General features: G+C 38.8%; 7 protein-coding genes and 1 long non-coding RNA gene across 24 annotated transcripts in view; 1 reads left to right on the plus strand and 7 right to left on the minus strand.

Annotated features, from left to right (window-relative positions):
• Positions 1-908: 908 nt before the first annotated feature.
• aldh3a1 (aldehyde dehydrogenase 3 family, member A1) lies at positions 909-15,488 on the minus strand. Of its 2 annotated transcripts, none has more exons than XM_058413502.1 (11): positions 13,706-15,488; positions 13,162-13,326; positions 10,912-11,143; positions 10,596-10,681; positions 9,514-9,722; positions 8,660-8,777; positions 8,409-8,550; positions 8,123-8,289; positions 7,877-7,976; positions 4,278-4,540; positions 909-2,192 (listed from the first exon to the last, which is right to left on the minus strand). In XM_058413502.1, exons 2-11 carry the CDS (start codon positions 13,315-13,317, stop codon positions 2,178-2,180), a joined length of 1,488 nt encoding a protein of 495 aa, XP_058269485.1. In that variant the 5' UTR covers positions 13,318-13,326; positions 13,706-15,488; the 3' UTR covers positions 909-2,177. The 2 variants fall into 2 exon arrangements, with proteins under 2 accessions (XP_058269485.1, XP_058269484.1); XM_058413501.1 differs by having other exon boundaries at positions 13,162-13,328; positions 13,583-15,488.
• A 148-nt stretch (positions 15,489-15,636) lies between these two features.
• Positions 15,637-25,285, minus strand: aldh3a2a (aldehyde dehydrogenase 3 family, member A2a). Of its 2 annotated transcripts, XM_058413500.1 has the most exons (11): positions 25,203-25,285; positions 23,010-23,197; positions 22,699-22,930; positions 22,426-22,508; positions 19,703-19,911; positions 18,495-18,612; positions 18,062-18,203; positions 17,801-17,967; positions 17,616-17,715; positions 17,276-17,511; positions 15,637-15,861 (listed from the first exon to the last, which is right to left on the minus strand). In XM_058413500.1, exons 2-11 carry the CDS (start codon positions 23,169-23,171, stop codon positions 15,838-15,840), a joined length of 1,473 nt encoding a protein of 490 aa, XP_058269483.1. In that variant the 5' UTR covers positions 23,172-23,197; positions 25,203-25,285; the 3' UTR covers positions 15,637-15,837. The 2 variants fall into 2 exon arrangements, with proteins under 2 accessions (XP_058269483.1, XP_058269482.1); XM_058413499.1 differs by having other exon boundaries at positions 15,637-17,511.
• Positions 25,286-28,633: 3,348 nt separating this feature from the next.
• Positions 28,634-55,879, plus strand: ulk2 (unc-51 like autophagy activating kinase 2). 5 transcript variants are annotated; one of them, XM_058413587.1, is made up of 27 exons: positions 28,634-29,671; positions 32,809-32,901; positions 33,015-33,056; positions 39,069-39,101; positions 40,277-40,313; positions 41,389-41,562; positions 41,753-41,826; positions 41,926-42,027; positions 42,226-42,284; positions 42,410-42,492; positions 43,120-43,170; positions 43,261-43,349; positions 43,523-43,694; positions 43,792-43,852; positions 46,422-46,571; positions 47,655-47,800; positions 48,061-48,144; positions 49,360-49,631; positions 49,717-49,913; positions 50,425-50,534; positions 51,448-51,582; positions 51,992-52,203; positions 52,577-52,755; positions 53,054-53,172; positions 53,520-53,677; positions 53,763-53,898; positions 54,391-55,879. In XM_058413587.1, exons 1-27 carry the CDS (start codon positions 29,582-29,584, stop codon positions 54,453-54,455), a joined length of 3,123 nt encoding a protein of 1,040 aa, XP_058269570.1. In that variant the 5' UTR covers positions 28,634-29,581; the 3' UTR covers positions 54,456-55,879. The 5 variants fall into 5 exon arrangements, with proteins under 5 accessions (XP_058269570.1, XP_058269571.1, XP_058269573.1 ...); XM_058413588.1 differs by having other exon boundaries at positions 32,812-32,901; XM_058413591.1 differs by lacking the exon at positions 28,634-29,671 and adding an exon at positions 33,632-33,840 and having other exon boundaries at positions 32,807-32,901.
• A 4,192-nt stretch (positions 55,880-60,071) lies between these two features.
• On the minus strand, positions 60,072-84,477 carry usp2a (ubiquitin specific peptidase 2a). 7 transcript variants are annotated; one of them, XM_058414166.1, is made up of 15 exons: positions 84,444-84,477; positions 84,290-84,367; positions 79,897-79,985; positions 77,041-77,747; positions 66,075-66,125; positions 65,512-65,635; positions 65,302-65,413; positions 65,038-65,148; positions 64,358-64,422; positions 64,043-64,146; positions 63,858-63,938; positions 63,681-63,759; positions 62,861-62,968; positions 62,013-62,133; positions 60,072-61,232 (listed from the first exon to the last, which is right to left on the minus strand). In XM_058414166.1, exons 4-15 carry the CDS (start codon positions 77,701-77,703, stop codon positions 61,157-61,159), a joined length of 1,695 nt encoding a protein of 564 aa, XP_058270149.1. In that variant the 5' UTR covers positions 77,704-77,747; positions 79,897-79,985; positions 84,290-84,367; positions 84,444-84,477; the 3' UTR covers positions 60,072-61,156. The 7 variants fall into 7 exon arrangements, with proteins under 7 accessions (XP_058270149.1, XP_058270150.1, XP_058270148.1 ...); XM_058414167.1 differs by lacking the exon at positions 84,290-84,367 and having other exon boundaries at positions 84,444-84,469; XM_058414165.1 differs by lacking the exon at positions 84,444-84,477 and having other exon boundaries at positions 84,290-84,437.
• A 1,710-nt stretch (positions 84,478-86,187) lies between these two features.
• On the minus strand, positions 86,188-95,009 carry tbcela (tubulin folding cofactor E-like a). The gene is made up of 9 exons (XM_058413811.1): positions 94,890-95,009; positions 92,986-93,129; positions 92,532-92,706; positions 92,260-92,399; positions 91,963-92,144; positions 91,212-91,468; positions 90,399-90,525; positions 90,205-90,321; positions 86,188-89,321 (listed from the first exon to the last, which is right to left on the minus strand). The coding sequence occupies exons 3-9, from the start codon at positions 92,668-92,670 to the stop codon at positions 88,997-88,999; spliced, it is 1,287 nt and encodes a 428-aa protein (XP_058269794.1). The 5' UTR covers positions 92,671-92,706; positions 92,986-93,129; positions 94,890-95,009; the 3' UTR covers positions 86,188-88,996.
• Positions 95,010-95,506: 497 nt separating this feature from the next.
• On the minus strand, positions 95,507-110,903 carry LOC131368022 (alpha-2-macroglobulin-like). 4 transcript variants are annotated; one of them, XM_058413809.1, is made up of 34 exons: positions 110,786-110,903; positions 109,897-110,077; positions 109,653-109,809; positions 109,508-109,560; positions 109,298-109,318; positions 109,002-109,167; positions 108,841-108,925; positions 108,559-108,673; positions 108,290-108,410; positions 108,002-108,111; positions 107,716-107,892; positions 107,357-107,590; positions 107,026-107,238; positions 106,748-106,897; positions 105,883-106,005; positions 105,583-105,676; positions 103,132-103,258; positions 102,563-102,788; positions 102,351-102,477; positions 102,133-102,254; positions 101,989-102,040; positions 101,796-101,879; positions 101,011-101,187; positions 100,828-100,903; positions 100,549-100,705; positions 100,376-100,450; positions 100,064-100,226; positions 99,414-99,604; positions 98,996-99,211; positions 98,657-98,778; positions 98,400-98,481; positions 98,227-98,295; positions 97,979-98,084; positions 95,507-97,899 (listed from the first exon to the last, which is right to left on the minus strand). In XM_058413809.1, the coding sequence occupies exons 1-34, from the start codon at positions 110,869-110,871 to the stop codon at positions 97,859-97,861; spliced, it is 4,299 nt and encodes a 1,432-aa protein (XP_058269792.1). In that variant the 5' UTR covers positions 110,872-110,903; the 3' UTR covers positions 95,507-97,858. The 4 variants fall into 4 exon arrangements, 2 of the variants coding, with proteins under 2 accessions (XP_058269792.1, XP_058269793.1); XR_009207000.1 differs by lacking the exons at positions 95,507-97,899; positions 97,979-98,084; positions 98,657-98,778 and having other exon boundaries at positions 98,280-98,295; XR_009206999.1 differs by lacking the exons at positions 95,507-97,899; positions 97,979-98,084; positions 98,227-98,295 and having other exon boundaries at positions 98,595-98,778.
• A 1,576-nt stretch (positions 110,904-112,479) lies between these two features.
• LOC131367658 (uncharacterized) lies at positions 112,480-113,223 on the minus strand. Its single transcript, XR_009206954.1, has 3 exons — positions 113,132-113,223; positions 112,914-113,019; positions 112,480-112,835 (listed from the first exon to the last, which is right to left on the minus strand). It is a non-coding gene; the product is annotated as an uncharacterized LOC131367658 (long non-coding RNA).
• A 15,913-nt stretch (positions 113,224-129,136) lies between these two features.
• Positions 129,137-143,496, minus strand: part of LOC131368050 (alpha-2-macroglobulin-like) — an 18,563-nt gene continuing 4,203 nt past the window's right edge. For both annotated transcript variants that reach the window (XM_058413885.1, XM_058413884.1), the window contains 23 exons: positions 143,237-143,470; positions 142,898-143,110; positions 142,637-142,786; positions 141,173-141,298; positions 140,875-140,959; positions 140,568-140,706; positions 140,251-140,476; positions 140,039-140,165; positions 139,824-139,945; positions 139,697-139,748; positions 139,534-139,617; positions 136,480-136,656; positions 136,305-136,380; positions 136,011-136,167; positions 135,844-135,918; positions 135,538-135,700; positions 134,038-134,228; positions 133,320-133,535; positions 132,189-132,313; positions 131,008-131,089; positions 130,806-130,883; positions 129,355-129,460; positions 129,137-129,276 (listed from right to left, as the gene is read on the minus strand). In XM_058413885.1, the coding sequence (XP_058269868.1) occupies positions 129,236-129,276; positions 129,355-129,460; positions 130,806-130,883; positions 131,008-131,089; positions 132,189-132,313; positions 133,320-133,535; positions 134,038-134,228; positions 135,538-135,700; positions 135,844-135,918; positions 136,011-136,167; positions 136,305-136,380; positions 136,480-136,656; positions 139,534-139,617; positions 139,697-139,748; positions 139,824-139,945; positions 140,039-140,165; positions 140,251-140,476; positions 140,568-140,706; positions 140,875-140,959; positions 141,173-141,298; positions 142,637-142,786; positions 142,898-143,110; positions 143,237-143,470 (3,045 nt within the window). In that variant the 3' untranslated portion in view covers positions 129,137-129,235. The remainder of the gene's footprint in view (positions 129,277-129,354; positions 129,461-130,805; positions 130,884-131,007; positions 131,090-132,188; positions 132,314-133,319; positions 133,536-134,037; positions 134,229-135,537; positions 135,701-135,843; positions 135,919-136,010; positions 136,168-136,304; positions 136,381-136,479; positions 136,657-139,533; positions 139,618-139,696; positions 139,749-139,823; positions 139,946-140,038; positions 140,166-140,250; positions 140,477-140,567; positions 140,707-140,874; positions 140,960-141,172; positions 141,299-142,636; positions 142,787-142,897; positions 143,111-143,236; positions 143,471-143,496) is intronic.

Below are 143,496 nucleotides of genomic sequence, written 5' to 3' on the forward strand. Positions count from 1 at the left end.
TTATTTGAACCATGGGGAGAACATGCAAACTCCACACACAGGGTGAAGGCGGGAATCAAACCCCCAACCGTGGAGGTCTGATTGCTAACCGCTAATCCTCTCTTTAGCTTTAAACATGAGAAGACACGAGTATGAGATGTTATGCTTTGTATACAGCAGAAACAAAATAAGATAAAGAGATTGTAGTGTTTGTGTAATAGAATGTGAATGTTTTAGGTACCATGGGTTGGCATCCCATCCTGGGTGTCTCCACCTTGTGCCCCAAGTCCACTGGGATAGACTCCAGGTTCCATAAGAATAGATGGAATGCATGGATGGATGGATGGATGGATGGATGAATGGATAGTTCACTGCTATGGTTCATCGCCATAGCGATTCCACAGTGGGGGAATTCACAACCCACCATTACCAAAGTTTAATTTATTATCACAAATATAGTTATTAACCTATTTGACTAATATTCAGCGTATATATTCATAACTCAAAAACAAGCAAATTCAACTTGGATCTAATGTGTGATCTGTCAGTGGAAAGTTCAGGAACAAAAATCTCAAGTGAATATTCTTGTACATAATCCAATAATGAGGTTTGTGTGTGTGTGTGTGTGTATGCTGTTCTACTCTGTCTGCCTTTTCCTTTTTCTCTCTGCATATTTTTGCTAATAATAAAGGCTATACTGACACCCAGGGAAATTAGCAGTCCTGTTTTCTCAGTTTAGTTTTTGTCACATCTGTCATGAGTTACGAGCGTGAACTTTAATTATAAAACCTTTGTCTATGAGAAGTCTGAATCCATATCTCTGATATCTCATTTTAGCTTTTAGTTTAAATGTACAGAATTAAAAGATCAATTCAGTCTCATCCTACATCTGTGTCCTGCTGCTGCACTCAAGAAATAAACTACAATGCTCATTAAATAGTGTCTGTTTATTACGGCTTGGTGACTGTTAATGAGGAAACAGCAGTTTTGATATGCTCGGAATCTTCAGAAACAAGCACACAAAGATAAAGAAAACTGATGATGTGGAGTAAGTTTGATAAAACTAAAAAAAAAAAAAGAAAAAAGAAAAAAAAAGCTTCAAGTCAGCAGCATGCATCTGTTCAGTAGCATTGTAGACCCTTAAAACTGTAAAGCCATATTAAAGGGCTATAATTCAAAGTAAACAGACACTACAGCTCTGAGCTTGTGCTGGAATGCATGAACTCACTGAAGTACAGGAGAGTAAAGAAGTTACCAAAGGGGGTGGGGTGGGGGGTCATTGCCTCAGGGGTCCACTAGACACTGTGAGTCATGGCAGAATTGCAATCTGATGAAATACAGAATCACTATACATGAATCATATATGGAAAAGACAGGATGGCCAGGAGCACACGAGTATGATATATTACCATTCCCAGCGTGTGGTATAGCGAATGTGGAATGTAAACCTAGCTGATATTTGAGAAGAACAATGCGTACTGAATATTAAATATTCCGACTCAAGGGGAATAGAGTCAGTCAGACTTTCTCGAGACCAAAAAATAAAAGATTCGTCACTTATGAAAATCATATCACTTCCAAAAACATTAGCTTTCATAATGACTCTAATGGCTTTACATAAAAAGCCAGTGTGGGTGCACTTTCATTTCATTGTGTATATTTAACATTTGATTCGTTTTTTTATTAACAGATTAATTACAAACGATAACAATAGTGTTACTTCCAAGCTGAATTGAGATTATTACTAAAAAGGAATAAGCTCATGTTATACTGTAGCGACATGACGCCACCTGCTGGCACTTTTTTTTTGTCGTCATCGTTCAATAATGCCAAATCCTTCTTGAGAGTCTCAGTGTCTGGCTTGAGCATCAAAGCACGAAGCGGAAAAGAACAAGCTCTTTGTTGTTTGCTTCACTGAACAGTGAAAACGGCTTATCCAAAACCATCAGCAATTCAAATTCCCTGTGCAAAGCTCAGGAAATTTAGGAAATGCTGACAAGCCTGTGTTTGTTCTACTGACATTTCAGCTGCTGAACGAGTCTCTAATAAGGGGTTTGAAAACAAGCAAACAAAACATGTAAACACTGCCAGGAAGTGTAAAAAGAAAGAAGGAAAGATCAAATGGACTACAGTTTGGCAGCCTTTGCTTCAAATCATAACTGCAGCATCTGTCTTGAGGTGGAGATCTTTAGGCATCTTCATATCACGATTCCCTGTGTGTAGGAAGAAAAATTAAACACTCAATATGAATCATATTATTGCCTTTAAAAAGTATACTGTCCCCCCCTCCCCTTTATTTCTTTTTAATGTGTGTCTATTTCTATTCTCAGCTCAAAACAAGCTTTCCAATTCCTCCTGCTGTAAAGCCACCACGGGACATCATGCCGCCCACACGATGGTGATATCTGTGTATTTTGGTTGTGACAAACATTACTTTGCCTTTAGGCCCTACGTATCATTTTTTTAGGTTTTGTCAGATGGCTTCGAGCAAACTCGAGGTGTGACTGTATCTCAGAAGTGGTTGAAGTGATAGTGAAGTGATGAAGAGGTTGTTGGTGTCTAGAAAGCTCTGTAAACAGCACTGTAACTAAGTGCATCCTTGTTGACTGTTTTGTTGTAATTCCGAATGAGCTGATCTTAGTATTGTCTGTGTTGTACCATGCTGATTTAAAACTTTTACAAATGGGATTACAATGCTAGACATTTCCAAACTATATTTTCTTGTAAGATTCTTCATTTAAAGTAGTATCCGGGGCAGATACTTGTCTTTGTAACAGCAGCAGCACCGGCTGAGTCAGCAGTTTTATTGGTGTCCTCAAAAAAAGTGAGAGGACGGTTATATTTCAAATGAACACTGTTTTACCTTAAGAGTGCATTCAATCAGTCAATTCCTTATCAACTCCAGTTTCATTTTTACATTTGTAGATTCTGAAGACATTAAAACAATTTATTTTAACTTTAGATCGACTTTAGAATATAATAATTTGGCGGTGAATACATTTTGACAGCATTGTACACTAATAAGCTGAAAATGTATTTTATTAAAGATGCTAAAATAGTTTGTTGTTACTGTATTTATTGCGTTTCAAATCATATGAAAGTATTCTAAAGTTTGTCATCAAAATACATGCTTACAGTCTGGCGAGTCAGTCTCCTGAGTGGCTTGTATGTGGTATTTGTTTTGTTTTCTTTCTAAGGTTGTGCTTGTGAATTTGTGATTTTTGTTCTTCGGTCCTCAGAGTAGACGTTAAAGAGCAAATAATGTGTGAAATTTTGTTTTCAGCTCAATAAAACTGCTGCTGAAGCAGTGACTATGCTAGAGTAAACATTTCAAGACCACTTCCACAGCAGAAAAAAGGGCACGTCAGAGTAAATCACACATCAAGACAATGATGATCATGTTTTCTGACTTAATGGACTTGTTCAAAGAGAATGTATTTCCAGGACTGTTAATCAGCTTTATTACACTGAAATGCTTAGGCATCTATAGGATAAGCATCAGGAAAACTAGGCTCTGACAATGCACCTGCCTGCACACACACACACACCCACCCACACACACACACACACACACCCCGAATCTTTTTAGTCTCAATCCCTTCAGTGTCATTTTTTCATGTGTCATGTTCATGGGAATAAAAAAGTCACAAGGAGGGAGATCCTGGGAATGCAGTGAAGTGATAACCACACTGTTCCTGGTTAAAACCTCTCTGGTTGAGAATGCAGTGTGTGCAAGTTGCAAGATCTATGATTCTGGGTGAACCACTTCTCGGGATGTTCTTTCCTGATGCTTTCCTGCAAGTCCATTAATGTCAAAAAACATAATCATCACTGTCTTGATGTGCGATTTGAACTGACACTGTTTTTTTTTTTTTTTCAGCAGGATGCTGTGGTCTTAAAAAGCTTGCTCTAAGTGTGTTAGTCACTGCTACAGCAGCGGTTTTAAGCAAAAAAACAAAACTTTGTCCATAGGGATTGCAGAACAAATATCGACAAATTCACACGTACACATAGTATGATGCCACTCGGGAAACTGACTCACCAAAGCATAAAGATTCTAGCGAGTGTCGAGTGTGTGCCACATTAGAATTCTGGGAATTTTTGTGTCCCCCCTCTTCGCTGAACAGGTGTGCATTAACATTAGATAAGACTAGTGAAATATAATATAATGAGATTTAATAAAAAGACTATTGCACTGATATTGACAGATTGCATGAAGCCACATGGTTCATTTTATTATTAATTATTATTATTATAAAATGAAGTGTCCCATGATGCTGGGGAACATGGCAGCTAACCTTGAGCAGGACAACCAGTAAGGCAATGAGCAGGCCCAAGGCGAGTATGGTGGAGATGACGGCCCAGGCGCAGGTGAGATGTGTACAGCTGCATAAGCGGCTCATCATGAAGAACCGAGCTTTGCGCAGACGGGATACTGTTTGTGGAGGGTAGCGTGCTTTGTTCAGACTCTCCATACCTAAAGACTTGATAAGGCAGGCGCGTTTGTGACTAAACTGGTCGAATGTGTGCTTGCCGTGGTATCTGCCCATTCCACTGTTTCCTGAAAGAGAGAGAGAGAGAGAGAGAGAGAGATGCACAGATTGTATTAGTGAAACTGAGTGGCAACTATGAAAAAGTAAAAGAAAATGGCTTAAAGGTTTGGCTGACCTAAAAGCTACAACATTAATAAGCAACGATGTAATAAATAAATGATTCAAATAAATGATGGATGAATGAAGGTTTTCCAGTCTCTACATTACTGTGTGCTTGGTTTGTTCTCTTTGGATGAAAACAGCAATATTTCCTTTTTCTTTTGCTGGCCTTTTAGAAATTGGCTATGTATTTGTGAAGCATGCACAGACAAAGACTTATCTAACACTATAAACATTTTCTCAACATGAAATCTTATTACATTAAAGTATGCGTTAGACCCATAACCAGGCCTGTATGTTGCTGTACTAAACTTAAAATTACACAAAAACAGCTTAGCTTGCTAAATCAGAGAAAGGACGGACGTAACATTTTATATCTTTTTTTACCTGGAAATTTGATATCATTGCTTTTTCTGCTTATTTTGATAATCCTCCAGTAAATTATTACATTTCATAACTATATGTTGAATAACAAACAGCAAAGTTTCCTTATCAACAGTTTAATAAGTTTCAGAACCTAGTATTTTATAATACTAGGTCTGCATACAGCCTATGTAAAAGGAACACTATTTCTAAGCATTTCTTTCTTTTTTTTGCTTTAGTAACATTATATTAGAGATTAGAATGTTTGAATAAAAAAGTTTACATTTGGGTTCTGCTCAAAGCGAATGGATGATTTATTGTTTTTCTGGGCCATGATCACAAAACCTAATGCTACATTCACACACAGTGACATGAGTAACAACAACTGTTGGTGATTAGATGTGAATAAGTCCAGCAACACAACAAAGTTAAAAAAAAAAAGGTTAACTTAATGCAAATATGACTTGGTGCAATGACTACCAATGGGAGGGTGTGATGACAGTAGAGCGCACATGATTCATGGCAAAAAGCACACACTGCTTCTCTAATGATATAATGCAGATACACTATATTGCCAAAAGTATTTGCTCGCCTGCCTTGACTCGCATATGAACTTAAGTGACATCCCATTCCTAATCCATAGGGTTCAATATGACGTCGGTCCACCCTTTGCAGCTATAACAGCTTCAACTCTTCTGGGAAGGCTGTCCACAAGGTTTAGGAGTGTGTTTATGGGAATTTTTGACCATTCTTCCAGAAGCGCATTTGTGAGGTCACACACTGATGTTGGACGAGAAGGTCTGGCTCTCAGTCTCTGCTCTAATTCATCCCAAAGGTGTTCTATCAGGTTGAGGTCAGGACTCTGTGCAGGCCAGTCAAGTTCATCCACACCAGACTCTGTCATCCATGTCTTTATGGACCTTGCTTTGTGCACTGGTGCACAGTCATGTTGGAAGAGGAAGGGGCCAGCTCCAAACTGTTCCCACAAAGTTGGGAGCATGGAATTGTCCAAAATGTCTTGGCATGCTGAAGCATTCAGAGTTCCTTTCACTGGAACTAAGGGGCCAAGCCCAGCTCCTGAAAAACAACCCCACACCATAATCCCCCCTCCACCAAACTTTACACTTGGCACAATGCAGTCAGACAAGTACCGTTCTCCTGGCAACCGCCAAACCCAGACTCGTCCATCAGATTGCCAGATGGAGAAGCGCGATTCGTCACTCCAGAGAACGCGTCTCCACTGCTCTAGAGTCCAGTGGCGGCGTGCTTTACACCACTGCATCCGACGCTTTGCATTGCACTTGGTGATGTATGGCTTGGATGCAGCTGCTCGGCCATGGAAACCCATTCCATGAAGCTCTCTGCGCACTGTTCTTGAGCTAACCTGAAGGCCACATGAAGTTTGGAGGTCTGTAGCGATTGACTCTGCAGAAAGTTGGCGACCTCTTCGCACTATGCGCCTCAGCATCCGCTGACTCCGCTCCGTCAGTTTACGTGGCCTACCACTTCGTGGCTGAGTTGCTGTCGTTCCCAAACACTTCCACGTTCTTATAATACAGCTGACAGTTGACTGTGGAATATTTAGGAGCGAGGAAATTTCACGACTGGATTTGTTGCACAGGTGGCATCCTATCACAGTTCCACGCTGGAATTCACTGAGCTCCTGAGAGCGACCCATTCTTTCACAAATGTTTGTAAAAACAGTCTGCATGCCTAGGTGCTTGATTTTATACACCTGTGGCCATGGAAGTGATTGGAACACCTGATTCTGATTATTTGGATGGGTGAGCGAATACTTTTGGCAATATAGTGTACATACTTTATACAGAACTTAATATAACACCAAATCTCCCTCTAGAATGTTTTTAGCGGCAAGAAAACAGAAAAGTTGTCAAAATGGATTGCTAGTTGTGCCCCTCCACTAGTAAATATTATTACTTTGGGAGTCAGGAGTAGGAAAGCTTACAGGCGACTTCATAGTACAGCGACCAAAAAAACTGCTGCATGTGTGAACATACACTATCAGTCAAAAGTTTGGACACATCTTCTAATTCCATGGTCTTTCCTGATGTTTATTTCTTTCTACATTGTAAAACAATGCTGAAGGCGGCCGAAATACACAATAATCTCGTTTGAACAGTTGATATTGAGATATGTCTGCTACTGATGCTCTGTAAAGCCTTCATAAAGGCTCTAATCTGAGGTGCTGTTAACTGGTGATTTCTGAGGCTGGTAACTCTAAATGAACTTCTCCTCTGCAGCAGAGGTAAGTTTTGGTCTTGCTTTCCTGGGATGGTCTTCATGTGAGCCAGTTTCTTCATGGTGCTTGATGGGTTTTGCAAATGCACTTGACAATACTGTTCTTGCAAGAACTATTCCAGAACACCTGACCTTCGTGTCTTAAAATAACAACTGACTGTTTTTTGTTGTCATTACATATGGATTACTTAAGTCCATGTGTGTTATTTCGTAGTTTTGACATCTCCAGTATTGTTCTAGAATGTAGAAAATAAATCCCTAAACAAAAAATGCTGAATTGAATGGTGTGTCCAAACTTTTGACTGGTAGTGTAGCTTAAAAATGAAACACATTTGTATAGATCAGCAGTGTCCAATCTTATCCAGAAAGGGCCGGCGTGGGTGCAGGTTTTCATTCCAACCGACAAAAGCCACACCTAAGTCTCCTGAAGGCCAAGATCAGTTGATTAAACAGGTGGAATTAGGTGTAGCTTCTGCTTGGTTGGAATGAAAACCTGCAGCCACACTGGCCCATAGTGGATAACCCCTGGTATAGATGATATGTGTTTCTGTTGATTGTTACTGGGAGCATGATTACTCCATTACTCAGGCCTGAGCATGTTTATGATGTTCAGGCTGACCTACCTACTCCTCCAAAGGGTAAGGAGCTGACTGTGTAGTGGATCATTACGTCATTAACCACCACTCCTCCACTGGTCGTTTCAGCCAGCATTCTTTTGATCACCTTCACAGAAACAATTTAATAAAGAAATTAAAAGGATTTTCCCACCGATAATAGGGCCTTGAAACCCTTGAAATTAAGTTTAAGAAACTGTTTCTACTAGACATACTGTGTATTACATAATATTATCAGCAGCTCGGAAAAAATACCTTCTTATCAGAAGAGAAGACATAAAGAGCCAAAGGTTTTTCTCTGTCATTAATGAAGCGAATGGCCTCGTTGACATCACTGACAGAGATGATTGGCAGCACAGGTCCAAAGATCTCTTCTTGCATTATCCTGGCGTGAGGCAAAACATCCTTCAGAACGGTAGGAGCTGGCAGAAACCAGGAAATACACATCCACTAATGCTGTACACAAATCCATCAAGAAAACAAACTACTACCGTACCGATGGCACCAACACTTCATATTTAATCACAAGTCATATTCATACCAATATAACACTGTGATTTATCGCTCTCTCCCCCCACAGCCACACTGCATCCCTCCATCAGAGCCAGCACACGCTCAAAGTGATTCTGGTTGATGATGCGGCCATAATCTGGAGAGCTTTTTGGGTTCTCACCGTAGAACTCCTAGAGTTAGCACAAACACAAGATCCTGTAGATTCTTTATATTCAAGTGCACTATTCTCATATAAATAAGAATTTGATTTCCTTGAAAAAAATATATCAGAGAACAAACCTGTAATGTCTGGCGAATCTCTTCAATCAGTCTGTCCTGGATGCTGGGATTACAGAGGATGTAGTCTGGTGCGATGCAGGTCTGGCCACAGTTAGAAAACTTCCCCCAAGTGATTCGACTGGAGACAAAAACAACAAATATTATAAATATGGAAAGTAGATACTGTACAGCATACATACTGTCTAGAAAAATGTTTGGAAACATTTACCATGTCTTTCTTTTTAAATCTAACCAAGCGAATAGATATAAGTGATCACTAAATGTTGATTATTTTAGTGAAATTATTTAATTTTATCAAAATATGCCTCCTGGGCATATATACTCATTCACACTAGGGGAAATTTATCTTAGCCAAGCTATCAGCATGTTTTGGGAGGTGGGAGGAAACCCACGCAGCACAGGAATTCTGCACAGCTGAGGATTGAACCGGGGGCCCTGGAACGGCAAAGTGGTAACACTTCCACAGAACCATTTAAGAGTATATATACTGCATGTAGTTTCACCACCTACAGCCTCAGAAGCACCGTACTTACATAGCTGATTAAGGACAATTGTCCAAAATGTCAAATTTCATTCTAAACTTTATGTTCTGTGATTACATTTTACTGCATCCACTATATACAGTTTATTAGACTGTTGAAGGTTAGAGACTACAGTTAATCATCCAAATAGTGGTCCAGCAACCAAATCTGATGTGATGACATAATGTGGGTGCAAGACATTGTGTACATTAATATATGGGCGACTGCTGGTGAATGTAAACCTACAAAATGAACATATATGACATAATCTAATATAATAATGACAGCACATTGGTGCATTCAAAACAAATGAGCTTGTAAACCATACTTTACCGGCAAGCGACTGCAAGGTCACAGTTCTGATCAATATAGCAGGGACTTTTCCCACCCAGCTCCAAAGTGACTGGTGTGAGGTGGCGTGCAGCTGCTTCCATAACCAGTTTCCCCACTGTGCTACTTCCTGTGTAGAAGATGTGATCGAAACGCTGCTTCAGCAACTCCTGTGTTTCAGGAACTCCTCCAGTCACCACATGGTACATCTCCTTAAAGATTCAAGCAGCAATTAGATTATACATCGGTGATGCTTATGTAGGTTCATAAATAAGAATTGAAATGAAGGGAAACTCTGGTTTAGGCTCTGGCTTAAATGTCATGTGCTGATGCTGGACGGTCTCTCCTATCACAGCAAATTTTAAAAATCACCATAGAAACAAGGCAGATATGGACAGATCACAAGCCTGAAGCACCCAGGTCATGAAGCTTTCATATTCAGGCTATAAATTTTTATTCCAAGAATTTATTTTTTGTTGACTTTCAGAATTCGCCCATTGTTTTCTAATGCAAATTTAAACAAAATGTGCTTGACGGTGGTGTAATACCCCTTTATAGCGTGCTACTCATTTTCTCGGCTTTCACCTGGCAGATTAATTAGCATGCATAGACAACATTTCACATTTTTAGAATTAGCAACATGCAGGAATAACAAAACCAAGCAAGTCTATTGTACAATGGTTTGTTCTGATTTAGATCAGAAATGCAAAAACTGAAAAAGAAGTATTTTTCTTTAAACATGGCATAATCTACAATAAACACAGATGACCGCTAAAAATATAAAAACATGGATCATAGTGAGACACTGGCCAACAACACTTTCTTAGACAAAAAAAAGAATAATGAGTCATCTTCTATACATAAAATCATGTATAGTCGTTTATGTCAAAGATCATAGGAATTTTAAGATCCAACTATTCATATATTACACTCATTTTTATGTCACTATTAATGTCCCTATTAATGCACTTGACTAGGTAACTACCTCGCCAAATTGTGATATAGCTTTGACCTGCCTGGCGGAGGCAGATAGATTTATGATTTGTCCATTCCTGCAAAATGAAAACTCACTGGAAGTCACAGACCTGATCCAAATACTGAGGCAGCAGTTCTTTCAGTAGGCTGGCTGAATTCTTACTCAGTTCTGAAGGCTTCACCACAGCAGCATTGCCTTACAAGAGAAGCCTCAGAGTGATTAGATGTTTCTGAACGAGTGAATTTTACAATGCAATGCAAAAAAAAAGATGTTTAGTAAGATACACCCTTGTAGAGTTCATTAAAATTACATCCCAGTTTATTATCATCCTATTGTTCAATAACTACAGTGAAGCTAAGATAAAGATATGTAGCTAACTGCAAGAATAAAGAAATAAACAGATGACAGCTGTTTCCTAGTTTTACCTGCTGCAATTGCTCCAATGAGTGGCCCCAAGGTAAGAGCCCATGGGTAGTTCCAGGCTCCAATGATCAGCACCACACCCAAAGGTTCAGCTTTAATAAACACTTCATCCGTCATGGTGACGAGGTTTTTCTGAACAGGCTGAGGTTTTGTCCAGTCACTGAGTTCACGTTCAGCCAACTTGATCTCATTCTCAAGCCCAATGAGCTCCAAAAGCGGTGTGTTGAACTCACTCTGCAGCCAAAAGGACATTTTTTTCACTGAATACATTTCTTGACAAAATTGTTATTAAAATTTAACATTCATATAAGATACATTAAGCCATGCATGTACCGTACTATATCAGCAGCCTGACAATACAATCATTATGAAGAAGCAAGAGGTAGCCTGAGGCCCAAAAACAACGTTTTACAGCAATTCAGTAACATGTTGTGATTAAAATTGGTCAGCAGAATTCACTGAATGATGTTTGAAAGTGAAATACGATGAATAATTCTGTAAAATGCATATAATGTATTTTGCTAATTTACATTTTAAGTCTATTTAATGTCCATGATATCAAATACTTGTTTTAGGTTTATGAGATGTTTGCCACTTTTATGGTTTGTGAGATAAAATTTAAATAATCATTAGATAAGAATTAGCAGGACTATTTAATATCACTTTTGACAGAAATTATTTAAATATTACACTCATTATTTAACCCTCTACTGCATACATTATACATTATGATACGTTAACGGGAATCATGTTTAATAAATTTCAGTAAATTGAAACAATGCACAAGTTTTTATTTATTTTTATTTAAGGGGTATTTTTTAGGTAAGTAACACCGTATCACAACACCATACAAATACACGTTAAAATTGGCCTATGCTTGCTTTCTATTAAAATCTTTCCCTGCCTCTCATTATGATATGATAGATACATATAAATTAGCGCTAGGAATTTACACTGAACAATCCTCGAAGCACATTCCTGTCTCCTGTGACTATTTGCTAAAACTGACTCTTCCTCTCTCCCTGCATTATTGGACCACACATCAATATGGTCTAACTCAACCTCCCTATTATCTATAGGACTATTATCTATTGTCAATACAGACAGTGCCATCCTCTTCATACACTGGATGTGTTAATGATTATGGGCTTTCTTTGTCTTGTGAGCTGCATATATCCGACAGCACTATCCTGCTTCAATCAGAGGAAAATGCTCTGGTGACTTTTTTTTTGTTCGGATCCCAGTCCCAGTGCACATCTTTACCCTGTACTCCACGTTGAGATCCACTGCTCTATGATATCTAATCCATCCATTTATCATCTGTACCACTGATCTTAGCATACAGCTCATTCCAGGGGCTCATGGCACAAGATGAGGGACACCCTGTATAGCCCACACACAACGTACTTTAACACACTACAGACAATTTAGTGATGGCGATCAGGGGAGGAAACCAGAATACCTGCAGGAAATCCCTAAAGCACCAGGAGAACATGCATACATCTCACACACACCATGTGGAGATGTGAATCATACCCCTAACTCAGACAGTGTAGGGAAAATATTCTAACCCTAAAAAACTTGTACCATACCTTTTTGCTGGAGTAGTACCTTTTACTATGCATCCTGTACCCTAACAGGTATACACCGTTCAGGCATAACATTATGGCCACCTGCCTAATATTGTGTTGGTCCCCCTTTTGCTGTCAAAACAACCCTGACCTGTCGAGCCATGGACTCCACTAGATCCCTGAAGGTGTGCTGTGGAATCTGGCACCAAGATGTTAGCAGTAGATGTTCAAGGATACTTACAGGACTTAAACGATACTTTTGATAGATAGTGACCACTGCAGCCAGGGAACACCCCACAAGAGCTGCAGTTTTGGAGATGCTCTGATCCAGTTGTCTAGCCATCATAATTTGGCCCTTCATGAAACTCGCTCAAATCCTTACCCTTGCCCATTTCTCCTGCTTCGAACACATCAACTTTGTGGACAAAATGTTCACTTGCTGCCTAATATATCCCACCCACTAACAGGTGCCATGATGAGGAGATCATCAGTGTTATTCACTTCACCTCTCACTGCTCATAATGTTATGCCTGATCGGTGTGTATACACCACACCTATCATAATCTATGCCTTTACACTTGTGTACTTTTATACACATTTCCGTGTGAAAGGTACATATTAGAAGTCAGTATAGCGGTGTTGATGAGAAGAGAAACACTGACACTCTGTAGCAGCTCTTACCCTGTGGAGGTCATGTGAAAGAGCAGCGCTGATCTCCGCCTGTTTCTCTCTGATCAGTCTCAGTAAAGCTCGGAGCTGCCCAACTCTGTACTGCAGGACTCGGGACCTACCCGTGTTAAAGGCTTTCCTGGCTATTTCCACCGTCTGTTTCTCCATTTCTTCTTTCTCTGGTCATATTAGTGGGGGGAAAAAATAAAGTAAAATAAAAGTAATGCTGGATAAAACGTGGTAAACACCATACTGACCAGCTCGCTTTGCTGACAACGCTGCTGTGGATAAACGCCTAGTTTATTTGATCTATAATCAATAAATATCAATCGTCGAAATGTACCATGCCTTAAAAAGTTTTTGTTTTGTTTTTATTTGTAATTTATTCCTTAGAGTTCGCATTCTAGTCCAAACACAGTGGAAATAAAGTTACCTCTTCCTCAGGCTAGTTAATGCTACATCTGTTATCTGCTCCATTCAGCTAAGCACGATGCTTCTAAGACCAGCTGTTTATGTGACAAATTTCCAAAAACAGAAAGAAACATGTTTTACTTACTTTTTTTTTTTTTTTTTCCAAAATCTGTAACTACAGAGCGAACAAACGCCACCTCCCAGGGTGGGTTAGAAAAGCCCCAGAGAGTAGTATGGGGCAGTATTTATTGTGTGCTGCCCAGAAGGAGGTGCATCTCACATAAAGACCTTACTGTAGCTGTTACTGAATAATCAGCACATTAACCACAGTGTCCAATGTTACAAACTGCCCACAATTAGAATAATAAATAAACACACAAGTACTTTTATTTTAATATAAATAGAACACCACTTTGTATCATGTTGTGTATAATTTGAGTGATATTAATGCACAGGTTACAGAGTGAACTAACTGAACTGACCTTTACACCTCAGAGTCCAAAGTAACACTAGGACAAATTAGATGAATTATTAAACAGCATAGTATATAACCTTTATTATTAAAATCTAACAATAATATACCATCCATCCATTCATTCATTCATTCATTCATTGTCTATACCCGCTTATTCCTAGGACTCCTAGGGTCATGGGGGTCTGCTGGAGCCTATCCCAGCGCACATAGGGCGAAAGGCAGGGGTACACCCTGGACAGGTCGCCAGTCTATACCATCCATATGTTCCTTAAGTAACTTTCAAGTGTAACATGACCCATTACATTTTTGGAAATTTCTTGAATTTCAGTTTGTCCTAAAGTATCTTATTTGATTTTTTGAAACTCACTGGAACTCTACTTGTATTTTATTGGAAATAATGTCATGCTATTGGAAAATCATGGGGAATTATAGAGGGTAGATTTAAAATCTTAAAACATTTGCTTTAAAAAAAATTTCACATTTTATAATATTCTCAAGTTAGTGTTAATGCTAATGCTGTGTTCAAAATAACAAACTCTATATATACACACACCGATCAGGCATAACATTATAACCACCTTCCTAATATTGTATTGGTCTTCCTTTCGCTGCTGAAACAGCTTTGACCCATCATGGCATGGACTCCACTAGATCCCTGAAGCTGTGCTGTGGTATCTGGCACCAAGATGTTAGCAGCAGATCCTTTAAGTCCTATAAGTTCCAACTTACAGGACTTAAAGGATAGATACTGACCACTTTTGGGACTGGGAACACCCCACAAGAGCTGCGGTTTTGGAGATGCTCTGATCCAGTCATCTAGCCATCATAATTTGGCCCTTATCAAACTCACTCAAATCCTTATGCCTGCCCATTTTTTTGCTTCTAACACATCAACCTTGAGGACAAAATGTTCACTTGCTGCCTAATTAGTAGGCACCTGTTAGTATATGTATATATGTGTATATATATATATATATATATATATATATATATATATACACACACATATACACACACACACATATATATACATATACTAACAGGTGCCATGATGAACATCATCAGTGTTATTCACTGCACCTGTCAGTGCTCATAATGTTATGTCTGATCAGTATACTGTATTATGTCTTCATTGTGGCGAGTTTAATAAAATTGCAAGACACTCAAAACGTGCTATGAAACTGGGAAAAATGCACCTTTAGAATTCTTAAAAACATCACAATGGATCATTAAATAATCCTGTAAAAGTGCTCCTATAGGAATCACATGGAAACTGTTTCCACAACAAGCTAGAAATTCAAATGATTATCCTGTACAAGTTACTACTGGAATCCTGTAGGATTTTTTTGACAAAAGATTATAAGGAACATCATCCTGAGAATTTGTAACAATTAAAATGCCCAGTGCCTACCAAAATATTTCATCATAAAATACACTTTGTAACAGCTCTGTACTGATATAAAAGTTTTTTTTAAAGAGATATGAAAAAAAGAAATGCAATCTGGTTCCAATATACTAGAAAGTATATATATAGAAAGAAATAGTATATAGGAAATAGTATATAGAAAGAAATATAGTGTTGTATAATTGCATAGCAGAGGTATTTAATGTTTTAGTTTATTTGCATTCAGTAAAATAATTCCCATAATCTGAATATGTATCTACCTTGCTGGAACATTTGTCTGCAAGTTTTCAGTTGTCTATCACAATTTACAAATTAGAGCTTTATTACAGTCTTGCTCATTATTAGTAAAGAGGTGAAGTTTCCAGAGAAGGCTGGACGGGACTGTTGGTGATCCTTTTCAGCCACCTTTACGCAAGAACCTCTGCAAAGGACACAATAAAATTAGTTCAGGCAGTACACAACCCAGAATTGACAAGAAACTATATAAAACAGTGTACAACCAGCTGTAGTTTTTTGTAAGTTTATACAGAAAGCCTGGTTTGGCTGAGCTTCTCGTCCTACCCCCATCAAGGTAATTACAGCATCAGTGTCTTCTGGCCAGATAAGAGAAAACTAGTCATGCCTAGACAGTAATTTGACTATTCTTCATTCTCTTCTGTCTGTTTAGTTGAGGAAGGGGGGTTTAGTCAGTTCAGAGTCAATCTCTTTCGAATGGACAGAGACTCATTGTGGAGAATTTTCCCATGTGGCCACTCACGCAGTAAAAGATTTCATTGAAGAAGATTTCTGTTTCATGAAAATGGGTATGTCTTTTGTTCTGTTTTAAACTCCTGGCACAGTAACGTTCCAAACCCTGGAGTGTAGGCAGAGGAATGATGCTTGAAATAAGCCTTGTTACCCCTAAATCTTATGCCAAATTACAATGCAGGCAATTTATGAAGCAGACTTCATGATTCATACATACCTCAAAGTGATTATTACAAAGTATTATGACCAGAAACTATAAAGCCACTAATCATTACACAGAGATTACATTTTTTACAAATGAAAAAATGTGGAATAGTAGTAGCCCTATTCATAAATTCATAAATAAGTTTTGTCTATTTCTTCACACGCGAAAGTTTAGACAAAATGGTGCGGAAAACAAAAAATATTGAGTAAGCGACAGTTCTGCATGCAGAAACGCTGTTTTTAAAAGAAAAGTCAGAAGACAATAGCCAGATTGGTTTGAGCTACCAGGAAGGATAAGGTAACTTCCTTGTTCTTGGCTCACAGGAGTGGACTGTGATGTGGTCTTCTCTTGTTGTAGCTCATCCACCTCAAGGTTTGATGTGTTTTGTGTTCTGGGATGCTTTCCTGAGATTGTAAATAATGCTTATTTGAGTTACTATAATCTTCCATCAACATAGGTGTTTCTTGCAGACCATAGGTGTTTCTTGCAGACCAAGACATACATGGTTTTTTTGTGTTTCACACCTTCTTTGTAAACTTTAGAAACTGCTTTGTGTGAAAATCCCAGGAGAACAACAGTTTCTGGAATACTTATCTGGCACCAACAACTATACAACAGTTAGTCACATAGGTCACACTTTTTCTTTATTCTAATGTTTGATGTGAACATTAACTGAAGCTCTTCACCTTTTGACTTTCGAGCATTGTGCCTCAGCCACATGACTGATATGAGCTAGTTATGAGCAAGTGTACAGGTGTTCCTATTAAAGTAGACAGTGAGTATACAAGTTCAGCTGTATACAGTAGAGCATGATTTCTTTGCCTAGCCCAACTAGGAAATATGAAGAAGCACACAGGGAGTAGGGAAGGAAGGTGAAGCATACCTGTACCACAAAACCTGCCAGTGCTGCAAACACAGCAACTTGCACCAGCTGTCTCCATCGTTTGATGTTCACCTGTTTGAGGAGGATTCGGGCCCAGTATAGTTTCTCTGCCGTGTGAGGTGGGTAGCGGATCAGGTTGAACCTTTCCATGTTCAGATTTTTAATGAGGCAGCTGCGCAAGTGACTCAACTGATCAAAAGTGTATTTGCCATGGTAGCAGCCAGTCCCACTGTTACCTGTTGGGTTTGGGGATTTTACATAAAAAGACTGATGGTTTTTGTTCTTCTATTAGAAAGAAACCACTTAATATGTAAAATGGTGCATAGTCATGAATGTTTACCAACACCACCAAAAGGCAAATCACTGATGCTGAAGTGAACAAGGCAGTCGTTGGCTATCAGCGCTCCACTGGACGTTTCCAACATTATCTTCTTTATTACCTTGGAAATTAAATGTCACTTGTAAGGCTGAAGAAAACAGAACATATGTATAACTGCAGGACTTAGTACAGTTAAGTTCATTTACCTTCTTACTAGAAGAGAAAACGTATATTGCCAAAGGCTTCTCTCTTTCATTAATGAACTGGATAGCATCGCTCAGTCCATTTATTGGGACGATGGGCAGTACAGGCCCAAAGATCTCCTCCTGCATCACCTTGGATTCTGGTGTGACATCTTTTAGGACAGTGGGAGCTGAAGAGTAAAGTAAAAATTAGTGCTGTGCACATGGCAATGTTTTGTTAAATATAACTAGTTTCTCCACAATAATTATATGTATATTTTTCACCAATGTAGCACTGGGATTCATCATGTCCTCCCCCTATAGCCACTGTGCTGCCCTCCATAAGCGTTATTATCCTCTTGAAATGCCGCTGATTGACGATGCGTCCATAGTCTATGAAGGTCTTAGGATCATTTGTATAAAATTCCTGACACGGAAATGTTTTAAATGTTAGAGGCAGACAAATAAATATATCAGCAAGCCCAGCATGCAAGTAAAAGTCCCAGTGTGCTTCACCAGGCACACGTTTTTGGAAGCTGACTCAAATGAGACTCATATAAATATATTGACTGCAATATATATATATTATTATATTATATATATATTTCTTATTGGTTTTTCACTCACGTGTTGAATGTGATGTGCTAAATAAGAGTTATGTCTTCCAAACCCAAACCAACAGTTCTCTTTAAATACAGTGTACTCTGTAGGTACTAACCTGAATGCATTTTCTAATCTCCTCCACTACTTTGTCTTGGATGCTAGGTTCACACAGGATGTAATCAGGGGCTATGCAGGTCTGACCACAGTTAACATACTTTCCCCATGTGATACGACTGAGAACAAAAACATATATGAAGAGCACAGAAAATAGAGTGCTGTTAACAGCTTAACACTTCTTTTGTGATTTCACCTTTTATTCATTTCAGGCTAAGCCATTATTCACATCACTGCATTTCATTGGTGAGTATCTATCTATCTATCTATCTATCTATCTATCTATCTATCTATCTATCTATCTGTCTATCTATCTATCTGTCTGTCTGTCTGTCTGTCTGTCTCTATCTATCTGGAAAGGTTAATGGCTCTTATGAAAGTTGACACTCAGGGTTTGCTGTTTTAATAAGTACTTCTCTCCCCAGCCAACAAAATTCATGTTATCATTTAATTGTGGTCATTTAATTTACTATTAAAAAAAAGTTGCTGCCCATTTTATCTCTGTACCAGTGTTATTGTTGAGAATTGTTTACACACCCCTCCCTCACAGACTCATGATACTCTATGCACAGAAGCCCAATCATTTTCTGTCCCATCAAATGCTCTCTAGAATCTGAAGTGTCCTGCTCTCCACTAACTGACTCCACTAAGACTGAAGAAAGAGGTGAGGAACCACTCGATAATTTCTCTCCCTGACTTCCTGTTTTAGTGGAGATTACGTCAACACATCGAATGAAGCTTCAAGACACTTCACAGGAATCGATTGGAAACATCCAATAAGTCGATTTCACACCAGTGTACTGGGAGAAAAGGTTATGTGCCCTCTTCTGTACAGATGAGCTAACAGACACCTGTGATTGGCTAGTCTCACTCTGATTGAGCTGGAGGAAAGGTATGCTGATCTCTAGACTACAGAACAAAATCTTAGCGTTTTGAACCATTACATGGTAGCTCCTTATGTTTGTTTATTTTAGATGTTGTTTGCTTAGAGCCAATTAATCAGACTTATGTAATCTAAATTTACTCAACATTAAGAAATGCAACCTTTTTTTTCTAATCAGAATTACTACTACTAGCAATCTCACATTGATAGTGTAACAATAAACACCTTTGTGTGTTTACTTATCTCACTTATCACAGACCTTGACCTGAAATCTTAATGACACACATTTTTCCATGACTCTTCTAGAACTGATGTGTAAAGCTCACCGGCAAGCTATTTTGAGGTCACAGCCTTTATCAATATAGCAGGGACTTTTCCCCCCCAGCTCCAGAGTAACTGGTGTGAGGTGGCGTGCAGCTGCTTCCATAACAAGTTTCCCCACTGTGCTACTTCCTGTGTAGAAGATGTGATCGAAGTGCTGCTTCAGCAACTCCTGCGTTTCAGAAACTCCTCCAGTCACCACCTGGTACATCTCCTTAAAGGTGTAATTTATGTTTTAGTTGAAATCATGTAAGAAAATGTCTGACTTGATGGCATTCTGTATATGTATGCAGCATGGCCTTGAAAGCATGATATTATGTCTCACTATATAGCTATATAGCTATATTATATATATATATATATATATATATATATATATATATATATATATATATATATATATATATATATATATATACACTATATTGCCAAAAGTATTCGCTCACCTGCCTTGACTCGCATATGAACTTAAGTGACATCCCATTCCTAATCCATAGGGTTCAATATGATGTCGGTCCACCCTTTGCAGCTATAACAGCTTCAACTCTTCTGGGAAGGCTGTCCACAAGGTTTAGGAGTGTGTTTATGGGAATTTTTGACCATTCTTCCAGAAGCGCATTTGTGAGGTCACACACTGATGTTGGACGAGAAGGTCTGGCTCTCAGTCTCCGCTCTAATTCATCCCAAAGGTGTTCTATCGGGTTGAGGTGCAGGCCAGTCAAGTTCATCCACACCAGACTCTGTCATCCATGTCTTTATGAACCTTGCTTTGTGCACTGGTGCACAGTCATGTTGGAAGAGGAAGGGGCCAGCTCCAAACTGTTCCCACAAAGTTGGGAGCATGGAATTGTCCAAAATGTCTTGGTATGCTGAAGCATTCAGAGTTCCTTTCACTGGAACTAAGGGGCCAAGCCCAGCTCCTGAAAAACAACCCCACACCATAATCCCTCCTCCAACAAACTTTACGCTTGGCACAATGCAGTCAGACAAGTACCGTTCTCCTGGCAACCGCCAAACCCAGACTCGTCCATCAGATTGCCAGATGGAGAAGCGCGATTCGTCACTCCAGAGAACGCGTCTCCACTGCTCTAGAGTCCAGTGGCGGCGTGCTTTACACCACTGCATCCGACGCTTTGCATTGCACTTGGTGATGTATGACTTGGATGCAGCTGCTCGGCCATGGAAACCCATTCCATGAAGCTCTCTGCGCACTGTTCTTGAGCTAATCTGAAGGCCACATGAAGTTTGGAGGTCTGTAGCGATTGACTCTGCAGAAAGTTGGCGACCTCTTCGCACTATGCGCCTCAGCATCCGCTGACCCCGCTCCGTCAGTTTACGTGGCCTACCACTTCGTGGCTGAGTTGCTGTCGTTCCCAAACACTTCCACGTTCTTATAATACAGCTGACAGTTGACTGTGGAATATTTAGGAGCGAGGAAATTTCACGACTGGATTTGTTGCACAGGTGGCATCCTATCACAGTTCCACGCTGGAATTCACTGAGCTCCTGAGAGCGACCCATTCTTTCACAAATGTTTGTAAAAACAGTCTGCATGCCTAGGTGCTTGATTTTATACACCTGTGGCCATGGAAGTGATTGGAACACCTGATTCTGATTATTTGGATGGGTGAGCGAATACTTTTGGCAATATAGTGTGTGTAATATATATATATATATATATACATACACACACACACACACACACACAACCAGTCAAAAGTTTGGACACACATTCTAATTCCAATGCTGAAGGCGGCCGAATAATATACAATAATGTCGTTTGAACAGTTGATATTGAGATATGTCTGCTGCTGATGCTCTGTAAAGCCTTCATAACGGCTCTAATCTGAGGTGCTGTTAATTGGTGATTTCTGAGGCTGGTAACTCTAAATGAACTTCTCCTCTGCAGCAGAGGTAAGTTTTGGTCTTGCTTTCCTGGGATGGTCTTCATGTGAGCCAGTTTCATCATGGTGCTTGATGGGTTTTGCAAATGCACTTGACGATACTGTTCTTGCAAGAACTATTCCAGAACACCTGACCTTCGTGTCTTAAAATAACAACTGACTGTTTTTTGTTGTCATTACATATGGATTACTTAAGTCCATGTGTGTTATTTCATAGTTTTGAAATCTCCAGTATTGTTCTAGAATGTAGAAAATAAATCCCTAAACAAAAAACATTGAATTAAAAGGTGTTCAAACTTTTGACTGGTAGTGTGTGTGTGTGTGTGTATATATATATATATATATATATATATATATATATATATATATATATATATATATATATATATATAGTGTGTGACATAAAATATTAATGAAAATACACTAAGGTCCAAAAGTTAAACTAAAGGTTTTAGTGTTTTAAAATGTTTAATATCTTGAATATTAAATAAACAAAAGTCTGTATTATTTCCAGGTGCCTATTAAAATGTAAGCAAATGTGTGATATTGACCTTTGTATAATTCATGCTAAATCTCTTCTACTGAGGCATGCATTCAGACAACACTCTAGAAGATCTGATCTAAAATTGGATCTGCACAAACATGTGGAGTTGTGCCAGCTTTAACAAAACAAATACAAAGAAACTATAAAATTCAAGTAAAGATTCTACTTTACTCTCAAATTGTTGTCAGTAATATAATCTGTAATGAAAATCATAGTATTCAACTAGTAGATTGAAATATTGAGGACATGCAGGTGGTAATAACACTGTGTACGATTTTACCGGGTCCAAGTACATGTGCAGGAGCTCCATGACCTTGGCAGTGTGACAGCTGACCTCTGATGGCTTCACAACTACTGCATTACCTACAGAAAAGATGATACAGGAAGCAAGATGAGAGGAGAAATACAGTACTGTGTATTTAACTTGTACTTTTGTCAGTCCACTTGAAAGCAGAATCTCCAGTTTGTGAATATGAATATGAATATGAATGACATGATCTCTTCTAAAATAGTAGTGTTCTACATCGTTAGCTCAAATGTTTAACTGCTTTACCAGCAGCGATGGCTCCTACAAGTGGCTGTAGTGTTACAGCTATTGGATAATTCCAAGCTCCGATAATAAGCACCACGCCGAGAGGCTCTGGCCAGATGTAAACCTCATTTGTGATGGTGACAAGAGTTTTAGCTACAGGACGAGGGGCTGCCCACTCTGCCAGTTTGCTTAGGGCCAGATTGATCTCTCCTTCAAGGCCGAGTATCTCGTACAGCAGCGTCCCATTCTTGCTCTACGAAAAAGCAAAGAACATGTATAACAAAAATATAATATCCAGCAGCATAAAAGTCACATTGTTAATTACAGTTCACCTTGCACAGGTCCTTGTTGAGAGCATCAGTGATGTCATTTTGTTTTTCCGTAATGAAACGCTGTAGGTTTTTCAGCTGCTGTATTCTGAAATCCAGCGGTTTAGATCTCCCAGTTTGAAAAGCCTTCCTGGCCTGCTGAACCACCAGCTGCTCTCGAGACATCAGTAACCAAAAGCACTTACATCAAACTGTGAATTGCAATTAAAACACAAGAAAAAGAATATAGATGAATTATTTTTTATTGATTGGTTGTCTGAAAAAATGCCGTAAATGTAATACCGCTAAATGATTTATCAGACATCAGCAGGTTTTCATGTCAAAATACACTCTGACTTTCTGCAGAAGTGTTTTTTCCATTCATTAACTAGATCCATGTTTTTCAGCTAAATACTCTGGGGTATTTTTATGCAAACAGAAAGTGAATAGTGCATTGTTTTGGATTTTACAAGAACTGAGAGGATTAGAATGACCACGGGTCTAGTCTCGGACTTGTCTTGCCAGCTTGGTGACTTTGGCACTAGGTTTTTAGGGTTGCCAGATATCTGGATTTTGTCTGCGAGGAGTCAGCGAGTCTCTTTGATGAGTCGTTGGGTAGTTCACACTTAAAGATTGCCGAGCGCTGACCCGCTGATTTTCCCACGATCACAGACCGATCTGTCGGCGAGCTCGTTAATTTGCAAATCGGGCTTAAAATTCTGTAGTGTGAACTAAGTCATATCTGGTATGTTAAATATCTGAGACAGTCGGCCGACTGGACATCACGTGGTGTCAATTGTAGCTGCGACCTCCAGCCAATGAGAGAGCAAGTCAACAGAGTTGAGGTCACCGGAAGAAAAGCAGCAGCAGCAACATGGCTTCAAAAATAGTGTGGACACAACATTTATTTTAATAAATTAACATTTATTTAGAGCGAGACTCCTGCCGACGTCCATTTTCAAAACAAACCTCTACCGAAAGTCTCGCGTCATTTCCGGATGCACCTGTCGCGTGTGTTTTCGTGACAAAACGTGGTTTGGGGATGGAGTTGGGTGACAAGAGTTGTTGTCAGATCGTGGGGTGTGCGACCCCCTCTTGTGGATCATTTACGAAGCGTCGCGTAGTGTGAACACCACAAGAACAAAAAGACATACAGTGAAGTCATGTAGTCTGAACAGCAAAGCGATCTGCCGGCGGTTAAAGTCTTGTAGCGTGGCCTTTATGTGAGCCACTGTTCCTAATAACCAATCACCACTGCTCCCATTAACCAATCCCCATTGTTCGCAATAACCAATCACCGATTGTTTTTCTCACCTGTATACAACTTCTTCTTTTTTAAACCCTTATCTTTGTTATACTTACAAGTAATAAAAGCGAATCTGTAACTGATTCCTTCATGTCTACTAGCTACCATGTACATAGTTGGTTTGTGGTGCCTTAACCAAATACTTCTTTTCTCCATAAGAAATAAGTTATAATCTGTTTTTTTTCTGCATTCTGATAAAAAAAACTCCCTTCATTTGATGCGCAAATGGTAAAGAATCAATTAATATAATCAGCGGGCTACAGCTGAGTTTCAACAACTTTATTTCGGCCAAACGGCAAGTCAGTACATTACTTTTTTTCCTCCCTCTACTCTTCTCCCTCACCCCGGTGCTAATAAAACCTGTCCTGCCACGGGAAAAACCCCGGTGTTACCTATTAGTTCCCTTTTAACATAAAAACAACAAGCAAAATCAAATGTCACACATGCAGGGATACAGACAAAATAATAATGTGCTATAAATAATAATTAAATAATATTCAATTCTAAATTAAAATAAATAAATATCTTATGGGTGTACTTCATATGATAATAAATAACAAATCAATGCACGACTAAGGTTACACTAGTGTTGAATTTATCACAGACCTGGCAACCCTGAGTACCACTTAAATAGCTTTTAATTGAAAGCGTGGATAATTAGTTCGTTATTATTTTTTCAACTCAATGCAGAGGTCATAGAACTGCCACACTGATATACTAGTAAATACTAGTAAAGTTATTTTTCTGTCAGTCACCACCCTGGTTAACCAGCTAGCCAACAAGCAATAACAACACTGAAAACCAGTGCTGTTAAAATAGTCTTGGTTGCCAGATATTGAACTTAAAGATCCTGTACATATCCTGCACTGTAGAATTTATCTACATTTAGGCTACTTTAATGTACACTGTACCTTATTACTGAGTGACCTGCTGTTCCCGCAGTGTTAATGCGACTTCTTCACTTTTCAACACTGGTGAAAGACTGGGGTCATATTTTACACAGCGCCATCTACTGTCAAAATAACCATATTACAAGCTCTACACAGTCTTGGTGTAAAACTACACATTTTCTTGTTTGTTTGTTTGTTTGTGTGTTTGTTTTTGTTAGTCTTCATTGTTCTGCTTTGTACTACACCATTTCATTATACATGATTCGATTAAAATCATTATACAAATATTGATTGTGGAATTTTGTTTGATATGCAAATGTTTTCTCACTCATAATACAACATCGTATCAGGCTTTCAGATAACCTGTCAATTAAAATGATTAGGTGCAATAAAATTTACCCCCATCTCTATAGCCATACTTATGTTTATAGACTGATGTTATTTGTTGGCTTATCAGTATGATGCTTATATACTATTTCTTTATTCTATACGTTTTGTTTTTATTTCTACTGGGGATCACATATTACAATTTAGTCATATTTTGAGGAAAAATAACTTGAAGAAGCTAAAATGTTTTAAACAAAATATCTTTAAATGTCTGCAACTAATTATCGAAAGGTTTTGGAACTGTTTATAACCTGAGTAATTATTTTTTTTTACAGAGCAGATCAAATTTTGGAGGCAACAGTAAAACATTAGTCATAGACACAAAAATATATGCTTAAACTTAGATGTTCCCATGACACAAGAACACCAATACCTGTACTAAAAATTTACAACTTGTGTAAATTGTACTGTTTTTCCTCATTTCTGAGATACATGTAAAAGTTAAGTACTGTGTATGTACATACAGTAGATAAACAAGCTTATGTATGTTTATTTAAAAGTGAAAATGCTTAAATGAAATAATTAAAATGAAATGGTTGAATGTATTTAAACATTTTAAATGTAAAATAATTTAAAGTTTTGCTGTCTAATATAGAGTATACAGAGGTGCAATTTTTTAAATTATATGACACTAATATTTTGTATAAACAATACATTTTAACTTTTTGAATTTTCTGGATTAGTTATATTTTCGTTTTCAATAATAAATAACTATTTTAATAATAAAAGAACCCATAAATAGTTCTAAAAGAACCATCTAACATGGATTCAAAGAACCATTTGACGTTCTTTTTAATGAATCCATTAAAAAGAGTTCTATATAGAACTCTTTTGGGGTTCCATATATGAAGTGGGTGATAGAACTATTTCTGGTTCTAAATAGAAACATTTCTTTTAAGAGTATACTTGAGTTGCTCACTGGGTCAGTGGTGTTTATTTCTGGGGAAGAACTGTTTACAAAATGTGTACTTTTGTAGTTGGTGTTCTGCCATATATTCATTTTCTTAGTCATGAAGTTGGCCTTGCATTATTGTGCTCAAATATTGTTTTCTATATCTGTCAAGTCCAGTGCCTTAACCATTGTGTAACTGGTAAGTTAAAGTTTGCAATGAAATTCTTATATGCATGTTATACTTCAGCAGCATGATACACAAACAATTTCTACATCTATATGAGTGGTGAGTACAGCCGTGTTTAGATGAAGTTATATTTTCAGTGTCATGGTGGTAACAGTCATGTAAAGCTATAAAAGAGTCAAGATAGCTACATGATCCTGCAAAAATACTACAATATACAGTTATAGTGATATACAAGTATACAGAATATAGAGAGTATAGTAAATAGTATATGCTATATATTACTAATATACAAAATATACTATATACTAGGAACACCTGCTCATTTTACTTAAGTTCACATAGTTGAAGATTAGGACAAAAATCACATTGTTCTTTTTCCAGTGATGGATTGATGTGTTGTGCATTTTGAGTTGCTTTTCTGCTCACCATGTATGTAAAGAGTGATTATATCACTTACCTTATCTTTCCTGGCAGCTCAAACCAATCTGGCCACTTTCCTCAAGGTGTTTCCACTCATAAAACTGTCACTTACACAATGTCACTTATGCAATCTTTTTGCACTATTCTGTGTAAACTCTCTGCACTGTGGAAATACTCAAATCTTGCAAATCTCAAAAATACACCAACATCTATGCAATGGTTAAAGTCACAGAGATCACATTTTTCCCCATTCTGATGTTTGATGTGAACAGTAACTGAAGCTCTTGACATCTAGCTGCATGATTTTATGCATTGTGCTGCTGCCACATGATTGGCTGGTTGGATAACTGCATGAATACTCAGTCTACTCAGCTATTATGAGTAATAAAGACATTACAAGATCTCAAACATATTTTGATTAGTATAGTCAAGTAATCTGGAGAATAACTTATGAGGTGATAAAGATGGTCTACCAGTTACCAATTATATATATACACTGATCAGGCATAACATTATGACCACTGACAGGTGAAGTGAATATCACTGATTATCTCCTCATCATTGCACCTGTTAGTGGGTGGGATATATTAGGCAGCAAGTGAACATTTTGTCCTCAAAGTTGATGTGTTTGAAGCAGGAAAAATGGGCAAGGGTAAGGATTTGAGTGAGTTTGACAAGGGCCAAATTGTGATGGCTAGACGACTGGTTTCAGCATCTCCAAAACTGCAGCTCTTGTGGGGTGTTCCTGGTCTGCAGTGGTCAATATCTATCAAAAGTGGTCCAAGGAAAGAGCAGTGGTGAACCAGTGACAGAGTCATGGGTGGCCAAGGTTCACTGATGTAGGGAGCGAAGGTCCGATCTACCTGACTGTCTGTCTGTCTGTCTGTCTGTCTATCTATCTATCTATCTATCTATCTATCTATCTATCTATCTATCTATCTATCTATCTATCAATCACTTTGACCTACTCTGGCTGTGCTTTGACAGCCGGTCAGATGAACCTGAATTTTATGAACATGAACAGAAATTTGAGTCTCATAAATATATATATTAGAAATTCAATGTTCATTTTAGTTACACCTTTCTGTCTTCACCAGCTGCTGCAGTATAAATATCCACCAGCAGGTGGAGCACATGACGCATTCACCTGGTTTACTGCATTGGTGAATTTAAAACAGTCAATGAAGCGTTTGTCAGATTCATTCACCCACCCTGCTAATTCACTAACTGATGTACTCATTATATAAGCTCACTATAAATAGTTAATATTCAAGATTTTTAGAAAACCCTGTCTCAGAAATCCTGACGCATGCTAATATTAGTTTATATTAAATCCATATATAAATATATATGTATTAAGTCAGGTTCAAGTCAAGTCACATTTACGCTGTTAATAACAAGAATGCATAATAACAATAACAACAACAACAACAACAACAACAATAATAATAATAATAACAATAATAACAACGCCAGCACTATTGTTGGTGGCGGAGGACGACGCGTCGGCGCGCTTCGGCTCGCGGATGAACACTTTATTATGATGTAGGGCAGCTCTGCAGTTACGTCAAGTCTCGCGCACAGAAAGAGTCGGTCAGTACGGTGATGCTGAGACCCCGAGGAGCAGCAACAACCTGATAATGCCTTCTTTTAGTTTATTTATTATTTTCTAACAAATAAACAAAGGCGCTTGCTTAAAGACAGATAGGAATTATATTGTCTTGTGAGGACTGAGGAAACTAAAAGGAGAAAAAAATAAACAGAGCTGAATAAACTAGCTAGTTGTGTGTATGGATGTTGAGCATCAGCGTTTTCCCGTTATTTCCTGGAACTGTGCAGATTAGAATCGGATTAATAATCGATTAGATTTGCATCGCATTTTGTAGTTACACCGTTAATTTATACGCCCGTTCACAGATACGTTATTAGTCTCAAAGCGTTCTCAAAATTATTTCCAGTATCGCACAATGCTGCTTTTGTCCGTTTTATTTTGACCTTTGGACGGTCTGAATCCTGCGATGGGCTTCACACTGACCCTGAGCTCGCGCACTGAGTCACAGCCCACCGGGGCGATACACTGCTCTGACACCGTGCAGGTAGACGGTATTTGACGACTGCTACCAACGGAAACACAAAGCAGTGGTTAGCTCAGTGCTAACTGGGTCAGAAAATGACAGCTTAGGCCATCCAGGGGAACTCGCTAGCTGCTTCAACTCCCCATCTATTATTACTGCAGTCTGCGCTTAGCTAGCGTCTGCTCGCTTAAACACTCCACAAAGGACTCGGCTAGTGTTGTTTGTATATATTTCACATAAGTTTAGCCAGCTAGCTAGGCTGTGAAGGCGATGTAGCTTTCTGCTCTAACGTTATTGATGTTGTGTGCGCGAGCTCTTTGGGTATGGGTAACAGGAAAGACGCCGTGTTCAGGTTCAGCCCTGCGTTTTTACTCAGCTAGTGCTTAAAACTGCCCCTCAGCCCTCCTCTGTATTATCCCCGGACACTCTCTGGACAGAAATGGAGACGGTTGGAGACTTCGAGTACAGCCGAAAAGACCTGATAGGACACGGAGCCTTCGCGGTGGTTTTCAAGGGAAGACATAAAAAGGTGAGTGAGTGAAACTCATGTCTATGTATATATATTTTCCCCTCTGGTTCTGCAGTAACCATCTCCGGCTTTAAAATCTGGGTCAGAGCTCTTGTGCTGGAAATCTGAATTTCTTGGCTTATAACGCTGTTATGGACAGCTATAACTACAATATTCGTTTGTTATAACTACTGTGAACAAATTAGAGCTGAACACAACACAACAAATGTGTTTATCTCAGCCAGTGGAGAGACACCTGCATCATTCATTCATAAAAACAGCTTCATTGAGACTGCTGGCGAGGCAGGATGGCAAGAGACAAACACTCATTTAATACACTGTACTGTATAAAACAGCGTACATAGAATTTATTTCTAGTTATATTTTATGAACGTTATGAAACAAAGCAAAATGGAGTTGTAATATCTAACGTGAGGCTTTTGACATGTCACTAGATGGTTACTCAAATGTTACATCAGCATCATTTTAGTGCCTGTGTGTGTGTGTGTGTGTGTGTGTGTGTGTAAGGAGTCAATAATTTCTTTAAAGCTTATCTGTCAGTGGTTATCTGTGGTTTGGATCAATAGCATCAGGGTAGGTTTGACAGGATGCTCCAATTCGGTGATGAGTATCAGTATCGAGGGCTATCCTGGATTAATATAGGACTAGATAAAACATATTTTCTTCTCCAAATTGCTGCCACAAAGTTTGGAAACACACAATTGCTTAAGATGTCTTCATATGCTGTAGCATTACATTTGCCCTTTTGCTGGACCTCAGAAGCCTGTTTCAGCATGACAGTGCAACCATGAAGACATGGTTTGTTGAGGATGGTGTTCTGGAGCTCTGATCTCAACCCCATGGGATGAACTGGAACTCTACCAGCACCCTAGACCTCCTCTCTGTGCATCAGTGCCTGATCTAAAAAATGCTCTTATGGCTGAATGAGCACCATAATCAAGTGAAAAAATCAAGCAAAAAACATCCGCAGATCAATTGAGGTTTTTCAGCAGCAAACTGGGACTAGATCTGGAATGAGATGGGACGTTTAACAAGCACACCAGTGTTATGGTCAGGTCTCCACAAACCTTTGGCCTTTTAGTATTTGTGAATGCATGTGTTGACACATCACAGATTTTGCACTTGGACATAATAAGGACGCAACTTGTCCTTCTGCATTGTACCTGTAAGGTTTTCCCTGCAGCGGCTGGTTCAGTTTCTGTGTCACGCGGTAATGTGAGCAATTGTGGCGTGTGTTTCATCAGACGGTCATGAATAGGCGCGGAATAAATCAATTAAACAAGCATGACTTGTAATGAAATGATTAAGAGGGGTGTGATAAAGGTTTGACTTTTTAGTGAGATAATTGCAGTTATGATTCTGTTGTTAGCCATTTGTACTCCCAATGGATTTACACCATAATTCCACCACAACCACAGCTGGAAGAGGAACTAGCAGAGTTGTTAGCAATATTTGTTAAATCATTTACATCAGGGGACTGAATCCTTAATGTAAGAGATTTACTGCCCTTGGATACTACTCAAGTTCTTGGTTAACTGGATTTGTAACTAAACGGTCCAGGGTTAGACCATGATTCACGCCAAGAGGGATGATGAAGAAACCCAACGCTCATTTGGCTCATGGCAAGTTGTACGCTACACACACACACACACACACACACACAAAAAAAAAATCAAAACATACTAGATGTGCCAGATATTTTGCGAAGATTGTGTTATGAAATCGATAACAGAGAACAGTTTATACCCATAACACGACAAGAGCACACAGCTGATGAGGAGAATTGTGGACAGAAAATGTCTTATTATAATTTACACTGTAATAAAAATGTCATGTCTGATCGATCCTGAACCAGGCCAAGAGTGTGACTGATTCAGTGTCATCAACTAATAATTACACCTTTGGGAAGCAAGGTTGATGTTCTTTCTCATGATTTCTTATTCAGTTTGCTTATTTATTGGTAGGAGTGGCTAAAAGATTCCCTTGTACATTTAACTCATTAATTATTTGGACTGTTCTGTACACCTATTGTCTAATTCACGCACTTGTCTGTATGATGTGTACTGGATATTAGGGATGAGTTTAACCGAACCTTGGGAAAGGCTAAATGGGATGAGATTAGCTGAAGTGTAAATGATTTGACCTCAAAAAAAGGCTCTTTCTGCTGAGAAGACTGCGTCTCTATAAAAATGGCCTGTCTATGCCTTTTTGCCTTCATGCTTTGCAGAGCAACCTTTCATTAAAATGACCTGACTGATGTCATTCTTGCATGTAGGCAATGACCCAGGGCACACAGGAACATCTCCTATTAATGTCCTCTACTCACAGACTTCCACTTATCCGAAGCTCTGTTTTGGTCATGCAATTCTTGCCTACGTTTCCTTTATGGGTTAAGTTCACTTAGAGCATTGTTGATTTCGCAGATCTGCCGGGACATAAGGTGTTTATGATTTTTTTTTTATAAGTACAGCTTGGACAGTAGTGCTGAATGTAACGCACATCATAGGGGTATATTGATGCACATATATAAATACGATATCTTGTTATAACAGCTAATTCAATACAAGAGCTTGCATTGTAAATAAAAAGCCTAATAACAAACACATTTATTGCTGTTTTCTAAAATAAAAGAAGTGTAATAGCTGATGTGGTGATGCTTTCTGTAATGTTTATTTTCCGTTTATGGAAGGAGTCTCCAGTGTCAGTGTCAGTAAGCTTTCCACCTCAGTAGAGTCTTCAGGATGTTGTGCATTTTCAGTTCCTCAGAAACATAACAAGCTATGTTTTCTTTCGGCTTATTAACTTAAAGAGGTTGTGAAGGAATGACGTATGAGTATATGAGTATAATGGGTCATTAATTAATGATCATCAGCAAATTGCTGTGGTGCAAGTGGAATAAATGAATTCAGGACATACTTTTTGTTAATCAGGTGTCCTCTGCATGGGTTAGAGAATAAATCAGAATAAAGTCAGCTATAAGGAAGGACCTATCAGCGCAGTTTAACTTTGTGAATGAAAAAAGACTTAAAATAAGCTTAAAATATGCCATCGTTCTAGCTGTCTTTGTTTTCATTTCCTGTGAATCATCGAAGTTTAATCAATGGGTGTCTCTCTTTTTCATATCAATCCATTGTCAGAAGACAGACTGGGAGGTGGCCATCAAGAGCATTAACAAAAAGAACCTCTCCAAGTCTCAGATTCTGCTTGGGAAGGAGATCAAAATTTTGAAGGTGAGTTGCTGTTTCAGGCTCTGTTACAGAGTCTCATTATTGTTCAGATTGTCCTGATCAGCAGCTCAGCTGTTGGGGTTTGTTACAAATGATATCTGATTTCTTCTCTCCAGGAGCTGCAGCATGAGAACATTGTGGCACTCTATGATGTTCAGGTGGGCAAACTTTACATTTAGATTTGTTTTGCTATTCATTCACAAAAACTCTGAGTCAAAACCGAATCTCCTCTCGGATTTTAAATAAGAAACTACACCACAGTGCCGCTGAATGCTGAAGGTGGTAATCTGCAGGTGTGAACAGCAGCTCTGACTCTATTTCTAGCTGTAATATAAATGATAGATTTCTCTCTTGTTTCTCCTCTTGCATTAATTCTGCACACAAATTTTTATGTGTCGTAAATGACATACTACTATGCTATGCACTTACACTGTTCACTATGTATTATACCATGTAGTGAATGTAATGAATTGTAGGAGGGTGTGGTATTCTCTGAAATGGAATACTGACATTTTTTACTAGTCAAAAATAAAAAGCCCCTTGTGACAGCACTAGCTTAAGAAGAATAAAATGTTGAAACATAAGTCATGCAATTTTAAAGAAAGAAAGATGTCTGGTCCAGTGGAATGTTGTTGGCCGTCTTGGAATTTTTTTCTCATCCAGCGTCAGCTTCAGAAAGGTGCAGGAAAGGTGCAGTTGTTCCCTGACCAGTCAGTCTTTTTTCTCTCCTTAGAAGTTACAGGACACAAACATAACTGCTGGTGATGTACTGTTAAAAGGACTCTCCACTGGTGAAACACATACTCCAGTGATCCCATGAATTGTCCAAAATTCCACGTTTCACTTGTCTGGGTGAATAAGTCTGGGATTTAGGATAATTGGAATTTTGCAGTGTGAACACTACTCACACTATTTATACTACAAAATAGCAAAGAATAGTGCGTAAGTATACATTTTGGTATTCACCTTAATTCTAATAATAAACAGTTAATTTAACAATTAAAAAAAATACTTAATTGTTGATATGGTCATAAATATGATATTCTGTTTAATGTTTAGGTGTAATGTTTCTGGAAGGAGTCTCTAGTGTCACAGTAAAAACGTTTTTCACCACTGGAGAGTCTTTTTAATTTGCAATACATCACTAGCAGGTCAAGTTGTGTTTGTGTCTTGTTAACTTCTAGAGAGAGAGAAAAGTGACAGGCTGGTCAGGGAACAAGTGTTTATAAATGCTGTAACATAAGTTAAAACTGAAATGAACTTGTCTCACAGATGTTCTGCAAGATGAAATGCTCTAAAAAGCTATATAAATAGCCATAAAAAGCACTGTTGTTGGCAAATCGCTGTGGTATCCGAGAAATAAAGCACTCCTAGGATCTAGCAGTAGCAGTACCTCACATCCTAGCACCCCATTGTTGATTATTTTCCTATAACATTATGCCCTGATGTGTTTTATTTATTACATAGTTACATAGTCCCACAAGGTTAGTTATCACTCAGGCTCCTCTTACATGATTCAGCCAGGCTTATCCTGACCTACATTTTATCCTCATGTTTTACCCAAACATTTGCTGATATTAATATTGTTCAAAGATGATTATATGTTAATGAAATTAAAGACTGTTCTGAAAGAACAATTCTACATACAGCAAATGGAGAAGACATTTTTCCCCTTACATAAAAGTCTTGGAGGCTCAGAATAAAATTTAACAAACTATACACGGGTTTATTCAGTACTCTTGCTTCCCTTTAGTTATTCCACAATGGTTTATTCAAGAAATGTTTAGTGTTTTGTGGTATGGTGGAGGATGGATATGTGTCGCCCCACTGGCTCTAAGCCTCAGCTGAAAGATTGATGTGTGCGCCTATATCTACAGCGAGATGAATACGAGTGGATGCTGAGAAGCAGCCTGAGGTACAAAAGCCAGCGCTGTTGGTTTAATTGGGCTCATCTGGATTCAGTAGCATGATGTCTTCTGGCTTTGAGGAGAAAATAGACCCAGATTTCCACACGGATTTGGGAGAGGAGAGTTGTTCCCAGCTCATCCCACATACAGTAGCGTCCTTATGTAACACTCCCACTCTGGAACAGCAGTGCTGACAGTGGCCCTTAAGCTATGCTTTTCATCCGTTAACTTAAGTATCAGTCACTCTGTCTTGTATGCCTCCATCATATCTCCCATTCATCACCTGATGGAAATGGAGTCTTTGTGCTACTATTATTGTAGTCTGTATTATAGGAAAGTTGAATATATATGTATTCCCTAGCTCCCAAAAAGATGCTGCCGGGCAGATTTTGTAGCGAAGTGAAAAATAACGTGGCTCTAACTTGTTATTGTCGTGCCAGCTGATTTTAATGCTTTTCCTCCACGTTGGAAATGGAGAAGTAGGGGCCTGCAACAGCATGCAGCAGCTCATTAGTTGTTTGTCAGGATACCACGTGCTGTGATATTTGACCGGCAGCTATAAATACACATGCTCAGTCAACTGATAGACATTTAAAAGAGCGGTGTTGGTTATTATGTGTAAATCATGAGCCCTGATAGTTATTGAATGTGATTGTTTAATGGAAAATACTAACTAACAACATAACACATACTGCAAATGCGTTGTATGTCCCAGCAGAACTATTATGACTTGGTTTATTGATTGGCTGTAATTTAATTTTTGATACACATAATCAAATGTGTAATATTGGGGAGCAAGGAATCTCCCACAATCTTTCTGTGCTTTCAAAGAGCCCTATTATGACTGTTCTTTGTTAAGGCTTTCAGAGCTTATCTGTGCCACGATTTATTACCTCTGTCATTGAGAGATCAGGATTAACTTTTTTGCTCCCACTGTATACATTTTATTAGAAAAAATGCATTTAGTGGCTCTGTCTTATTGTGCATTTTTTAGCTTTAAATTAATATAAGTCACTTGTGAATGTGAACAACAAGCCGTCTGCAGAGCTACTAAAAACAACTTATAAGACAATGTGTATGAGAAGCTTGAATAATGATTGTCAGCATGGAGTCCAACTGAATATGCTGTTAAAAAACATATCTCTATACCTATGGCGCAGGTTCACTTTGAGTTAAAATTAAGGAGCTAATGGTACTGTTCTCTGCAGAATTTTTTTCTGAATGGGGTTGTCTGAGCAGAGCAGACTTAATTATAGCCCTGTAGTAAGAGCTCTATAGCTCCAATCAAAGCTCTTGGTGGTGTGGAGGGGGCTCGATGCTCTGTAATAACAGGAACAGGGAGCTCAATGCCTATATTAAGCCTACATATTCCTCTAATAGAGAGGTTAAAATGTTCAGATATATTTTTGTATCTGAAACCCATAATGTATAGATGGAATGTTCACCTCTCAGACACACTATGTGATTAAAACAGTGACAGAAATGAACTTGAGACACATGGGACTGATAAAGAGAGAAGGAACAAAGGATCAGAATAGAAAGCAAGTAAAAGGTTCAAAGTTTGTTTACTGTAAATTCTGAGAGTCACAGTCCTCCTATCGACTCATCAAAGCAGAACCTGAACTTCCTGTTGTGGAACACAGTGTCCCTTTTGTAAGGGTTTGCTCCATAGTTTTCTCTCCAGTTCTTGGAAAGCAGAGGGGGATGGGGTGTGTATGAACAAACACACTGTGAAAAAAGGAGGTGCAGCAGAGGCTTGGGATTGTGCTTTTCAGGAATGTTACCAAGTCACATAGCTTAATATAATCTGAAGTGCATCGTGTTCTGCCATTATTATTTAACTACAGGTTGACATCACAAACCCTTGTTTTAGTCTTTCATAGGCTTCCTTCCATGAATCTGCTCACTGAGAATCACAGAGTAGGCTGTGTGTGTTTATTGGCTCCATGTGGGAAGGAGAGATGAAGGCACTGGTTTTGAGTTGTACAGTATATGGGTTTGTGTATGTGTGTATTTTTAAGCATGAATGTGTACGTATGATTGTTCCTCACAGCTGCCAAATCTACCCCATTAAAGTAAAAAGTGTCATTCTGCTGCTGTACAGGAGAACTTATTGGAAAATGCAATTTGGAGTGGTAAAATTAACACCACTTTACTGCAAGCAGCATCAACATCCTGTGGTTAATCATTTTCCTATGACATATTGTCCAGTGGCATTTTATTTCTTCTGTCCCTATTCTTATGGCCAAATGTATGTGGACAGCTGAACATCACACCCCTATGTAGGCCTTCCATGGATTGTTGCCACAAGTTGGAAGTCTTTGTATGCTGTAGCATTATAAATTCCTTTCATTGGAACTGAGAGGCCTAAACCTGTTCCTGCATGAAATGCCCTGTACACAAAGTGAGCTTCATGAAGGCAAGGTGCCCTGACCTTAACCCCACTGAACACCTTTGTAATGAAGTGGAGCACTGACTGCACAACAGACCTCCTCACCCAACATCAGTGCCTGACCTGACTAATGCTCTTGTGGCTGAAAGGGGCAACCAACTCTATATTAATGCACATGGTTTTGCATCAGAATGTTCAGCGAGCCCACATAGGTGTACACTGATAATATAAGACAACATTGTCTTGAAAAGCTTCCAAGCCTGTAGTTGGTACATATTACAACCCATGCACTTACTTTTTCGAGTAGCTCTTACAAGTGTATTAAAATGCGGGCGGAAATACAATGTTTTTGGTTTGCTTTTGTTAATCCTCACTTAAAGAGATTATAAGGGTACAGGACTGAACTTAAACAAAGTGTGTCTATGTCATGTATATATGTTTATTTTTTAAGATGTGGTATCTGATCTATTCTCTGCTTCAGATGGAGGTTCTCTGCAAACTTGTCTGTGTTTATATAATAGCTACTACCACTATGAGTCCTAGTCACACATCATTTATTAGGCAGGAGACCAAGCACAATCTCTTGCCAATTGAAATAGCAGAAATGCCTGGGAGATCATGGCAGTTCTGTTTGTGTGTGTGTATGTGTGTAGTTTTGGACGTAGTGCTGTTTGTTTTTAATATTTTCCCAACCCACACTTGATCACCAGGTCCTATCACACCAAACCTTATGAGTGTGTGCTGTCTGAAAGCACTTGGCAGGCATGCTGAGGAGTCCAGAATGTAAAGTGAGGCAGCTCCACATCATCCTCATAACAGATAGTATGCCTCTGTCCAGAGGTGAACTGATTAGACATATTTACCTGGCTCTTCCCTTTTTCCCTATAGCCACTTCTCACTCTTAACAACTGCTTATGTAATCGCTGACTGCTGTAAAGTACAGTCAGTTATTGACTGTCACATGTTTCCCTGGTCAGTGTTAATCCCCCTGCACATCCCATAACTGGAACCACAGTGGAATTGGAGCAGGAAGGACACTCAGCCTCATCATCAGTGTGAGGAAGAGTGGGGGAGGATGGACCAAACTGTTTAGATTCACATAAAGTGAATCTCAGCTGGTTTAAAGCCAGGCTTGTCGAAGGAGTCATTAACAGAGAATAATGGCATTTTTTCCTCTGCTGCTGAGATGAATAGTGGGTTGTATGGGTACTGTTGCCCTCTTTGACTGAGCCAAATGAATAGTCTCGAGTTCACATTCAGCATACAAATGTGTGTGAGAAAATCAGCCAGTGAGAGGGAGTTAATGAGATTTCTGGGGAGGAGCTAAAGCCAGGATGGCAGCTGGAGCATTGATTGCTGGTCTTGTAGTCTTTACTGTAAATTCCTAACTCAAAACCTGTCACAATTCTTTGTGTAATGGACCACAGAGTCAGTGGAAACAATGTATTTACCAAATAAAACTGTAGGAAATATAGAAATTGGTGATCATATGATATATATGTCTTTGCTTGCTGTTTTGGTGTCATGCCTTTCTTCCTCTGTACATATCCCAACATGAGCCTCAGTCATCTGGATTTGAAATGTGTCATGCATTCAACTCATGCATTCAAGCTGTAATAAATGGCAGGTTTCATAGCGAAAGTGTTTTTGACGGCCTATATATAATAAAACATTATATGGATTTTGACCCTTGGCAAGACCTTGTTTATGGTAACACTATTCCTGGTTTTAATTTCTATCCTGTTCCGGCGCTCCCTTTCTATACACCAGTAAATGTGTCTGGATAAAGATAAATGATGTCTGATAAGCTATGAGCTTCTAAATATGATGTGTTTTTAAGCCATAAAATGCTGTCTTCTCTTTTCTTCCAGGAAACACCTAATTTTGTTTTCCTTGTAATGGAGGTAAGTTCATCATCATCATCATCATCATCATCATCATCCTCTCCTCTTGTTCTTTCTGTCTTCTTTCCTCAAGTCCTTGATATTCATGTCGACCCAGTGACCAGTGTTGCTCAATACAGGAATGGTTGGAAGAAAAACAAACTGACCACCACACTAAAAATACCTTTACAGGGAAGTCTATTCTGAAAAACAAATATCAGCTTCGATATCAGCTCTGTCCTGCTGATAAAATAAGTGGCCACTCGAGTGTGTATGACCACCGAGATTACTCACCTGCCCAAGTCTAGATTACTTAATGTTTATTAGTCTTTATACCACAGTTCTGTTCAATTCTTAAATCTGATTCTATAACAGAATGGCTGTGACGGTAATGCAGAATTTTATTAATGTGTTTTATTTTTCGATATTAATAATTCAGGGATGTGTTTGAGGGAAGATCCAAATAAACTAAACCTAATAATAAATAAATAAATAAACATGTTTATATAATATTTATAACATTTGAGTCTTGAGTGTCAGCATGTCTGACAAAAACTGCATTTGTATTGTCTTAATGTTAAGTGGGAGAAAACAGTAAATTAAAATTTGTAATCACGTTTTTTTTTAGTTTGCAGTGTTATAGAGGAAAAACACACTTCAGGAGATGCTGTTATTGGAAAACAATCAGTTTTGGGCTGGATTTCATGTCACATTCATCATCACTGATAATCATCTTATAACAGCATGTGACCAGTGTTTTTATCCCTTATTTAGCCAACACAGTTCTGTAATGCTGACAAGTCAATCTCATTAAACAGAGACTTTAAGAACAGTCTCATCAGCACGGAATCTGAGTAGCTAATATCAGTGGCCCATGCTGAAAGAAAGAGTACACTTATGTCGAAACCTTTTGGCAGTGCATAATGCTGTTCTATAAGGAGAACTCCGTATACATATCCTTTCTTCTTGTTACACACTTCCTGTCATAAGAAGATTAACTGCCCCTGTGTGAAGGAAGATATAACGCCGCATCACTTCAGATCAGATTAATTGACGATCACATTTTTATGCTTGCCTTGCTCTCCACCCCTTATATTTCTAAATCCTTGTCTCGCCTCACTAATGTATGTGACTTTATATTTTTTATGTAGTGACATATGCTGAAATTCACAATGCATTTCTTGTGTGTGTTACAGTTTTGTAATGGAGGAGATCTGGCAGACTATTTACAAGGTAAGCACTTCATATTATTATTGCATGTAGCCTCACACCTTGGGTAAAAATGATAAAGATGATACGCTGTCCTGTAGTGTACTGTAGTGTATAGTGCTAATTCATGTGCAGAACAGGCATATGTCTGACCCCAGCAGTCAGTTCTAAAGGTCATCTTGCAGTGACGTCTCTTTTGCTCAGAGGTACCAGCTGTCTACTTTAAGATGTATATTTAGAGCTCAGCATGGCATATTCACATGCTAAATATTAATTGGGTTATATGATTTGCTTTCCTTTTCATAGTGATCAGGGTGATGTTTATTCTCCAAAGTATTTTGTACCATTTTTGAGCTGGCCATCTTTCAAAAGGTTCCTCAACTTCTGTTATAGCCTGAGTCGAGGTGACGTTGTATGGCCTTGTTTTGACTAGTCAGGTGACCTCCACCAAGCTCCTGAAGAGTTTGTTTGTGTGACTGTGTGTGCACAAGATAAAGAACAGCTGAACACTAGTACTGAACCCTAGTAGCCTAGTAGTATGAACAGCTGAACCTCAGTCCTGTGTGTGATTGGAGTTTATTATCACTACGTAACAGTTTGGTTCAGGCAACTCCTACAACGTCATATGGCATGGTGCAGCATGTCTGAGTCTCACACCCTCCCGCCTGTGAATTATGACTCACTATAATAAATATGTTATAAAAGACGTCTGTTTACAGTGGGATTTGTTTGTGATAAACACATACAGCAGGATCCACCATGACTATTGTTGCATTTTTTTTACTAAGGAGACTAAAGGGAATCAAATCCTTTTAACAGCTCAGTGTTTAGTGATGTTTTGCTGTAACAGGGGACCAGCAACCAAATCTGTGCAGGGTAAAACTGCATCTCACAAAGCAGCTCTACTAACGTCAACAAAATGTATGTTCATCAGTCTAGAGGTTAATGGCCTTAAAATGCTGCAGGGTATATTTCTGATTATGTTGTCTATAGCTGCTCACACGTGTTTCATCAGCTGTCAGAGCAAGGGGTTGTGGATGTTGGAGTGTGTGTGTGGGGAAATGGCTTTTTCAGCAGCAGTACCTCTCTGTTTTTCCAGCTAAGGGCACTTTGCGGGAGGACACCCTGAGGGTCTTCCTCCAGCAGATAGCAGCAGCCATGCGTGTTCTCAACAGCAAGGGTATCATCCACCGTGACCTCAAACCTCAGAACATCCTCCTGTCCTACACTGGCCGCAAGAAATCCAGCGTCAGTGGCATCCGAATTAAAATCGGTAATTGGATATGCCTCAGATGTACTCCTTACTATGCTGTGCACATATGGCTAGGCTGTAAAAGATTATTTAGATGTATGATATAGGGCATCATTCATGTGAGGGATTTCTGTCTGTAAAATGCATAACATGAAGACAATGGTGTTTTTAATAAACAGATATATTAACAGACACTTTTTGCATTCTACAGCTGACTTTGGCTTTGCACGGTATCTTCAAAGTAACATGATGGCAGCTACTCTGTGTGGTTCGCCTATGTACATGGTGAGCACCCTCAGGTCTAAGCACACCTCACTGCTGCTTTGACACTTTGACATATTTTTGGTGGTGGTTAATTGATTATGCCCATGTTCTCCCCTTCAGGCTCCAGAAGTAATAATGTCCCAGAACTATGATGCCAAAGCAGACCTGTGGAGCATCGGGACCGTTATTTATCAGTGTCTCGTGGGGAAGCCACCCTTTCAGGTCAGAGTCTGGTGTTCTTTTTTTTCTCGTGTCCAGTTCTTTTTCCTGTTTAACAAGAAACTTCTTAGTATCATTATGAAGACCACAGCATTGGTGCATTCTTATATCAAGTCATTATGGTAGAACAGATTGCTGTAATTCAGCCAAATGCCTGACACTGTATGTATTAGAAACTTTTTTCTGCTCTGTTTCCCATAGGCAAACAGCCCACAGGACCTGAGGATGTTCTATGAGAAAAACAAGACACTGGTGCCAAAGTAAGAAGCAACATTACTCACAAGGCTGTTTACTGGAGGAGATGCAACTCATAACATTCAAAGCTAGACTGTAATACAGCTCCTATTTACATCATAACTAAACAGCTCTTCCTTCCTGCTTTTAGCATCCCAAGAGAAACTTCTCCTCCCCTTGCTGATCTGCTACTGGGTTTACTACAGAGGAATCAGAAGGACCGGATGGATTTTGGTCTGTGCAGCTTGTCTATATTGGGCTGTGATTAATGAATTGCTTTTTATTATTAATTTTAGTGAAATGTGTATTTTTCAATATATGGCACATTTTCAGCTTTTATGGAACCCAGGAACTTTTTCAGGAACTCATTAACTTTGGCCCAAGGCAACAGACCTGATTTTGGTTCATGGGCTGCAATTCCATAAAGCATAGAGTGCATGAGGATATTTCCCAGCATTTAAAAAACCTGTGTTTAGCAAATGAGCAATTACTAAAGGATGTTTTCTATTAGTGGCAGAGCTGCATCGCTGGTAAAGAGGAACATTTCACTGTTCCTTTGCTTTTAAACAAAAAATGTAGTGCATTTTGCAAAGCGTGACATTGATTTCTGTAGAAAGTTACATTATTGCTACCATCACATTTACACAGCAAAAGTAAAACGGTGGAGAACAGTGCAACTCAGTCTCTACCTCCTTTATGTCCTCTTTGTTGTGCCATGTTATATTGTGAATGTGCTTCCTACAATGAAGTTGAGACTTAAAATCAGCGGGAACTGATCCAGGAACTCTGTAGGTCTTGTTTAGGAGATTTGTAAATGCATGTTGTTACTCACTTGCACTCTGCCTTTTTTACTCCTTTTAGACACATTCTTCAGCCATCCATTCTTGGAGCAAACATCAAACATCAAAAAATGTGAGAATAATGATCACATAGTAACATGTTTTAGAGCCAGAGAATTGTTGACCTGATAACTAAACCGGTGCTTGCACTCTTTTCTCTAAGCTTGCCCTGTGCCAGTGCCTGCATGCCCTAGCTCCGTGTCGGAGAGCACTTGCGGCAGCTCGCCCTCCTGCCGTTACGCCTCACCTCCGGTGAGTTAATCACTTTATCCCATCTAAACTGCCATGCCACTGCAGCTGTTCTGCACTGTTAGGTGAATGCCATCATATTATGATGCATGAGAGGATTAACAGTGTTGATGCTGATTCAACTCCAGGTAATCCATTGTTTTTCTTCCACGTCACTGTCTTTTTCTTTTATGCAGTCGCTGCCGGACATGCAGACCCTGCCTGAAGACGTGCTCTCCTCTCCACCTCTCGGTCCTCCCAACTATCTGCAGCTGTCTAAAGAGTCAGGTGGCAGCACCAGCAGCAAGAACTCCTCCTGTGATACAGATGACTTTGTATTGGTGCCTCACCTGTCTGGAGAACAGTCCTGTGAGTTAGACCTACATCAATACACACTCTTGGTACTACATATGGTCAGCTGTTTGTGTGCACTGGGCATTACTGACTTCTCTCTCACTCTTGTTAGATGACTTGCCAATTGGGGCCACTGGCCGTAGACCATCCAGTGAGTTTTTGCTGTGTGGAGGGTGAGTGTGAACATTAATGAATTAAACACACACACACACACTCCAACCAACCATGTGTTATATGTGTTATAAAAAAACTAAGAGGATTTAATGGTGACAACAGTTTACTATTTATTCAGTAAAGATTAATTTATGGTTATATTAATACCACTCATGAATTTAAAGTAGTTAGGTTTTGCATTATATTTGTGGTATTTCATTTAGAGCACCAGGAAGATGTGAATTTCCATGTGCTTCTGCATGTCTTCTCAGTGCAGATATATTCAGTCATAAGTTACTTGGTCATGAAGGTGAAAAAGACAGCAGATTCCATTATGGGAACATGACCTAGCGTGATGCATCTACTATTTCTGCACTAGAGCTAGCTGACGTAGCTCAGCAAAGGTGTGAATCACAAGGCTGTAAAAGAGAGTGTTTCTGGTGACAACCTTTTGTGAATGTTAGCAGAATGAAAACCATTTAGTCATAAGTGCCAGTTATTTTTACTGTTCTAAACCTGAGACAAAATACAGATTAAAATATGATATATTGATAGAGGTGGAAGTTAAAGCAACCTGTTTTGCATATTTAAATCACGTGCATGTTATCTAGATGAGAACACGTGAATGCAAACTACAGTATTCCATCTGACAGACAAGACACTGGACAAGGCAATGGACAGGACACTGGTCAAATCTGGTTTCACCCAAAAGTAAAAAGGCAGAAAATCACAATTCATTTCAATTTCTATAAAAGGCATGCAATTAACAACATTAACAGCAACTGCCACATTAACAAGTTACAAACTGATAAACAGTCATCCACATCAGTCTCTGATTTTTACCTCATGTCAGGGAGACATTGATTCATCAGAGAATCATCACTGACACAGTTCTATTAATGAATTCAGTTTCTTATTAATGTCTTTTACGGATCATTCAATCATTTTCAAAACGTTCTTCGCTGTCATTTGTACAGAGTCTGTAAGCACTCCTCTCTCTTGAGCATCACAGACAATTTATCAGTCAGTATTTGATTATAAACTGACTTGTAGCATGTAATTATCCAAAAACTTTATCAAATTGCATGAGGTTACCAAGGCAAGGTTATCAGGTACCCTCAGTAACAACACTGTTGTTTCATTCTGGGAGATTTGTATAGTTTATTAACAGTAGTATTTTATTTTATTTATTTTATTTTAATGTATATTATTAGCAAAAAACCTCTGATCAAAACCCAGTTCATTGTAGTTTTTCAGTACATCTACTGTAAAACTACTTCCTCCTTTGCCCCAGGTTAAACCATTTTAGCCGTGTTGTTCTTCTTTGACACACACACACACACGCACTGTTTTGCCCCCTCCACTGTCTTCTGAGTGCAGTATGAGACACTCTTTGTGTACGCATATGTGGGTGATCTGGCTGAGCGGCAGGCCATGCAGTGTTTCTCAACACTTGTGTGTGAAGTCTCATGCAATACTTTGAAAGCGTGCCACCTCCTCCAGGAGAGCTGCTGACTTTTCCTGGAGTTATGAGCTGCAGTTCAACACAGTGTTCCCATAAAGTGCACTCTGTAGCACCTCGTGTTCGTTGTTTGTGTGTTGATTCCCGACAGTGCGGCTCTCAGGAGCAAGCAGCCTAGTGCTGCCTCCCGGCAGGCATGTACAACTAAAGTGTCAGTTCACACTAATCTGTAAAAACATGCACATAAGACAAGGCTTTTATTGAAAACCTGTTGATAAAGAAACTCAGACGCTGCTTCTTCTGTCTGTTGTTTTTGTTATGCCCTGAAGTATTTATAATAGGAATTTTTATATTTAATTTTTTTTACATTTCCAGTTTTTTTTTTGGGAAATATCTGTTGTGTGGGTTTTTATGGAAACCAGTTTGAGCTACGTTTTCCTTCTCAGATTTGTTTTTGCGTGTTGTGCCATGACATGATGAACTGACTTTGAAACAAAGAGACTGTCTTTGTGTAGTTTCCTGACCTTGTCCGGCTTATGTATAATGTTGGCTTTGCTCCTCCTTTTATGACCCTCCTCTGCTCTCCCAAACACTTTTGATGTTTTAGCTGTTTCTTTCCTCACTATAAGCTCTACATAACACATTGTACCCCACCTGTGACCCACACATGACTTTTGTTCAAAGACATTTTGTACCCTATAGAAAACAAAAGATTGCAAATGAGCTTTTTCTTTCCCTCTCTGTGTGACTGGTGGAAGTGGGAGGTCCAGTTAAGCTCAGCCTTCATTTGCACATGGCCAGACCTTAAGCCCCTCCTTTCTTGCTGATAGGCTGGAAATGCATGTGTTTACATGGTTTCTCTTCCCTCTGCTGCTTGTCCAAGCCCTTTATACAGGAAAAGGTTTTTATACTGCGTGAAAACAAGCTTACCTACAACATTCTGTCAGAAACAAAAACTATCTCAGACTTCTAACTCCTGTTAGTTTTGGTTTTATTTTAGCCGTATTTTTATTATAAATATGCATGTCTTTCTTTGTTAAAGGTTTTTTTAAACAGTTCAACAGCCACTATGGTGAAATTCATGCTGAAACATGCTGAATAGATGGATTTTCTTCAACTTTATGCAGGCAGCCACAACCCTCTTCAGGCCAGAACCCTGTGGTGTCACCTCGAACGGAGACCACTCCGATCCCTGTGCCCACTCAGGTGCGCAACTACCAGCGGATCAAGCAGAATCTCTCCAGCAGCCCCAGCACCACCCTCTATGGTTCACCCAGGTGAGACACTTTGCAATAGGGATCAGATTTTGGGTTAAGCACTACCTTGTGTGTTGTGTTATGTCAGATCGTTACCTTAACTACAGGTCAGACCTTATGCTTTCTTGTGCAACCTGTGAATGGATGATGCTTTTAAAAGACTTAGTGTCCAGGGTTCATCATCTTTGTCTTTGCAGTGGTATCGAATTTGTGACCGTCCGATAAAAGTACAAAAGCTGGGTGGTGGTGGAGCAGAGGGGTTGGGATAAAATAGTCAATAGCGGTTAAAAAGAGGAAGAGAAAGAAAGATGCAGCTTTTGTTTGCAGGTCGATTGTCTCAGTATGTCGCTGGTTTGGTTTAGGCAGGTGGCTAGAGGGAGCTTAGAGATTAATCCAGCTCCACCTCCACCACCTCCCTAACAGCCCCAAGTCTGTGCTTTCTGCCAGGCTACAGCTGCTGCCCCACTTCTGTTCTCCTGTCTGCATCTCAAACAAAGATTAAACACACCATCCTAGACTCTTGGATTCACTCACGTGGCTTCATGCTCCTCATTAGACCACACTGCTTCTGGCTGTGGTAAAGAGAACTGCATACCAGTGTGTATGAGACGACTGCCACCATCATTTCATGACTCATGTTTGTTTTTCAGTGTTACTGGGATATCTGTACAAAATGTCCAACAAGTTTTAGCAGGACAGAATACAAAAGAATTTAATTGCTTTCTTGGAACAGCAGGCACTCTGCGTCAGCGTAAGGATTTTGATATTAGTTGGTAAGTTTAAGAAAAGGCAAAGGAAAGATGGCTGAGAAATGTGTCTGTATGCTTTTGGTGCTTGCCATTTTCTGCTGACAATTACAGCAGGCATTTAGAACTAGCTGTTTGGGTGGTAATGGTACACATGAAACATTTATGGAAATGTGTTCTGAAAATTACTGAAGTTGTCATTTTTTGTATTAAATTTTGTATTTTGGTTCATGTGATAGGAAGTGCTAAATGTTTAAACCAGTATTATAAGTTAGAAAATTGAAACTGTATGTTAAATATCTATAGTATGATGAGTGAATGTATTGTAATATTATGATGTTGTGCTGTTGTACTGCAGGTCTGGTACAGTGCGACGTTCCAACACCAGCCCTATGGGATTTCCAAAAGCTGCCTCTGGCTCCCCCAGCCCTGCTGATGCTGCTCAGACTGTGGGTCGAAGACTCTCCACTGGCAGCTCCCGTCCCTACTCACCTTCTCCATTGGGTAAGAACATCCATCACTTTCTTCATTCATCTCTTCTTTTCTTTTTTCATGTCCTTTCCTTTCTTTGATTTTCTTGTATTCTTTGGTGTTCTGTTAATTTTGTTTTTTTTGCCTTTATCACTATCCCACCCCCCACCTCTCTCTTTATGTAGCTCTGTTAATGTTTGTAGAGGTTACTATAGAGTTGTATAATTTTTTGGGAGGAGTTTGTTTGCTTTAGCACACATGTCCCGACATGTCTGTCTGTGTGTTTTGTACAGTGGCTACTATTCCTGAACAGCTGGGCCATTGTTGTTGTGGACATCCCCACAGCCATGAGGCACGAAGCCGCAGCTCATCCGGTGGTAAGTGGATGACATGCTGTGTGAAAAGCCTGTTAAATGCCCATGAGAGTTTATGTTTCCTTTGAATTCTACTCTGGGTCACATTGTCTGTGGGATTGTCTTTATAGGAAACATCATTTCTTGATTACACTGTTTCAGTACAGTCATATTTCCTAGAACTCTTTTATTTTCCTGTGAGCTTTTCCATAAATTGTGTTTTGGCTTTTTTGCTTTTTTAAAAAGTTACACTATATGATGAGGTTTGTGGAAACCTGACCTGACCTGACACACCCATATGTGCTTTTTGAACACCCCAAATTTAGTTCCCTTTCCTGTTATAATAAGCTCCACTGTTCTGGGGTGGCTTTCCACTAGGTTTTAGTGGAAGAGTGGCTGTGTTTTTTTGTGTTCATTCAGCCACAAGAGCATTTGTGTGGTCAGGCAGTGATGTTGGATAAGGAGGCCTGGGTTGCAGTTTGCATTTCAGTTCATCCTAAAGGTGTTCAGTGGGGTTGAGGTCAGGTCTCTGTGCAGGACTCTCAAGTTCTTTGACTCCAACCTTGCCAGACCATGACTTATTAGACCTTGTTTTGTGCACAGGGACATTGTCTTGCTGGAATATGTTTGGGCCTATTTGTTCCAGTAATACAGCATACAACATCATCCTATACAACTATGTGCTTCCAACTTTGTGGCAGCAGTTTGGGGAAGAATCACATGTGGGTTTGAAACCTTTGGCCATGTAGTGTACATTGTTGTTAACATAATATTCACAACGCAAAGCAAAATCAATATGCATTCATCAGATCCATTACACAGTATACATGACTCTTGCAGTTGTACGTAATAATCATAGTCTTTTTAGTGCAGTGGAAATGCAACCCAGGACCTCTTCCAGGAACTGTATTTCTGGTGTAGAGCAGTTCTTTTTTCCACCTGTTCTCAAAACAATCGGTGTGTGTCAAGGAGTGCGTGTTTACAGTAGTGGTCATGAACTCTACATGCTGGAATACAGTTCATAGTTTGAAGTCAAGTTGAAATGAACTCAGTAGCCTCTTCCACTGCAGTGTCATTGGCTGTCCCCTGAAGCATAGAGAGCTCATATGTGGTGGTGGTGCCATCTAATGGGCATAACATGCAATGTGTCAGTCAGAAAGAATGGCTGGAAAATCACTGCAATATTAACAGAGATTTCAGTGACAATTCATTTTAATGTTAAATTTTTTGCTTAAACAGGTTCCCCCGTGCCCTCGTCTCAGTTGCTTGGTGCCCGACTCCAGAGCGCACCTACCCTAACCGATGTCTACCAAAACAAGCAGAAGTTGTACAAGCAGCTCTCCGATCCTGTTCAGCCTACTTCTTTAGCCTATCCCCCTACACACTCACCACAGCTGGGACGCCCTGGCAACCTGGGGACCTCTCCCACCAAGCACCTTGGCTCCTCCCCCCGCACATCTGATTGGCTACAGAAATCCCCCCTTCCCACCATCATTGGCTCACCAACCAAGGTAGTTTTGATGAAAACTTAACGTATAGAGTAGGTTTGTGCATGTTACAAGACTCACCATGATTTGACCTGTCCTTGTTTTACAGACAACTGCTCCTTTCAAAATCCCTAAAACTCAGGCCTCATGCAACCTCATGGCCTTGGCTTCTCAACAGGGCATAGTGGATAGCCCCAATTCCAGTAAGATGTCCACTGATGCCCGGGAGATCTGCCCCCACCACTGGTCACCGTACCCCAGTGGGAGACACTCGGCTTCAGAGAGTTCCAAAACTACTTTTGGCAGGTACAAAAAACCTCACAGTTTTCCTTATATTTTAGTTAATGTTTTTATGGATCCTCCTCCCGGTGCAGTTCTAATGGGTTAACTGTTCATGCCATCAGGATATGATTCCTACATTTGCTATTGTGGCATTCTTTATACACTACATCCTTAGAAAGGTGGAGGCTGATGTAATAAAACCAGGTTTGACAAAAATTTTATGCAGAGAGCAGTTAGGACGTGGGCAGCTTTCACTCAGATGTAAGTCAGACAAAAGAGACAATAAAGTTTCAATCACCTTCAGTACAACTCCATTAAATGTGTCTGAATAGGAGAAAGTAGATTTGCAGACTAAGCCTGTTTTACATCAGAATCACTGCTGCATGCTGGAGCATGTCACAACCTCTCAGTGATGCCTTTCCTTTTATACCAGGCACTGCTTTCATGTAGAACATTTCTTCCTGTGCACTACAGAATATACATTTATGACACAGTACGTATGCTGCCACTATGTAAGTATGCCTTTTATCTTCAGGTCTGTGAGTACAGGGCGTTTGTCAGAGCAGCCTGTAAGAATCACTCTGGGAGGACAGACATACCAGGGCAGTACAGACAGCCTCAACACAGAGAGACCTATGGACACAGGTAACTCATCACTGCCATTACATAATAGCATGTATTTATCGCGATTATATAGCAAGTAAGCATTGCTGTTATATAATAATTGGCCAATCAAGCTCTGCCTACACTGATGCTGTGTAGTTCCAGCTTCTAAAATAGGTCTGGAGTAAGTGTGATTAAACACCTGAAATATAGTAGATCAAGTTTGGATCAAATATAGTAGATCAAGGAAAGGTTTTAAGGAGAATCTGACAGAAAAACCATCAAGCATTAAAAAAAATCAACATTGAATTACTCCAACAAATGAATGATGACAAAAAAAAGTGTTAATGTTTATGCTGTTAAGCCTGATGTCCAATATTTCTTTATGTACATAGCTGATTACAACTATGTAATTGCTCATATTATAAACAAAACAGATGAAAATTTGTCTTTAAGCAGAAGGGTCAGTGGTTACATTGTCTGTTTTCTGCTATTTGTACAAAATGGTTATACAAAACATTTTAAAGTCTTTTTCAACTTTAAAAATGCTAGAAAACCACTGCTTCATCAAGATATGATGTGTTGCAGAATGTGTTGATGATGTTTTACAAATTCCCCAGCTATGTTGACCAAAGCAGGAACATTGTGTTCAAATTTACGCACACAGAAAGAACACTGATTAAATTAGATATCAGTCATTGAATGGCCAAGAACATAAGGCATGGCATGGAATCTCTGATGTTTTCCATTGTTATTTTTTGTTAGGTTTGCATTGTCCTAAATCTCATTCAGTATGTTTCCATATCTATGGCTTCTCCTGCACAGCTTGTGCTCTGCATCTGCATTTGGCTTTTGGTGTGTGTAATGCTGCCCTGGGTCTTGGCCTGAGTTTGTGAGTGACCCCTGTGTTGTGTTTGTGTGTGTGTGTGTGTGTGTGTTTGTGTGCCACCCTCAGCCCCTGCAGGGTCATGTGGTTTGGCAGTGGGCGGTGCGAGTCCCCGTACTGTAGTGTTCACAGTAGGCTCGCCCCCCAACAGCAGCACCCCTCCCACTTGCAGCCACCTGAACACACGCCCTCGCACCACATCAGGTGAGAGCTTCACCTCGCTTCTGCTGACCACGCCACCACCAGCAGCATCAGCACCAGCATAGGCTTCATAAATAGCAATAGTGCTTAGTTTGGCACTGGAAATCAATGGATGTGTGCTACTGTCTACTGCACAGATTCTTTATATATTTACAGACAAATAAGCCATATCATATTTAACTTATCCAAATGCTTATTTGGGCCTTATTTGTTTGGCACTAATGTAAGTTTTCAAAGCCTCAAAAGATAATCTACTACTAAATTACTAATAGGGAGTTAAAGGCAGCTGGGTCTGTGGTATAATCTTGGTGAAGACTCTAATACCACCAGCCCATTCACTTAAATTTTTTGTTCATGTAGGTGCATTGATTTATATATTGGTGTGTGTGTGTGTGTGTGTGTCTTTCCACAGTGGGGTCCAACAGTTCAGCAGGCTCTCTGTACTCCACCAGTGGAAAGGTATGCATGGGTTCTCCTCCTGCTATGGCCATGGGTAGTTCTCCTCCTGGGGCAGAAGCAGCCCCTAGTAGCCTACGCTATGTCCCCTACGGCACCTCTCCACCCAGCCTTGATGGGTTTATCACTTTTGAGGCCCCTGAGCTCCCAGAGGAGACGCTGATGGAGGTAAGAAGCTACCTTTTGTGTAACACTAATGCAAGGAAGGGTAAATTCACTGTACAGCTGGATTCTCAGCTACAGTCCTGTGGATCCACGGCACTTAGTTTCATTCTTTTCTTACTAACAAACTTGATCAATTGCATGATGGACCTGATAATTCGCTGTTCAGGTAGGGCAAATTTTAGGCTCTGTAGTGAAGTGGGACTAGATATTAGTATCCCTGTTTTGAAAGAGTTAATTGTTACTTAGTATAATCTGTTATGTAGTTCACAATATATAAGTATTTAATATATTAAAACTGAGGATGGTATAGTGAATAGTTCATACAGACTGACCCTCGAACAGGTACATTGACAGATGTGTGTGTGTGGTTTGGCAGAGAGAGCACACAGACACACTAATGCATCTACGGATGATGCTGTCCTTTACGGACTGTGTGTTGGAGATGGCTGCTGTGAGAGCAGGTGGAGCAGACCTTGGCATTTCTGCTGCCTCGCTTTACCCTCCACAGGAGAGTGTGGTGGTGGACCAGATTAGCCAGCTCAGCAAGGAGTGGGGGTGAGATACACACACAAACTCACACATATGCATACACACACACACATACATTTACAGAGCACCCTGATATTTTTTAAAAACATCTTAGCTTTATTGTTTCTCAGTAAAACTAAGCCAAATGAGATTAGATTTGAATTTCTAATTTCAGTATCACTTTTTTATTTTTAACTTGCACAATGTATTTTATTCAAATGGTAACATATGTAGTATCAGAAAGTCTAGAGCACATGTTTATGCAAAACTACACAGCATACATATTCCAGCACTCATTTATACTCCATCATATCACCCACTGTAGGCAAGTGGAGCAGCTGGTGTTGTACATGAAGGCTGCTCAGCTGCTCGCATCCTCTCTGCACCTGGCCAAAGCTCAGATCAAGTCTGCCAAGCTGAACCCCTCCACTGCTGTCAAACAAGGTGAGCAGGTGTGTGTGTGTGTGTGTGTGTGTGGACCAAATGTCCTCATAAGGACAGGGATATCACACAGTAAAGACATGTAAGATGTTCAGAAAGCTCCTTTCCTAATAGTTTTTCTTTTTTGATTCATTTGTTAGCCTCATATTCATATGTTTCTCAGTCTTTCCCCCTTTGTAGGAAACATAATGCCCTCACTGGTTCGCTGTTACAACCTGATACAGATCTGTGGCTTGTTGCTTGGGAACCTCTGCCCTATTCCAAAATAGTGTAGTGACTATAAGCTCTGACATTTGACAGAAATAATTACAAATGTCATTTACCAATCTCTGCTCCTGTGTGTTCTGCAGTGGTTAAAAGCCTGAATGAGCGCTACAAGAGCTGCATCTCCCTGTGCCGCCAGCTCACGGACAAACTGAACCATTTCTTCTCAGACAAGCAGCGCTTTGTGGACGAGATCAACAGCGTGACCGCTGAGAAGCTCATATACAACCATGCTGTGGAGATGGTGAGCGAGACAGACAATAGCATGTGCTCGTACATGTGTCTTGTCTCTGTGTAAAGGACTGACACAGTCTTTGTGTTTGGGACAGGTCCAGTCGGCAGCGCTGGACGAAATGTTCCAGCAGACCGAGGACATTGCATACCGCTATAACAAAGCTGCTATGCTGTTGGAGGGCCTCACAAAGATCCTACAGGATCCAGCAGATGTAGAGAACGTCACCAAGTGTGAGTATCACAGCACACACAATATTCCGTAAACTGGCACACTGAGACTGAAGGAGTGTGCTTCTCAAAGTGGAGTGTGTGGATTATCAAAGGTCTATTAAGCTTGGCCATTGAGTTTTGATTTATTCATAACATCGCAACCTGATGTTATCAAAATTCTATTTATTGTTAAGTCCTTATAGCTATTAGCCTGTTTGACTGGTCACTTTTGAATGGATTTAATCCAAAATGAAATCACTTGGGCAAAAGTTAAGCTAGAAATAATGTTTTGACTTAATGTGTTCTTCTGGAACAAGTTCAGGAATAAAAAGGTCTATGTTTATAAAATAAATCTGTCCTGAGGGATTTGTGAAATGTATTGTACGGTAAAAGGAGTCTGGTTACAAAACTTTGAGAGCCTCTTTCTGTAGCAGGAACTCATACACTGTGTGTTCTCTTTGTTCCAGTCCTCTCCATGCTGATATTGTGTCTTTCCTGTGTGTTTGTAAACAGATAAGGCGAGTGTGGACCGGAGGATCTCTGCGCTGTGTTACTGTACTGTCACGCTGTATGAATAGAACACACACACCACTGGCCACCGGGTCCATCCTCCTTCCAACTCACTCAGACTAGAGGATCCTCTCACTCCCACTTCTCCAACTTCGTAGCAGCCAGAGCACTTTTCCTTTTTTGATTCTTATTTTCATGAAATCACCTGAACCAACAGAAGTATTATTATTATTATTATTTTCATAAAGGACCTCTTCCACCAAATCACTACCAAAGATAAAATGCAACAACAATACAGAATCTGTTCTCAAGAAAGAAGCTCTGGACTCGGCGAGCCGTCTCCTGTTTGTTTCAGCCGTTCTCCTCAGAACACCTCTTTTAGCTTTTTCCTCTTTTTACACTGAGAACTGGTCTTCTTTTTTTTTTAAAACTACTTTTTTAAAATACTGTATTCTGTGATGGTGTTGCAATTATTTATTGGTTTTAAGAGGATATTAGTGTTATCATTATGTTTGGATGCTTTTCTTGACATTGGACTACACTAGCACACACACGCACATGCATTTTACTCAGCTGTCTTTAGCACAGCAGTCTGAGATTTGTAACATAATCTTTTTCCTTTCTTTTTTTTTTGTTTAAATCAAATGCACTTTATTGAAACAGACGTGGAAAAGAGGTGGAAAAACCCACACTGAGCTGTTCTCAATGGCTTGACTTGCTGCCTGGCTCAACAGGCTGTAAAGAGAAATTCAAATGCTTGTCATGTGCAGGAATGAGAGTTTTCCCAGCATTCTCTGCGATCACGGTCAGTCGTGACATTCATCAGAAATAACGGTCAAGATACTTGAGTAGTTACTTTTTCATTTCATTTGTTAATATAGATAACATGCATTATGTTTATATTAATACTGGATTTATTATTTTTTTTATAAACTGACATTTGCATTGTGTAAATATTTGAATGTGCATGTGCGATGTTTTGTTTTGTTTTGTTTGTTATGGAATGAAGGCAGTTGTAGGAGTTGTCATGGGATTCCCTGCCACTCAATCCAGGAGCACAAGTCATTTTTTTTAGCAGTTTGATACGTACCCACTACTGCCATTCAGACTCTTATGCAGCCCTCAAGGGAGAGACCTCATGTTTGTCTTTGCACGGCAGCTCAGAATTCAGAAACCCTGTGCTCTATGAAGTACATTCCTTTTGGAGTGCAGCCAGATATGGATACGAAGCAGAAATGCTAATGTGAACTCTCTCTGCCAAGCAGTACGCAGCCAAGCTGGCTCAGCCTTTCCCTGGCTCTGTGTGTGTGTGTGAGTGATATATGTATATATGTGTGTATGTATGATACTGTGTAAATATATATATAGGTGTGTGCGCACAATGAAGGCCAGTTTAAGAAACTGAACTGAAAGCACTGCAAAAGCAGCCTGCTTTCACCTGTACATGTGTTAATAAGAACCTCCTGGTGTTATTGATCTGCACTGGCACTGATGCTGTCTCCAGTGTGTTCTTCTTTGCTATCATTTTGTGCTTATCATTATCATTACCGTCACAAATCTTTCATTGTACAGGCAGGAAAAAACTCCAGAAAGATATTCTCCTGTCGCCTTTTATGTCCTATTGAATCCGTGCACAGTCCTGTAGCCTGTAGATGTCACTCCAAGTCACTGGTGCACAGAGCAGGTCAAACCTGTGCGAAGATAGAATGTAGATTCCCTTCAATTCTTGAAGTAAATAACAGTCTCATATAATACAGCCAGTACAATGGAAACCTCAAAGCTCCTGTATTTTATTTTATTTTTTTTACTGACACAATATTGTAATCAGTTCATCCACACCTCTGTTCTATGTGGACTCAAAACCGTGTGGTTTATCAAAGCCACCTGCTCTCTTTCTGCATTGTACCATGTTCATTGTTCATTTTGCATGAACATGAAAGTAAATAGATTTTATAACTTGGGACTTGTTACAGGACAACCAATAAGTAGTTCAGTCCAACATACAAATAAAATCATTTCTATATAATTATAAAATATAAACTGCCTCTTCTCATGGGTGCTGTCACAAAGTGGTCTATGGATGTCGTAGTTTACATCAGAGTGACTGTTATTTGTGATTCAGCAGTCATTTAGATGAATTACTAGCCTCTCAAATAGATCAGTAGAAAAATCTAATATATGAATAGGATTTAGTAAAGGAATACTCCAGCATTTGTATTCACAACCAAATATTTATGCACCATGTCTGTAGTTTCTCTCACCAGGGGTTAAAGTCGAGGAGGATGAGGAAATATATTCAGGAAATATTATGTGTACAGTTTAACTGGTTAGTACATACACCGATCATGCATAACATTATGACCACTGGCAGGTGAAGTGAATAACACTGCTGATCTCCTCATCACGGCACCTGTTAGTGGGTGGGATATATTAGGCGCCAAGTGAACATTTTGTCCTCAAAGTTGATGTGTTAGAAGCAGGAAAAATGGGCAAGGGTAAGCGTTGACTGTAATGGCTAGAGCATCTCCAAAACTGCAGCTCTTGTGGGGTGTTCCCGGTCTGCAGTGGTCAGTATCTATCAAAAGTGGCCCAAGGTAGGAACAGTGGTGAACCGGTGACAGGGTCAAGGCTCATTGATGCACGTGGGGAGTGAAGGCTGGTCCGTGTGATCCGATCCAACAGACGAGCTACTGTTGATCAAACGGCTAAAGAAGTTAATGCTGGTACTGATAGAAAGGTGTCAGAATACACAGTGCATGATGGGTCAGGGCTGTTTTGGCAGGAAAAGGGGGACCGACACAATATTAGGCAGGTGGTCATAATGTTATGCCTGATTGGTGTATGTCATAGCTGGAACTAATTTGTCTCTCAGACAGTCAACATTATATGTATTATGATTTTAAACCCGTTAAAAGGATGAGGTGCCATTCTTGAAAAAATAAAAAAGTATAATAATTGACAAAATGTTGTTTTAAGAGCAGTTCAACAGGATGGGGTGCACACTAGCTGTGTCAAGTTACTAGGTGCTGTACTGTGAAGTCTGCAGGAGGCTTTCCTACTACAGGTTGCCATAGTAATAGCATTTATCAGTGGGTAGCATTCTGGTTTTTACAACAAATGTGCTTTCTTGCTGCTCAGATGAAACATTCTGGAGGGAGATTTTGCATTTGTATACAGTATAAAGCTTAGCAGTATTTATCTGCATCATATCATGCAAGATGAAGAAGAAGAGTGTTCACGCTTTGCCACAAATCACATACACTCTACTGTCTGTCGCTGTATCAATTTGCTGCGTATTTGCATAAAGTTAAACTTTTCTCAACTTTGTGGCATAGCTGGACACGCCCACATTGAGTCGTTCTTATCGCCAGCTTTTGCTAGAAATGAATGCTCTCTGGTTGCTTTGGTGCTGCAAGTTGCTGTATGTGTGAACGCTTCTTAAGACGACCTACAGCAAAAAACCTTCAGAGGAAACAAATCAAATGAAACCTATATTCTTCCAGGAGACACCAGATAGCAGCACTATAAATCACATGTGGGAATGATATGACAGAGAGTAGATGAACTAAAAATCCTACTAACATAACATAGCATAAGAAATAAATCCATTCTATTCAATTGCCCTAATTTCTTCATTCGTAATTAAAACACTCCTGGTGTCTCTCCTCAGGACATCTCTCTTCTGGAGATGTTTACTGCTTTTTTGTAAATGTTTTTCAGTGCTCTTTCCCCTCAGCTCATCGCCCCAGGATTAAAAGCACCACGGTGTGATACCGCACACATCCGAGAAGGCTTACATTTTCCTCTACAGCTCTGCAGTCCTGGTTGCTGAAAGCATCCACTGGGATGACCATCAGGAAGGCCTGAGATCTTCTAAGACGTAACCTCACACTGCGTAGTGACCTCACACTGTCTCATAAGCGTTGCATTAGCTAAACAAAACTACTCCAGCTGGGAGTGTCTACGGCAGTCAGTCTATCCAGCCGTGTCTTTTTACACTGTCTGGTTTTCTCCTCAGCCTCAAACACCCTTCCTTCACAAAGATAGTGTTTCCTGCTGAGCTCTTTCTTGATTTTCTCCTTCCAGGCAGGTGTTGAGCCGTGCTTATCTCCAGCTGTGGGAACTAAAGGGTTAGCCTTGCTTTCTGGTTTATTAACCTGTTATTATTTGCTGACTGAGAGTCACATTATGTTTGTGGAAGTAAAATAGAGTAGAAAAATAGCTAGATGTAATGCCTGAGAGCTATTATTTGAATGTCTGAGCCCGAGGACTATAAAACATGTACGTGAGCAGAATTAAATAAGTTTATAATAGCTTTTAAAAGAATTTCACATCATTGCCTTTTCAAGAATTTGCATTTTAACATCACAAAATATTGTGGATAAGTGATTACAGGGTCAAGAATGAAGTGCCATTTCTCCCAAAACAAGGTGGGTTTCCCTCCAACGTTATTAATAGATGAATATAAACTATATGGCCAAAGGTATGTGGACACTTGACCATCACACCCATGTGCCCTTGTTGAACTTCCTATTCCAAAAACAGTACACAGTAATACAGGGGAAAAACACTTGTGCCTTTCAGTCATCAGCACATCATATTCATCATATTTCCTTCTTCACAACTTGTTACAAAGTTCACTTCTTTGGAAGCTTCCATTACTTTCCCTTTTTCTACCCATCCTGAGGCATCCAGAGATGGACCAGCTCCAGCTGGATTCTGCTTTGCGAGGATCTGGGTATTCAAAGCAACAATGCCAACCCTATGTGGACTTTGAGGACGACAACAACCTCCTAATTAATACACACAACAACATTCTACACATGCTGTATCTGCATCACAAAACTGCAACTGACTGTAGAAAAGACATTGTTCATGATCATATTCTCCAGTGTTTATATTAATTTATTATCACACTCTCCGGTGTCACCCAAATGAGGATGGGTTCCCTTTTGAGTCAAGGTTTCTTCCTCATACCATCTAAGGGAGTTTTTTCTTGCCACAGTCACCCCAGGCTTGCTCACTAGGGATGATTTTGTCTAACATCTAGTACTTTTGCACTACGTTTCTTATGTTTCCTGTGTTCTGTAAAGCTGCTTTGAGACAATGTTCATTGTTAAAAGCGCTATACAAATAAAACTGAACTGAAAAGTTCTAATCTGTTGTTTTGATACAAAAAAAAAAAAGAAGTTCAAGATCATTTGTATGAGGTCTTATGAACATTTTAGAAGAGCACATTATCACTGAAATAAATAATTCATAGGGTGAGAATAATAAAATATAAATGGGTTTGAGTCTGGATGTTTATGTAGTGCTGTCATGACTAATCCCGGGCTTAGACTGGATATTTGATGAGTATTAAACCGAAAATTGCTTTATATAATTTTCTTTAATTAATTACTTGTTTCAGTATAAAAGAAGTACGTCAAATAGTCCACCTTCTACTTCTGTGGCTGGACGTTAAAAAACACGTCAGCTAAAAACTAAGAAACAAACAAAAAAACTAGTTTTCTTTTTCCATTTACATGCAGGTACTGTTATCTGCCTGAGGAGGGCAGTAGAGTAAATTACTCGAACCGTCTGAGTAACATCAGAAATAAAGTCATTACATTAAAAATTCATTACTTTACAATCTTCTTAATTCAGAATTGAAAATCTGAATAAACACAGACACACAAGTTAGGTCTTTCTCTAAAATTTATTTCATATATATACTTTGCCACTGTGAAAAAGTGACTTGTGAGCATAAATAGTATCCATTCTCTTTCTCCTGTTAAATTAACTGAAAACAGTAACAGGTCATTTTCAGCACCACAGTATAGTACATTCTCTATATTGCATCATTTATAAAAATATACAGATAGTGTTTTTTTTTTTTTAAATTTTTTAACCCACAAAACCTTCTTTCCATGTTGTTCAATGGCATGAAATCAAAGATAAACCAATCTGCATGATCAGCACTAGGAAACGAACTATAATCAGCTTGACTCGACTGTCCTCTCGTTCACAGCATTTGAGTTACAGATCAGTAGCAGCCACACTGATTAAAAACACGCCCGTGGGTCACACGGCCTCCTCTCAACACCCCACACCTTCCACAGACCTTTTGCCCCTTTCAGCCCTCAGGAGAGTAAGAGGAGTGAGAGAATGGAGTGGATAGCAATTGACAGGTGAAACAAATCAAAAACCAAGTCACGGAATAAAAAGCAGAGACATGTAACAAAACCGTTGGGCTCAAATAAGTGCATGAGCTGCAGCTTCGAGGTTGTACATCTTGTCTCCCTCAGCAGAGGGAGCCTCATACCAGTTCATTTCCCCTCGAGTGTAGGGAATACAAATAAAAATGATACGATTGATGAGAAAACACTTCTATGTTAAACCAGTCCGTGTACTGAGGCGATCTTGAACAAGGCGCAGTCGGGACCAGAGTTCTGTTGCAGTGCATAGCGAGAGACTTGTGAGACGGAGTCACGGGGGTTTTAGTACCCTATGGTGTCTCCCAAGGAGCTGCCCTCAGACACACACACACACACACACTCGCACACATGCCCATAAACACACACTCTCACACACATACATGGAGGCATCAGGACACTCCAGACCTCCCCAATGAAAATGAACTGGACACGGCAGCAGAGTGCCAGTAAGAATTTAATTCTGTCAGGTGTCCAGCAGGAGGCGACAGTGTCTTCTTTCTGTGAGGAGTGCTGCTTGAGAAGCGATGACCTTCAATGGTCATGGCCTCGCTCCTTCTGTCTCCTGTAAGCCCTCACAAGCCGGATCGCTCGTAGAAGAGGACGTATGCGTCACTGCTGCGCACCTGACTGGAGGACATTGGCGTTACTCTGTAAAAAAACAAAACAGACAGCAATTAGAACCTAAAATCTTATAGAACATGTTTGTTTTATGTACATTTGGCGCTCACAAGCCACTACGGATAGCTGTTATAAAATTGAGTGCAAAAATGTCTAAGCTATAACATTAATTTTATGACTTATGCTTTTAGAATAAACCTATGTATTGTTATGCAACGTTCAATGTCTGGATGCTGAATTCATAAAACAACAGCATGCCACCACAATAATCTAGTAAAACCCACTAGTCAAAGCTCATGGTGTTAAAACAATAGTAAGTAAAAATCTCAAGCCGTGCTTATCTAACATGATAACAAACTCCGTCTTTTATTTTTCTCTCTTGCTTGTTTTTCAGACCACTAAAAAACTGTTGCACAAAATATCAAACACTAAGAATAAGGCTCCAATATAGATACATAGAAGATGAAAAATACAAAGACACTGGAGGTGAACCAAGCACTGAGAAGAGCGGCAGAATAAAACGGGATGATGCTTCGTCGGATCTAAAGAAGTGGTAATGAGCATGAAAATGGCAGGCACTTTTCACCAAGAAACAGAGAATGTGAGTGGGAGAGAGGTTACAGAGCAGAAGTGAGTGTGGGGGCGTCATGGGGAGAGAGAAAACGCAAAACAATAATAGCTGGTAGAAAAAAAAAAAGGAGCTGGAAGATGGCAACAAGCAAATTCAGAAACTTCATGCAGAAGCAAAGCGACAGAACTGGTGAAGCAAATTCAGTTGAACTCTAGATCTTATTCATGCGGAATACGTACCTGGAGTCATTAAAGGTGTACCATTCTCCTGAGTCAGGATTGCAGCAGTATGCTGTGTAATGCCCCCCCATGGTGGTGCCTGAGTGATTGGACACTGCATACAGGTTATACACTGCACTACCTGCAGACAAAGAGAGACATGTTGGAGAACAACGTACTTTAAACAGTGAGAACAGAGGGAGCTACAATCTACACTATATGCACAATACATCATATAGAACATGATGATCCTTTGCACTTGTTTTCCTACATTCTAACCAGATGATTATTTTACTGTATAATTTTCACATTGTCTAGGTCAGTGGTTCCCCCAGGGGCCGGCGAAGGACAGGCAGGAGGTTTTTTTTTCTTGGTATTTATTTTGAAATCACAACCTACCATTACCAAAGTTTTATTTATTATCAATTTTCTTACAATTATTAGCCTGTTAAACTGGTTACTTCAATCAAATGGGGTTAATTCAAACATAAATAAACAAGCAGGGCTATATAAATAATGTCATCTTGGATTCATTGTGCTGTCAGTGAAAATGGTCTTTTAGCACTGAGAGAGTGCAAACATTATTTTCCACATTTGAATAATGATCACAGTATTTGAACAGTTCATAAAATAAATCTGTAATAAAGAGGTTCCTGGGGTTTTTTATATTCTCCTTTGCTGACAAAAGTTGGTCTAATTAACATGGACTCTTGTAAAACTCTACGTTACAGAATGGCTAGGATTATACATGACTGGTTTGAGCCTGTGAAGAGCTTTTTTAATTCTGTATCTTACATGAACAAGCCAGACTAAATAAGACATGGCTGTCATATGAATTTTTGGTTCATGTAACATGGAACATTACTAACTGCTTCTGTCAGAGGCAAACTCCCTGAGATCCAGGTCCTTCATGGGGAAGTTGACAAAAGTGGACAGTTTGCTTGATCTGACTCGAGCTTCAGAAAAACGCTTCAGATCTGAGAGTGAATCAAGGAAAGACTGTCCCTCCAGTCTATTAGGCAAAAAAACTGAAAAAAGGTATCATGTGTTTTTACATAGCTGGCAACACTCTGATGTATTTGATGTAAAACAAAGTCTATCTATCTATCTATCTATCTATCTATCTATCTATCTATCTATCTATCTATCTATCTATCTATCTATCTATCTATCTATCTATCTATCTATCTATCTATCTATCTATCTATCTATCTATCTATCTATCTATCTATCTATCTATCTATCTATCTATCTATCTCTACAGCCTGAGCATGTATCATGTTACAGGATACATCCATAAAGTAATGCTCCTTAAAGCCAGCCTGAAATCAGAACTGCCTTGTTAATTTCCTTGCCCATATTGTAAATAATTCATAAGTATTAATAATTTAAAAGATATCCTCTTTTTTAACATAATCTTCCAACAAAATGTAATGACCTTCAACTATCACTAAATGATACTGTCTGATATGTAACTGTGCCCCCACACAAGCATGAGCAAAATAACATCAACCAGTAATCTCCTATCATGTTTCATCTCTCCCTGTCCCAGCCCAGAGTGAAAATGCTTCCAGTCAGAAATACATGAGACATTTTAAACAACAAACCCTCCTGTATTTCTTCCATTAAAAAAAAAAAAAAAAACACATTGAAAAGAGTGTATTATAAAATAGTCATGCAGAAGGATACGTAGCACTAAGATTTTAGGGAACTTCTGAATTGTGAACTTCTTTGTACATTTTCTTCTGGCTTTACATCTGTAACATGTCTGTGGAGACAGAGGCAAATGTAATCTTTAGGGACATTATTCTGAAAAATAGTAAAATATCAACAGAAGCAGGCAGGATGTAATCAAAGCGTCCTCACCGGCTTCTCATCTCCGTCCAGCACGTCTTCTTTAGTGAATAGGCGCATGCAGTCCATCAGACTGACCTCTCCGTAGCCCTTCTGGGTGCAATACAAATTGTCAGACATCACTTACATCCTCTCAATGTACTGCATTTACATCACAGAGCACAGCAACAGCATGAGTGTGAGACATACAAACTGACCTTGGAGATGGGTAAGGAAAGATCCCAGAAGGGATCAAACACAGTGGAACAGTAGCCACACTCAGTGCAGGTCAAAGAGCTCTTCAGCTGCCCTACGAACAAGTCTGAACACATACGAATGCATATGAAATACACCAGATATGACAAGTATTGATGTACTGCTGTACTATATTTAAATGATTTTTTATTAGTTTCATTCATGCAAGGTATATGTACTGTCCACCCCAGCTGAAATACAGCAGAGCTTGGTGAGTTCTCTGCTGTAAACTCACCTACTAACCCTGAGACCTTGTGAGTGGACATGTGTAAACATACCTACTATTTTACTGTCCTCTCTTTCCAGATACTTGCTCCACATCTTTTTCCCTTTCTCATCATCACTGCAGGAGGAAATGCGGAGTTAGTCATTGACACTGTGAGTAAAACAAACTTTCAAAGTAATAAATATACTTATCTTTGTATCTTTACATTTTTCCATCCAATATATCACAGTGCTTATTACATATTAAACATGCACATTAATGTAATAATCTACCATAACTTTATAGATTAATGTGTTATAAATCTAAAAAAACCCACAAAAATCTAAATCCAGTAGTGCAAAAGTGCAATGCAAATTTATAGATACAGTAGATATAAGCCTGGAAAAAACAAGCAAGTTTTCAATCTACAATTAAAATGATTACAGATTTTACTTTCCTAATATTCTTTTAAACACAAGGACAAGATTAGGACGGATATACAAAAAATGCCTGGCTGAGCTTTAAGTGATCCACAAGAATATCAGTATGCTTCAGTTTGCAATTTCAGGACATCAGCAAGAAATGGTGGATCTATATGCTCTGACATTTTCATTTTGCTGCTCACATTTATACACATTCTTTGCAACATACAGTTCTGAATTTGACCCCAGACCCATTTTGCTGCTCATTTAAGCTTTTAATAAGTTCCAGCCATTCGGCCTGAGTCAAAATCAAATGCACACACACACTTACGGTAAATGGTCGAAGTCCTCAGTGTTGGCGCGTGGCCGTACCGTAACCCTGTTCACCTCATTGTGCAGGCCATCGAGCAGGAAGCGCAGAAACTCCTGAGCATCTTGTTGGCTGGAAAACACAAAAGTCTTTCTCTCAGTATTGGCTGGGTAACAGAACTAAGAAAAGAAACTAAGAAATCTATACACCAACACACTTGGGGACAACAGTTTCCTTCCAAGTGTTCAGGTTTAACCGAGAGCTTAAGGTCATGACTGAACTTACTTGTAGCCGACAAATCTGGGCGCGTATCTCTGGATTTGCGTTTTGAACTCGGAAGGGCTGACGGCGTCGCTGGTCGACGACGTCCACATTGTCTGAATGAGCTTGGCAAATTCTGTGATGTTAGAGATGAAGGATTGATGTGAGCAGGGTCATGACCATGGCTTGTGCTTTAACTTGAGGAACACACAGAAATCCTGTCAGTGCTCTTACCCTCCATTAGTGCAGTGTTTGTGCGGTTGTTGTTGTTGAGGTCGCGACGGTGGGAATTGTGCAGACAGTAGTCTCTCAAACTGCGTGTGTTGCTAAGACACTGGAGGATGGAGTTCATGAAGCACTGCAAAAACAGACAGAAGACAGGACGTTACACATTGTAGGTCATAGAAAGCTCTAAAAAGGTTTGGTATAAACTGGAGAAGCAGTGAGAGCACCAGCTCAGTCTAGTTTAGTGCGAAGGGCCTAATCATTTATTTTTGGACCGCCTGATTACTGTTGCCTGGCAAAAGCAACCTAACTGAATTTCCAAGGCAATGAGATATAAGCTCAAGTGGAGGGACGAAGAGGAATGTGAAAGTGATACTGAAACACTTTGACCAGCTGGATTGGTCTGGAACAGAAGATAAAAGGTATGACAGATTAAATAGATTAAACATGGCAAAGATGCTGTGTTCCAGACTACTAATTCAGATGATCCCTTTTTTAAGAATCGAGATTTAAATATACAGCCATATGGTTTCTAAAATACTATCACAGGAAAAAAGGTTCGTGGTACTCACTGTATTGCCCAGATTCTTTAATCCCACCAGGCCTTGGGCAGCCTTGGAGGTCTGTGAAATGTGTAAAAAGACATTGGTCACTTATAAATTCAACACCTTTGTTATTTAAAAGATTTATTTTTGTATGCAGATTAAATTCCACCATCTGGAAAAGTTTCCCTTAATATATATATATAAGTATTCTCTCAGTTGTATATTTGCTTAACTTACAGACACTGTTTCCTGACATTTCAGACACCATGTAGACTGAGTGAGGGACTGGTTAGGCAAAAACTGCACATTAATGGAGTCGACACGGTTGACACTTGAAACTGTGCTGTTTTTTTCTTGAGCATTCAAGCAGAGGAAAAGAAACACAATCCACTCTGAGCTACAACTCAATTGAGCAGTGAGGTGACCATGATGTTGTTTATAGTCCTCAGCTAGATGCTGGCTACACCACTATCACACAGCAACCTGAAGCCCCACGGTCACAGCAATGCTGGGGAATATGAGGGAACAGACGCTTCATTGTTCCTGTGAAAGCAGCTACCATCTCACCATTTCCCAATACTAACATCAAACAACTTGTTTAATTCAGTGCGGATTTACCAATTCCCTATTTCCATACAATTTTAGGAACATGCTCTACACCAAAGTTTTTGCAGTTACTTCAAACAGCCGAATGAAGACTCATAACAGCACTAATACTAGGAACCTGCTTGATGTGTCATTTTGAAAGCAGACACTTCAGCTGGATTTGTTGTACTCTGCTCACTTATATCATTAATGCCAAATATAGAATCTTGTTTCCTTTGCACATTGGATGATCTGTTGTACATTGCAGCTATGATGCCATAACAGCAGCTGGTTGGTGACAGATTTCTCAGCTAGGAATCTATTTTTACAACAACTGAGGGTACATTTGTACATGTTACTCAGAGGCCTCCTGTGTGTGTACAGACCGTAAACTCATTTATTGTACTGTAAACAAGCTAGTGCATTAACTATAATGTGATGCTGTGGACTTGCTGTAGATAGATGACTTTGTGAAGTTCATGCTATTTGAGTGTTTTTTTCCAATATGCAACAGGTATTTCTGTAATGCAGCTTCAAATGTAATGTAAGACCCTATTTGTAGCCATCTGTAGTAATGGCATAAAAAAAAATAATCACATTTCACAATGGACGAACAAAAATGTTCACTCTAAAAGCCACTATAATGGATGTCCTTCTGCCTTCTGGTTACTGCTATAGTACAGCAGTCCATTTAATTCAACTCAGTTCTATATTTGTTCAGCGCTTTTAACAATGGCCATTGTCACAAAGCAGCTTCACAGAAATATATAAATCCAAGATATCAATGTATAAATTAATCCCTAACAGGCAAGCCAGAGGTGATGGTGACAATGAAAAACTCACTTAGACAACATAAGGGAAGAAACTTCAAGAGGAACCAGATTAAAAAGGGAAGCCATGCACATCTGGCTGACAGCAGATTATACATCATTTCCTTTCTATAAACTGTGTACTATATGGTCAGAAGTGTAATTGTGTAACTGGGAAATTCTTTTCCCAGTTACACAATTACACTTCTGACCATATAGTTATAAAACACGAATTTATTTAGATTTTGCAACGACCAGTACTGCACCATTTTTGATGGATTCGCCATAGTCTGTTTTGTGCTGCACTGTTAAAACTGTAGAAGAGAAACTCATCCATGAAACAGAGAATCAGTAGAACCGGCTGGAGTCGAATACACCTCCTTACACACACACACACACACACAAAAAACCTCACATGCATTCATATATGGCCTGTCATATGCAACATGTCTATGAGCATTAAGCATATGTAATCATATTTTAAAGGAAAAAAACCCCTCAAACAAAAAAAAGAACATATAATCTCATGATTATATATGATTTTGACATGTTTCCCTCTGGCTGTTTTATTTTCTAACTGGACTACTGTTAGCTAGACCATCTGCACAAAAAGCTTCCTGGCTTTATTTGCTGTGGTGAATTATAATATGATTACATAGCTAACAAATACCATTATACTATATCTACAGAATATATTAATAATTCCCTTTTTTAAGTCTCAAGATAACAGATAATAGGTTACAGATAATAAGATAATGGGTGACACACACCATAGTACAGCATCATTAAATGGGGCTGCTATATTAAATAACATGTCTGAATACTTATTTCCCCTGACTGAACAACGCACATGTTCATAATAAAACATGGTCATATAAATAGAACATCCAAAGTAAAAAGGCCTTAAAAGGCCACACTGATTGTTCAGGCATATTGAAAGCTGCACCACTGCGGTGGTCACGCAGCATGTCCTGACTTTATTTGATAAATACCTGGAAACATTTCTAAACTGCTTTCATGGTAACCTAATACACAGTACAAAGGTACCACAGATTAGATTTAAAAATGCGCTGGAGCATATCTGGCATGCAATTTATATTCAGATGTGTAATCAAATCTAATACAATTGAAAAATGATTCAGAACATTCATTTGTAATATTCACACAACTAGCAAACACCCTGCACACAGTTCATCACTACAAATAAGCTATTCACCTCACATCAAACATCCCATTCACTATAAATGTGAGAAACATTTTTAATAGTGAAGCAGTTTAATAAAATGTAATCACTATATAACATTTAGAGTGAGCCTTTGACATGAGCAATTGTTTCAAAGGTCCAAAGTTAAATAAATTATATATTTTATATGCTTACTTCATCCATTTGCTCAGGAAAATCTAGAAACACTGCCTTCACTCTAAAACCTATGATCTACACAAGATTCCTACAGTGACTTGCTGGAGAAAAAAAGGTGGTTATGAACTTCAAATGAGATTCCACCATGCTCCCAAAACTTCATGCTGGGCTGGCAGAGCGTCTTAGAAAGCTGGAGAACACCGTGTCCTATCCTTCCTGTTTCAGCCAGCTGCTCATAAACAAGCCACACTCACTCGCTACCTGTCACTCTGCCAGCACCCCAAGGGGCCAGAACAGAGGCCCACAGGAGGTTAGCACATAGAGGACACATTCACAATCACAAAGCATGCGAACTAGCTCAGTAATGTCTCACCTCTGCTTTTAATCCTAAACATTAATACTACACATTAAAGATTAATGTAAAAAATGTTGAAATGTTGAAAGCTATGTCATATGCCTAAAGAATGCGGAAGATGATGATGCTGGATATACAAAACAGCCTGCGTTGCCCTCTTATGTGTTACTTGAGAGAAAAGGACAGAGAAGCATATGACACTGTATCAATAATGTCATGCCATTACTCCTCCAATTAATCCCTGCTGAAGATCGTTCTATTTTCTGTCAAAATCAATGCACAAAACTGACGAGCTGATAATATCAATATTTCATTTATCTAAAAACCTGTGCACACAGATACAGACTTCCTACTTCATTCTTATTAATTTACTGACCTTCATATTTTTATTAAAGGTTGTGTATTCATATCAATTTTACAGATATCATTTCCACAGGATTCAATTTTTTTATACACTATATGGCCAAAAGCATGTGGACACCTGACCATCACCTCCAAACATATATAATGTCTTCATGTGCTGCAGCATTACAATTTCCATCCATTAGAATAAAGGGGTCCAAACCTGTTCCAGCATGATGATACCCCTGTTCACAAAGTGAGCTCCACGACAACATTGCTGAGGTTGGAGTTGAGGATTTTTTGTTTGCACAGAGCCCTAACCTCAACGTCACTGAACACCTTCAGAATGAACTAGAACACTGACTTCACCCCAGACCTCCTCACCCGACATCAGTGCCTGACCTCACTAATGCTCTTGTGGCTAAATGTTCACAAATCCCCATAGTCACGCTCCAAAATCTAATAAAAATCCTTCCCAGAAAAGTGGAGCTTATTATAACAGGGAAGGGAGATTAATCTGGAATGGGATATTCAACAAGCGAGTGTTACAGTCAATGTCCACAACTTTTGGCCATACAGTGTATATTGTTCATAAAAGCAACAAATACAGGAACCTAATATCACTGTACTCGTACAGAGACAATACAGCTAATCTGTTCAATTATACCACATGCTAATGATATTACAGAGTCCCTCTGACTCATTTATAGCATTCACAGTCAAGTTTCCATGAGTTATACACCACAATATAGCCTGTATCTGACAGAACACTTCCAAAGACTTGTGCATGACGTGTTGCTATGTTTGCAGTCAGAAAAGGAAACTTCCCAGAATTCCACAGCTGATACTCAGAAGTACTTCAGCCAGAAACATGCCAAACAGCAAGGATGACGTAATGGTCAAGAGATACCAGGCTAGCAGACCAGAACAGTGCGGATAACAGAGTAAAATTAAGAACGTTGATTTTCTTTAAAAAGAAATGTAGAAGCAAGGGACATTGGTTTAACATTATACAATCAAATGAATGCTTATCCTTTAAAGCTTAGAGTGTACTGATATAAGACTGCACCACAAAACCAAGTGAACCATCCAACCAGGTGCTATGTGAATGCTTCCACCTGCTCATTCATGGCCTGTGGGGAGTTTAACAGCACCGAGGTCCCCTAATACTTTATGTGAATGCCAAGAGGAGCGACACTCCGGTTCTTACCAGGGTCCTTTTTACCTTTAAAATAAATTACAATGCCCTGCTCAGTGTGGATTTATTTCATGTACATTCAAATAATATTTTTCTGAAGCCATAAAGTATTTTAGTCCTGAACTTGTCACTGATCAACCACATTAGGTCTGAGCTGACTTTAGTGCTTGGACCCCTATATGTTAATGATTAATGTGCATTTTTTCCAGACCCCCTGGCTATGCTTCAATGACCCTTGAGGTCTCTTTAAGAACTTTAAGAACAGCTTTTCTGTAGTATCAGCAACTGTAATGCCAGAATAGAATCATATTTTATTCATTTTGAAGCCAGCATTAGAATCAAGGACACTAAACGTCTTTCAATTCAACTGTAGTTAATTAAACTCTGAGGACAGAACCAGATAAATAAAACATTTTTTATTTTATTACAGTTGCTTGATATCGGTGATGAAGAGTCAGTTATAACAGCACATAAATCCACAATCTCCTAAATCCCAGCTAATATTATGAATCAGATTTGCACCACTGATTTTCTCCAGCACACATTCATACCTTGACTTGATTAATCAGGAACCCCACGAAGGTGGACACGAGCACAGAGCCGGACATAGCTGAACTCTTCCGCCGCAGCTCGTGAGCTTTCACGAACGGCAGTAAAGAGACGGAGCGCTCAGCGGTCACAGTCACCGTGTATGACTGCCGCATTCTGTCCTTCAAATACAACAAGCTGCAAACGATAACCACAGAGAGCTTTCTCTTACTCCTTCCTGAATGACTTTCAGCACAACTCTCCGCTGCTCATGTAGAGAAATGGAGCTTGGTAACCTGGAGGCACGATCGTACAGGTGAACAAGTGATCCACAAAAAACGTCCACAAACCGGTAAAAAAAATCTGTTAGAGCTCAGCGAGAAACAACTTGTGTGTGTACAACAGGACGCTTCCCACATTCCCGGCTGCTATATTTGCAGTTGTGGGTTTTTCCGCTACCACGCTCTCACCCACGTCAGTTTAGTGTGCTCTTCACACACACACACACACAGAGCGAAGGACACCTTTTAATAACTTACAGTCTAAAAGATAAAGAAAGCAAACCTGTCTCTAAGCAAACCTGAATAAAAAAAGATAAATAATGCTAATCAAACATTACAAATATTCCCAAAGATATCTCATGACTTACAAAAGCTAAGTACTGTACAATACTATTAATACAGTGGGGAAAACTATAACATTTCTGGGCTAAATATGGCACAAAAAGGGGGTTGCTAGACACTCCAGGGAGCCATGTAACCTTATAATTAGCTACGAATAACACTGCAGTGGTGACGGCAATGAAAGTAGGACAATATGTACGATCCTTAGGTTTGGGACTGTGTAAGAAGTCACTTTACATGTCGCACACTGTTGCACAGAGGAAGGCAGGTATGAGCACAGGGGTGCCACTGCAATTAATATTGTTCATCTCTGAGAGGTTTGCTGTTCCCAAGCCACTATTTAGAGACAGCTGTTCATATTACATGTGAGGTTAAAATCTGATATTAATCAACAGCTTAAATTAGATTAAGAATAAATTGGAATAGATTTCAAAAAGTCTCATCAATAGTATAATAAGAATGAAGTGGGACAAATTAGTACACACACACACACACACACACATACTGCCTCTAGAGTTCAATTTTTTTTGTAAATTGCAAGTTCACTGCAAAACATGACATGATTAGGATAATCAATAATTTCTTGAATCTAGTCAAATCTATTTCTTATTATATGATTACCATACATCTAAGAAAATCTAAGATTATTAATGCTGTTTCTAGGCTTATTTTACTATTTTTAAGGTTTACATTTTAAGCTTTAAACATACATTTGCTTTGTTCTTGAAATGAACCCTTATAATTAGCAAAATAATCTGCCAACAGAACATTTAAAGCTTAAAAACAGTAAAATATGTCTGGAAATAGTTTTAAAAATCTTAGATTTGGTTTTTTAATAATCTTTACCTGCAGTCATTTTGACTAGCCATCCATCCATCCATCCATCCATCCATCGTCTATACCCGCTTATTCCTAATTAGGGTCATGGGGATCTGCTGGAGCCTATCCCAGGGCACATAGGGCGAAAGGCAGGGCACCCTAGATAGGTCACTAGTCCATCGCAGGGCCACATATAGACAGACAACCACACACACTCACTCCTATGAGCAATTTTAGAATTACCAATCAACCTGATGTACATGTTTTTGGGCTGTGGGAGGAAACCGGAGTAAACCCATGCAGGCACAGGGAGAACATGCAAACTCCACACAGAAAGGCCCCTGCCTGTTTGAACCCGGGACTCAAACCCAGGACCTTCTTGCAGTGCTAAGCCACCGTGCTGCCCTTTTTGACTATATATTGAAGATATTTTAACTTGCTACAATGTCTTTTTTTTTGCTAAACAAATAAGCTGTATCCTGGTCTTACTTCTGCCCTTTTGTGTAATTTGTAATTTGATTGGACAATCTGTGCTTTTGTTTAGCCTAAAAATTCATTTTGGCAGAAAAAAGGATGAGAGAGTAAATAATCCACCACATTCATGACTGAAATATAGTGGTGATGACGTTTACCGAATGTGGCTGTGAAACAAACAGAAAATGGAGATCCAATTTATCGGGTGTGTCACTTGACATGACTGTCACTGATAGACTGCATGAATGCAGTCTCTGTTAGAATGAAATCAGCCATAACCCTGCTTTGTCATATCATTCTGTGTATTTTGCTTACAGCCATCAGGTGTGCTGTTGTGCTTGGCTCTGCAATAGTCCAAATTAACAGCATTTGTTAAGTCTTATCAAATGTTAAGAAGCTTATCCAGTAATGTCAATATATGTGGCCATTCACTGTGCACTAAAGAACAATCAGATATTCAACAAGAGCCACAATGTCCAAAAACATAAACATACTGTTACTGGAGGATGACGCTCACTTTGCTCTGGAAAATATGCATAAAACACAACATACTGAGCAGAATGGAGGGATGAAACACGTACACAAGGATGATGGTCTTTGACCATTCACACCTCATCAATGAGTCAGTGTTCTAAGCTTTTATAATATTTCACACCACAGCACGGTTGAATGCTCGAATCCGGTTGGTCAGAAGGTGTGCTCGATTCCGATTGATCAGAATCTGATTGATCAGAAGGTGTGCTTTATTTTGTGTAATAGCACAGTTAGTTCAGACTTTAACACTAATGTTGTTTAAATACCTTACTCTAACTAAAGTAACAGCTCAATGCACAATGACGCAATCCAAATAAATTAAGACAAATAATACACAGATTCAAAATTGTCTTGCTTGTCTTTTGTAAGTAATTCTTATATTTGTTGGTGTGGTGAAATTGTTTGTTACAGTAGATGATTGTTCTATCAGTCTTGGTCTATGCTTTCCAATTTTTTGGAAAAATGACAGGTGAGTGTGTGTGTGTGTGTGTGTGTAAAAGAGGAAGAAAGTGAGAATGAGAGAGAGAGAGAGAGAGAGAGAGAGAGAAGGGAGAGTTAGTGGCACTCAGCTTGCGGGTCATGCTGCTGTCTATTGTAATGTTATTCCTTACATACTGCCAAAACAACTGCATCTTCTGGCAGTCTACTAAGCATCCAGCCTATCAGCATGCAACAGTGTATTCTGTTTGGAGGTGTAGTGAAGCCACTGTATCACAGTGCAACAGAACGAAGATCAAGTCCAAGCCATCCTCTGTAATCGATTGATTAATTCCAGTGAGGCATTGTAAGGCTTTTAACACACAAACGCTTAGTGGGTTTTAAGCATGTGTTCTACTTAGTCCAGTACACCCTATAAACAACAAAGAGCTTATTTTATATTTCAGAAAAATTATGCTGTGTAGTGTATGTGTGTGTGTGTGTGTTTAAGCACTTGCATGCAAGATTGTTTTCTACCACATCCGTGATATTCCCCTATTTGATTCACTTTATAATTTTAGATCATTGTGACCAACTTCAAGGCTGCATTTGTAAAGTGTTAGTGGTTCATTAAACTACAATCCAATATAATAAAGAATTTCAATATATATATATATATATATATATATAGTCAGCATCAGGTACAAAGCTTTTCTCTGATGGTGGAAGGACACTGGAGAATTGGAGAATCTGAGCAAAACCCACAAAGACACAGGGACGACATGCTAAACCCTTATCATGCTGTAACCAGACCTAAAAATCAATAAATCTAGATTTTCCCCTAACATGTGTGAATTAACACTCTGTTGCTGCAAAACACATGACACAGCACCAGAGGCACATCCAGTTTCTCTGCTGAAGAATTCCTTTTTAACTCACCCTTTCTCTGCCTCCAGCGTGTCACAACAGACGAGAATAAAATGTCCTGAACTGTTATCAGCGTCGCTGAGATCACTAATAATCAAGCACTACTGATGAACATACTGTTAGTGAAGACAATCCTGACAGTGTAGAGATTTGTTCTGAGAATTCAATGATACAATCACCACAACAGACTATGGTCACAACCTACGCTAGACAACAAAGCCCTGTATAAATATGGCTGAACTTGCTAAACAGAAGTGGAAAAAGTACATTTCAAACATTTTCTCATTTAAGCAAAACTTAAAAGCAAAGCTCAGCCTGGCAAAAAAAATCAGACAGGAAAGCTCTGATAATGCTCCAGTACTAACTCAGACACTCAGACTACTGCAATACCACAAAGTATGTTGTTACTGGAAAAGTGGTTCTTGCTTCTTACATCTACAGTCCTGTAGATTAAATTAAGAGGCCCTTGCCTTCAGATTTTATGTGTCAGGATCGCCACAGAAATGCTTCTGAAAACATGACAAACATTAACTATTTAAAACATGACTTACTTTGGTCAAATTATTTAGTTATGCTTATGAAGCGTAAACAATTTAGCTCTGGTTCAAGATATTACTCTTCTCTTCTGCCATTTAAATGAACAGTCTATTGTCCTGGTTTAGTGAGTTATAAGTACCCTAGATATTCAGAGCATTAGCAGGAGAATTAAAGTGAGTTGCACTCAAATGTGCACTTCTGAAATTCCCAGACGTGTAGACTAATCTGCGAAATCCAGACAATTGATTTTGAAGACAGACATTGCTCTAAATTTAGCCTGGCTTCCTTGAAAAGATTTAACAACTAGGATGACAGATAGAGAACCACATATATCTGTCAGCCAACTATCAAATGTCTAACTCAAACCATTGCAAATAGAAAGATTTTTAATTGTTTATTCCATATGTGAAATAATATAGATGTTTGGTATGAGACTTGTTTAACATCTATTGAAAATAATGATCGAAAAATAGAGAAAAAGCAATTTCATACAAGACTGTAACAGTTAACTATTTAAAGAATGAAATGTACCACAGCTTCCGATCGAGTTTGAGTTTGAACTGTTGTAAAATTCATAATAATACCCATAATACCTCAGAAAAGTGTGCTGAGATATAATTATTCATGAAATTGATATTGTATTGTCACGTTCTAACAAGCAGCAATAAAAAACTTGCACCCTTTATACTACTGTATCTTCAACGTTTTTTGTTCTGGATTTGTTCCCATTTCTCCACTGGCTCTAGGGTTTGACACTATTTTTTATTATTATTTCAGGGTTTTGAAAAAAACAAGCGTGTACTCTACAAATGTCTGAATGTAGCTGAACATTTTGTCCAGATCATTCACCCCAATTTAATGGTATGCACATTATGGCTCTGTATAAAATATTCCAATCTTCAAGATCTGTAATTATGTCACTTAATTGCAGCAATTAAAGTACTTTCCCATATAGTTCTTTTTGTGATTCTGCTGAAATGCTACTGATAATCCAGCGACTGTTACCTGAACTCCATTAACACGTACACTGTAACACTTCAGTGTCATGTGTCTGAGCGGTGACTCAACATTCTTTCCACGTGGAACAGTTCCCCTGGATATATTTGTTCTCAGTCTTTTGGAGTTATTCCTGGTTTGTTTTAGCACATAAATCACTTTGTGGAGATGTTTTTCTGAGCATTCAACTGGTGTATCTTTACAACCACCCTAACAAGCTTAAGAATAAAGTATATTTCTAATGCCCAGGTTTAAAATGTACTTTCAGCAGACAAAAAGCACAGCGGTGAGCATTCTGGAATGACAAGCGAGTTTGATAATCTTACCGTTTTACCTTTAAAAAAAATATAATATCAGCGAGCCCTGAATCTGCACTTACTGTATGTATCTTTGCAACAGCGCCCCTTAAAGGAGTTCAAATGCATAAAACACAGAGCTCCCAACATACACACCATTAACATATTTAACAGAGAGTGCAGGAAAGCTCACCGGTCTCACTGGCTCCTCCCTGAGAGGCGAAGTAGAGCATCCAATGGAGGAGGAGAAGCGGCTGCTGCTGCTGCTGCTCAGTGCTTCCTGCGTGGAGCTGCGTGACATCCCAAAACCAGAGCGCAAGCTGCTGCTGCTGTAGGACTCGGTGGCATCACTTGTCCGGCTCCTGTATGCCTGCTTCAGGCTGTTGCTGCTGGAAGTGTCATTGAGGGCCAGCGTGGACAACTCCCGCGTCAAGTCGCTCTGACTAACGGATTTTCTTCGGTTTAGGGAGACACTGGACGACATGGGAGAAGTGGAGAGGTAGCTGGTCTGTGCCGGCGAGTAGCCGTAGGTTGAGTACGCTGAGCCGCCATTCAGTCCTGAACTGTAGCCCTTTAAGGGCGTGCGACTCAGGCTCTCACTGCGCCGGCCGCTCAGCAGGTCAGTGCGAGGGATAGTACGGCCACGCTCAGGCTCTGATGAGCTGTAATTCCGCGTGCGACTGCTGCCCGAGCTCAGGTAGCTAGAGGTGGAGTATGCAGTTGAGGGAGCTTTGTAGGGGAGCTTGTCACGATCATATGTCCCGAGCGAGGGTGTCAAGGAGGAGCTGTACGAGCTATAGTGGCTGGTATAGGAGGAGCCAGCGTAGCGCTTGGCCGTGGAGGAAACGCGAGACATACTGAGAGCTCGGACAGAGGAGGGACAGTGACAGGCCGCATCGACTGCAAAACAAGAATAATAATTGCCTTTATTTTCATTTTTGCCTACTCAGGATTATTGCACAATATTAAATAATCTCTTTCTAAACTGTAACATAAAACTTAATTCGGAAACTATACAATCATTGGCCATAAATCTTGGATAACTTGGTGTATTGAGGGTGCTCTTAAAACCTTTCAATTATTCATAACAAACATCACATGACTATTTTGAACACAGCACGCATGATATGTGTGTGTAAACAGGGGTAGATTTGCTAAGGTATGGCATTGTACAGCTTCCTCCCACATTCTTCTAGAGAGGTCTGATGTGACTCGGGCCTGTGCTCTGCAGACTCTGTGTGTGTATGTGTGTATGTGTGTGTGTGTGTGTAACATGAGAATCTCCTGAGCAGTGCTGTACGTTAAGGTGGCACAGCGTGTTCTCATGGAGAGTCAGGCTCTTGTTCGGGCGCCACTGCGGTGTCTGAATAAATAAAAGTATCTGGTGTTGTGGATCCGTGTTGGGTTCAGTAAAAAGGCTCCTATTTCTTTAACTGCTCTCTTTCAGTCTCTTTGCTCTCGCTCTTTCTCACTTGCTCACTGACATGCATCCACATTTGCTGTCTTTCCTCTCGGCCTCTCTCTCTCTCTGTGCAGTCCACAGGGGCATCAATAATTCAGCAATTAGTTCTGGGGTAGGTAGCACTAGAGGCAGACCAAAACACATGGCATACTAAGACTAAAAAATCCTCACTACTGAGGATACCAAAACCTATATGACAATTTACCACTTTAAAACCATGTTTCCTTAGTGTCCAAAGCAAACAAAAACAGATAGCATGCAGCATTGTGGTCAGTATCTAAGGAATGTTTCCTAGCAAAACTATCCTAAACAGATACAGACCTATTTACCTTTTTTATTATACCTCTAAGATAAATTCAGGATAAAGCTCCTGTTGCAAGGCTCAAAATACACTGATCAAAAGTCAAGTAAATTAAGGCTAAAGTGCTTGATGCTGTTGTTTACTACATATAATTGATTCATCTATAAAAAAAAACTACTTTATTCTGATGGATCCAGAGTGTAGATCAGGCCATCACAGGGCACAATGCACACACAATCACACAGAGAGCTAAATAGAAGTATTCAGCCTGAGTGGGAGAAAACTGGAGAGAACCTGGGAGAAACCGGAGGAATCAGGAACTCTGAGTACTACATTCTCTTTGGATAAAAGTTGAATAGAAATCAAAAATGTTTCTAGATGTTTTGTAATGTTGTTTAAGATTTTAACTTCTTTTCTGACACTTTTGACCCATTGCTGAAGACGCCACACATAAAAAAACAGCCTACATAATCTTACATAAACAGAGCTGGGTCTTACTTGGGTCTTAACAGTTTGTAACAATGCAACATCGATAACACTACAAGAATGTTACACAAAAGCAGTCTAAACATTCATCTAAACCAGAAGCATCTAGTCTATGATTTCTCCAGGCAAAAAACATGTCAAATATAGATAAACACAACTTTTCTGTGCATGCTAAAGTAAGCTACATATTAAAGTAAGGGAGTTACTAAAATACTAAACCGACACAGCAGCACAGCACACTCAAACTACAGAAAGAATTTAATCATTTCACATCACAGACCTGGAGGTGTTTTTTCAGAACAATGCTCATGGTCAGCATGTTCAGTACTTAAACTGAAAGTCTCGGGCATGTCTATATTTACCCGGGAACATGAGCAGATAAGAGTGTGTGGTGTCCGTCATGGCCAAACTTACGCCTTAAGTCAAGCTGTGAGTCTCCTCAGCTAAACCCAGCCTGCTGAAACCATCCAATAATACAAACTTTAAACTGTGTATAATGCTTGTTCTCTTTCTAGCTCCATTTTTAGTGTAAAACAAAACAGTAACTAGCACACAAAACACTGCCTCAAAAAAAACATATACTATACAACAATAACATAAATATATACCATACGAGTATATGTTATTGTACAATTAATTTGATTTAATCAACTAAATAAGCCCATGTAGTTTATCTGATTTAAGCCTGGTCACAAATTATAAAGAACCTTCTTCATTCCTTGTGTATGTGATCATTGCCACCTGCTTCTCGGTATCATGTATGTTCTCGTGTAGGAGACAGGTGTAAGGTTAAGGGGTACCTGCTGTACGTTGAGCCGTTCTCAGTTCCAGTCAGTGGAAAAACAGAGGGTGCAGCTTGTAGATCCCATCCAACTTTCAATGCTCAAACCTGCAGAAAAAAAACAATGTTTATCAGGCCTTGGGAGATGTGAATCATCTGTGTGATATCAAAATATTATCAAACTGACGCAATTCACTTTCAGAACATGGCTGGAATGTTTCACAAATCCCTTGTTAAAGACACAGTTTAAAATAAAGCATGACGTAAAAGTAACACCCCTTACTTCCAGTAAATAGTCTATGATACTCAAACAGAAATTACTAAATTTTTTAAGAATAGCTTGAAAGTAAAGCAAGCACTTTAAGGCTCACCAGTGGCGCATTTTGCAGTTAGACGGTGTTCGGCATTGGAAGCTGTTGCCCCAGAGTGTGAAGACCAGGAGGATTGCATGAGCACAGTGATCCAGAATGCCAGAGATCATGTTACCCTGATGGTAAATATAGCTGTTGCCTACGACCTCACTCGGTCACTCAACACTTAGTGGCATTCCAATCTGCTCTTAAAGGACTAGCATCTAGCACTAGGGTGCTTTATATGGGCTGGTGGGTGACATACTAAGTTTTTCCCCCAACATTCTTGCTACAGGAAAACATCTGTTCTTTTGAAATTATTAGTGCCCATATAGCCACTATCCATCCAATCATCGATCCAACCATCCATCCAGCCAGCCAGCCAGCCAGCCAGCCCTTAACTAAGCTTCTTAACTTGCAAATGAGTGCAGTACCAAGAAGTAACAAGAGCGGATCTACAGAGTGGTAGCTGATGGTTGAGTTGAAATGAAGTGTTAACTGTTCTTCCTCTACCTGCAAAGCTGCTGAATAAATATTGCTAATGTATTTATATCTGAGCTAAAATATCTGCTGTAACGTGTGAAGAAAACATCCAATGTGTTTATTTAAAATGTGCCAGAAAACATACACAGTATACACACGCAAATACTTTCTGTTACCATCCATCCATAGACACGACTGAAATATTGACATCTGAAGGAAGTATACGAGGATGTGGGTATGTTTTTTACGCAATGGATTTTGCACAAGATTTCTGGTATTTGACAGCTAAAAGTAACAAAGTGACTGCATTTGAGGGAAAGTGGAAAACAATCCTTTTCTTTAATGTGCAGTGGGCTGAACCTCATAAGAACAGCTTATACAGTATATGCAGATCAGAAAGGTGGCAAATAAAATGAAGAGAGTGGTCTCTTCTCAAAACATCCCAAGCCATAGTCCAAGAGAGCTGACTGAATGGTCTGAAGAGAATGAAAATGAAGTAAATCATACTGTATGTTCAGGCCCTTACAGTCACCAGATCTCAGTACAACTGGACATCTGTGGAAGACTTTGGATTGATGCTCTCCACCATCATCATCTAACAACTTTTATCTGACTATAGAAAGAATGCTGTTCATCCTTTCAGGACAGTTCAAGAGAATTGTAGAAGACAATTTTAATCCTTTTACCTTACAGCACATGAGAATGTGCTCCTATATAAGGAACGTTTGATTAGACACAAATAAAACATGCATGACAAAAGGATGACTACAAAATGTGGGGCAGTCTAGGAAAACTTTTTTCTACTTATAACGCATTTTGAGGAGTCTACTTAAAAGAAACATGATGTGGCAAAGTTGTGAAAGTTTAATTACTTCTTAATCTTTGCAAATGGAAGAATGGAAGATAATATCTGACAAAGTGCCAGTTGAAGTTTTGTGATAGCAAAAAAAAAAAAAAACAGTCAGTTTGTCGAAAGATATCTAGGTGAGAGAAATTTCCTAGTACAGTAAATTCTGTGCTTTGATTAAAAGATTTTGATAGCTTAAAGCAGACGCCTAATCAGTTCAGGGCTGCTCTTGCCATGTTGCCATGAACAGTTTTGCTCTCAAGTCTCCATCAGTGAACAGCTGTGAACTTCCGCAAAATAGATCTCATGTTTAAACATGAACTCAGATGATGATGGGTTCCCTTTTGATTCTGGTTCCTCTTAAGGTTTCATTCTAATGTCATCCCAGGGAGTTTTTTCTTGCCATTTTTGCCTCTGGCTTGATCAGTAAAAACAAATGTAATAAATTAATAACATTTATATAATCAAAAATGTATATATTTTTTATATCTCACTGTTAAAAGTGCTATGCAAATAACATTTAAACAAATTGAATAATCAGAAACAGGCTGTCAAAATATCCACAATTTTCTCTTTCGGAGGTAACCAGAATTTGAACTGCTATTGAGATACATGCAAAGGAGAAACTTAATCTTAGGAAGGCTGGTGTGTATATAGTGAAATGTTTTCCCAGGTCACTACACATTTAACCAGCATAGAAAATCATTCATCAAACCCTTACCCCCCACAGACTTGCCACTGAACTTCACATACAACTGATTGAGTATTTAAAGAGGCTAATCTGTTTGAGGGTGAAACACCTTGTCTGTGATTAGTGAGATATGAGTGTATGAAATACCAGGGATGCAAAATTTCTGTTTTGGGCTTGATATTGTCCTGAAATCTGGGATCGGAATTGGGTTGGGTATTCGTTAATGTTCGATTTTACTCAAGTAGTTTATGCGATGGAAACTTATTTAGCTTTAAATGGACATGGCAGTGATCACATGTACACATTACATTGTTACTACATGTAATGATTTAGCGCAACTTTACCACAGAAGTTACTATACTTTATCTTACTTTGTAAAGAGCAGATCAATTTTTTTATTAAAATACAGAACATCATCAGTCAAAATGCTGAACTTTGATAACTGTTATTGTATTAAAAAATAGAAAATTGAATTTGGCCAGATCTGTAATGTACTTTTGATAAAGTGACGTCTTTAAACGTCTTTAAACATTGGCCATTCACCTTAAGAATAAACAATAGCCTTTAGCACCACCTTTCCCCCATGGTATTTAAGTGTATTCAGATATGATCAGATCTTTTTTATCATTTCATGTTTTTTTTTGCAATTAAATATCAACAAGCCTCTGCATTAACTGAACTAACATACCTTCTATATTTTTAGATATTATATACATATACAGTAATACAACAGTGCTCCAAAAATTCCCTAAGTTGCTGAGTGATTTTCTATTACAGTAGCTCTGACACAGCAATCACAGCATTATAATAATCCACTCTTTCTAATGTGTTGTCCTTTCTACACTCACAACTAATTCAACATAATTGAATTATGTACAGTATACACTCCACATAATCTGTGCCCAATGATAAACATATTATTATTTAAGAAAGAAAACATTGTTGTGGTAAAAAGTGGTGTATATTTAACTGGTGTGCAAAGGTTGTGCCACTGCAAAGCCTTTAACCTTCAACTCTCTATACATGGATTACATTTTACCTCACTTGTAAAGGACTTGGTTAAAAGTCTCTGCCAAACGAGTAAATGTACACCGATCAGGCATAACATTATGAGCAGTGAGAGGTGAAGTGAATAACACTGATTATCTCCTCATCATGGCACCTGTTAGTGGGTGGGATATATTAGGCAGCAAGTGAACATTTTGTCCTCAAAGTTGATGTTAGAAGCAGGAAAAATGGGCAAGCGTAAGGACAAGGGCCAGATTGTGATGGCTAGACGACTGGATCAGAGCATCTCCAAAACTGCAGCTTTGTTTCTGCAGAGTGTTCCCGGGACTTGAGCAAGTTCAGCCCTTGTGATCCGATCCAACAGACTGAGCTACTGTTGCTCAAACTGCTGAAGGAGTTAATGCTGGTTCTGATAGAAAGGTGTCAGAATACACAGTGCATGATGGGTCAGGGCTGTTTTGGCAGCAAAAGGGGGACCGACACAATATTATATTATACAGTCATAATGTTATGCCTGGTCAGTGCACATCTCAGTATACAGCCCAGCTCATCACTTTTAAGTCCTCAGCTCCTGGAGGCTGCAGATGAGGGTGATGATGGGCAGGTAGATGAATGCACTGCAACCAGACAAACTTGTAGCAGCTTACACAGCTTTGCAGCACTAGATCTCACTGAGGGGAAAACCCCCTGACAGAAATCCAAGCAAGCAGTAAACTGCACTGCATTAATACTGTACTGAATTAACTCCCCTAAACTCTTTGTGTACTGCAGTTAACAATGTTTAGTCGATTAAAACATGGGCTTAATACTGTAATCTGATATAAGACAGCAAAACCGCAAAGAATTATAAGCTTCATAGGCATAAAGATTAAACAGCCCTTAGCGGTCAGCCAGGCACAGAGAAAAACCATTTGCTTGGACATAAGTTGTGGAGAAAAAGGAAAGCTAATCCACAGTTCAGTCAATCACACACATCTCAGCTAGCAGGCTAACTGCAAACCGTGGGAAGAATGTGCGGCACAGCATTACTCACCACTAAGTGCACTGTATCATCACCTCTGTGCTCCTTGAAAGAGAGCTGCCTCGCACTCTAATCCGCCAGTTCAGCCTCCTACAAATACATTAAATAAAAACCGATAGACAGAAAGCCATATCGCTAAAACATCACTGACAGAAATTTAACGCACCTTGGCCTTTGTAAAATTCCAGGCTGTTGTGTCCTGATAACGGTTCTCGCACTTTAACTCTGACGTCAGCGGTCCATCCTGTAAGCTGATTGGTTCAAACCTTTCGCTCAAACGTCAGCCTGTAGCCCCGCCCACAAGATCACCGTGGCGACAGAAATAAACACATTGCATTGTTCTCAAGCGGTGGATCTGAAATATCTGAAGGATCCTTTTAGAAATAGTATTAATACTTACTCATGATAATACGCAGTAGATTTCTACAGAGACACGCTATAAGGCCAAAAGAATGTGGATCATTACAACGGGATGTCCTTGTTGAACATTCACGTTTCAGATTCACTTCCCCCTTTTAAAAATGCTGTCCACAAGATGTTGAAGTGTGTCTGCTGATTTTACCATTTAACCCCAAGAGCAATAGTGAGGTCGGGCACTGGTGTTGGTTGAGGTTTTGGAGTGCAGTGGGCATTCCAGTTTAGCACAAAAGTGTTCCGTGGGGTTGAGGTCAGGGGCTCTGTGCAGGACACTCAAGTTTTCCCACCCTAATTTCAATGTACTGTGTCTTTATTTTCATGCTGGAACAGCTTTGAGCCACTTCCAGTGAAATGAAAATGAAACGCATCATTCCAACGTTGCTTCCAACTTTGTGGCAACACACTATGGAGGGGTCAGATATGGGTGTGATGGTCAGGTGCCTCACCTAATATTGTGTCGGTCCCCCTTTTGCTGCCAAAACAGCCCTGACCCATCATGCACTGTGTTTTCTGACACCTTTCCATCAGAAACAGCATTAACATCTTCAGCAGTTTGAGCAACAGTAGCTCATTTGTTAGATCAGATCACATGGGCCAGCCTTTGATCCCCACAACCATCAATGAGCCATGGCCACCCATGACCCTGTCACCAGTTCACAACTGTTCCTTCCTTGGACCACTTTTTATAGTTACTGACCACTGCAGACCGGGAACACCCCACAACAGTGAGCCACATCTGCAGTTTTGGAGATGCTCTGATCCAGTTGTCTAGCTATCACAATTTGGCCCTTGTCGAACTTGCTCAAACCTTACGCTTGCCCATTTTTCCTGCTTCTAATGGACATAATGTAGTAATGTGATTCCTTTATGTCAATAATAGTACAACGCACAACGTTTTTTTTTAAAGGAAGCCTGCCTGGAAGGTTCATAGAGCATCTGATACTAGAAGCAGATACTAAATGTTTGTATTTTTACCTACATGTGAATGAAAGACATGGTCACATATGAAACTCACATGACAGTTTAAGACTATGTTCATTTTCACCCAGCATTCAATCTTCCTTAGTAACTGCCTGATCATTTAAATTAGGATGATACTATAATTTTGCTTTTATTTCAGGTAATAGAACCAACCAGTAAAACTAAAAAATTGCAGGTAGATGTGCACAAAAATTATACCTACCCAAGTGGGGTTTAGAAAAAAACTCCTGCATTCCATATATGAACGAGGGGAAGCATGGTTTTCTGCTGTGTTAATGCCCATGATTCTGGTATGTGCACACATGGGTGTGATGGTCAGATGTACACATACTTCTAAACAGATGCAGGTACATCTCTAAAGCATAGTTAGTTTTTCATGATTTGCTTTTACACTATGTAAAACTTGGTTAACTATGGTGAACATGGTGAACTAAAACTATGATTCATTTTCCAAGGTTTATTGATGCCAAATGTGTAAAAAATAACTCTCAAAGTTATAAACATCACTCAGAAATGTAGTTTATTTCCCTTCAACCTTAGTGGAATTTCTCTCATCATTCAGAAAATCACGGACAACTCAATGCAAACAGAACTTATTTAAACAACAGCATATTAATTAACATGCATGGGACTTGGAGAATGCTGGAAGCAAATACAAATCAGTCACATCTGAATTGAAAGTCACACTGTGTTTTTGCAGGAATAAACCATTTCGTTTGGATTTTCAGTGCTTTTGTTGATAGAGAATAAATGCATTCAATAGATGGGAGTAAATTAAGTCTTTTGTGTTGCAATATAATGTTAAAGACCTTTCACAATATACATTCATGATCTTAAAGAGATAAAGACAATTCTCTTTTAATAGTTAAACAAGGTTCAAGAATATTGACAAAATAAGAGGCAAAATAAATGTGATGTGTGCAACAAAAATGACTGTGAAAAACATTTTTAAAGAAAATAGACGATATAAAACATCCATGAATTATAACAAAATAAATAAACAATTTTACAATGATTCCTGTTCATGTAAATGAATAATAAATAACAATAATTTAATACCTATTAAAGTGCAATGATCAAAATCAACACAGCAGCATCTTTCGTATTATCCGTTATTTTACCAGTTAAAAAGGGATCATGTTACAAACCTCCTGTTCATTTTAATGTCGGTCTGATAAGACTTTCATTGTGCATGTGATTCACTTTATATCTGGCTTCAGCATAGATGTACTGGATACAAGCATGACAACTGCGTATACAATTTTATATGAAATTTAAAAATTTCTTCACTTATAGCTGACCTAGGTTAAAGCCGAATGCAAAGAATCCACTTCATGAAAAAGAAAAAGAACAGGGAAACTTTTTATATGGAATATAAACATTCTACAAAGCAATTAGCTTTAAATCTCTCTTCGGATAATATTATGTGGTTATACAGATTAATTCAATTTTTAATTATTTCTCTAACCAACTACTCACTGCAATACTATTATATGCCATCTACAAGATACAGAAAATGACCACACACAGTACTTTGTTATGAAATATGATCTGGAGAATTTCCTCCTAACCATTCTTGGAAAAAAAGCTAACACCATGCTTCATGTTCATTGGGATTCCTAGCTAAAATTCCAAGATTAGTTCATCACATAGACTTCTATGTATCCTCTAAGCTTGGAGTTACCACACTGAACTTCAGTTCAGTCTAATGACTACATAGACACAAGAACAGTGTCTGTCATCAATAATATAGACACAGTGTTTAATTTTGTGATTATGATTGTTATATCATAAACTTAATTACTTCTAGGGTGATATATTTATATGAGAAAAACAATAAATAAGCTTTTAATTCTCACCAAGGAGAATACTATGTTGCAATTTAAGGGACTGTTAAGGAGTTGCATTTGTAGAATTAAGATTAAACGATGAACTGCAAAATTCATCCTTATATATGGAAAATAATACCAATATTAAAGCACAGATCTAGTGCAATTTAATCAGAAATCTGCTACCCAAATGCTGACATGGTTTTAATGTAAGTTTCTAATTACTTCCCACTCAATAATGCAGTCTTAACAATCACTTTACTATTTAAAGAAAAAAACAACAAAAAACAAAAACAAACATGACCAACACTGTTATACCTTGAAAGAGTCCTAACCAGCCATCTTTTCTGTTCAATATGAGATTGAATATGCTTAAGATTTTTTAATGAAAAATATTTTTGTAAGAAACGTTAACTCACACTGCTTTATGTATTGTACTTATATATGTATATATTCTGCAGCATTGTCTTTAATTCTAATCCAGTCAACTGAACTCCAAAGAAATGAAAATAGGAAAGAAAAAATTCAAATGCAGTGTCAGTGCACTTTGGGAGGTAGGACTTATATATTTCATATAATTCAGATTATTACATATACTCTAAACCTTACACCTTTACAACCCTACTCCTTTTCTAATACAGTTCAGTTGTACTTCTATTGTTTTATAATGTCTGCAGAGGTGCATATTTCTTTGTCTTGAAATGAGCAAATGACTATAATATGACTACGTCTATTTTCTGCTTAAAAAACACCAAACAGAAGGTTCACTGAGCCATTTCAGCTTCTCTTTATATAAAAAAAGAACAGATGCTCAGACTGACACTGATATTAAGGATTAATCTGAATCTATGAGGGTAGCCACTTGCTGTGTATTCATGCATAAATCAAATATTAAAAAATAAATAAATAAATTAAAACCTTTATTTCTCTTTAGGATGTCCCTCTTTATTATACCGTCAGATTATTAATTACTATTAAATGTTGTGGCCTGAGAGTTACACTATACATATACCATCTACAAATCCACCATTTTCTCTGTATAACAATCAAAGGGTGATTGCGTGAAGGTCTTACACCCTTTCCCCCTCCGGTGGCAAACCACGATATAACTGGTGGCAGGTGATTGTCAAGTTTCACAGGATGCACTTATTGAACTAGCAAAGCTCTTTGTGCTTTCCTTTTAAAGAAACAGGCATTTTCTAACAGTTAACAGCAAACCCCATTCATGGTCAAAGGCAACATAAAGAAGAAAGCCATATGTACGGCATGGCAACAAGCGCAGCGGCACACACACTGGACAGCAATGTGAGCTGCATGATGCCCTTTAAAACACAATGTAATGTCTCTGAAATCCAAGGCAGTCTGACAAGCCTAGATTTTCTTTTTTTTTCTTTCTGGAATCACGTTTCACACACTTTGTGGAATCTGTGCAGTGTTAGTATGAACACAAAAGATTCCAGCACAGTTTTGTCTTGGTCCTTGTTTCATTCATTCATTTGGTCTTGGGCACCACCAGGATCTCGTCCCCATCCCGAATGCTGTAGGAATGCAAGGCCCTTGTGTTATACTTCATCTCTTCAGGCCCAAAAGCTGAGTGCATGTCCTTGTCAATGTAGTAGAGACGCATGTTACTGGCTGAGAGTCGCACTACAGTTTTCAGCTGTTTTTTCAGCTCAGCCACAGTCTGGTCCAGCCTGATGCTCACCTGCTCTACCCGGTCCTCACAGTGCACTTCCACCTTAGCATGGCAGCGTGGCCGCAGGTCAATCTCAGCCAGTGGCGCCAACTTCCCATACTTAGCCACCAAATAGTGGTATCTGTCACAAACACCCACAGGATTGTGCCGGTTAAATTTACAAGACAATCTATAAACATAGTTTCATGTAACAGTCACAAATGCAATCATGTGCCTTTTAAATTAAAAACAGTATTTAGGAAAATAATAAAATATATCTAAAAATGATCAGTCTGTGATTAATGTGGAATATACATATAGACATACAATAGGGTACATTAAAAAAAAAGGAAAAAAAAATCTGATCTTTTATTATAATTATAAACTAATTATTATTAATTTATTAATTAGTATTTTTTCTAATTTATTTGCTTATTTCCAAATTAATAGAATTAGAAAATAAATTTCTCTATAAAAGGAAAAAAAAAGTATGGCTCCGTATTGAACAGTATGGAGCTTATATGTTGCTATGGCTTCCGCTAAAAGAAGCTTTCATTGCTTCATGCAATGCTAAGGAGGCGCTCTTTATCCTTTTAGTTGTGATTTTCAGCTCTCAGTGAGCTTTGCATTCATAGAGCTTTGTAGGTATCACTAAGTATAAATCATCTGAGCTGTGAATGCATTTGATTTTTCAAAAATTGTTAACATTTGATTGAACTTCCAGTTGAGAGAATAACACTTTTTCTATATTATCTACCAAGACGCCTTTATATTGCATGTGGACTTCATTTGCAAATAAAGTTGCAGTTTGCCGCAACACACAAACACACACAAAAAAACAACATTCTGCTCTTTGACAAAAACTATACACATGCAGCACATTATAATTACATTTTCTCCTCTTCTGATGTTTAATCACTTAATAACTACATGAGTATGCATGGGTACAGGTATTCCTAATAAATTGTTAAAATATTAAAATGTATGTTATAACTACACAGCTCTCTGTATTCGAGGCACTGTACCTGTGAGGCTGCTCCTTTTCAGAGTAATCCCGATAGTAACGGATGAAGAACCTCTCAGCATCTTCACGTTCTCCCCCTGTAACAATGCTCCCGTTGAGGCAGTTCACTGAAGGCAACCTGAGGCAAGAGCACAAAGGAATTGTGAGCCCTGCAGGAAATGGTTTAACTTAGCAGCATGCAAAAGAAACACTTACTGAGCAATCATAAGGCTGCGCCTCTCTGTGTTAGTGTAGGACTGGAGCAGAGGAATGCCCTGCAATCGCACCTCCTCCAGCTTGGGTAGAAAATTTAACTTCTCAATGTCTTCCCATTGATTCAGACCTACACACATGTAAGCAGTAGAGATTGCTGAGTTATGCTGTATATGGGTTAAAGAAAATTTGATCCTTATATAATACTACTTTTCTTAACATGTATAATAATGCTGGCAGCACTTGATGAAACCTGAATGATACATTATATGCATCATGACATATAAGGTTGCTTAAGAACTACTAGCAGAACAGTAGAGCTGCATTTGAAACAAAAAAGAAGACGTTCAGTGATAAATTGTAATTGTGAACAATTACAGAATCCCAGCAATTCCACAGTCATGCTCTCTGGTTGGGAGAAACGGTTTTAGTCTCAATTGAAATATTATTAACAAAATACAATCTTGGGTGACATCCTCTGATTATGTTTAGCTGCCCTGTGATGTAGCTTGAACAGCAGTCCCAAAAGATGCAGATGTTGACTTCATGTGTCTCAGAGGAAGTACATGTGGGCCCTCAACCTCCTTGTTTACTAGGTGTTATGTAATGGAGCGTACGGTTGGGTGGGAAGTGGTTGAGAAGCACTTGTTTGCAAAGTATTTGTTTTAAAAGTATTCAGATATCATAAATCTGTATTTTGAAATAATTTATCATTATATTTATATGATGTCATCTTATTTCAGTGGTCAAAAAATTACAGCTGTAAGCTGTAGCATTACAGAAAGATTACATGAAGTGTTTTATCAGACACTATACCAGAATTGTGCAGATTGATGCTACGCAAGTTAGGAAAGAGTCTGCGAAGATTGTCCTCAGAGTCAAGAATGGATTTCAGGTTGTTGTTGGCCAAGACGAGTGTGTCGAGGGAGGGGAACATGATGCCGAACTTGCGCACCTCGCTCCAGTCCTGCAGACTGTTGTCTGTAATGTGCAGCAGCCGCAGGGTAGGACATGGAGTGGCAGACACCATCACAGTGCTGTACTCATTAAGGCACAGGAACAGCTCCTCCAATCTGGAAGACACACATGGATGCAGGTGAGGACTTAACTGTCTGCTAAAAACAGTGATTAACTACCTACATGAACAATATAGTCACCATAAAAGGATGGAGAATGGTTCTATGTTTGTTGTTAAAGGGCCCTGACCTTCAACAGCAAATCACTCTTTTCCAACATTGTCTGAAAATGTACATAGGACACAATCACCTGGGTACCACCTTGTATGTCTGCTCACACATGCTGAGACCTTTCAACACTCATAACCATATAACATAAGTGAAACAGTAATACAACCATGACTTAGATATGCCTATAAAGCCATAAAACTGCTCCCAGGATGTGGCGTTAACTGAGACTTAGTCGATCAGTAAACTTTCAAGTTCAACTTTGTCCCAACTAAAAGAAACAGTAAAGGACAGTGGAGGGCATTACAAGATCTATAATATTTATATTAAATCACAGATTAAATCATAATATTTTCAATCATATTTTTAATCACTGATCTTACTCAGGCATCTCGCGTGTAAAGGCGTGAACAATATCCCAAGAAATTTGAGTGTTGTTGAGGACGAGGCGGCGCACTCTAGAGAAAGCCTCGGCACAGTCCGGCTCCAGCACTGTGTCACTCAGAGGGTTTGAGCTAAGGTTTAGGAAGTCCAGGTTTGGAATGTTCATAACAATCTTACTGATCTGAACAGAGGTAAGTGACAGAGTTAATACTTGACAGTTGTAACAGAAACTGTACTGGTTATGTGTGGTAATGAGTTGGCAGTCCAAATAAACCAGTGCAAATAAAGACACCTACCTCATGCCAGTCTTGGAGTTTGTTATGAGATAAGTCCAGTTCAACGACATGAGCACAAAAAGCTGCAATTTCTCCTTCATCGCCTGCATGGCTAATTCCACAGCCATTCAGGACCAGCACACTGGGCAGGTTCAGTCGGTCTGGTAGGGTAATAAAATGTATGACCTCGTGATTCACTTATCTCCAGACTTTATAGTAATAAGCACTGACTGAGCTCATATAACACAATGCAGAGCAACTTTCAAAAATGTCAGTGTCTGAATTGGTTATACCTTTCATAGGAGATCCCTGATGGCCTGATGGTACAACCACCCCCATGCCAGGGCCCCGGCGATAGGGGAAGTTCTCAGGGCTGTATTTCTCACTGATCACCTGCATAAACGTGCGGCCTTCCACCTCAGGTGCCTCCATGGCCCTGTCCCACACACCCCACCAACTGCTGCTTTGCTGTGATGAAAACCCAAAAAAACATAATTGCTAAATACTTAAAATAAATAATAGAAAATAGATTTGAAAATGATTTCAAATGGAGTACAATTAAGATAGCTGAGTAATCCTGTTTCTTAGTCGTAGGTTCAATTAAAAAAAATCAGTTGAAAAAGTTAATGTTCTGTTAATGTTAATGTAATCTTAAACTAATTATACCAAGCTGCATGAAAAGTGTGCTGTTTCTCATGTGCATTTGTATTTGTCTAAAAACTAGCAGTACTTACAAACCAATCTTACCTGGTGTAACTTGCACGTCTACAAATCTGTAACCAGCCGAAGTGGCAGGCCACTCGCAAAGGAGTGCTTGTCTCCTGAAAAGCCACTCTGCTCACTGTACTTTAATAGTGCAATTAGACTGAAGTGAAGGGATTGTAGAAACTCCTGAAAAACAATCAAGGGTTCAGTGTTCTTGATACGAATGCTAACTTTAATTGTGATTAAGATATTTGCAAGAATAAATAAAAACTTCAGTTCAGAAAATTGACTTCAGTTCAGGAAAGCCACTAGGACTGAGTTCTACTCAAGGGAAAGTAGTCAAGGGAAAAAGAAAGTACACCCTCCTTCAAATCCATGGTATTCTTTATCAGGGCCTAAAGGGGTGTTGTAAAAAAAAAATGGGCCAAAATACACTGTATGTTTTTATTTTGAGAACATTTCCACCTCGAACTGTAACAACCCACGTTTTCCATTTTTGACTAAACACTGGTATATAACACTGAATACCACATTTTGACAGCATTTACATTTATCTCGATAGGCTGACGCTTTTTCCAAAGCGACTTGCATACGTAACAACTGAGCAGCTGAGGAGCCTTGCTCAAGGAATGAATGCCTTAACCACTGTAACACCAACCCGTTGCTAAGCACTGCAAAACAGCAAAAGTAATTACAATATGCCTCAACACACACTTTGTCCATGAGCAATGAAAAAGCATCTGTTAGTGTCAGTTAATTTGTTGTGTCGGTTAACTATAAGCAATCACAGCATAAAGCACTGTGGATCAAGCATGCACATATTTTTTGTGCAGTACTACACCCACTGACACTCAGTGCCACATCTGTACATCTCTTCTCAATTTATTCAGTGAATCTCTCCTGATCAGTAAGTAGGTGAAGGCCAAATTTAAACACAGTCAATTGTATTATAGTGAATGTGGTAAAGAAAGAACGTAAAAAAAAATGAAAGAAGTAGAATAGGTTAAAAAAAAGTTTGCTATAGATGGGATAAGGTAGAAAAACAAAAAGTGATTTAATAAGAGGAAAAAAATAGTCGGTAAGGACAATGATGCAGTCTCACAGCTCCAGGATTGCTGGAGTTCTCCCCATGTCCATGTGGGTTCCTCTGAGCTCTCTGGTTTCCTCCAACCTCTCAAACACACGCTGACAGGTTGGCACAGGTGTGAATGAGAACCTGATATACCAAACACAATGCATTCCCCACCTTGCCCTCAATATTCCCACAGTATAAACTCTATCCAGGATTTAAAGCACTTCCTGAATATGAATGAATGACTGAGTGAATAGAAACCTTTACATACCAATTCGTATCTCGTGTCGTAGAACTGTAATAAGGTACAGTGATTTATTTGACATATCACCCATTCCTACCCTACAACCAATACTGACACCTTCCATTGATTTGGGCTATAATTTATTTCTGAAAGCTTGACCTTTTCATCAGAACATTCACCAGAACATTCGGCTTGTTAAAATAAATAAAAATGTAACGCACTGCGAGGCTAACAGGCGAGTTACACACGTGTGAAACAGTAGCATTAGCATCGTGTTTTAGGACTGCTGTCATGTCCTTCTAGGATAAAGCTAACCGGGCAAAGACTGACAGCTGAGACAAATCAGCTTGGAATGCTGACAAGCCGAAAATCCGTACACATCTGGATACAGATGCAAGACCAAACGATGACAACTGACGTGTGTGTGCGCGCGCGCGCGTGTAAATAAATCCTACAACTACCAACGCGCATTTCAAACAGAAACATTTCCAAGCCAAACATTTCGGAGCTTTTATATAAATGGCCGGCACCACACATCAACAACACCGATTTCATACAGCAGAAGAAACAAAAACAACAGTCAAAACACACTTATTAAGCGTGTCTAATAGTAACCAAATATATATTTACTGTAATCGCTGACACGTTCCGCTTTTGCTCTTGTTGTGGATGTTTTAGCCGTTACAGTGAGACACCTGTACAGGAAGTGACGTCACTCCGCCCGACAAAGCGAGGTCTGGACGTAGAATAATGTAACATACATTTACATTTATTTATTCCTTCATAGAAACTACCACTTACTTTACATCTAAAACCTAGAAAATGTAAACAATTTATTTAAAAAAAATGTTGGGCAAATTTCTTTCTGCAAATTTAAATCACCAGTTTCTAAAACAGGCTGCCTTTACATGCAACCTTTACATTAAAACATTCTCCAGGAAAAAAAAAAGAAATAAATGTAAAATTAATAAAAATTAAACACCATAGCAATTTAGAACTATTCATTTACACTGAAGTTATTTGTTTCAATCTACACTAGACTTTTAATAATTACTGGCCAGCCAATCAGAACATACACCATGTAACATACATCAGTCTTAAAGGCACAGGAAACAAAGAGTCTGTTCAGTTTTAGGAGATAAAAAATGGGAAGTAAATATAACCAGGCATTAGTAGAACATATAAAATGTATGTTAATGTCAATATTTCTTTATTGAAATAGCAAGACACCCTATTAAAAATGCAGAAAGTGAATAAATGAAATTGTCATGAATTGAGTATAAAAGCCAACCAGTATGAGCCAAAGGAAGATTTACAGTATATCTATCACAGACAGTGATTGCATTATGTGAGATATTTGAGTTCATCAATTTTAACAGGCACAGATTTGACAACCAAAGAAAAGAGGACTTCACATCATCCAAGTTCATTATGAAATTTCTAATACAAATACAAATCTATGAATACAAGTTCATTTTCATTACTTTCTTGAGTTCTTGCTACATGTAAGCCGTATGGTAACAACACTGCAATGAGTAAAAGGTGAAAGTTTTCCAAACTTCTAAACCTTCTAAATGTTTCAAAGGATCAATCAGTAAAAACATTATCCTGGTCAAGGTAACAGAGTCTGGTGCCTATCCTGGGAACACTGCATTTGAGGCAGGAATCACATGACCTGGTAGAAACCCACACAGACACAGAAAACACATGCAAGGAAACTGACTACAGGATCAAACTGGGAACCTGTGTGGTGGTAACGGTACTTGATCATGCCAAAGTTTCACAAAGCACACCACACACACACACACACACACACACACACACACAAACACAAATTGCTCCAATTATAATGAAAAAAAAAAAATTAATTGATTTCTAGTTAGTAAAGGAATTTTGCCAATATGCAGAAGTAGCTTGTACATACATGAATGTTAATATTTATAAAGTGCTTATTCACACTTACATTTTACATTTCATATTGAGTTGAATTCCTGTGAATAAATATAAGCCCATGTTCCATTGACGTAACTGTCTTTCATGATGTTGCAGAATCATAGCGCAGCTCACTCAATGCACTATTTATCACTGAAGAGTTAATAATATATTTTTCACTAGTGGTAAAACCTATCTGGGAATGAATCACACTGCCACACACCCATTTTTGGTGGAAGAGTAGCATCAGACAGGACAGTTAATGACAAGATTGGCAGGGTTTATACATGAGTTGTTTAGTTTAAAAAAAACTTTGTGGCTGCCATGATTGTTTTATAGCAAATACATCAGTTTAATACTTTGCAAATAAAGGCAGAGTGTAAGTGCTGACAGTGTGCCTCATTTATCAAGCTGGATATGAACAGATTTATTCAGAAATCATTCATGGGAGCACTTACACAAGATCATTTGGTATTCATGAAAATACCGCAAGTTAAAAAGTTTGTATCCTATTACTGCTATAAACTTATACATAAGAAGACTGAATTAAATGTAAATCTCAATTAACTGGAATCAAATCATTTGTCACATATACATTATAGCTCAGTAAATTTTTTGTTTGCATACCCCAGCTTTGGCAGTAGGGGTCAGCCATGATGAAGTGTCCCTAGAGAAGTAAGGGTTAAGCTCAGCAGTGCTGGGGCTTGAACCCCAACCTTCCAATCAACAGCCTAGAGTCTTAACCACTTGAGCTACTACTGGCCCTATTAAAACACTGATGACTCAAGCTGTAATGCGCTGTATACACCCTAGTATACCAGGAACCATTTAGCTCCTATGGTCTAAATACATGCCCTTTTGCTTTTCGAACAGGACATTGGGGAGAGCACAAGGGATTTCTGACTGAGAATCCCTAAGATAATTCACTTTGAATAAAAATAAAAAATATCTCTGTGTGATGTACCTAGCCTAATTTTAGATGTATGTGGTATTACACACACACACACACACACACACACACACACATGTATATTATGTATTCACATATACACCCCTGCTGCTGTGAAATCTCTAAATTTATTCTTTTGGGATGAACCTCAGTTACAGTAAGTTTATAGCCTTGCATTTATTGCTATATTTTGCCCCCTAGTGGAATAGGACAGACTAAGTCTTTTTTTTCCTCCTAAATATTTCTATTTATTTGTCCTGGTTAGAAACTCTATTGGAGTGGGTTCCATGTCCCCTGAGCTAGATGATTAGTGATTAAACCAAAGTGATTAAACCATGACAAATGTGTGTCATTTGAGTTTTAGAGTGCTGATCAAAACGTTGTATATTGAAAGACAATGCTTTCTTGATGTAATTAATTTTATGCAAAAAAAACAAACAAACCCTTTAAAAGATAAAACTGTAATATCAGCAGTAGCTGAATGATGTCACAATGTCCCCATGTGCAAACATTGGACTCTACAAATATTGGACCGCATTTATCAATAATTTATTAAAGTCACTGACTATTATGAATGAATGTCAAAAACAGAAGTAATGTAACATCAAATTACATTAACAAATATCAAACATCACAAAAAAAGCTTTATGCATAAGATAGAACCAGGACACAGAAGATATCCAAAGCTTTTCTGAATCTTTTATGCAGATCTGGAAGCTTAGACACAGGGGGAGGTGTACTCCGTCTCAGATTGGTCATCTAAATAAACGAATCAGTAAGTAGAAGCAATACAGTCCCAACAACAATGTTTAAATCGCACAACCCAGATAAATCTTACTTGTTTGGTAATAATCATAAACTTTGATCAACGCTGGCTTGAGGTTCTTGACAGGAAGCACCTGCTTAATGTGTAGCTGATAGCTGATAGGAATATCCCTTTGGAGCTGTTAGAGATACACCAGACATTATATTGTAAACACACCCCATCATATCTGCTTTTCATTTTAGAAATCATACATTTTTAGATGTACAGCAGATGTGTGTAATATAGGTGATAATGTTATGTACAGCTTTTTAAACTCTTACCTCTTTGATATACATGATAATATGATCATCTTTGGAATCAACTCGTTGAACCAAAATTTGATTTTTCAGCTAAAAAAATAAAGAGTCATTCAGCATTACTACATTAATACACACAAATACAGTCACTGACATTTTAGCATTTTAAAGCATTTTTGTATATAGCTACTCCTTACTTCACCAGGATCTGCTGTGAACCCTGATAAAAGTTTTATGTCCACTATAATCATGTTAGTGCTGTTAAGTGCCCCATTAAATCTGCAAATTGAAAACAAACAACAAAAATTTACTCTAAAAATATTCAATATTATCTGCATTAATTTAATGTTAAAAAAAAATTAGTGACCACTTAAAATCTGTTTCTAAATCACCTAAAGAAATCAGCCACTTATTTTCTCATATAAGTTTAAGGATTTATCACGTTTATTCTTACGTGACAGTGAAATTGATTGCCAGAGTGTATTGGAATGATTTTGTGCAGTTTCCATCAGTTGTAGCTGTGATGCTCAGTGTACTGGCATAAGTAGGTGTGGGGACATTGTAGAAAAGTGCTGCCTGTAAGTTGGAATAAAAGAATCACTTATAATTGTAGTGATGTGCCTGGACAGTAAATATAAATCCTTCTGAACAAACATTCAAGTTGTTGAATTGGCTCTATATTAGTAATAGTATAACCCTATATCAGTGTATAACAAAGGGATTGTGAAAATTATTTATTGAAATTACTGATTTGCCGGCATGATTACAATATATGATGAAGCAGCACACTGACCTGCACTGACACGCAGGCGGAGCCCGTCACGTCAATGCTGTATGTACCAGGAACATCCTGCAATGTTCTTTCTTGGTACAGTAACTTGTTGTTCTGGTTCACATCAAAGTTATGACTGTCTCCATCTGCTGACTTTACAGTTACTGTGCTAGAGCCTTCTGAGCTGAACACATTAGTGGAGTACAGAGCCAGAGCTTGGAGAGCCACGACTGTGTCCTGATTAAAACGGAAGAAAAAAAGGAAACTTATTAGTGAAATTAGTGGTTTTGTTCAGCATATACTGTATACTGTCTGGTGTTTTGTTTGAGGTTTTTGTGGGGTATTTTCTATGTTTTATGTGCTGGTTGTTCAGGCCTGTTAAAGATCATATTTGGGACTAAAAGATTTATATAGAATTTGCATAAAGGGCTGTGGTTACTTGGGTGGATAAAAAGCCTCCATAGGGATTTTGCTGCTTCACCAGCCAGCTGACTACCCTATTAGCATAGCCCAAATCAGCAGCAGTGATTTGACTTGAACTGAGAACAGCTAGCAGCACATAGGAGCTGATTTCCACTGACAATGAGCTGGAGCCATCTAATGCTGACTGAGACCAGTGAAGACGTCCATCTTTAAAAAAAAAAAGAAAGACAGGATAATTAAGACTGCCTCAATGGGACGCTAGACTATCACACACATATTCATAATCACACTCTCCGGTGTTTAGAATAATTTACAAACACACATGAGGATGGGTTCCCTTTTGAGTCCGGTTCCTCTCAAGGTTTCTTCCTCTTACCATCTAAGGGAGTTTTTCCTTGCATTAAACTTGGACTTTTGTACTATGTTTCTTATGTTCTGTAAAGCTGCTTTGAGACAATGTCCATTGTTAAAAGCCCTATACAAATAAAATTGAATTGAATTGACCATTCACACACTTATTTACACCAAGAGTCCAGTCCACCTACTAGCAGGAAGGAAAGTTACTTACACTTGTAGATAACAGGCAAAACGCCACAGACAGCAAGCTGAGAATAATTTTAATTGTAATACATTTATATTGTGCAAAATATTTTAATGATCTCATACCTCCTGTAATCGCAATACTATTTAACTCTTTTAGTAGCTGCGCCCGAATGTCCTTCTCTCCAGCCAGACTGAAAGTGTAGGCCAAGAGTGCAGTGGTGTAGGTGTTTCTCAGGTTACCAATAGAAGATTGCAAGCACAACAGCCCTTTATTCACAACAGGATCCTGAAATCAAAAGATAAACAATGGTAAACAAAAAATGCAATAATTTGGAATCTTTCTCATTCAAGTTAGAGCTGTATTATGACTTTTGGAGAGTTCCCCTTTAGACTTATGTAACCTGACAGCAAAAATCTACTGTATCATGCGCTTACCTGGACTGTAATGCCCAATTCAAGGAATGCTGTAGTAATGTAGGCAGTAATGGTCACTTCATCATTTACACCACCCTATAATACATACAAATTATGCACACATAAAATTGAAATTTACTAAATGTAAACATAAATATGTTCTTTAGTATGGAGAGCCTTAGAAATAGACATACCTTCATTCTATTATTGAACAGATTTCCCTGTTGTATAAAACAGCCATCTGATCTCTGCATACCTATGAGCCATTGCTTTGTTCTGTTAATGATGTCTGGATCAATAAAGATGTAACGTTGTGCTTTGCCAAAAGTCTTTAAGACAAACGCAGTTAACCTGGGGGTGGAGATTTATTTGTGTCTACAATTAAAATATTGTTTTTAATTCACACTTACTGAAAAATCATTAGATTAACTTAGCTTTGGGTTTTTATCCATACTGCTTCCTGTATTTCTTACCATGTGTTCTCCTCTCCGCTACCAAATGTGCTATATCCACCACTAAAATGTTTATAGTTTAGCTGCCTCTGGTATCCTGTGTAAAAATAAATGATTGAATTTGATTACTTTAGCACAACTCTATTCATAATGGCTAGTGTTGACATGTTAAGAAATAAAAAAGAGAAATATAATCTCACTGACCACTCTTAAGGAAACCACTAGCCTTCTCACGGATATCTGTGTTGAGCTGCTCAGTGTTTTCTAGATACTGAAGAATGTAGATATTGGGGGCAAGGATAGCAATGTTTTGTTCTCCACAGCCATATGGCATCTTTAACAGCCCATTCAGATTTTTTAATGCATGGCCAAGTATGTCACCTGCAAAAGAACAGAATAAACTTTTTTAGTCTAATTATATGGCTTTATGTGATAAGTAGAGTTCATAAAGAATTCAGGCCAAACAAGTATACCAAGTCAATCACAATGACAACAATGACAACTGGCCAACCAGAAGCTTCTAATAGCCATTACACCAATTTCTGGAACCTTCAAGACTATTTAAAGAAACAGACACCTTGGTGTATGTAAACTTTTGAATCATTGGAATTCTGTTATGGTAAATCTGTAATCTATAATTTTAAAATGACCTCTGATTAGACACACTTATTGACTTGCCCAAAGAAATGTATGGTAACATGGTATCTTGTATATTCAGTACTGAATGACTGTAATAATCATATTTTTTATTTTATCTGAAGACACAAACTAGCAGGTGAATTTGCAATGCTTGCTGCCGGAGTCAGTTGCAGGTAGGGGAGTATTTTCCAACAAACACAATATTGTCATTAAGAGAGCATTTAATACAGTTTGTATTAAATTCCTTTGAAATTCCTATCAATTCAAAAAATATCAATTCTTTTTGTCTCTTTTCCCAAAACAGGACAACAAGATATTTATTATTAATTTATCCTTTTTTTTTCTCTTACCAAGCACTGAAACTGAAGCTCGTGCTGATCCTCCTATTACATCCTCAGGAAGAGTCAGCTCTAACACTTCTGAAACACTGTTACCTATAAGTGAAAGGTAAGACATCTCTATCTTTACTGAGTAGTAAAGTTTTTAATGAACACAGGATTGTAGGTGTAAAGATATAGACATAACTCAATAGTTTATTCTAACCTTGTGGACATAATAACCAGCTTTGGCTTGTTGTCTTCTCAGTTCCTTCAGCCTGTATGGAAATAAAGTGTTTTTTTGTTTTAAATCATAGTAATTAGCCGAAGATTAGATTTTATGATTTAGATGATTTTTCAAGACACTAACCTGTACAATGAGGCTTCGAATAACTGTGTCAATGCGGCCTCTTTCTGGAACACTCACAATCTCATTATCACACACACTCTGGGATTGTTCTGCCTCTGCACTCACTGTCACATTCAGGGCTCCTGTAGCATAATAACAAGCTCATTAGTTCTCCACGATGTAATAAAATAAACATCTGAGACATATTTGTTTCAAGCTGATGCGGTTTGCAGTCTCACCAAGCACAGAGGGAATTAGAGTCCATTTGAAGGTCTTTCTACCATTTGCACACAGGCAGGATGAATAATCGCCATCAGAAGATGGTTCCAGAGTGTAATCTGAGGAAGGGGCTGGAGTCACTTTAACCTGTCAGTGAGACACAGGTGATTAGTTTAATTTTCATCTCAAATTTCACAATATTTGTGAAAATGAAATCTTGGTTTTGAAGTACCATAATGCATTTGGAAAGATAATTGAAGACAGTGGCCTTCAGCTCAAAAACCTCTCCCCGGATAATGGAGTAGGGCAGTGAGAGCTCCAGGAAGAAGGGCTGAAACACTGTGAGCTGAACAGGAGGACCCAGACCCAGACCCTTAGAGGACACACAGAGAGCCTCTGTCTCCCAAGTGGTGATAGTGTCAGGAACAGTGACAGGAAGCGGTACTGATCCAGAGTCTCTGTGGAAAATCATGATACTTACATGTCTAAATTTTGTATTGCTTAAAATATAATACTGACATGTATTACTGAATTATGCAGAGTTCAGTATAATAGAACTAAGGATACTGTGAATCCATACAGTATCAATGAGTATGCTAATAAATTTTCCTAAAGGGTGTCCAAGGCAAGATTTAGTAACTAATTTCATACAAATTCTTTTAAGTCTAAGAAACACTGTAGAAATACATCCATCTACAGAACAAGTACACAGATTTGCATTATTATCTGTTACTTTATTTTTTCAAAATTCTTAAAATAGCAAATTTGTCAAATAAAAAAATTAAATACTAATGTACCAACCCCACTTCAACAAGTTGCCATATCCAAGTTTCTGGAAAGAATTTGCGAACTGTTTTGATGCGTCCAACTTGTGAGGATGATATTAATGCATCATACATTACTTCATTACTTCTTAACCCTGTTCGCACTGAAAATCAGCAAATCACAAGTAAGTAAAATAACTTACTATTGTACTTGAATGACTTATAATCTTAGAGGCTTATAATATACTTATACTAATGAAAGTACCTATTTGGTACTGTCCAACTCTATAAGAACTATTTAACATTCTGAGACACAATTAAATGTAGATACACTCTATGGCCAAACATTTGTGGTCACCCAACCACACTCACTCTCATATCTGCTTGTTGAAATTTGCATTTTAAATTTTGTCCCCCTTTACTGTTATAATAACTTCTCCTCTTCTGGAAGGTTTTGGAGATTTTGGAACATGGATGTAGGGATTTGCCCATTCAGTCACAAGAGCACTAGTGAGATAAGGAACAGACGCAGTGATGAAGGTCTGGAATGCAGTTGGGATTTGTCTTTCATCCTAATGGTGTTCAGCGGGGTTGTGGTCAGGGCTCATGTTCTTTCGCTTCAACCTTGGCAAATCATGTCTTCATGAAGCTTGATTTGTACACGTGTGCTGGAACAGGTTTTAGCCTCTTAGTTCCAGTGAAGAAAATTGCAATGCACAAACTTACAAAGACATCCTATACAACTTTGTAGCAACAAATAGGGAAACCACATACACTATATTGCCAAAAGTATTCGCTCACCTGCCTTGACTCGCATATGAACTTAAGTGGCATCCCATTCCTAATCCATAGGGTTCAATATGACGTCGGTCCACCCTTTGCAGCTATAACAGCTTCAACTCTTCTGGGAAGGCTGTCCACAAGGTTTAGGAGTGTGTTCATGGGAATTTTTGACCATTCTTCCAGAAGCGCATTTGTGAGGTCACACACTGATGTTGGACGAGAAGGCCTGGCTCTCAGTCTCCGCTCTAATTCATCCCAAAGGTGTTCTATCGGGTTGAGGTCAGGACTCTGTGCAGGCCAGTCAAGTTCATCCACACCAGACTCTGTCATCCATGTCTTTATGGACCTTGCTTTGTGCACTGGTGCACAGTCATGTTGGAAGAGGAAGGGGCCAGCTCCAAACTGTTCCCACAAAGTTGGGAGCATGGAATTGTCCAAAATGTCTTGGTATGCTGAAGCATTCAGAGTTCCTTTCACTGGAACTAAGGGGCCAAGCCCAGCTCCTGAAAAACAACCCCACACCATAATCCCCCCTCCACCAAACTTTACACTTGGCACAATGCAGTCAGACAAGTACCGTTCTCCTGGCAACTGCCAAACCCAGACTCGTCCATCAGATTGCCAGATGGAGAAGCGCGATTCGTCACTCCAGAGAACGCGTCTCCACTGCTCTAGAGTCCAGTGGCGGCGTGCTTTACACCACTGCATCCGACGCTTTGCATTGCACTTGGTGATGTATGGCTTGGATGCAGCTGCTCGGCCATGGAAACCCATTCCATGAAGCTCTCTGCGCACTGTTCTTGAGCTAATCTGAAGGCCACATGAAGTTTGGAGGTCTGTAGCGATTGACTCTGCAGAAAGTTGGCGACCTCTTCGCACTATGCGCCTCAGCATCCGCTGACTCCGCTCCGTCAGTTTACGTGGCCTACCACTTCGTGGCTGAGTTGCTGTCGTTCCCAAACACTTCCACGTTCTTATAATACAGCTGACAGTTGACTGTGGAATATTTAGGAGCGAGGAAATTTCGCGACTGGATTTGTTGCACAGGTGGCATCCTATCACAGTTCCACGCTGGAATTCACTGAGCTCCTGAGAGCGACCCATTCTTTCACAAATGTTTGTAAAAACAGTCTGCATGCGTAGGTGATTGATTTTATACACCTGTGGCCATGGAAGTGATTGGAACACCTGATTCTGATTATTTGGATGGGTGAGCGAATACTTTTGGCAATATAGTGTATGAGTATGTATCACGAGGCAGATGTGGATGCAATTGCATGTAAACAAAATGGAGAGCAAGAGCATGGTCAATAAACAGGCAGAGGACATGTGATAAGCAAACAACACAAACTTGGCAAAACGTGAAATGTTAGACAAAGCCTACAACTGGGGGGACTATAAAAAAGGCTTGTTAACAAGTGGTCACAGAGAGTATACATCTCAAGGTAACTGTGGGTTTAGAGTCCTTATATACTTTGTGGTGATTATGAACAGGTGTGTGTGTGATTAGTGTGATTGCAATCTTGAACGTAACATTCCCTGTAGTCGCTGTGTGTTGGACACCAATTCTAGCACTGACATGACAGTGTGATGATCAGGTGTCCACAAACCTAAGGCCATATAGTATATCATATTTGTAAGAACAAGATACTCCACATTTATTGAACAAGAATATAAGAAAAAAGGTGGAATATTCCATAATTACTTTGTATACGCCTACGAAAATACTGCATGCCTTTGTATTTCAAACAGTGAGGTTGTCTTACAGCCAAGTTTGTTGCCATCTTCAACCACACACCCTGTCAGATGATAATAATTCATGTAGTACTTTACTGAACAGTGAATCAGGTAGTTTCAGATTAAGATTCACTAGTCTAGTATTAAATAAAATGTATTTTGTTATTTTCATTCTCAATTTGTTATTTTGGGTAATAAACCACAAGCATATATTAGTAGTAACTACACAACCTGTTAGTCTACATTTTAAATCTTGTTAGTCTGTTACCTTTAATATACGGTGAACCTGGTCAGTCGGTACATCCCGTCGAGTTCTAACAGGCAAGCACTCCATTTCTTCTTCAACTATATAGGGATAATGTACTGATCTCACTGGTAACAAATTAAAAATCTATGGAAATAAATAACAATAACAACAAATTAACAATTAACTTCAAATAATTTTAACGTATCTTAACGCACATGCACAGTACGCATTGTGACCTGTCTATTTTTCACATGTAAGCACTTTTTTTTTTCACCAAGTTGTAGGGAAAACCCTCAGAGATCACAGCTGATGAACTCCTCATCATTATTATCCTAACAAAATAGTTCCCAAGTTCTCCCAGTCAATTAAGTAAAAGGTTTTGTAACTGTTTTCGTAAAGTTTTCTAAAAATTAGATATTACAACCACAAGATAAAGCACAGTTGTACCATTTGGGCAGCAAACTAAATTCCATTGGTAGAAAGCTTCTCAACAACAATTTGAATATGTCTACATGATCATGTACAACATAGGAGGGGTTTGAAAAGGTGTGCTGTGAAGAACATTAAAAATAGCTGCTAATCATTCTTGCGATTTTATTCATCAAAGAATATTTGAATAATAATAAAACTGAAACAAGAGCTATATGTTCAATAGTAACACTTGAAAAGAGAGTCCTCTGTAATGTAGGCTATAGACATATAACTTGCAGCATTTAAAACCATTATATTTATACTGTCATCAAAAAAATAATAATTTAATTAAAAATGATTACACTAAAAGAAAAAAATTCCTAAAGGCAATAATGGTTAATAAATAAACATACAAATAAAAAACAAGCACTTATACACATGTATATAGTTAATGTGCAGCACATCTTAATTTCACCTTGTCAGCATTTATACGGTTTCCATGCTCCAAGATGAATACACTCTGATCTACAGCACTGAGGCCACACAATGAACCAGGATGAGCTGAGAGCTCGAGAGTGTTCTTCTCACCTGGAATTGCTTTAGAGGGAGAGAACTGTAGTGAAACCTGTAGTGCATGAGGAAAAAGAGTTTAGACAGGTATTGCTCAGTTTTGTTTTTTGTTTTTTTTTTTGGAAAAACTGAGCAATGAGACTAATTGACTGAATGTAAAATTTTCACAATGAAGGTGCTAACCGTATTTCTGAAGCATTTTTCCACATAAAATTTCTTGCTAGCAGCCATGATGTTCTCACTGGGCAGAACAGAGTACGCCACAACCTGCACCTCAGGAGCCAGCTCAGTAACAACAGATAACTTAAATGAGATTTTTCCTTTTCTGACATCTGTAGACTCTTCCACTTTAACTGTCTCATGCCCATGATGTACTATGGCTCCTTTAGATAAGACCTGAACCAGAGACACAAAATAAATTATAATCACTGTGCAGTGAAATACATTTAGAGCTGCTGGTAATACCAGTGACTTTGCATGTCTCAAGTAACACATAGTTACTAGATGTACTTACCATGTATAAAAGATCAATACTGTAACTTTCAGATGTTTCCCCAATGATACGGTAGTTAATGGTTATAGGAATTTCAGCACCACATTTAAATGGTTCCTCTGAGCTCTCTATTGACAGTTCACTGAACACTGCACTGTAAGGTGTAGCAGGTTGGAACAGCTGTATATGTACAGCAGCATTCGAAAAGTATGGTGTCTTCCGTATTGGGTATTTTGCTTCTGGGTAGACACTTGCCTATATAACAGGGAAATCAAAACAATAGAAACAGTAAAACTGGTCTTTAATGAAAGAAAATATACTGCACATTAATTTTTATTTATTTTATTACTTTTTGGACTATTTCGGAAATCCTACTGTACCATCAATGTTATTCCTGTTTTAGGATGTTCAGGTGAAGGGACTGAGAAGTTTGCAAAGCCATTACTATCCGTAGTAAGATTAGAAGTGAGTACTAGTGTTTGAGACCACTGTTCACCTTCTAAAAGATACACTTTCTTGTTAGGAACTGGTGCTCCACTGTAGGTAGTAACTTTAATCTAATTAGGGAAAAAAGAATTATTATCAATTTCTGGACTATCATCACTAGCATAAAAACAATACCAAATGGCAACACAAGTGTAAATAAAAAATCCATAAAATACATACCTTTCCTTTTATAAATTTTTCCCGCTCAAAGTTTTTTGGCGAATCAAGGATTTCCACTTTACCGATTTTGAAAGAAAGCTTTATATTTTTAGATTTCAGCATTGAAATATCTAAACAAACAGAACCAAATTGCAATATGGTATTATGAAAGATAAATATAAACCATGTTATGCTATTATAATACATATAAATACATATCTATATAAAGTCTAAATTTACGAGTCAGTCTCTGCTACTAGCTCAGACTTCTTAGTTTTCTTTGTTATGAGAGATCTGTTAGTGACTCACCGGTTCCTTCCTCTGTGAGTGTAACTGTAGCAACAAGCTGATTCTTTAAATTTTGTTCAAATTCAGTATTCATGAAGGTTGACACACTGATGATAATTAATGAACAGCCTGTCTGACTCATCTATGGGGAGCAATCAAAACAAATGGGAAGAATGACTTTATTAGTGTGTGTGTGAGAGAGAGAGAGAGAGAGATGGAGAGAGAGAGAGAAAGAGAGAGAGAAAGAGAGAGAGAGAGTAAGATGATTGTTAAGAGTGTTACATGCTTACCTCCACCGTTTCGCTCTGGCATGGTGAAATCATCGAGGCCTCATTATGACCTGTCCTAAATTGGCGGCACACCTGCACCACTGTTTGACCAGCTACTGGTTGTCCATAAGTATACCTTTATATCATACATTTTTTGTATCGCACATCTTAGTATGTATGATGTATGTCAGATAAATATCATATATACATGCACTGGACATTCAACATAGTCAACACTGTGTAATGTATTAAATAAATGGATTACTAAGAGATTAGTGCACAAACACACAAATTTGTACCTACTTTCCACAAACTTCTAGCTTCAATTCCTCCTCACTGACACTGTGTTCTTCTGGTGCTTTTACTGTAACCTCAAACTTGGGTAAAACTAAAAGCCAAACGTAGTTTGTTTATTTTTACAGTAAGATGTTCATAACAGTTGTGTTACTAGTAATCTCACTTACCATAATGTTCCACCTTAAATCTGTGCTTTATCAACCTGTTTCCAGTTTCAGCAATTATCTGATAATCTCCCTTTGAAGCCTCAGCATTTAGTTCATGAGACAGCTGTAGTATCAATCCTGCTGTGGATACATTTGTCCACTGACCAATCCTGTTATGTTTACCATCCTGTTTGGTTCCATACTTTCAATTAGCTCAGTGTTGTGAAAACATTAATGGAGCATCACACAATATGTATAGATTTTACAAATGCACAAAGATGTCATTAAATATGTAATTGTGTATGATTCCTATTTACCTGGAGACTCACTGTGTTGTACTGTGGAGTATAAGACAATAAATCTTAATTAACAATCTACAAATATTACATAGAGATGGGTGCAACTTTGGTCTGCACTTATGAAAATAGACTAATGACAGACTAATGTTGATGTTCATCTGCAATCAATTCAAGTCAGTTGTCAGTTAGTTATATATATATTAAATATTCAAATTTCACAGCTCTTACTTTTTGTTCAAGGGGAATAAAGTTAGAATCCATAGCAACAATTCTGAAATTTACTGTGGAAAAAGAATGGTACAGAAATGTGATATTTTATTTTACTAATTATATAAGTATTTTACTAGAAATGGTGGGATATTGAATGAATTACCTGTTTGGCCTGGATTGTAGATGGGTTTGTCAGTCTGAATAAGTACCAATGTGTCATAGGATTTAAACATTACTTTCCTTTTCTCTGTCATCTTAAAACTTTCACCTGTGACTTCTACTTTAATCTCCTGCACTGACTCACCCTCAACTTCTGGAGCCTGTAGAGTTGTTGTCATGTTAATTGACATCAATAACTAATTACAGATAAAAAATATTTTAAAAAAATTATCTTTTGTATTTCTGACCTTAAAATGAAACCAGTGGTGAAAGTCCTTTTCCACTGTCTCATGTAAAAGAGTTCTGCTCTGGTTGTTGTGAATCAGATAAACGTTGATTTGTAGAGTCTCATTAGGCTTCAGAAGACTCGCACACAATTTAGCATTAGAGCCAGCCTCTATTACTGCAGGAAATGTCACAATGAAATATCTAAAGACACAACAAAGGCTTGAGATCATTTGTAATGGGCTACTCCTAGTCAATCACAGTTACATCATAGTCAGTTACATTACTAGATACTATTGTAGCCAGATCAGATGACTTGAATGTCAAGATTAGTTAAAAATCCTAAAGCTAGCCAATGACATTTCACTCCACTGAAAACTACTTTTAATTGCCAAAAGATACATATTTTAAGTAACATGTTAAATATTTGTTGTATTTATGCCTATTTTAAACCAACTAATCTCCCTTTTCATTAGTGTGTGTGTCTCACCACAGTTGTATTATTGCAATAAAAAAAATAATCATAATAGATGACTTCTTCTCCTTTCTTTAATGAGCCAAATGTTGCTTTAATGAACCATGCTTTTTTCTGTACCATCAACATTTGAAGAGAGTCCTCCAAAACGAAATCAGTTCTGATAATGTGATATAATCTGATAATATTATATTATACGGTCTGCCACTGCACACTCTAACTTTGCAGTTTCTTAGTTGGAATCCTGTAACATTACCCAAATTTTTCCTAATTATTTTTCAAATTCATAATATTAATACTTAAAAAACAGGAAACCTTTTCACGAAAACAAATTTAATTCAAATATGCTGTTAGTATTTTATGTAGTATAATAGTTTTACATGGTGGCTACAAGATCTGGAATAGTTTACAATTATGTCAAATTATATGATACTTACGGTCCTGAAGTTTTTCCATAGACAGAGAGACAGAGGAAGCTGACTAACAGCAGCCATATCCTTGTGTGTACTTGTCTGATTCCCATGATGAAATCTTTCCGTACTGCCAAGCTGTAAATTTGGAACGCCTTTTCAAAGACACCACTCCATCTGAACTTATCCAGTCATCAATGATTAATCTCAATCTCAGCAAATATAGCATTCTGGTGACTCCATATCATCAGCCACTTGAGCAGTCATAGATTATTAATTGTACTTATTTGGTTATTACATTTGAAATACAAACAAGACAGCATGCTTTGTATGGAATATCAATGAAAAATATACAAGAGTGTTTTCGCAGTAATTTATTAAAATGTGTTTTGATCAATAAAGGGTAGCTGACCACATAACGATTGTGATTCTTCCTCTGTGTATAATGTCTCTGAGGTCTCAGGTTGAAATGATTTTCTAGATCAGTGAAAGTTATGTGATTTTCTTGATACATAATATAATTTTAATTTAATTCTAATTTTACAACATGCATAATCCAAACATACCTTGTACATTATTTAGAAATATGTGCAATAATAATGAGTTATGCTTTAAATATTGTTAAGGTTTATAATAGTTAAAACATGACTGTGATACAATGCTTCTAGTTGAAACACTGCACATTTTCACACTTCCACACTTGAATTGTAACTAATAGATATTTGAATACATTTCTGCACATTATGTCAGGGGTTTTAGAATCGCTTTAAAATGATATGGACATTGCCTTTTAACATAATCATCTTTTAACTGTGTGGATTGCATGTCAGCTATTCAATAGTGAGATTCTTTGTTCAGTTGTTTTCAACATGCAAAAGTTCAAAGTTGCACTCTATCTTTCGTCACACTGTTCGCTTCCAGTAAATATTTTATCACTAACCTATTTCACTTGAGTTCAAACAAATCTCTTCAAACAAATCTCACCTACACAGGAAACAGGCTTTAGGTAATTTTCTTCAACAAAAAAGTTCCAATAAAAACTTCCAATAATTTTCTAAAGAGTTTGAAATATAAGGTGCACAAATACAACAGGGTACTAACAATTTTATTAAAGCATTTCATAATTCATATTAATGACTGAGGCATCAGTATGCATCAAAATCATTATCTGTAGTAAATAAATTTGTGAAAGACTCCAAGTAGCTGTAATTCTGAATCTTTTTTCTTTTATGTTACTATCCTTATAACAATAAGGTACAATTATTTAATGTGAAATGAATTTACATTTATATATCTTGAGCTCAATTAAAGTGATTTCAGAGGTAAAGAATATCATATCTAAAGCCAAACTAGGGTCAACACTTGTTACACAATATTTATCTCCCCTGAAACTTTTCACATTTTGTAGGGTTAAAATGTTTTAACTCTGTATTGCTATTATATGCCAGGAATCTAGACAAAATAACCAATAATAATCAAAGCAGTTTGCAACAATATGGATAAAATAAAGGCAAAAATAAAGGAAATTGTGATTGCTTAATTGTGAAACCCCTAAATTTACTCTGGGGCAACCCATTGTCATCAGAAGTTACAAAATTAGCTGAATGGTGTCTAAGGTTTTTTTTATTTTTTTATTTTTTTATAGAACATAAACATAAACAAACACAGAAGTCGAAGGATCTAACAAATAACAACTAACAAGCAACAATCAAAGGCTTGGTTATAAGAAATTATCAGCCTGGATAGACCCTCCACCAAAAGCAGGCTGAAATAATTCAGCATATACAATATGCATCAAATCTAGGGGGTATGTAACCCTGTGCAATCACCTGACATGACAAGTTCTGATTCTACTGTGCTGGGCTCATTAGAGCTGATTAGGTTAAAGCCTTTATGCTCATGAGATATATATTGCAAAAAACAAAACAAACAAACAAACAAAAAACATTAAAACTTGAATTGTAGCAGCAATACAATATGTATGTGAAGTCCATATTTTTTTCTTAGGCCTGACAAATAACCAGCAAACTATCAGCTTACACACAGGGGGATGTGTACTCCGTCTCAGACTCGTTACCTAAATGAAAGAATAATGAAATAGAAGCAATATAGTCATAATACTATGTTTAAAACACACAAACCAGGAAAATCTTACCTGTTTGGTAGTAATCAAAAACTTTGATCAACGCTGGCTTGAGACTCTTGACAGGAAACACCTGGTTTATATATATCTGATAGCTGATAGCAGTATTCCTTCATAGCTGTTAGAGATACACCAAATAAAGCATGCATATTAGAGTAAAGCAGATGTACAGCAGATGTGTGTAATATAGGTGATAATTAAATGTTATATACAGCTTTGTAATATCTTACCTCTATAATATACATAATAATATGGTCAGCTTTGGAATCAACTTGTTTCACCAAAGAAGAATACTTCAGCAAAGAAAGCTTGTAAGCACATTATTTACTTTGCATTAGTCATTAGTCATTGAACAGGATACATGAAAGCATTGGCACATCTATTTAAGTATACAAACAAACAAAACAGAATTTTGGCTTTTAGCATATTGTCTCTGCTTACTTCCACAGGATCTGCTATGAACCCTGATAAAAGTTTTACGTCCACTATAACCATGTGTAACGGAACATACAGATCCAGAACTCCAGAGGGAACCATCACCCAAGTTTTGACATCATGAACTGATTTCCGGTGCTGGGGTATTTAAACAGCTTACAGCCCTTTGTTCCCTGCAAAGTATCGTTCTCTCTGAGTGCATACCGATCGTTTCCAGAATATTGTCTAGATAGATTGTGTATGATCCTTGCCTGTTCCCCTTTCACCTTTGAGTTTCGGGTTTCTAGAGTGTGTTGTTTGCCGGTTTTGACCCTTTTGTTTATCCACACTTACTACGAGTATTGCCTGCCGATTTATGAATAAAGTTCTGCATATGGATCCAGATCAACCCGCTTTGAGTGTGTCCTTACAGGATACTTCGCCAGAAGAGAATCCAGCAGAACTACAAGCCACGATCTTGTGTCAAGGACATATGATCCGTGCGTACCAAGATTAAGTGGCAGAGGTCCAAGCCATGAACGCCAAACTACAGACTCAGCCCCCTGCAGCCGCCGCAATACCCGCACCAACCCCACGCAGTGAGTTACCACGATTCGCACCACCTGAGAAGTTTGATGGTGCCACCGATCGCTGCCGTGGCTTTCTGCACCAGTGTGATAACTTCTTCATGCAGAAGCCTGAGGTCTATGGCAACAAAACCACCCGGTGCGCCTTCATGCTGTCTCTGCTGACGGGAAAAGCACTCGACTGGGCTTCGGCGGTGTGGGACTCGGATCCTCAGGTGAAGACCTCTGCCGACTACTTTGCTAACCTGATCAAGGAGGTATTTGAGTACCCAGAAGGAGGGAAGGACATTTATGTACAGTTGCTGGAATTAGACCAAGGGTCCAATACGGCGGCCGATTTCGCAATTAAGTTCCGTATGCTGCACAATCGGGATGGAATGAGACGGCACTAGTGGCAGTGTCTCGCGAGGGTCTCAATGTAGATCTGAAGACCAACGTCACACTGTCACAATACATCTCCACCGCCATACGTCTCGATAACCTCCGACGGCAGCATCGACTTCCAGCCACCACGCCACGTCCCATGCCCTGTCGTCCCCTGGAATACCACAGCTCGAGAGAGGAAACCACAGAGCCCATGCAAACGTCGCACCCAGTTATGCTTCTACTGCAGACAACCAGGTCATCGAGTCTTCCAATGTCTGGAGAAGCCTAACCAAGTGGATCTCATGAAACTGGCTTCTAATGTTTCTCTCCCTGCTCTTTTCCTTTTCAATGATTCTCATTATTCTGTCACAGCATTGATTGATTCCGGAGTGGCGGTAAATCTCATGACAGCTCATTGGTGCATGAGCTTGGGATCACCACCATTCAGTGCACTCCACCTTTAAGAGTCACCGCAATCAACGATCAACCCGTCGGGGAGGGCCTGATCACTCACCACACATCACTCGTTGACATGCAGATAGGACTGTTTCATCTCGACAAACTGAGATTTTTTATCATCTCCTCTCCTTCCGACCCTGTCGTCCTAGGCCTTCCCTGGCTTCAGATTCACGATCTTGTTATCTCCTGGAACGAGGGGGAACTAAGGGAGTGGTCCACCTTTTGTTGTAAGAACTGTTTCTACAATCAGATAACTCTTCCATGCCTCTCCACATCCATCGAAAGTCCCGAATCACCCCTCCAAGTCACACTGCCCAAGGAATACCAGAGTTTCAAGGAAGTACTCATAAAAGAGAAAGCGACCAGATTACCACTACATAAACCATGGGACTGTGCTATCGAGCTTCTGCCTAACACCACACCACCCAAGAACTGCATCTACCCTCTGTCTATCCCTGAAAAACGTGCAATGGAGGAATACATTGAAGAGGCTCTTGCCACTGGCTACATCCACCTATCGTCACCAGCGGCCGCAGGGTTTTTCTTCTTGGAAAAAAAGGACGGAGGACTGCGACCATGCATCGACTACAGGGGGTTGAACATGATCACAATTCCCTATCTGTACCCACTTCCACTGGTCCCCACAGCACTTGAGCAGCTACAAGGGGTGCAAATCTTCACAAAGCTTGATCTACGCAGCGCATACAACTTTATCAGAATAAAAGAGGGAAATGAATGGAAAACCGCATTCCATACTACACATGGATATTATGAGTACTAATGCTCCTGCAGTCCTTCAGTCACTAATTAACGAAGTGTTCCGCGATATGCTCAATCACTTTGTCATAGCTTATATCAACGGTATCCTCATTTATTCAAGCAACCAGGAACAACACATTTCCCACATTCGCACTGCCCTCCAACACCTGTCAGACCACAATCTCTATGTTAAGTTGGAAGAGTGTGAGTTTCACTGTCCTTCTGTGTCTTTCCTCGGATATGTGATCTTGAATAAAGGAGTGGAGATGGATCAAAGAAAAGTTTCTGCCATCACGTCCTGGCCCAAGCCTACCTCGATCAAGGAGTTGCAAGATTTCCTCGGATTTGCAAGCTTTTACCAGCAATTTATTCAAAATTATAGCTCCATAGCTAACCCGCTGAGAGGAAATCCTAAGAGAATAAAGTGGACCGATCAAGCGAAAACCTCGTTCCAAAAACTTAAGAACAGCTTTTCTTCAGCCCCCATACTCTGCCACTCTAACCCGGAATTACCCTTTGTGGTGGAGGTGGATGCCTCTAATAATGGCATGGGAGCTGTGCAACTAGACTCTGGTAAAGTACATCCTTGCGCCTTTTTTTCCCGGAAGCTCATGTCAGCCGAGACTAATTATGACGTGGGTAACCAGGAACTTCTACCCAAAAATACTGCTCTGGAGCAGTGGAGACATTGACTGGAGGGGGCCCACCATCCGTTCCTGGTCCTTACTGACCACAGAAATTCGGCGTATCTCCGGGAAGCAAAATGCCTCAACCCACGCCAAGCCAGGTGGGCTTTATTCTTTACAATTTTCAGGTTCTCTGTCTCATACCGTCCAGGATCCAAGAATGGGAAAGCTGATGCCCTGTCCCACATCCATGAAACCCAAGACCCAACAGCATATTCTGAACCTATCCTCCTGTCGTTTGTTCTCGTAGCTCCAGTGCAATGGAACATTATGGAGGAAATCGAGCGAGCACAAGCGAATGAAGCCCCTCCTCCAACCTGTCCTCCAACCAAAGTATATGTTCCCTCTAGTCTATGTCAAAGAGTGATGCAATGGATCCATGACAACCCCAGTTTGGGACACCCTGGCCTTAGAAGAACCGCTCAGCTGATAAGCCAAAGTTCCTGGTGGCCTTCACTTCACCACGAGGTGGAAGAATACGTCTGTTCCTGTGTGGTCTGTGCACAGTCATGAACCAGCCGCCAGCTACCCGACGGTTTACATAATACCTCTGCCCATCCCTCACCGGCCATGGTCTCACATATCTATAGATTTTCTTACGGATCTCCTGAAGTTTCAAGGTTTTACCACAGTCATGGTAGTAATAGATCAGTTCTCGAAAGCATGCAAACTACTCCCTTTGAAGGGCCTCCCCACTGCTATGGAAACAGCCATGGCCATCTTCCAGAATGTCTTCCGCCACTATGGCCTTCCCGAGGACATTGTTTCTGATAGAGGCCCTCAGTTTACTTCACAAGTTTGGTCTGAGTTTTGCAAACAACTCGGGATCAGTGTCAGCCTCAGCTCCGGGTATCACCCACAGTCCAACGGCCAGGTGGAATGACTAAATCAAGAGCTCGGGAGGTTTCTTCGAACTTACTGTAGCAGAGAACAACACCGTTGGAGTGAGTTTCTTCCCTGGGCCGAATATGCACAGAACTCAGTGCACCACTCCTCCATGGGCCTAACCCCTTTCCAGTGTGTATTGGGGTATCAACCTTCAAATTCAAATTCAAATCAACCTCCCTTGTTTCCATGGTCTGGAGAGCCCTCTGATGTTCCTGCAGTAGGTGATTGGTCAAAGCGTAGCCAAGAGGTCTGGGAGAGAGCCCATGTGTGTGCGCCTCCCGAGGGCGACCAGATGGCAGGAAATCTAAGCTAACCGTTGGTGACGCCCACACCCAGCATACCAAGTGGGTCAGAAAGCCTGGCTCTCCACAAAAAACCTAAAACTAAAGCTCCCATGTTACAAGCTCAGCCCCAAGTACATCGACCCATTCAAAATTCTACGCCAGGTGAACCCGGTATCCTTCCACCTTGAACTACCAGCATCATATCGCATCTCACCCACTTTCCATGTGTCCCTGCTGAAGCCCTTCCATGAACCACCTACCACCAGACTCACTGACAATGAACCACCTCCTCCACCAGATATAGATGGCTCCCTCGTTTATCAGGTACGCTTCATCCTCAACTCCTGCTGCCGGGCTAATTGTCTCCAGTATTTGGTGGATTGGGAGGGTTATGGTCCAGAGGAACGCTGTTGGGTGAATGCTCAGGATGTTCTTGACCCCTCGCTTGTAGAAGAATTTCATCAAAGCTTCCCCAAGCAACCCGCTCCTTGCCCGAGGGGGTGCCCGCATCGTCGAACACCTGGAGGTGTTCCTAGAGGGGGGGGTTCTGTAACGGAACGTGCAGATCCAGAACTCCAGAGGGAACCATCACCCGAGTTTTGACATCATGAACTGATTTCCGGTGCCGGAATATTTAAACAGCTTACAGCCCTTTGTTCCCCGTGAAGTATCGTTCTCTCTGAGTGCATACTGAGCGTTTCCAGAATATTGTCTAGATTGATTGTGTATGATCCTTGCCTGTTTCCCTTTTGACTTTGAGTTTCGGTTTTGCGATTTGGTTTTGGTTTCTAGAGTGTGTTGTTTGCCGGTTTTGACCCTTTTGCTTATCCACACTTACTACGAGTATTGCCTGCCAATTTATGAATAAAGTTCTGCATATGCAGAATTCATATGCATATTCTGCAACCCGCTTCGAGTGTGACCTTACACCATGGTAGAGCTGTGTACTTTCGAATTATATCTGAAGTTTCAAACAAAAAATAAAAAACAAAGTTACTGTAGTTAATAAAAGAGGAAAAGGATATTAATGAAGATATTTACTCATTAATTATAAGAAGTATGGATATGAATGTATTCTGTCACACCAAGCAGATTTAACCTAGACAGGGTTTCTATTTCCATGGCAGAACCTACATCCACATTAGAAAAAAAGCCACTTGTTTATGGTAGCCTTGTGGTCATGACTTTTTCTTTGCATCGTCAGAGCATGTAAAATCATAAAAAGCTCTTTTAACTGCACTTTTACGTTTACACACTTGAGTAGCTGTGGCTGTACTGATCTACTATAGCAAACTTCAAACATTCATTTTAAGAGTTCAGACTGAAATTGCAGTAAAACAACAATAGTGAGTAGCGTTACCTACAATCTTGTCTGCTCATGTTAGTTTATAACAGTAACGTTGATTACCTTCTTAAAACAGTGGTTAGTATGGTAAATGTTAAAAATTTAGACAAGTACTATGTCTGTATATTAATTGATCTAAAGCCAATACTGCTGTAAATTACTTTAAAAATACAGAAGGGGTACTTTACACTGTACAAAGATAAGATTTCACATCAGTCTGTAAACAGAGAATACATTTTTTTGTACTTGCATAATATTACTAATTCTATAATATTTGAGGATTTTGCAATTAAATATCATGAAGGACTTACAGTCTGTGTCCAAATCGCTCAAAATTAGCCACTAGTTTTCTCATATTAGGTCATGGTTTAATGACACATTCACTCTTACGTGATGGTGAAATGGAGGGACACAATTTCTCCAAATGACTTTTTGCAGTTTGCCTTGGTTGTAGCTGTGATGCTCACTGTACTTGCTTCAGTACATGTGGGAACATTGAAGAAAAGTGCTGCCTGCAAGTACGATAAAAGTTGTCAAATCCTGAAGCAGTCAATAAAGAATGTGTGAAAAATGTGTCTTTTTAAGCTGTGTCTCTTTAAGCTTCTGTTTTTTCTGTCATCTTGAACAAGTCTGAACATTCACCTCTGACCTGCAGAAATGGTACTTATTGGATTATTTTTCTTTTTATCATGCCAAAATCTTGTGTGTAGTGTATTGTTTGTGAAAATCATGTGTAAATATAAGAGTATGAACATTGAAATTCTGATATATTGTTATATTATCTCAATCTCTAATGGCTTAGTGTAGAGGAGAAACAAAAGAATTGTCCTGGCCATTCAAATAGATTCAGAGAGGGCTTTATATAACATAGATGTAACAAACCACCTGCTGGTTTTGCCTCTCTGATTGTTATTACTGTGTTCTGACTCTGTACCTGTTTGACTGACGCTGTGTTTTGGATTACATATTGGATTCTGTTCGCCATTTAATTCAGACCGCATATGGATTCTACAATACCTGTGTCTGCCTCCATGTCACAGAATACTTCACCACCCAGAAACCCAACGGCCAACCAAAGTCCCACAAACTGCAGGCCAACCAAAGCCCCACAAAATGGCTCTACCTGGGAAACTTGATGGCTCTACGGATCAATGTTGAGGCTTTTCATATCAGTGCAACATCTATTTTGTAGAGGATGCTACTGAGTGTGCATTAGTGCTAACGCTGCTAATGGGCAAGGCTCTGGATTGGGCCTCCACTGTGTGGGATAGTGACGATCGGATAAGAAGTTCTTACACTTACTTTGCACAGCTTATCAGAGAGGTTTTTGAGTATCCCGCTGGAGGACTGGATCTGTCAGCGCAGTTGTTGCAGCTTTGCCGAAGCCGATTATGATATGAACTTTTGCAAGCTAACTGTGCAGAGCTGCTGGAACTATGTTGCACTATGGGCCATTTTCAGAGAAGGACTGAACCCAGCTCTACAGGCCAAAATGGCCTGCAAAGACCAGGATATTCCACTATCCCACTATATCAATTTAGCGATCAAAATGGACAATCATATGAGGAATCAAAATCCCCTGCACCATCTACGTTCACTCCCTACCTCCACAGAGCATCTCCCGTTGACCTCTAGATCCGCACCCGAACCCAGGCAACTGGGCAAAACTAGTGTTCCTGGAGGAATGTCAAAGATGAGCACTCTGCTTCTACTTTGGCCCGGCTGGTCACCGCCGGGCTTCTGGCCCTGAAAAACCCGGTGTTTGCTCTGCTAAAGTGAACCTAATCACATGCCCACACGGTCTGTCAGTGCCAATACAGCTGCTAAATGAGAGTAAGACACATACCTTCTCAACACTTGTAGATTCAGTATCTCCAGTCAACTTAATACACCGCAAACTGGTGGAGGATCTTCAACTCCCTACCATTCCTTGCACCATGCCCCTCCCAGTAGGGCTCATCAAGGAGTTATGCAAATGGTCACCAAGCTGTTTGAAACATTGCATAGACAACCATCCGTTTCTCTGTCTGTCCACTTCGGTGGAGAGCCCTGAACCCACAGTTACTGTATGCATACCCAAGGAGTACAATGATATTAGAGAGGTTTTAAACAAAGCATGAGCCACGACATTACCTCCAAACCATCCATGGGACTGTGCTATTGAGCTGCTCCCCAAAACTGCACCCCCACGTTGTCGGGTTTACCCTCTCTCAGCACCTGGAGCCAAACTGCCACATCACCAGAGCATAAAGGCACTTCACAGATTCCTGGGTTTTGCTAATTTCTACAGACGTTTTATTCATAACTATCGTACCATTGCTGCACCTATGACAGCACTACTGCGAGGTAACTCCAAACAATTTCAGTGGACTGAAGAAGCACAGAATGCATTCTGTGAGTTAAAGCAGAGGTTCACATCAGCCCCCATACTACAACATCCTGATACCAGTCTGCCGTTCGTGATAGAGATGGATGCCTCCAGTTGTGGAATTGGGGGTGTGAGTTCCCAATGCCACGGCAACCCAAGCAAACTTAAACCATGTGAGTTCTTGTCACGGAAATTAACTCTGGCAGAGATATGATGTTGATAAGCGTGAGCTGGTTTCCATTATGGAAGTTTTTGACGAATCACGACACTGGTTGGAGGGGGCGCCTAATCCATTTCAGGTAATCACTGATCACAAAAACTTGGAGTATATTCGTAAGGCAAGTGTTTGAACCCATGTCAGGTCCAGTGGGCTTTGTTCTTCACACAGATTAACACAGGTGACTTATCAGCAGGGTACCAAGAACAGTAAAGCGGATGCTTTGTCAAATCGGCATGACCCGGTTGGTTGGCCCATTACTCCAGAAACGATCCTGCCCCCATCCATCATTATTGTGCTCAAAAGATGGGACATCATGGAAGCACTACAACAGGCTTAGGCTGGTGAACCCACTCCTCCCAAGTGTAAGCCTAATAGACATTACGTCCCCACGGAACTACAAATGAGAATCATTAAATGGGTACACACGGTAAGATGTTTAGACCATCCTGGGATCCAACGCACCTCGAAACACGTACAGAACACTGTCTGGTGGCCTACCCTCCTGGCAGATGTAAAGCAGTACGTTGAACAATGCGCAATATGTTCTCAAGTACGAACATCACAACAACTCCCATATGAACTACTGGAACCACTACTCATTCCTCAATGGCCCTGGTTCCATATTGCAGTAGATTTCATCGCTGACCTCCCCAACTCCCAAGGCTACATGAAAAAGGCTCAAAAGCCTGCAGACTGGTGCCACAAAAGGGACTCCCTAATGCCATGAACACTCCCAACAGCCACCCACTTGGTGAATCATGTGTTGTTACATTATTTATATTGTATTCAGACACAAAACATTAATGGTGAACATTTTTGACTTTATAAAATTATTTTCTTGGCAATCGGCCGCTATTAAACAATAAAGAAAGTAAGACATCTTTTCTATATAAACAGTTTAGTAGCCTACTATTCTTTTTGACAGAATTTATCATTATAATCAACTTAATTATTTCCTGGATTTTGTATCAAATTCAAATTCAAATTTTATTTACCACATACGAAATCATACACAGTATGACATGTAGTGAAATGCTTTTTATGACTGTCCTACATTTGAAGAAAGAAAAAAAGAGTAAAATTAAAATTAAAGTGTGTGGACATGAAAAATATAGGGATATAGGTAAAATATATAGAGAAAAATAGGAAAAAATAAAAACTAACATAGTAGAAATTAAAGACGTTAAATTATGAAATATATTTATATTTATATTTATATTTAAATAATTATGAAAAGCCAATATTTATTGGGTATGCATATACAAATATGTGTCTATATAAATATAAATATATATTTAATATATAATATAATAATACTAATACATAATAATATATAATATAATATAGTATAATAATATATATATCAAATAATATATAAATAATAAATAGTTATAAACATCTATAATATATAGAAAAATACAATATATACAATATATACCACCACCACAGTATTGTCCGCAAACTTAATGATGTTGGTGGAGCTGAAAGTGGCCACACAGTCGTAGGTGTACAGTGAGTACAGCAGGGGGCTCAAAACACAACCCTGGGGGCTTCACTGCTGAGGGTAAGTAAGGGTGAGACATGGTTGCCCATTCAAACTGCCTGTGACCTGTCTGGCAGAAAGTTGGAGATCCATCGACACAGGGACAGGCTGAGGCCCAGGATCTCCAACTTAGTGGTGAGTATGGAGGGAATTATGGTGTTAAACGCTGAACTGTAGTAAACAAACAACATTTTAACATAATTCCCCTTTCTGCTGTCCAGGTGGCTCAGGGCTGTGTGATGGAGGTGTGCGATGGCGTCCTCAGTAGAACGGTTGGGACGGTACGTGAACTGTAGCGGGTCCAGGGTGTCAGGTAGGGAAGAAGTGATGAAGTCTCTGATTAGTCCTTCGAATCACAGCTCAAGGAAAGAGGCAGACCTGGGAGAAAATATCTCAGCAGATAAACTCCTCATTCCCTCTGGTTGTCTGCACCAGCGAGGAATGTGAAAAGCGGTGGTATGTGTTGCAGTCTCAAGCCAGGAGGAAGATTGCAGAACACAAACAGGATTGTTCGAGCACAGGTGAGTGATATTGCAGTTTCTTACTATATCTGGCTTGGTTAAATATGCCTACAGAACTATACACCTAAGCTACTGTGTTTTTAGGTGGAGGACCACCCACTAAACAACTGTTTCAGGTAGCGGAAACTGTATTTAATGTACTTGGACACTCTGAAATATCTGTCACTGCTGAAGGAAGGCACAGACAGCTCAATGATCCAGGTAATGGGAATACAACAAAGGTAGGACATGTAGGCAGTAGGCAAATAAAGAGAAATATCAAGAACAAGTGCTGTTTAATATATAGACCATGTGCCATCTTTTGTGCTCTCGCATGTGAACAACAAACAAAACAATAAATAAAAGAATTGTTTTCCACATTTTCTGCAGCATGGAGCCATCAGAGGAATCGGGGCCATTAACGTTGCAGGTGTGCGACCCTCAGCCTCAGTCAATGTATCAGATAAGCCTCCCAGCTGCAGCCACCCCAACACCATCCCTGCTGGACAGAAAATTGGAGATCGAAATTGATACCCTCACACTGTACAAAAAAGTTCTCTGTTTACAGGAGGAGTATTGCAAGCTTAAAATTGAGCTGCTAAAATATAAGAAGAATGACAAATAAAAAGTGTATCACTGTGATGTGGTCTTTATAACAGCAGTTGTGTTCAACTACAGTTGTATGGAATGTTTGTTCAATAAGCTACAGACACAAGTTTGGATATTATATCAACTGTTACTTACCTAAAATGCAAATTTGTAAATTGAGCTCTGTGACAAATCCCACTCTGGGACATGTCTCTCCCCTGGGTAAACTGAATGTCTTCATCATCATCATCATCATCATCATCTTCATCACCATCATCTTCATCACCGTTACCATGGCTGCTTTCTAGAGGTTCTGGGATTTGTCGTGCGTTGCAGATGTTGTGAAGCACTGCACAGGCCGTAATGACTTTGCAGACCTTAGCTGGTTACAGGCGCACTTCTCTATGCAACACATGAAACCTCCTCTTCAGCTGGCCAATACCCCACTCAACTATTGAGCGTGTTTTCTTGTGGGCTCTAAAAGTCAGTGCAAAAGACATCACAAATTAAGGTGGCCTTATGCATTCAACAATAATGTGAATATGTTTGATTAAATAGCCTATCTCTTTTTTTGTAGTATATTCAAGCACATTTGTAACTACATTTTATTTTCATACACAATGATTCACTGTTAGTCTACTGTTTAGGTAACTGTTGTAGTTTAGCTGTGGTCCTGGGCCTGGGTGGAGGTAAGGTGTGAGGAGCCATGGTTTGCATGGATAGCCACTGTCCCCTAACAAATGACAGTTAACTGGCACATAATGTCCTTCAAAAAGCTGTTTCAGGCCAATCTCGGACAGTATCCTGGCATCATGTGTTGAGCCTGGCCATTTTGCAACAATGTCTAAAATCTTGTAATCTGCACTGAAAACAAGTTGCACATTGATGTGTGACACTCACAAATGTATTGTCACAATTGTGTTTATATTTTATTTAATTTCTGCGTACAGAGAGGCCGGATTTATGTGTTTTAATAATGACAATTCTAGTGCTATATTATTTTAGTGTAGTTACTAGGTTAAACCGCAAGGGGCCGCCAAAGTGAGCGTTAGAGTGTAGCCGCCAGGCCTCCGTTTCTCAGACAGAGAACAGCCTGCGGAACGAACACAACTAACGTCTCATGTCTCTGCTTCTTACTGTCTTAAACAGGTGAGTAGCATATGTAACCTCAATACAACTTATTGTTAAGAACTTAACAAACCCTTGTGATGTTGTTTTATAAAGTTTCAAGTGAGTAAGATGACAAAATGGCGGCTTTGGTTTTGTATACCTTCTTGTTCTACTAGTACCACAGCTCCTGAATATTTGTAACCTTCAAGTTTATATTTCGTTAATGTTCATATGAGATACAGAGTGGACAATATCCATTATATGTTTATGTTCTATAGTAGCCTTGTATTTTCTAGTGTTTAAGGTCAGTAATTAATATGTTGTGTGGAGAATGTTGTGTAAACTGAAAATATTAAAAGTTTGTCAATTAACCAGTACGAGATTTGCATGTGAAATTGGGTTAATTATGTGAATTGTTTTGAGTATGAAACTGAGTAGATTGTAAGAGAGAAAAATGGTAATATTGAAGGAAAATTAGAAAAAAATGAGAAATGTCTGTTTAATAAAGACAGAGAACAGCCTGCGGAACGAACACAACTAACGTCTCATGTCTCTGCTTCTTACTGTCTTAAACAGACAGAACATTGTTACGTCCTTGGACGTATACTATTATTTGTATGTAGGAATTTTGCATGATTTCTGTGTTGTATGTTGTATCGCGTGTGCGCAGTGTCTCTCTCCCTCTCTTTCTCACTTTCCTTTTGGGCAGCGCTTAATTGGAACCAGCTGCGGGGATTGCTGCAGGAAATTTCGTCACGAGCGGAAGCTTTAAAAGCTGGGAAGCAGAGCAGTGTCGGCGAGCTTCTGTAGTGTGCGCGTGGTGAAGCTCCGTTGCAGGCGTTGCGCCGTTCTGCCCCCCTGCCCCCTGCCCCCTGTCCCCTGTCCCCTGTCCCCTGTCCCCTGTCCCCGACAGCCTTTGACTGCGTGTTGTTGAAGGACGATAGTGTTGTGTTGTAGTCATTGTTTAGTTGCCCTCTGGTCGACTTGCGGCAGCAATGCTCACTGTGCGAGTGGTTCCCCTCTTGGGTTTGGTCGCGGAGACCCCGCTTTCTGGCGACCACGGTTTAGTTTCGGTTTCGTTCCTCTGTACCCCTGTTCTGTTTTTTATCCGTTATTTGTACTCAATCTGCGTTAAGCATTTATGTTCCTAAACCAATCCTTAGGTAATACGGGAGCAGTAGGTTGGGGATTGCCTTTTATTTTGTGACCTGTTTTCTCCTGGTTTTGGCTAGCTAGGGAGTTAGGGAAGGCATTTGTATTTCGTTTGAAGACTTTCTTTTGTTAGGCAATTTAACTCCACCAGCTAGTCCCCCTTTGGTTTGTTATTTTGGCCTTGATCCCCTTCTGAAGTTATATGCTTCCCCTATTCTGGTCTGAAGTAATAATAAAAAAAAGAAAGAAACATACTTTTCTACTTGTATACATTTCTCGTGATTATTGTGACAACAAGGTGGAATTGGTCTGGTTATTTATTTAAATACTATTTCTTTATTTACATATTTCTTGTCACCAGTCCTACCAACCCTAGACTGGTTAGGATGTGACATTATAACTGTGAACAGGTCACTCATGCCTGAGGCCTGTAACAGATGCTCTTTCTGTTGACAAAAACGTCTTCATTTTCTGATGGTGCGATTATGCAGATGTGCGACAAACAACACCGGGGAACCCTGCTATGTCCATGAATGCCCTTTTGTGAGCCTGCAGAGTGTGAATGTCCCGTGGAAATGAAATGAACTGTGTCACTATATGAGACTGTGAAAGCACTTCAATAGTTTGTATGATCACTCTGCTGATGGAAGGTTGTGACAGACACAAGTCATCACTACTGAGCTGTTGCATTTTTCCAGTTGCCAAATACCTCAGTGTTGTAATCACTTTCATTTCTGGCGTTATGGCATTACTACATTGGGTGGGAGATGTGTGCGCATCTTTAAAAAGTTCAACCCCAAACATTATCCCATTGTGATCCAGTCTGTAGCATTTAATTAACTTATGATTGTTCAGGGTTTGGAGAATATTTCTTCTTTCCGCCATTTTGTCCTCTGCTATAGAAACTCTTAAGCCTCTTAAAAGTCCTCCTCTCTACTCTTAACAACTCGTACCTTAGGAGCTGTTTTTAGGGCTAAGATGTTTTGTGAATCATTTTTATTTTTACTAAGATTTGGTCCTAAATTTAAGGGGAAGTTCTAAGAAAATGTCATAATTCTAAGATTTTTCTTAGAATTTCGTCAATCGGAGCAACTTTTAGGCTTAAGAGGCTTTGTGAATACGGGCTCTGACAAATAACTACAACTAACAAGTAACAAAGTTCTGAAAATAAAAATAATCAGGGCTTGCTTATACAAAATATCCCTTTAAACATCATTTATATTACCATTATATCCATTACTTAATAAATGGTAAAGAATCAGCCTGGATAGGCCATCCACCAAAAGCAGGCTGAAATACACAGATCAAGCATAACATGACAGGTGAAGTGAATAACACTGATTATTTCCTCATTATGGCACCTGTTAGTTGGTGGGATATATTAGATAGCAAGTGAACAATTTGTTCTAAAAGTTGATGTTAGAAGCAGGAAAAATGGGCAAGCGTAAGGATTTGAGCAAGGGCCAGGTTGTGATGGCTAGATGAATGGTGTCAGAAAACACAGTGCATCACAGTTTGTTGCATATGGGGCTGCATAGCTGCAGACCAGTCAGGGTGCCCATGCTGACCCCTGTGCACCACCGAAAGTACCAACACAACCGGGTATGTGTGCATCGCTTACCTGAAGAACACAATGCACCAGAATGCACTATGGAAAGAAGGCAAGCCGGCAGAGGCAGTGTCATGCTTTGGGCAATGTTTAGCTGGTTAACCTTGGGTCCTGCTAACCACATGGATGTTATTTTGACATGTACCACCTACCTAAGCATTGTTGCAGACCATCTACACCTTTTCATGGCAATGGTATTCCCTGATGGCTGTGGCCTCTTTCAGCAGAATAATGCGCCATGCCACAAAGCACAGATGGTTCAGGAATGGTTTGATAAGCACAACAATGAGTTTGAGGTGTTAACTTGGCATCCAAATTCCCCAGATCTCAATCTAATTGAGCATCTTGTGGGATATGCTGGAGAAACAAGTCGGATCCATGGAGGCCCCACCTCGCAACTTAGTGGACTTAAAGGATCTGCTGCTAACATCTTGGTGCCAGATACCACAGCACACCTTCAAGGATCTAGTGGAGTCTATCCCTTGACAGGTCAGGGCTGTTTTGGCAGCAAAAGAGGGACTGTGTTGCCCTTTAAGAAATGTAACTTTCAAGTATCTGCTTTAAATATTTTTTGGTACATATTCTCAAGTGAAAATGTGAAGTTCATTATTACTTTTCCTTAATCTACCATGTTTGTAAAAATTTATATTTGTTGCATGTGTTAAGTTTAGTCACTACTTGTTAATGCTCCTGCTTATCCATGAAAACAATGAGACAGACATGGTGTGCTCTCTCTGATAATCCATTGCATCCACTAAAAAACATTATAGAGGCAATGCCGTAAGTTCATTCATATGTCATTAGACATGTTAAAGATCATATATTAGTAATGATTTTGTCAAAAAGATGTTTGATAAGATGCTAAAAACATTTACCATTGTGTACATGCTTTCAGTGATGCTAATAGCCATTGTAACTGCTACTACAAGGAGAATAGTAGTTTGTTTGTTAGTCATTTATAATGCAATATTTGTCAAGACACAAACACTGAATATTGCTGAATTGTTTTATTACAGTTTTCAACGAAAATGTTAATGAGGAAGAGTAACAGTAAATGAATCAACCTTACTACAACTCTGTCTTCATTGGCTACGGTTTAACTTGGTGTCTAGTCAGAGTTTCTACACACTGCACGAGAACACTATAGGGACCAACACAATATTTGGCATAATGTTATGCCTGATTTGTGTATATTACATCATATACAATATACATCAATTATATATGATGGCTCTCTACTGTGTGGGCTCATTAGGGCTGATTAGAATAAAACCTTCATGCTCATGAGATATATATATTGAAAGAAAAAAAACAACAAAACCAAACTTTAAAACTTGAATTGTAGCAGCAATGCAATATGTATGTGAAGTCCATATTTATTTCTTAGGTCTGACAAATAACCAGCACCCTTAAGACATGCAGAAATCTTTTTAATCTTTAATGCAGATCAGCTTGCTTACATACAGGGGGAGGTGTACTCCGTCTCAGAGTCATTACCTAAATGAAAGAATTAGTAAATGGAAGCAATATATTCCCAATACCATGTTTAAAACACACAATCCTGGAAATTCTTACTTGTTTGGTAGTAATTATAAACTTTGATCAATGCTGGCTTGAGATTCTTGACAGGAAACACCTGGTTGAGTTGTATCTGATAGCTGATAGGAGTATTCCTTTGGAGCTGTTAGAGATACACCAAATAAAGCATGCATATTAGAATAGAGCAGATGTACAGCAGATGTGTGTAATACAGTTGTGCTCAAAAGTTTGCATACCTTGGGAGAATTTGCAAGATGTGTTCCATTTTTTAAAGAAAACATGAGTGATAAGATGAAACAAATTTATTTTATTTCTTATAGGACTCAAGTTCATATGTTAGGCATAATAGAACGGCACAATCATCAAACAAAACATGACAATAACGAAAATGAGGAAATAATCCCTGTTCTAAAGTTAATATCGTGTATTGACCTTTTAGTCATGCATCAGTGATGCATGTAGTCTTTTGTAATAATTGTGCATGAGGTACTTAATTTACTTAGGTGGTATAGCTGCCCATTATTTCTGGCAATGCCTCCAGTTCCTGTAAATCTTTTGGTTGTCTTTCATAAACTACACGTTTGAGATCCCCCCAAAGTGGCTCAGTGATATTGAGGTCAGGAGACTGTGGTGGCCACTCCAGAACCTTCACCTTTTTTGCTGTAGCCATTGGAGGGCCTTTATAGTTGTGACTATAAAGTTGAATTTTTTTCTCATCACTCATACTGAAAGCCTTTTTATGGCATGGGCGCAATAACAGCTTTCTCCTGGCAAATTGACCATGCAGGTCATTTATGTTCAAGTGTTGAAACACCACTTTTTTCCAGAGCATATTTCTCCCTAAGTTGTTTGTGGGTTTTTCTTTGCATCCCGCTGTAGTGAGGGAAATCTTTCTTGGTCTACTTGACCGTGGCTTAGTATCAACAGAACCTCTTATTTTCCACCTCTTTATCAGAGTTTGAACAGTACTGACTGGCATTTTCAAGTGTTGAGAGATCTTTTTACATCCTTTTTACAGCTTTATAAAGTTCAGCTACGTAATAACACAGGTCGATTGGCAGCTCTTTTGGCTTCCCCATGGTGCAGTATCCAGCCAAGTCAGTGCATCACCTCATGAGCTGAGAAACTCACTGGCTACTAATTATAATTACAATGAGTCACAGGTATGGAAACTTCCCTTTAATAGCCATTTAAACCTCTCTGTGTCAACCTGTGTGTTTATAATGTGGCCAAACATTCAAACTTATGTAAACTTTTGATCAGGGTTGTTTGAGTGATCAGTTATCATTACGTTTTAAAAAGGAGTTAAACAACTATGTGATAATTAATGACTTCACATGACCACTATCCTTAAATAAGAAAAAAATCGTTTGCATTAACAGTCATACAGTATTTGTTGTTTAACAATTTCTTTCAGGGTATTCAAACTTTTGAGCACAACTGTAGGTGATTAATTAAATGTTATATACAGTTTTGTAATATCTTACCTCTGTAATATACATAATAATATGGTCAGCTGTGGAATCAACTCGTTTCACCAAAGAATAGTTCTTCAGCAAAGAAAGCTTGTAAGCACATTAATTACTCTGCATTAGTAAATTAATAATTGAACAGCATTTATGAAAGCATTGGCATATCCATTTATGTATAGAAACACACAATACAGATTTTTTGTTTGCCTCTGCTTACTTGATCAGGATCTGCTATGAACCCTGATAAAAGTTTCATGTCTACTATAACCATGGTAGAGCTGTGTAGTTTCAAATTATATCTGAAGATTCAAACAGACAAAGAAAAAAACAAAGTTAGTTAATATTTAGGTATTTACTCATTAATTATAAGAAGTCTGGATATAACGTATTGTGTTTTTGCCCAGTAAGCAGAAGACTGTCACACCAAGCAGATTTAACTTAGACAGGGTTTCTATTTCCATGGCAGAAACTATATCCACAATTAGGGAAAAGACTTGTGAAGGAGGATCGTTCCAATAGCTGTTTTTTTTTATATGTGGTCATGACTTTATGCTGCTTTTATGGTGCCTTGTAAGTGGTAATTTGCATGATGTAATGACGTAATTATTCCACTGGAAAAAAAACATTGACACCTTTTTGAAAGCATGTATTAAGCATGTAAAAAGCTCTTTTAACCACACTTTTACACTTACACACTTGAGTGGCTGTTGCTGTACCAATCTACTATAGCAAACTTCAAACATTCATGCAAGATTTTGAACTGAAATTGGAGTACAGCAACAATAGTGAGTAGCTTTACCTACAACCTAGTCAGCTCATGTTAGTTGATGTTGATTACCTTCTCAAAACAGTGGTTAGTATGGTAAATGTTAAAGATTTAGATAAGTACTGTGTCTGTATATTAATTGATCTATACTGCTGTAAATTAATTTAAAAATAGAGAAGGGCTACTTTGCACTGTTTAAAGAGATCAGCTGGTAGTTGAGAAGTGTATTTTGGGAAATACAAAGTGCCACTTCACTTGCAGCAGTAATCTGCAATGGAGCAAGTCACATGTACTGCAAAAGTTACCGTGGCAATATGATTTGTAAAAAGTAGCAAAAGGAAATCCACAGTAAGACAAAAATAAACTTGCAAATAGCTAGCTGTAAAATAAATGCTGCATTATGAGACAGATCCCGGTAGCTAATGCTATAATAGAAGTAGCATGCACAAATCAGGTAAACGGTCTATGATAAAGTCAGCTAATAACACATTAGTTGGTTCTGTTGTTCTTGCATTATATTACTGATTCCATAATATTTTGCAATTTAATCTAATAAGGGACTGACAATCCAAATCTCTCAAAATCAGTCACTTTCTCATATTAGGTCATGGTTTAAAGACACATTCACTTACGTGATGGTGAAATGGAGGAACAAAATTTCAGCTCCAAATGAGTTTTTGCAGTTTGCCTTGGTTGTAGCTGTGATGCTCAGTGTACTGGTTTCAGAACGTGTGGGAACATTGTAGAAAAGTGTAGCCTGAAAGTAGGAGAAAAGTTGTCAAATCCTGAAGCAGTCAATAAAGAACATGTAAAAAATGTGTCTTTATAATTGTGTCTCTTTAAGCTTCTGTTGTTCCTGTCATCTCGAACATGGTACTTATTGTTTTTGTCACACCAAAATCTAGTGTCTAGTGTACTGTTTGGGAAAGTCATGTGTAAATATCAGAAAATTAACAATGAAATTCTGACATATTGTTTATCTTTGATCTCAATCCCCAGTGTATTTAGTGCATAGCAAAAACAAAAGAATTGGCCTTGCCATTCCAATAAATTCAGAGAGGACTTTGTATAACATAGATTAATGGGGAACTTCATACTGAATTTCTTTTCATGTGTACACTGAGAGTAAATACATCCATACTTGTTCGTGTTCAATGTTTATAATTTATTTATAGGTGTCGAAACAGCCAAGAAGCTGTTTAATTGGTTGTGAAAATGACTTAAAAATGGCAATAACCTTGAGCATCCATTGGGTTTAAAGAGGTAACCTCTATAAACCATGAGCATCAAAATTTCTATTCATTACAGAAAACATTTAAGTGGGCGTATCAGGGTAGTATGAAGATTATACTTAGTCTTTAGTCCATGATCATTAGTTTGATTATTTAGATTATACTAGATTATTACTATAGTATTAGTGTTGCTAGCATTGTTTTAGAAATGAGGAATTGTGAAAACTTGCATGCTACTTTCTAAATATTTGAATTTAGGATTTGGAAATGATTCCAGGGCCTGGAATTATTGAACATTGTTGTTTCTCCCAAAGACCTGGCAAACTCTGCACGTAAGAATATAAGAATGCAACATGCAGAATGCAACATTAAACATTTATATATGTTACACTTATGCTTGGCAGGAATCTGAGGTTACCAGCATCATATCCAAAAAGACTGCAAATCTAGATGTGGATATGCAGCACTTATCTCACAAAATTTTGAAAGAAGATTCACAGAACACTTATCATGATGAAAAAATGCACTGACCTGCACTGACACACAGGTGGAGCCCTTCACATTAATTCTGTATTTGCCAGGAACATCTTGCAATGATCTTTTTTGGTACAGTAACTTGTTGTTCTGGTTCACATCAAACTTGTGACTGTGTCCATCTGCTGACTTTACAGTTACCGTGCTAGAGCCTTCTGAGCTGAACACTTTAGTGGAGTACAGAGCTAGAGCTTGGAGGGCCACAACTGTGTCCTGATGAAAAGGAGGAGTATTGTTTATTATCTTAATGCTTTTACATTTATGATAATACTTTTTATGTACCCTCTGTTATTTATTAAAATTGTAGTACGATATAATAATAATCTCAGCTTGACTAGTAATCACATACTTAATGCCTTTGCCAGTTTGGAAAGGAAGAAATTTGGGTTTGAGCAAGTAAGAATGCAAGACAGAAGTCAGAGATATTTTGGCCTTCTCAAACTATTCCATCAAGAGTTATAGCCACAGGCTATAGGTCTAGGGCACCTGATAAAAGGACTGAAAGTGTCAAAGGGTCTTTTGTCTTGATAGCAATTGCACTTCTAAATATTTAGCTGTACAATAGTATGTGGAAGATTATTAAAATCTGTCAATATTTATAATTCAAGCTATTTTGTGATGTATTTTGTCTGTTTTTTGTGTTCAGTTACAATTAGTTTTGTTATAAGTCAAAATCTGAGACAATAAAAGTTTAATTGAAATCAAATAAATATACCTGGGTGGATGAAAAACCTCCACTGTGATCCTGCTGCTTTACCAGCCAGCTGACTATCCTATTAGCATAGCCCAAATTAGCAGCAGTGAGTTGACCTGAAGTAAGAACACCTAGCAGCACGTAGGAGCTGATTTCTACTGACAAGTCGCAGGAGTCATCTGATGCTGACTGAGTCCAGTAAAGCTGTCCATCTAAAATTTAAAGAATCACAATGAGATAATTTGCTTAGGATACTCAAAAGCTGATTGAGATATGAATGACCAGAAGAAATTAACCGACTTCTTTTAGAAGAGGAAAGAAGATAGTTGTCACATGGAGCTCCAGGACAGAGACAGGCAATGGATACATTTGCTGGTAGGTATTTCTTCAATCAAAAAAGGACAGGGTAAATCCATAAAACTTGTGTAACAGACACTCCTCTCAAAAGCACTGTCTGCAATGCTAACCACCATGGGCTGGGGGTGGATCAGGGCATGACAATGTACAGTACCTGGGACTGAAGCAGGGTGTGAGACTAGAGTAGGGCCTGGGGAACAGAAGCAGTGCCTGGGGAACAGAAGCAGTGCCTGGGGAATAAGCATTGCCTGGGACTAGAACAGCTTGGCCTCAGCGTACAATGGTGCTTGAAACAGAGCACCATTGCACTAGAACAGGGCCTGGGAGGCTGCCACATTGGCCTCGCCATAGTGCGGATGAGTTCTTTATTCAAACAAAAGTCAGAGTGAATCCAAAAAACAAGTTAAAAGGCAAGTCAAAATCCAGGTTCAAAGCAGGCTCTGGATAATAAACTTGCCAAAAACAGATATCTCGCTAGGCTATTAGCAAAACTAAAGAAAAGTCACAGGCAGGTCAGGAACAGGCAACTGTCTAGAAAGTGGTATCAGCAACAAAGAACAGAAGACTTGGTGATGTCGTGGACAGAAACACACGGAATGTACAATAAATCCATAGTAAAACTGAAAACAAGTGAACTTAATCATGACTCATGTGGGAAACAGGAAATGACATGACAGGAGTGGATACAGAGATCAAACAAAATCAAAACAAATCAATCAAAACAAAAACACATGGTAAAGTAAACAAACAAGGAATATATCATAACATAAACTTAACATAAGCAGAAGTAAAATCATGCTATGGTGCTACAGGGTGCCATTTATGCTTGGAAGCACAGGGGGGAGATTTGTGAGAATAGTGTTAATTTTGGTATCTTAAGATTGTAATGTACCATTAATTGATATTCCCTTTCATGCCAAGTCACATTAAATCTGGAGCCCCTCTGAGGAACTCTAGATTTAAAGCAGGAATACAGCCTTTGAGGGGCCAGAATCAGGGTGCCACAGATTCACATATTCATTCATTTGTAGGAGCGTAGCCAATATACTGGCAGAAAGGAAACCCATGCAAGAAGAGGCGAAACATGATAGTTATTTTAAGGTAGATATTTTAATTCAAATTAAATAGATGTATATGCTACAAATTATTCTACTCATTCCATACCTCCTAAAATAGCAACATCATCCAACGCTTTAAGTAGTTGTCCTCGAATTTCCTTCTCTCCAGCCAGACTGAAAGTGTAGGCCAACAATGCAGTGGTGTAGGTGTTTGTCAGGTTACCAGTTGAAGATTTGAGACAGAATAACCCTTTATTCACCACAGGATCCTACAATTACAGCATAAATAATGATAAATAAAAAATGCAATAGTTAGAAAGTTTCAGTTTGAGTTTTATTATGACTTTTGCAGACCCTCCCTACTGATTTATGTCACCTGAAAGCAAAATGTAAAACTGTATCATGCTCTTACTTGCACTGTAATGCCCAATTCAAGGAATGCTGCAGTGATGTAGGCAGTAATGGTCACTTCGTCATTTACACCACCCTGTAATAAATGAAAATGTTGTGCACATAAAGCAGAAATTTAGTATACAGAAATGTGTTCTCCAGTATGGAGAGCCTTAGAACCAGACATACCTTTATTCTATTATCAAACAGAAGTCCCTGTTGTTTAAAACAGCCATTTGATCTCTGCATACCTATGAGCCATTGCTTTGTTCTGTTAATGCTTTCTGGATCAATGAAGATGTAATGTTGTGCTTTGCCAAAAGTCTTTAAGACAAAAGCAGTTAACCTGGTGATGGACATTTATTTTTGTCTGTAATTAAAATATATTTTTTTCCCCAACAGTTTCCAAAATAAATTCACAATAGCTGAAACAAATGTTACATATTTAATAGCTATCATTACAACTACCTGAAAAGTTCTTACCATGTGTTCTCCTCTCCCCAACCAAATGTGCTATATGCACCATTAAAATGCTTATAGTTTAGCTGCTTCTGGTATCCTGTGTAAAAATAAATAATTGATTCTTATCACTTCAGAAAGAATATAATCATGATAGCTAGTATTGACATGTACAGATTATAAACAGAAATATACCTACCACTCTTAAGGAAACTTGTAGCCTTGTCACAGATATCTGTGGTGAGCTGCTGAGTGTTCTCTAAATACCAAAGAATGTAGATATTGGAGGCCAGGAGAGCAATGTTTTGTTCTCCAGAGCTATGTGGCATCATTAGAAGTCCATTCAGATTGTTTAATGCATGGCCAATTATGTCCCCTACAAAAAGGGAACAACAATATTCAACAATATCCCTTGTATATTCATTGTACCTTAGCAAAAATACAATACATTAACAGACAAAAAATGATAGAATTTGTAAACAATTCACTGTTGTCTTATATATATATATATATATATATCATTTCTCATTTAAAGTTCTCATTTCTAATGTTCTGGATTGCCAGGGCTGGATTCTTAGAGGATCTTAGTATAGCTGTCTCTCATATTGTGAAAGACCCTGTTCTCCCTGTGCCCTCAACTTATTTTCTGAACGTCATTAAAGTGCTCACTCTTCAAAGAGTGGCTGTGGCTGACAGCTTGCCATTCTGGAGAGCCTTCAGGAGAGCTGTGTTATGCAGGAGAGGTCAAGAGCAGCAGTGAATGCTCTGCAGGCTGGTGTTAAGGCTGCCTTACTTAAACTAAAGCTGGATCTTCAAGTTATTTGATGTTACTTTAGTAAGACTTGTCTTTTAAATGATTTGATCGGTTCCATGATTTGCCCAAAAATGTAAACTGATCACACAGCCTAATACTACCATTTCACATTCTGAACCAATGCATAGCAGTGAACAACACCAAGTCATTCACTTTTGTGTCTTGTTGGAAAAGAGTTATTTACTTACCAAACACTTCTAGTCATCAAAATTACACGCTAATATTATAGAAACTATTAGTGTGTTTAATCAGTATATAAACCATTTACACACTTAATAATTATGGATTCTGTTGTGAGCAGATATATGGGAAAGATCAAATTTGACACCGTGGAATACATATCACTATTCAGTCCCACTTGAAGCACATTTGACAGCAGCTGTCCTAGAGCCAGCTAATCAGCTAATAATGGCTTTTTCAGGCAATAAAGAGTCTGGAGCTGAAAATGGCAGTTGAAATCCCAGGTCATATTATCAGCCTTGGTTTGGTCAATGAGATATACAGCTCAAAGCATCCAAACATTCTAATCTCAGTTCCAGACTAAACCATTTCAGCTGAGCGATCATGTCATCCATAAAGTGCATGGACATGGTATTTCCTAAAATCTTAAATCTTGTTTCACTGTCTTTGGGACATTGCCCTTCATGCTCTCTCTCCAAAAGCATTATTACATTTCACTTGCCAGCATAATTGATGTTGCATCATGGAGCTATCTGACAGTCGAAGACCCCATGGTGCATGTCCTTCCATGCTCTTGTCATAAGGCCCACTGGGCTGCTCTCAGAACTCATTATTCTTCAATGCCATTTCCCCATTGCTGGGTGAGACAAATGAACTTGTATCTGTACACCCTAGGTGGTGGCTCAGTGAGGAACACCATAAAAAGCATTGTGAGGAGATGTAGGAAGGGCAAAGCACTCCACTTTTGCTTCCATGGAAAATGACACCATCCATGCCAACAGCCAGGGCCTGCCATTTTCTCCTGTGTATGAAATAGCATGCTGCTGCCAAGGTTAGAGCAGCCCAAGCCAGACACCAGCCTCACTTTGTTCCTAAAATACTAAGAACTTATCTCACTGGACCACCCTCTGTGTGTAGCAAGCAAGAAGTGTGTTTATCTAGATTTGATTATGCAGTGCTGAGGACTATAAGATGTGTCCTCCTCTGTCACATAAAAATCACACCTGCAAGCCAATCTTAGCTGGAGTAATATTGTTTCTGGTGGGACAGCACAAAGGGGCATTACGCTATTAGAGAACTGGGTTTACTGCTATAACCTAAAGTTTCATTTTATATAATATTTTTAAAACATGAAAGGGGTTGCTCTAACATAGGCCTATTTTAATATTATGAAGGTTGTGTTTAATCCATTTAGAATTTTATAAAGAATTATATCTCTTTGGTTTTCTCACTGTTGATAAATTATGAGGGGGCAGCATGGTGGCTTAGTGGTTATCACTGTTGCCTCACAGAAAGAAGGTCCTGGTTTTGAATCCCGGGCCTTTCTGGGTGGAGTTTGCATATTTTCCCCATGCCTGTGTGGGTTTATTCCGGGTTCTCTGGTTTCCTCTCACAGTCCAAAAACATGTACATTAGGTGGATTGGTAATTCTAAATTGCCCGTGAGTGTGTGTGGTTGTGGTGGCTGGTGATCAATGTATGCTGGGATATACTCCAGCAGACCCCTTTGACCCTAATTAGGAATAAAGCAGGTATAGACAATGGATAATAAATTATGATTATAAATAATAAACAATTGGTACAAATTATAAATGATTGTTAAAAATGCGATTAAATTAAAATTACTTACATTTTTAACTATTTTTTAATTGAATTAAATATTCTTATTCTATTCTTAAATATAATATATGGCATCAATTGTGGACACTATACCCATATGTGATTATTAAACATACTATTCCAGATTTATTCCTGCTTATTCTTGCGGTTATAACATCTTCCACTCTTCTGGGAAGGCTGTCCAATTCACTGGTGCTCATTCAACCTCACCAAGCACTGAAGAGGTTGGGCATTGAAGTAGAGTAAGAAGGCCTGGCATGCAGTCTGTGCGTTCCAGTTCAACCCAATGATGTTCAGAGTGTTTGAGGTAAAAATATATGGGTGGAAATTTTTAATAATCATGTTCAAGGTTAGTATAGTTAGTATGTATGTATGTATGTATGTATGTATGTATGTATTTATGTATGTATGTGTGTGTTTGTATGTATGTATGTATGTATGCATGTATGTAAAATATGCTGTTCAGTACTGTTTGCATGCTTGTTTGAGCAGTGGTATTTATTCTTTTGTTGACTTTCACCACTGCTGTATCATTTTATATAATTTTCTATTATACTTGTTGCCAACAGAACAGTTTACACCTCAAATTTATGGCATATGAGAAATGTACTTTATTTCACTCTAATGTTTTCTGTCTTACCAAGCACTGAAACAGAAGCTCGTGCTGATCCCTCTATTAAATCCTCAGGAAGAGTCAGCTCAAATTCCTCGGAAACACTGTTGCCTGTAGTGAAAATATGTTTACTAATGATCTTTACTGAGTGTTACAGTACTGTGGGCACCAGTTTATGTGTAAGTCTAACCTCGTGGGCATATTAACCAGCTTTGGCTCTTTGACTTTTTAGTCCCTTCAGCCTACATAGAGGAAATTTGTTATTAGATCATAGAAATAATTTGCCTAAACATAAATTTTCAAACTTTTAGACCAACCTGTACAATAAGGCTTCGTGTAACTGTGTCAATACGGCCTCTCTCTGGAACATTCACAATCTCATTATCACACACAGTCTGGGATTGTTCTGCCTCTGCACTCACTGTCACATTCAAGACTCCTGGAACATAATAACAAGCTCAACAAGTCTCCACAATGTAATGCAATAGATATACAAGGGTCTGTCTCAAGCTGAAGTGGTTTGAAGTCTCACCAAGCACAGAGGAAATCAGAGTCCATTTGAAGGTCTTTCTTTCATATGCACACAGGCAGGATGAATACTCGCCATCAGAAGATGGTTCCAGTTTGTAATCTGAGGAAGGGGCTGGAGTCACTTTAATCTATCAAAGAAGCACAGGTGATTACTTTACTGTGCATCTCAAATGTTACAATTCTTGTAAAGATATAATCTCAGCCTTACAGTACCATAATGCATTTGGAAAGATAACTGAAGACAGTGGCCTTCAGCTCAAAAACCTCTCCCCGGATAATGGAGTAGGGCAGTGAGAGCTCAAGGAAGAAGGACTGAAACACAGTGAGCTGAACAGGAGGAGCCAGACCCAGACCCTTAGAGGACACACAGAAAGCATCGGTCTCCCAAGTGGTGATAGTGTCAGGAACAGTGACAGGAAGCTGTACTGACCCAGAGTCCCTGTGGAGAATTACATTATTATTTTTTATGTTTAAAAGTGATAAACATTAAATAAAAATAAATAAATAAAAATAAAATACCAATCCCTAACCCCACTTCAACAAGCTTCCATATCCAAGTTTCTGGGAATTCTTTGCGAATTTGCAGTTCTGGGAATTCTTTGTGAATTTCCGGTTCTGGGAATAATAGTTTGTGTTCTGACAGTACAAGTTTAAAGCCAAGTGACACACCTGGAAAAAATAAACAAAAGCAAAACTTATTAATTTATACAATAGTTGTTATGTCGGTTAGGACTATATATTTATGCTTATCAAGATGCTCTTAAAGGTACCCACTACCATTACCACCTACTCTACTATTTATTGAACAATAATATATGAATAAATGGATGGATGTACCATATTGATGATAATGCATGCCTCTGTACACCAAACAACGAGGTCGTCTAACAGCCAAATTTGTTGCCATCTTCAGCCCCACTTTCTGTCAGGTGATAATTATTCATAGTCATCAGTGCAGCAAATCAATTAACAGTCAACCATGTAACCAAGTACTTTCAAATGAAAAAAAAATCACTTTAAACTGAATAAATAGTATTAAATACATTATTTTCATCGTTTTTTTTTAGATTCACATTCACAAACAGATTCACATTCACAAACACAAGCAATATTTCCCAGCCAGCCAGTCAGTTACCTTTAATATATTGTAAGCATGGTCATCCTGTTCATCCCGCCGGGGTCTAACATGCAAGCATGTCAGCTCATCTTCAACTCTATAGGGATAATCTGATTCTGATTTCACTTGCAACAAATTAAATATCTATGGGTGATACAACAAATTACATTTATTTAATATTTTTTATATTTTAATTATTAATGTTTCTGATATTAATGTTTGCATAACATTCACATATGAATATATGTTTCCATAAAAATGACACATAGTTATAAGGCCAAAGCCTTCACAGAGGGGGAGCCCCTCTGCATTCCTCACCTAATGAAATAACTCTCCATGTCTTCCGTCAACTAGCAGTAGGAAAGTGCTAATAACTAAAAATTAGGCATTACTACACTATATTTCCCAAAGTTTTGAGACACCCCTCCAAATAATTGAATTCAGGTGTTGTTTTTCAGGGGTTGGGCTTGGCCCCTTAGTTCCAGTGGAAGGAACTCTTAATTCTTCAGCATACCAAGACAATTTCATTATCTCAACTTTGTGGGAACAGTTTGGGGATGACCCCTTCCTGTTCCAAAATGACTGTGCACCAGTGCACAAAGCAAGGTCCATAAAGACATGGATGAGCGAGTTTGTTGCGAGTCAGGTTGACCTCAACCTGATCGAATACCTTTGGTAAATTCATGTGTATGTAAAGGCAGACATCCCAGTTTTGGCCTGGCTCACAGTCTCTACTCTAAATCATCCTAAAGGTGTTCTATTTGGTTGAGGTCAGGCCATTCAAGTTCCTCCACAGCAAAATCACTCATTCATGTCTTTATGGACCTTGCTTTGAGCACTGGTGCACAGTCACATTGAAACAGGAAGGGGCCATACCCAAACTGTTCGCACAAAGTTGGGAGCTTGAAATTGTCAAAATTTTTTTGAAGAGTTTCTTTCACTGGAACTAAGGGGCCAAGCCCAACCCCAGAAAACCAACACATGAATTTAATGATTTGGAGGGGTGTCCCAAAACTTTTGGCAATATAGTGTATCATAATAAAGCACATTTTTATCATATGGGCAACAACTTAAATTCCATTCCATTGTCTGCCATTCAGAGTTATTTGAGTAACCTTTTGCCTTATCTTGCATTATCTCTAGATGCTATTTACCAAAATACTAAAATTCAAACAAATGGCATAGGAGAGGTTTAAAGAGGAATGCTGTTAAGAACATTCAAAATGGTTGACAATCATATTTTGGATTATTATGCATCAAACTCAAAATCAAGATTAAACTGAGACTGGACTAGAGTTAAACAAGCTATAGGCTTTATATATATATATATATATATATATATATATATAGCTAATAGTATTTTAACCTGCATTAAGTACAATGCTCTCTAAAATGCAAATTAAACCATTGTGTCTTAAAAAAAATTAAAAAAGCACTTGTGGTGAATATTCAGTAACTTAATATTTAGTATCTTAATTTCACCTTGTCACTGTTTAGCTGTTTGTTGGACTCTAAGATGTACACACTATGATCTACTGCACTGAGGCCACACAGGGAACCAGGAAGAGCTGAGAGCTCGAGAGTGTTCTTCTCACCTGGAACTGCCTTGGAGGGAGAGAACTGTAGCGAAACCTGGAGTTCATGATGAAAACAAGTTTAGACAGTTTTTTTTTTCATGTCAAACAAGAAAGCAAACTGATTAATTCAATAAACATAAATTATTAATAAAGATGCTAATATTACCTTATTTATGAAACAGTTCTCCACATGGAATTCCCTGCTAGCAGCGATGATGTTCTCACTGGGCAGAACAGAGTACACAACAACCTGCATTAAAGGAGACAGCTCAGCATCAACAGATAGTTTGACTGTGATTTTTCCTCTTCTGAGATCTGCAGACTCTTGAAGTTCAACTGACTCATGTCCATGATGAACTATGGCTCCTTTAGACAAGACCTGAACGAGAGACACAAAATATATTATAATCACTATGCAGTGAAATACATTTAGAGTAGCTGGAATGAATGTAAGGTACGGGTGACTTGTATTTCCTAGTAACACACAGTTACTACATGTACTTACCATGTATATAAGATCAATACTGTAACTTTCAGTAGTTTCCCCAACAATATAGTAGTTAATGTTTATGGGAATTTCAGCACCACATTTAAATGGTTCCTCTGAGTGCTCTATTGAGAGATCACTGAACACTGGACTGTAAGGTGTAGCAGGTTGGAACAGCTGTATACGTACAGCAGCATTTAAAAAGAATGGTGTTTTGTTTGCATGAAATGTGTTCTTTGGATAGACACTTGCCTAGACACCAGTGATATGGGAATAAT

Source organism: Hemibagrus wyckioides, linkage group LG17, assembly GCF_019097595.1.
Source record: "Hemibagrus wyckioides isolate EC202008001 linkage group LG17, SWU_Hwy_1.0, whole genome shotgun sequence".
Taxonomy (NCBI): domain Eukaryota; kingdom Metazoa; phylum Chordata; class Actinopteri; order Siluriformes; family Bagridae; genus Hemibagrus; species Hemibagrus wyckioides.

Bases quoted from the DNA above. Each gene is read 5' to 3' on its own strand.
- aldh3a1 (XM_058413502.1), bottom strand. From the start codon at position 13,317: ATGGAGAAACAGACGGTGGAAATAGCCAGGAAAGCCTTTAACACGGGT. The intron at 10,682-10,911 runs GTAAAACTAGGA...TTCTCTTGTAAG, and splicing joins CATTGGAGCAATTGCAGCAG to GCAATGCTGCTGTGGTGAAG. The intron at 8,551-8,659 runs GTTTGTTCTCTG...TGCTAACTCTAG, and splicing joins AGATTCGCCAGACATTACAG to GAGTTCTACGGTGAGAACCC.
- aldh3a2a (XM_058413499.1), bottom strand. From the start codon at position 23,171: ATGTCTCGAGAGCAGCTGGTGGTTCAGCAGGCCAGGAAGGCTTTTCAA. The intron at 22,931-23,009 runs GTGAACTGTAAT...GCTTTTTCGTAG, and splicing joins TCAACAAGGACCTGTGCAAG to AGCAAGAATGGGACGCTGCT. The intron at 17,968-18,061 runs GTGAAAAATATA...TTTACTCTTCAG, and splicing joins TGAATCCCAGTGCTACATTG to CTCCCACTGTCCTAAAAGAT.
- ulk2 (XM_058413587.1), top strand. From the start codon at position 29,582: ATGGAGACGGTTGGAGACTTCGAGTACAGCCGAAAAGACCTGATAGGA. The intron at 39,102-40,276 runs GTAAGTTCATCA...TGTGTGTTACAG, and splicing joins TTGTTTTCCTTGTAATGGAG to TTTTGTAATGGAGGAGATCT. The intron at 52,756-53,053 runs GTGAGATACACA...CACCCACTGTAG, and splicing joins CAGCTCAGCAAGGAGTGGGG to GCAAGTGGAGCAGCTGGTGT.
- usp2a (XM_058414166.1), bottom strand. From the start codon at position 77,703: ATGTCTCGCGTTTCCTCCACGGCCAAGCGCTACGCTGGCTCCTCCTAT. The intron at 65,414-65,511 runs GTAAGAGCACTG...CTAACATCACAG, and splicing joins AAACACTGCACTAATGGAGG to AATTTGCCAAGCTCATTCAG. The intron at 62,969-63,680 runs GTATCCTTCTGC...ATTCACTCTCAG, and splicing joins CCCTAAAATCTTAGTGCTAC to ATCTGAAGCGTTTTTCTGAA.
- tbcela (XM_058413811.1), bottom strand. From the start codon at position 92,670: ATGGAGGCACCTGAGGTGGAAGGCCGCACGTTTATGCAGGTGATCAGT. The intron at 92,145-92,259 runs GTAGGTGTCTTT...ACCTCTGTTCAG, and splicing joins AACTCCAAGACTGGCATGAG to ATCAGTAAGATTGTTATGAA. The intron at 91,469-91,962 runs GTAAGATCAGTG...TGTGTCTTCCAG, and splicing joins TTTACACGCGAGATGCCTGA to ATTGGAGGAGCTGTTCCTGT.
- LOC131368022 (XM_058413809.1), bottom strand. From the start codon at position 110,871: ATGGGAATCAGACAAGTACACACAAGGATATGGCTGCTGTTAGTCAGC. The intron at 105,677-105,882 runs GTAACAGACTAA...ATCATCTGACAG, and splicing joins AGGTTCACCGTATATTAAAG to GGTGTGTGGTTGAAGATGGC. The intron at 102,478-102,562 runs GTACTTCAAAAC...TCTCACTGACAG, and splicing joins ATCTTTCCAAATGCATTATG to GTTAAAGTGACTCCAGCCCC.